General features: G+C 48.6%; 5 protein-coding genes and 1 pseudogene across 18 annotated transcripts; 5 read left to right on the top strand and 1 right to left on the bottom strand.

The window, feature by feature from the left end:
* Positions 1-409: 409 nt before the first annotated feature.
* SRSF6 (serine and arginine rich splicing factor 6) lies at positions 410-5,176 on the top strand. The gene is made up of 6 exons (XM_036322526.1): positions 410-669; positions 890-1,038; positions 2,338-2,462; positions 2,606-2,814; positions 3,066-3,149; positions 3,248-5,176. The coding sequence occupies exons 1-6, from the start codon at positions 563-565 to the stop codon at positions 3,609-3,611; spliced, it is 1,038 nt and encodes a 345-aa protein (XP_036178419.1). The 5' UTR covers positions 410-562; the 3' UTR covers positions 3,612-5,176.
* Positions 5,177-14,741: 9,565 nt separating this feature from the next.
* On the top strand, positions 14,742-43,603 carry L3MBTL1 (L3MBTL histone methyl-lysine binding protein 1). 8 transcript variants are annotated; one of them, XM_036322810.1, is made up of 21 exons: positions 14,742-14,837; positions 21,242-21,387; positions 21,556-21,794; positions 22,162-22,303; positions 22,569-22,719; positions 22,856-22,985; positions 23,670-23,754; positions 24,220-24,308; positions 24,807-24,911; positions 25,827-25,962; positions 26,287-26,378; positions 27,825-27,976; positions 28,691-28,767; positions 29,706-29,791; positions 29,991-30,101; positions 30,590-30,704; positions 31,508-31,607; positions 31,771-31,968; positions 32,059-32,108; positions 34,958-35,115; positions 39,973-42,785. In XM_036322810.1, the coding sequence occupies exons 2-21, from the start codon at positions 21,252-21,254 to the stop codon at positions 40,105-40,107; spliced, it is 2,487 nt and encodes an 828-aa protein (XP_036178703.1). In that variant the 5' UTR covers positions 14,742-14,837; positions 21,242-21,251; the 3' UTR covers positions 40,108-42,785. The 8 variants fall into 8 exon arrangements, with proteins under 8 accessions (XP_036178703.1, XP_036178699.1, XP_036178701.1 ...); XM_036322806.1 differs by lacking the exons at positions 14,742-14,837; positions 21,242-21,387; positions 21,556-21,794 and adding an exon at positions 35,533-35,595 and having other exon boundaries at positions 22,085-22,303; positions 39,973-42,783; XM_036322808.1 differs by lacking the exons at positions 14,742-14,837; positions 21,242-21,387; positions 21,556-21,794 and adding an exon at positions 35,533-35,595 and having other exon boundaries at positions 22,085-22,303; positions 31,771-31,913; positions 34,984-35,115; positions 39,973-42,783.
* A 7,558-nt stretch (positions 43,604-51,161) lies between these two features.
* On the top strand, positions 51,162-74,321 carry SGK2 (serum/glucocorticoid regulated kinase 2). 3 transcript variants are annotated; one of them, XM_036322419.1, is made up of 15 exons: positions 51,162-51,340; positions 55,566-55,762; positions 56,849-56,914; positions 57,460-57,509; positions 58,029-58,086; positions 58,271-58,354; positions 59,197-59,325; positions 60,378-60,490; positions 60,746-60,782; positions 61,818-61,904; positions 63,082-63,177; positions 64,453-64,608; positions 66,583-66,672; positions 69,902-70,107; positions 72,647-74,321. In XM_036322419.1, the coding sequence occupies exons 3-14, from the start codon at positions 56,873-56,875 to the stop codon at positions 70,064-70,066; spliced, it is 1,107 nt and encodes a 368-aa protein (XP_036178312.1). In that variant the 5' UTR covers positions 51,162-51,340; positions 55,566-55,762; positions 56,849-56,872; the 3' UTR covers positions 70,067-70,107; positions 72,647-74,321. The 3 variants fall into 3 exon arrangements, with proteins under 3 accessions (XP_036178312.1, XP_036178311.1, XP_036178310.1); XM_036322417.1 differs by having other exon boundaries at positions 51,164-51,340; positions 59,194-59,325; XM_036322418.1 differs by lacking the exon at positions 55,566-55,762 and having other exon boundaries at positions 51,163-51,340; positions 59,194-59,325.
* Positions 74,322-74,443: 122 nt separating this feature from the next.
* IFT52 (intraflagellar transport 52) lies at positions 74,444-98,134 on the top strand. Of its 5 annotated transcripts, XM_036322412.1 has the most exons (14): positions 74,444-74,586; positions 77,517-77,641; positions 78,273-78,360; positions 80,520-80,649; positions 80,943-81,018; positions 82,405-82,476; positions 84,256-84,382; positions 85,465-85,551; positions 87,008-87,076; positions 90,622-90,776; positions 91,980-92,067; positions 93,071-93,179; positions 95,985-96,130; positions 97,861-98,134. In XM_036322412.1, exons 1-14 carry the CDS (start codon positions 74,566-74,568, stop codon positions 97,906-97,908), a joined length of 1,341 nt encoding a protein of 446 aa, XP_036178305.1. In that variant the 5' UTR covers positions 74,444-74,565; the 3' UTR covers positions 97,909-98,134. The 5 variants fall into 5 exon arrangements, with proteins under 5 accessions (XP_036178305.1, XP_036178308.1, XP_036178306.1 ...); XM_036322413.1 differs by lacking the exons at positions 74,444-74,586; positions 77,517-77,641; positions 78,273-78,360; positions 80,943-81,018 and having other exon boundaries at positions 80,519-80,649; XM_036322415.1 differs by lacking the exons at positions 74,444-74,586; positions 77,517-77,641; positions 80,943-81,018; positions 82,405-82,476; positions 84,256-84,382.
* A 6,032-nt stretch (positions 98,135-104,166) lies between these two features.
* MYBL2 (MYB proto-oncogene like 2) lies at positions 104,167-135,145 on the top strand. Its single transcript, XM_036322657.1, is given in 15 exon segments — positions 104,167-104,320; positions 107,891-107,984; positions 115,776-115,847; positions 116,611-116,703; positions 116,913-116,942; positions 116,944-117,134; positions 118,758-118,920; positions 121,577-121,864; positions 124,566-124,976; positions 127,057-127,196; positions 130,037-130,136; positions 131,460-131,573; positions 132,797-132,901; positions 134,063-134,242; positions 134,654-135,145. Coding segments are annotated over 15 exon segments (2,130 nt in total). The 5' UTR covers positions 104,167-104,300; the 3' UTR covers positions 134,783-135,145.
* On the bottom strand, positions 120,384-120,482 carry LOC118663853 (annotated as a pseudogene).
* Positions 135,146-139,696: the final 4,551 nt, after the last annotated feature.

Consider the following 139,696-nt stretch of genomic DNA (forward strand, 5'->3'; position numbering starts at 1 on the left):
AGCGGGAACCAATCCTTGGTTCTAATACGCAGCCTCGTTTTAAAGAACCAATCACCAGGCCACAGAGACCTATTATGACAACGACGAGAGCCAATGAAAAGCGGGAGTTCTCTAGCCGGCCTCCCAAGCGCCAGTCCCGAAAAAGTCACCCAGGGGGAGGTTTTCGGAAGGTACGAAGCGGGAGGTAAGGTCGCGTCTGGGCGACCGGATACTACGCTTACAAAGACAGGTGGAGAGGAGTCTGTGAGCGCGTAAAAGAGCACTTCCAAGAAGCCTCGCAGGCGGCGGACCCACACGTCAGCCTCGAGCCGAGGGCCCCAGCGCGGAAAGGGGCGGGGGGTACGTGCTGCGCGCTGACGTAACACGCCGGGCCCCGCCCCGCCCGCCCGCCCTTATAGCGTAACACTGGCGCGCGCGCACACCATTGTGTGGCTGGATTTGGCCACCGCTGCCGTGGAAGGCGTGTGTCTGGGGTTTTGCCATCCCCGCACCCGTGCCGCGGCTTCTGCTTTGCGGTTCGCCGTCCGACCGTCAGCCCTCGGGGCCCTCGCCCGCCACGGACATGCCGCGCGTCTACATAGGGCGCCTTAGCTACCACGTCCGGGAGAAAGACATTCAGCGCTTTTTCAGTGGCTATGGCCGCCTCCTTGAAATAGACCTCAAAAATGGGTGAGTGTGACCGGGGCGCCTGCGTCATTTCATAACGCTTCGAGCCTTGCGGCGGCGGAGCACCTTTAGACGAAAGAGGCGGTCAAGGCCGCGCGGCGCCGCGTCGCACAGCCTCCAAAATGGCGGCGACGCGGCGCGGAGGGGGCGGGGGCCGTGTGCGCGTGCGCGTCCCCGCCCTAACGTCGTCCCGCCTGTCCCCGGCCCTCGCGCCGCCCCCTAGGTACGGCTTCGTGGAGTTCGAGGACTCCCGCGACGCCGACGACGCCGTTTACGAGCTGAACGGCAAGGACCTCTGCGGCGAGCGCGTGATCGTGGAGCACGCCCGGGGCCCGCGCCGGGATCGCGACGGCTACAGCTACGGAAGCCGCAGTGAGTCCCACCCCCGCGCGCTCCGCGCCCTTGGGACCGGGGGGCGGGCGCAGGCCTAGAGGGGGCGGGGTGGGGCCTCCCGACCCGGGCGGGCGCGGCAGGCGGGGTCGTTTGACTCGGGCGGCCCAGGGACCCGCTGCCTTCGCGCCAGCCCGGGGCACCCCGGGACGCCGGAGCGCGGAGACCGGGTCGTGGGGCTTGCCTAGGCAGAGTCGGGGTGCTTGGGGTTTCTTTGCTAAGTTGGGGGCGGGTGGGTTGTTCGGGGCCCCTGTCAGCACTGCCGTGGGCTCCGCCCGCCGAGGAAGTGAGGGGTGGCTCTATTTGTTGTATCCCCCCTGCTTACCTGCCAGTGCGTTAGCTAGAAATGGGGGTGTCTTAGCCTAGGAGTTTGGAGCAGGCTGGGGCGGGGGTGGGGTGGGGTCGGGGAACGGGGAACGGGGAGGGGTTCTGAGTTTAGGGCTTAGAGTTGTTAAAATTGGCGGGGGCCAAAGAAAACGCTATATCGAACTAATGTGGCATATGCCACGAGTAGCGCTAAATACGCTTTATGGCAGTGCTGCATTTGAACTAATGGGGGCATGTTATTGGGAGGAGGTGGGGGGGTGGTTATGTTAAATGTTTGATGTTGAAATTGTTGCATGTTGAATTCAAACTTTTTAACAAGTCCTTGATGTTTCAATTTAAAAGTGACCAATGGGGCTGAGGCTGTGTCCACTGAGGCTAAGATGACTGCCTTTCCTGATTGGCCTTGGCTTTTCCATACATTGTGTGACCCTTGCCCTATGACCCTTTGGCTGACCTTACCGGAAGCCATGACGACAGCAGCCTTTTGCCATTAGACGCAGGGTGATGGTGAGGATTCCAAGGGTTAGACAAAACTGGTTAATCTGAACTAGGTGACTGTTACCTTGCGTGTTTTGTGGCCAAACCACCACCAAAAAGCTCACACTGTGATGTAAGTACTTAGTGTAACTAGTAAACATTTTTGTAAAATGTAGAAATGCATGTAATCAGTTAAGTTTTATATTTTACAATGTTCTGTAAAATAAAACTTAGCGAGGTAAATTGAATAAAGGAGCAGTCACTCTCTAACAGATTGTAGGAGAAGTTTAGTTGGATTTAGTCTATTTGGCTTGCCCTTAATTTAATTTGTGGCAAATCACAACTGTATCAAAGGTGTAGCAATATAATAGCAAAGTCCTACTCCAGTAAATAAAAGTTGATATGTTTGTACTAACTTTCAGAAACTTGTGTCCCTATCATTACAAAGCATCTAATCGTTTTCTTCGTGTGATAAAGGTGGTGGAGGTGGATACAGCAGTCGGAGAACTTCTGGCAGAGACAAATATGGACCACCTGTTCGTACAGAATTCAGACTTATTGTAGAAAATCTTTCTAGTCGCTGCAGTTGGCAAGATTTAAAGGTATGTGCTCTAATTAGAAATAAAAGTGATAGGAATGTTTAAAAGATAGGTAGGCTCTTGTTTCACTTTATTCTTGAAAGTCAGATATAGCATGTATAGATCTTTAGATTTCTGGGTCTGACATGTCTTGTTGCTTTTTACAGGATTTCATGAGACAAGCAGGTGAAGTAACCTATGCGGATGCTCACAAAGAACGCACAAATGAAGGAGTTATTGAGTTTCGCTCCTACTCTGACATGAAACGTGCGCTGGATAAACTAGATGGTACAGAAATCAATGGCAGAAATATTAGGCTCATTGAAGATAAAGCACGAACGAGCCATAGGCGGTCTTACTCTGGAAGCAGATCAAGGTAACTTGAATAGTGGAGAGGGAAGGATATAATGCTTGCCAAGAACAAAGAAAAATTCAAATGAGAGTCTCTTAATTGATACTTAATTGAAATTAGGTCAGTTTTGGGCTGCATCATTGGGTTCTTTTCCAGATGTTTTGACAGTGGATTTAAATTGTAGTAAGCAATTACATTTTGTGTTGGTCTGTTTATTGTTCTTTGTAAGTGGCACAAACCTGTTGAGATTAAATTTTTGTTACGGTTCTTAATAGGTCACGATCTAGAAGGAGGTCACGAAGTAGGAGTCGCAGGAGCAGCCGCAGTAGATCTCGAAGTGTCTCAAAAAGCCGCTCCCGGTAAATAATGTTGGGTCTTGATGATGCTGTATTTGTTTATGGCGTATTTGTGTGTTCTGGCAAGGTACTGAAAGAAAAATCTGGCTTTTCTTGTTCAGATCCAGGTCTCGGAGCAAAGGTCGATCACGTTCTCGGTCCAAAGGCAGGAAATCTAGATCAAAGAGCAAATCAAAGCCCAAGTCTGATCGAGGCTCCCGTTCACGCTCTCGAAGCAGGTCTAAGGATGAGTATGAGAAATCTCGAAGCAGGTCTCGATCTCGATCTCGTTCCCCCAAAGAAAATGGAAAAGGTGATATAAAGTCTAAGTCTAGATCGAGGAGCCAGTCTCGTTCCAAATCTCCCCTACCTGCTCCTCCCTCAAAGGCTCATTCTGTGTCCCCTCCACCAAAAAGAGCTTCAAGATCTCGTTCTAGATCTCACTCAAAGTCAAGGTCACGGTCCAGATCAAGTTCCAGAGATTAACCCAGAACTCTATGTTCTTTGCACACTATTATGGAACACTTTCCTACTTGCTTAGGCAGTTACTCTTCCATGTTTGTACTTGGCCTCTTTTGTAAGAGGAATCTCCTGAAAACAAGGGCACACAGAAATTTGATTTGTGGCCAAATTTGATGAAAAAGATGGGGTTCTAAAGAAATGGTGGCATGAAGACCTCCTCCCTTCTTTGTAGAATTAAGATAACTTTGATTTTATAGCTTTTGAGCTAAAATAACTTTTGTAAAGATTAAGCTCATTTAGATTTTTTTTTTTTAAGTATTTCAGCAGGATCTGCTGCAGGGGTTTTGTTGTTTTGTTTGCAGACTTTTAAATTTAAACAGTTTCAAGCTTTGGATACTTAAGGCTTTAGAGGGAGAACCCATTTTTCAATTATGTTGGCTTTTTATAAAGCCTGAGTTATGTAAGATTTCAATAAAAGTTTGCTACCAAGATGATTGCCTTATTGAATAGGTCGCTATTACTTTTAATATTGATAACCTACTGTTTGTGGAAACAATGTAAATTCTACTCAAATGTAAAACAAGGCAAGCCTCAGACCAGCAATAAATTATTCAATTTCGATAAAAAAATTTTTTGTTCTGTTAATCAAATTTGCCAAAGTTATTGCATCTGCCCATTTAACAAGTTAGGTTAAAAATAAAATATTTTATAGTCAACCTGTTACGCAGTTTTGCCTAAATTAATGAGTTTTAAATAAAACCTTATTTTCTTTGATACTTTTTAATTTAGATGTTTATAAGGAATGGTTGGATTGTTTGTTTTTTCCAATATAAACTGCAGAATTTCAGAGAAGAAACTGGTGCCTGTAATTATAGTTCATTATTTTGCTGATTTGGAAGAACAAAAGTTCATGACTTAAAGAAGAGGCAAGCCTCCACTGCTTTTCAGAATTTGGTGTGTAAGGACAAGTTAAAGACTTGGCTTTGACCAAAGTTCTCTTGTTTTTAGGGAAAAAACAAAAGTTTTTAGAAGGAGAGGGTGGGGGATGCTACAAGGTGAAATTTGACTCTGAAAGTATACAACATCCTCATGTTAATGTTATATCACATGATATAATAGGCAGCTTTGTCCACGTTGTTAGCTGCCCCATAGTGGATATAGGTGAATTCCTATGTTCGTAAATTTTTATAGTAACGGCAAAGACCAGCTTATTAAAAATCTAGTCTTATTCCACACCTGTGGACCTCCATCATTAGATAGCTGAACCATTATAGCATTGGCCTCCTTGAGAACAGAGTTGACTGATGAAATTAGTTTCTTGCCAACTTGTGAGTTGAGTCCAGCAGTCTACGACATGCCACGTAGTGATCTGTGACTAGATGGTGTATTAAGCTGATAGCGAAAGAGAAGTGGGCAACCTCTTGATTCCCCTTTATTTTACCTGACTGTTTATTAACACACCATAGTGCCTTTATGGCCAGTTTGAGTCCTACCTGCTCCTGTGTTACCATCTTTCATCTTTGGTATCTTTCTCCCACTTTGTTAACCTATTTTATGCTTAATCTCAATAAAATGCTTACCGAGGGAAAGGCTTGTTTTGGATTTATTGTGTATTCCCACTTAGTGCCAAATTCTTAGTGTCAACTCTAGAATTAGAGTTGCTATTTCTGACTTGACTATGAATAAAAGGATCTAGTTTTCAGTTCCCCAGAAATGGTTTGAGGATCAGCTGAATCATTGGCCCATTTTGTGCTTAAGTGTCATCCATGAAGTAAGGATAAACCATTTGCTAGCTATTAGGAAGCATTAAAAGTACTAAATCTTTTTTGTATTAGCCCTGTCTTATTTTTACAATTTTACCCATTTTTATCTTGTAGCAGTTTGAATGTTTTCCATGACAGTTATCTATATATCTATATGTATAAAAGCCTAATTGATCAGCCAGTAGCTATAAAACTAGGGCGCAGACGCTCAACACAGGAGCTGCCAAGCTGCAGTTCAGAACTGGAGGAGGGAGCCTGATTCCAGGGTGTGTCACCTGAGAACCACCCTCCTGCAATCCAGGACCCTTGGGGGACATCAGAGAGCCAGTTTCCGTCAGGCCAGGCCCAGGGACTGCACTGGTGCACAAATCCATGCACCAGGCCTTGAGTTTCTTATATAAACTAGGAAGCATTGATCCTCTTAAGTCCTTAATTTAGACTGAGTGCTTTAAACTTTTGGCAATTTATGCTTAGTAAGCCCATCACATTTTATTTATTTTTTTTTTAAAATATATTTTATTGATTTTTTACAGAGAGGAAGGGAGAGAGAGAGTTAGAAACATCGATGAGAGAGAAACATCGATCAGCTGCCTCCTGCACATCTGGGGATGTGCCCGCAACCCAGATACATGCCCTTGACCGGAATCGAACCTGGGACCCTTCAGTCCGTAGGCCGACGCTCTATCCACTGAGCCAAACCAGTTTCGGCCCCATCACATTTTTGTTCACCTTTCAGAAAGCAGTTTTTTGGCTTCATCCAATTTTAGTCCTGTGGCAGTGGAGTGTCTTAGTGCTGATTTAATTAATTACAAAGGTAATAAGTAGCCCTAACCAGTTTGGCTCAGTGGATAGAGCATCGGCCTGCGGACTCAAGGGTCCCAGGTTTGATTCCAGTCAAGGACATGTACCTTGGTTGGGGGCACATTCCCAGTAGGGAGTGTGCAGGAGGCAGCTGATTGATGTTTCTCATGGATGTTTCTAACTCTCCCTCTCCCTTCCTCTCTGTAAAAAATCAATAAAATATTTTTTAAAAAAAGTAAGTACCTGGACTATAAAGTCTCTCTCCTTTAGGACCCACTTACACTCACTAAGGTAGTTGTTGCTGATAGTATCAGAATCTGCCCAGACTTCTCTGGTCATAATGCCTATGTCCTTCAATAAAGCTGTTCATACCATGAGTAGTGAGTGTTCTAGAAACATGGGTTTTTACAGAGTGGGAGGGAGGGGAGATAGAGATTGGTTGCCTAGGGATCGAACCTGCAACTGAGGTACGTGCCCTTAACTGGAATTGAACCCAAGACCCTTTAGTCCTCAGCCAATGTTCTACCCACTGAGCCAAGCTCGCCAGGCCAAATTGCCTGGTTATTTTATAGCAACCTCACCAAAAGGACTCCAGTATAGTACTTGAAGTGATTAACTTTGCACTTGAATAAAAAGGAATCGTGGTTCAAAAATCAGGAAATACCAAAGAACAGTAAAATCTACCTCTGACTCAGAGAAAACCAGGACTAATGGTTTATGCATTCTTTTGGTGATAAAAATCTAAAAAGATTTACATTCCAGATCCATTATGGCTTGTTTGAATTTTATAAAAGAAGTGGTACTGACTATTATCTATAATAAAAGGGTAATATGCTAATTAGACCGGACATCATTCCAGATGTCCTTCCTGACCAAGCTGGGGCCTGAGGGAAGCCAGCCTGGGTCCTGGGTGCCTGTGGGCAGCCGGGGGAAGGAAGGCCTACTCTTGCATGGGGGCTCTAGTAGCTTATAATAGGATGCTATTTTGTAATTAAATTTATATTATTCACTTAACATTCACATTTACACACACTTTTTTTTTTTGCTTTTTACACGCACTTTAAAAGTCATTTCTAAGGAAGTATTAGATGAAGATTTATAAGCAGAGGACTTACTATAAATTATTAAAGCATCAAAACTGCCTATTTCAAAACTCAATTTCTCAAGTGAAAAAAGCACTTAAGAAATCAGGATAAAGAGGCTCAGAAAGTATAAACAGACTTTTTAAACTTTAAAAATCTTAGAGTATTAAAAAAAAAACTATATTTTTCCCATTCAATTATGTATTGTTTCATTTACACATGGTTGTGTGTGTTTTTTTATCTGTGGTGGTCATTTTTCCTGAGCCATCTTAAAGACATCTTGCTTTTTTATCTCAAAATTTATTTCCTAGGACAGGATTGGGGAACCTTTTTTCTGCCAAGGGCCATTTGGATATTTATAACATCATTAGGGGGCCTACAAAATTAGCCTGTTATATTTGGTTAAACAACTCACCCCTAATGCCTCAGCAGGGCCAGAACAAATTATTTTGAGGGCTTTCTATGGCCTGTGGGCCAGATGTTCCCCACCCCTGTCCTAGGAACAGGGACATTCTCTTACAACTATTCATTGAAACCAGGAAATTAGCATTGATGATATACTGTTGTATAACCTATAGTCCATACCTATAATGTTCTTTATATTTTTCCAGTGTTCCTGGATCATTTGCTGAAATTTTTTTCATGGCCCTTTAGTCCAGGGGTCCTCAAACTATGGCCCGCGGGCCACATGCAAGTACAAATATTGTATTTGTTCCCATTTTGGTTTTTTTACTTCAAAATAAGATATGTGCAGTGTGCATAGGAATTTGTTCATAGTTGTTTTTTTTTAACTATAGTCTGGCCCTCCAACGGTCTGAGGGACAGTGAACTGGCCCCCTGTTTAAAAAGTTTGAGGACCCCTGCTTTAGTCTTTAATCTGAACAAATTGTCAACCTTTTTCATGACCATGTCATTTTTGAAGAGTAAAAGACAGTTATTTTGTAGAATTTCCCTCAATTTGGTTTTTTCCTGATATCTCATGATTGCATTTTTGGCAGGAATACCAAGAATGAGACTGTCCTCGGTGTGTCACATATAGTGGCACATTGTAATAACCTGGATCACTTACAAAGTCATTGTTTCCTTTTTTAATCAGTCATTTGATAGGTAATAACTAGTAAATTAAATACTCAGGTCCTTACCAAACTCACCCACAATTAACATTTTTTTATTTTCTAAGTTACATTCTGTAAGAAAGTGCTTTCTGTAGGGGATAGATTGTTTTAAAGATATGGTCAAGGGGGGGGGGGGGGTTGTTTATAGGAGGAGAAGGAACCAGCCATTCTGGAGTTTGAGAAAGCTGCCTAAGGGGGAGCTTTGAGGGCAGATTGTGCTCCATTACTGCGGAAAGCAGGAGAGTGATTTCCCTAGCATAGGGCCAAAAGGGAGCTGGAGGCAGCTTTTACTTAGATGCAAGGAATATGCAGTAGAAAATAAGCTGTGTCCTCAATCTGTAAAACAGCACCTTCTAATATTGTGAAGTGCTATTATCAAAGGGCTTGGCACAGCCACTGGTTAATTAGTAGCTGCCTTTATTAAAATACAGACAGAATGGTCAAACGCTAATATTCTGGTCCATTGAGAAAAAAGCAAAGCAATTGATGAGTATGCTGCCTAGGTCTTAATATCTACTACTACAGTGGAACCTCACTTCAACATAATTCATTCCGGAAGGCTTTTTGAAAACAAGTATTTTTTTTTTATTAGAATGTAAATTGACTTAACCCATTCTAGACCCCTAAATGATGCCCTGTTTTAACCTTTCTTATATACAGTACATATCTAATCTATTGTTTAGTCTATAAATAAACTACAACAAAAAGGACATGTAAATGAAAATTTAACAAAAAAGAAATGAAATACCCAGTAAAAAATGAAAATTTAATAAGCAGCAACAAAAGCAAAAAAAAAATATTCACACACAATACCTTGAGATGGTGACAGCGGTAAACAGATGCATACTTGCACATTCTCGCCTTTGTAGCCTGAGAGATACGTGACTGACCATGCAGGTAACAGCATGAGGGTTTGTCCAGTTGAAAAGTGAATTGAGATAGGAAACGTTCGAGAAATGAGGTTTGACTGTACTTGAGTCATTCATGAATAGCCTTGAGTGTACTATTTAATCATTGTTGTTACTACTAACAAATTTCAAACACCAGCTAGACTCATAGTAGGAACCTCCCATATACTCAACCAGCTTTAACTATCTATATGCCTGCCCACTTCGCCAGATAACTTTGAAAGAAATCCTAGACATTACAGCTGAAGATAGTTCATTATGTACTTATAAAAGACATCTTAAATCTCCTTAATTTATTGGGTTTCTGTTTAGGTGTCTGGTTTTGTCATAGTGGCAGCCATTGATCTTTGTCTACATCCATTAAACTGTGAAGCCATAATTTTAAACATTTTTCAATTCATGGGAGTCAACTCAAGTTGCCTCCCGAGTTCTTCTGAAACAGCCCTAATAATCTTTGCAGCTTCCTTGACTCCTTCTATGGTAAGATTTCTAGGCTCATCGTTTTTGTTTGTTTGTTTTTAAAGTTTAAAGTGAAAGTTGTGAGTTTATTAATGAAGTCCAGGCTCATCTTTTTAGTCCCATACCTGGAATTAGTTATTTCTCTAAGGAGCCCTGCTGACTTTCATTTGGAAATGGCATTTAGCAACCACAAGCTGGGTCCTTGGGGTGTTCATTGCTACTCGTTTGATCATAGGCCTTTTCAGTGGACAGAGCCAGGGAAACCATTGCCTGAATCTTCTTCAGGCCGCAGAGATCATGTTACTTACTGCTCTTGTAAAGGTCCTCTTCAGGCTAACCATCCTTTTGACCCTGCCTCAGTGCAGCAGTTTTGAATCAGTTGTCCCGTACTCTGATTTGTGAGTATCCCTCTTACTGAGTGGGGCCCACTAGTAGACACAGCACTCCCAGTTTGCACTAACCTGCTCAGAGCAGAACGATAGTAGATGGCCTCCCTGCCCTAATAGATGTTTCCTCACTTGAATTCTGGGCCAGTTCTGACAAAAGGGTGAGGATACTATTTCTTTAATATTTGTGCAGAATCTCTTCTGTACCTACAGAAGGTTTAAAGCAGATAGTGTGCCATCTTGCTCTGGATAATAGTAGAGAAGGAAATTCAGAGCCTAAATTTAAATGTGATGACAGCATTATAATTGGAATAAGCAAATAACATCGTAAATTATAGCTTTCATCCACCTTTGCTAAGATGACTTTGCCCTTGCAGACCTAGCAGGAACTGAAGCCCAGATAGCTGTGGCTGTGATTGTAATAAGATGATTGATGCTCGTAGGTCTGTTCAGGAAACCCTCAAAGAGTGTAGCACCTTAAATCACCAGGGTCCAAAGGTCCAAAGTCACATTCCGTACTGCCAGAAATTTCATATATTTATTTATATATATTTATATATATATATATTTTTTTTATATATTTTTTCTACATATCGCCATTTCTCCTCCATAAGCAGAGTACTTCCCATCCCTTGATTTCGACCATGTAATTTTAGTAGGCATGACATATTTGGTAGATGAAATATCTAATCCCTGAAACCTGTGAATGTTATCTTACATGGTAAAAGGGACATTGCAGATGTGATTAAAGTCTGGGAGTGTGATTATTCTGGTGGGCCCAGTGTAATCACAAGGGTCCTTATAAATTGAGAGGCTGGTGATCAAAAATCAGAAAAAGTGTGAATTCGGAAACAGAGAGAAATTGGAAGATGGCTTTGAAGACTGGAAATTGGAAAGGGCCACAGGGCAAGAAAACAATTCTCTCCGAGCGAGCACGGCACTGTCTACACCTTTATCTTGTCCCAGCGAAACCCATTTTGGATTCTGATCTCCAGATAAATTTTTTTTAAGCCTCCATATTTGCAGTAATTTGTTACTACAGCTAGCTACAGGAAACACAACAGGACTAAAGGCTTAAGAAGCACAAGTGGGCTCAGTCTTTTGCATCTCTGCCACCAGCTCTCTAGAAGAGGATCAGTTATTTGACCAATTTTACTATTAGTTTTTGTGGTAGGCAGAATGATGGTCCCCCAAAGATGTCCATATTGTAATTCCTGGGACCTGTGAATATGTGCTGTTATGTGGCAAGGGGGGATGAAGGTTGCAAATAGAATTACATTTGCTGATCGGCTGACCTTGAAATAGGGAGAATATCCTGGATTGTTTGGGTGGGCGGATGTAATCACCAGGGCCCTTAAAAGATGGAAAAAGAAGGCAAAAGTCAGTCACAGTGATGTGACATGAATAAAACTGTTACTGTCCATTTCTGGCTTTAATGACAGAGGAAGGGGTCATAAACCAAGGAAGGTAGAAATTGGAAAAAGACAAGAAAACAAATTATACCGCCTCCAGAAAGGAAGGCACTTCTGCTGACACCTTGAGACCTAGTGAAACCCATTATGGACTTCTGGCCTCCAAAACTATAAGATAATAAAGTGATATTTGTTTTAAGTCAGTAACCTTGTGGTGATGTGTATTCAGCAGCAATAAAAAAATAATACCTTTTGTTGTTGTAATACCCAAAGACATTTTTCCATTGATTTTTTTTTTAAGAGTGGAAGGGATGAGGAGAGGCAGAGAGAGAAACATTGATGTGAGAGAGACAGGTCAATTGGTTGCCTCCCACACATGCCCCCGAGTTGAGCTTGCAACCAGGTATGTGCACTTGACCAGTATCATATTTCAACCCTTCAGTCTGCGGGCCGACACTCTATCCACTGAGCAAAACTGGCTAGGGAAAACTAATGCAATTTGATCGACTGATTCTTTTTCATTGGGTGCCTCGGCATCATCGTAAAACATGAATTCTAAAAAATATATTGAGAACAAGGTTCAGATATTTAGTACAGTTGGGGTAAGGGAAATGGCTGGGGCTCTGGCCTCACTGAGACAGATTTTTCTCATAGTTACAAATATAGGTATCAATTCCCAAAGCCAGATAGAAATTTTGTTAGTCTCTGACGTGCTGGATAACGTACACCCACGCCCAGGGGTAAGCGGTACCTTAAGCTAACCATGTTTGATGGAAATGTGGCCCTCCCCTGCCTTCCCCACCATGGGCTCACAAGTGTATAGTCTGGGGGTGGGGAGTGTCCAGTCTTTATACCGGGGATTCAGTTCCAACTCCCATTATCACATGACCCAAGATTCCATCTGTCATAGGTGTGATGAAACGACTCCCTAGCAGCTGGTTCCTGCCTCTATCCAATAGCTACCTCCAGGACAAGGGAGACATCAGGCCTCCTTGCTCTGTTCGCCTCTCTGTTTCTGGCTCCTGCTGATTTTTCCTTCTTACAAATTCAGCAATGAATTTACTTTCCTCCTTTATTGGCTTGCTGGCTTGCTTCCTTTCTTGTAATATTTTATCCAGGATTTGGGGGTGTTTGTGTTAGAAAGGGTTCCCTATTAGCAAAGTCTGCCATGTTGCTGAAACCAGAAGTGTTTTCACACTTACATAAAAGGCACATCCTGATGATTTTCCTAAAACACATGGATTGCCCCAATGATGAATTAAAATCTGTAGGAACAGAAAGGTGTTACAAATAAGTTTTCTCAGTGTTTCTAATCATCAATATGTATATTTCCATTGATTTTTAGAGAGAGTGGAAGGGAGGGAGGAAGTGGGGAGAGGAAGAAACATCAATTAGTTGCCTCCTGCTCATGCCCCAACTGGGGCTGCAACTGAGGTATGTGCCCTTGACCGGGAATCAAACCCGTGACCCTTCGGTCCACAGGCTGGTGCTCTGACCACTGAACTAAACCAACCAGGGCTCTAATCATCAGTATTTTAAATGTTGGGGGTCCACTCTTGGTTAGGGAGTTAACTTAAAGAAGACACTAGGAGCCAAAGGGTTGGACTTGTTCACTTGCTCCCTGGGGGCACACTGGACCAGCAGAGCAAATTCTGGCTATAGGAGGCAGAACCTTCCTCAAATCACATTAACTTGGGAAGGGCTCTCCATCCCCGAAGGTGTTCAAGCAAGCAAGCCCACCAAAGGTATGAAAACCAACGTACTGTTAATGAACAGAAAAATGGTATCTCAGCAGCTCAAATCCATGCTCATTCCAGAGTCCCCCAGCTCATACTGGTCTGAGTCACTACCTCAAGGATGCATGTTGTTGAGAAGCCATATGTTTGTGTAGCTCCACCACTTTTTTTTAATCATCTGAAAACCTAAAATAAACCCTTTGGAATCTAGAACAAGCACAAGTCTGTGTAGAGATGAGAGAAAAATGAGCGGATGGTTGTGTGTGTATTGATGTGTAAAAAGAAACCTATTGTTATGGCAACCAGCATCCTCAACTGATGCAACCTTGTTCCCAATAATATATGATTAAAAATGGACATTGCAGCGAGGCAGAACACATGCAGTGCATTGGCATAGCAACCAGGATAGTTTAATGCTGCATACATTAAACCTGATGGCCACAACAATTTGGGGAATTTTGCCTACAATTGATAAGGAACAATTTCCTCATCTGGACTTGAAGTCAGGAACCTGTAGGTCCAACCTGTGGCCACCACCTTAATAGATTCGATTAAATCATTGGTGTAGGAAAAGGGGCTGCGGTTCTAGAACGTACCAAGAAGCGCTGTGTTTTCACCCGCATGCGCACACCATTTAGTCAACAGATATTTATTGAGCATTCACTCAGCATCCCGCTCTGTGCTGGGAGTTAGGAATAAAAAAAACGAATGTTTTTTTCCTTGCTTCTTGGAGCTCGCAGTTTCTTAACCTCTTACATCACACAAATCCATGTAAATGCCACAGGAACCAGTAAAGGGAGAATTGACTAGTTATCTTGTGGACTCGAGAGATAGAGCTGCCAAGGAAATTGAAGCACAGAGGAGGGGTGACTTGCTCCAGGCAACACAACCACAGGAACGATTACTGAGAACCACCATATGCCAGCAAGTAGGTGACAGTTTTTACAAATGGAGGATAAAGTGTTGTGCCCCAAGCCACACTCTCAGCCAAAGGCAGTGAAGTCATCCAAACGCAGGAGCGGCTTAATGCCGCCTTTAACCCAGGCAGGGCCGGCCAGAGCCCACGCCGCGCGCGGCCTCCTTCCCTTGGATCGCAGTCCTTCGCCTCTCCAGGGCCTTCAGGGATGCTCCTGGGCTCCCCTTCTGCAGGGGGGTGGGTGGGGGGCAGGAGCGGTGGAAAGGCGTTGGACAGCGAGCGACCGGCCGGGGCGCTGGCTGGAGTGCAGCCTCGCTTCTCTCACCCACCTCTCAGCCCGGGGGCTCTCTCTTGCAGCTCGGCGGTGCGCGCGCCCCCCGGGCGCTGCTGGCTGTGGGTGACCGAAAGAAGCTCCAGCCGCCCGCCCCCGCAGCAGTCCGGCGCCAGAGGGGAAGGGGCTTCAGGCCCACGCGGCCTCGCGGCGCGGGAAGGCAAGCAGAGGGCGCGGGCGCTGCCGAACGCGCGGGCTCCGCGCCCCCCAAACCTGCGCCGCGCGCCGTCTGCACCCCGCGTCCTGCAGGGAGGCGGGCCGTCCCCCAGTGCGCGCAGGCGCGTGCCGGGCTGGGCTCCGACCCGAGTTCGGCGCCGGGCGGCCACTGGCTGGCCTCGCAGGTAGGGAGATCGCAGGCCAGTGGGCTCGGACCCGGGGTGCGGGACTGCCGCGCAACCCGGCCCCGCCCCGCACAGCGACCGCCCGGGGCTGCGGCTCCTGCCCCGCTGTGCGGCTCCGCGGGCTGAGGAGGAGGCTCGGGGGACGGGAGCCGAAGGGGTCTGGGCGGACAGCGGCGGGCCCTGCGGTGCGGGGCGGGGGGGTCCGCCGGGCTGCTGCGGGCCGCGACCTGTGGGTCGGGAGAGAGGAGGCTTCGTTTCTATGAAATACAACCAATTAAGACTTTTTCATTAATGGAAGGCAGTAGTAGAGGGCGGGGCTTGGGTTTTCTTAGGAAATGGGTCATTTGGCAAACTTTTTCTTCCCTTCCGTTCATTTCCGATTTTTATAACGGAAAATTGGGTAATTATTGTTTTCTGCCATAGAGGGAAAGAATAAAAAGAATTCCGCCATTTTGGCGTTTTAAAAAGTAATCGTTCTGCGAGGCTCACGGATCAGTGACCGCCCGGCCCGCCGCCGTCTCTACTAATCCCGGGAGGACTCGGATGGAAGGCGGGCGACGGCTCCCTCCCCTGGAACCCGCTCCCATCCAACCCCCCCCCCCCCCACCCCGCTCACAACCCCCCGCCCCTCGCGTCCGGCGGTGTGTGTGTGTGTGTGTGTGTGTGTGTGTGTGTGTGTGTGTGTCTAGGCTCTAGCTCCCAACCCCCAACGCCTAGACCGAGGGCATTTATTGAGCGTCTGTTGTATACGAGGAGGCCTTGCAAGGCAAAATGTGGGGGAAACTTGGCCGACAGAGAGACCAAGAAAAAACACACACAGCACATTTACTCAGTAAGTATTTCTTGAGCATCTGCTATGTGCCAGACACAGCTGTGCGCTGGGGATCCAACGATTGTTTTAGGTCAGGTTCCCTGGAAACAGACTCTGAGCGGGAGGCTTGAGTGTAGGTTTATTGGGGTGCCCTTGGAAATATCACCCCTACAGGAGGGTGATTGGGCAAAGAAGCTGAACTGCCTGGGTAGTCTCAACAGAAGCCTCAGCCTGTCCCAAGGGAAGCTCTGGGGCTGAGATGGCTTTGCAAAGGTGTCCCAAATTGAGTCAAGGGGGCCGGGCCTTTATAACTGGTATCAACTGGTCAACTGGATAGCCGCTTCGAGGAGAGGGCGCTTGGCGGGGCAGCTCCCCTGGCTGAGGGCAATTCCCTGAGAAGCTGACAGCTGAAGGCTATCAGTGACGGCTTTCACAGTAGCTGGGACCGCCCACTTTATCCCCTCCTCCCCCGGCCTCTGAGCAGCACAGAAGGAGGAAATAGTATTCTAGTCCCTAAGGCAAGAATGGCTAAGCCATTTATGTATTTCAGTACCATTTGTTTCTTATATTATTGACCAGCCTTTACTCCCACCTCTGTGATTCATTCACTCAGTGACTGTTTGTGGGGTGCAATCTCTGGATCAAGTTCTCTGCACACCAGGTGCTTTGTTCTGGGTCTCGGGGAGATGGAGAAGTTAATGCGTAGATTGTGGTGGAGTGGGACACAGGAGAGAGGGTGATTAACTTTGTTTTGGGGGTGGATTCTGGGAGTCACTCGAGCTGCATCTTGAAGGATGATTAGGAATTTTCCAGAAAGATGGGAAAGGCACCAAGCAGAAGGAACAGCAGGTGCAGAAGCCACAGAAGTGAGGTTCTGAACGTGTGACCCAACTGCAGGGGTAGGAGTGGATGGATTCCTTGCACCTGGCTCAGGCCTGGGAGCCACATCAGACCAGTTGTGCTGCTGGGTGGATCTAGTGGGGCATTGCTTATGAACATGTGTGTAAGCTTCAAATATAGGGGTGGTAGCGGAAAGGAGGGGTGAATTCAAGTAATAGAGAAGGCAGTTCCAGGCTTCAGAAAAGCTAATGGTCTAGTTAGGGAGAAAGACCATAGAAATAGTAGGTGCTGCTAGCCAAGCGCCCACAACCACATACAATGGGTCCCAACACAAAGGTGCACAGGGTGATCCTCTCCCTCCTGTGCAGAATTATTCTTTTTCTCCTATACTGTTCATTTCTTCTTCTGTAGGTTCATTTTCATCAGCTACAAACCTGCTGTAACATTTCCTATTTTTAAAAGCAAAACAAACAAACAAAAAACTCTTCCTTGAGACCACATCACTCTCCAAATACCATTTCCATGCTCTCCTTCACATTCCAACCCCTTGAAAGAGTTTAGACCCATTGTCTCTATTTTCCTACAGGACCAATCCTTTCCTACAGTCAGTTTCCCCACTAGACTGTAGACTCTGTGGCAGAGATGTCTGTTTAGTTCACTGATAAATCTGCATTGCCTGGAAGAGTGTCTGGCACATAGTAGGTGTTCAATAAATATCGAACTGATCAACGATTTCTTGTTTTGTTTTGTTGTATTTTCTTTTTCATAAAAAAAAATTTCTCTTTAAAACCCACTCCGTCCAGGTTTTCGTGTCCACAGCTCTTCTGAAGTGGCTCTTGCGGTTTCTGATAACCTCCTTATTGCTAAAATGGCCATCTCTTAGCCCGCATCTGACTGATCTGTCAGTGGCATCCAACACCACCGAGCAGTCCCACCTTCCTGAAAAATTGCCTCCCGTGTCCTCCAGAAGCCCAGACTCTTCTGCATCCCTTCTCACCACATTGCAGATCCCTTCTAAGTCTCTTTTGCTGGAACATCCGCTCCCCATCCTATAAATCTTGGCATGCTGCAAGGCTCCCACCTTTTTCTTCATTCTCAGTCCTAAGGTTTTCAAGGCCATCTCTTCATGATGATTTTCAAATTTTATCCCCAGCCTCAACTTTATCCCTTATTTCTAGAATATTCGCTTCATGAGAGCACTCAGTCTTATTAGAGATTGTATTCCCAGAGCACAGAACGGTGCTGACACTTAGCTGGCCCTGCAGTGTGTGCTGGAGAAAAGGCAGCAAACCTGAGCAGAAGGGCAGTCCTCTCAGTGCCTCCCCTGGATAGACCTGAAACATGTGATAGGTTGGAAACAGAATGGAATTCTTCCAAGAGTAACCGCAGTCACTCTGAATGACTGACAATGTTTTGCATAAACAGGTTGACTCTATTGAAAAGAACTTAAATGGTACAGATAGTATGTCAGCTGTGCGAAGCAAAATAATTGGAATTGGAATTCGGGGAATTGTATTTTGTAAGTGTAAAAGGGGAAACAGACCTTGGTTTGAATGTTGCCTTAATTAATCAGGTTACGTATCTTGCCTTTGCCTACCTGAGTATACACTCTATAATATGAAGGATGGGCTCTATTTTAGGAAGGAAATGCTGGAAAATAAACAAATTCAAAAGAACATCAGGAGGGAGGGTGGGAGAGACAGCAACCATTGGAAGCTGATTTTGCAAGCAAGCAGCTTACATGTTATTAGCCAGAAGCTACCAAGTTCCCTGGAATTTCTGTTAAAAGGGAGTGGATTGGTGTGTGTGTGTGTGTGTGTGTGTGTGTGTGTGTGTGTTTAATATATATATTTCTTTATTGATTTCAGAGAGGAAGGGAGAGGGAGAAAGAGATAGAAACATCAATGATGAGAGAATCATTGATCGGCGGCCTCCTGCATGCCCCCTACTGGGGATCAAGCCCACAACCCAGTCATGTGCCCTTGGCCGGAATCGAACCTGGGACCCTTCAGTCCACAGGCTGATGCTCTATCCACTGAGCCAAACCGGCCAGGGCTGGATTGGTATTTGTTGAAGGCCTTCTGCTATCAAGATTTCACAGATTTTTTTTCATTTAATCTTAAAGCCCTTTAGGTAGATACTATTACCAGGTTCATTTTACACATGAGGAACTGAGCTTAGAGAGGGTAAGCTGCTTACTCAGAGTAATAGGTATTAAGTAGTGGAACCGAGATTCAAACTGTCTTAACTCTGTCTTAAGACTAGGCCCAGCCCTAGCCGGTTTGGCTCAGTGGATAAAGCATGGGCCTGTGGACTGAAGGGTCCTGTGTTTGATTCAGTCAAGGGCATGTACCTCAGCTGCAGGCTCCTTCCTGGCCCCGGCCCTGGTCAGGCTCATGCAGGAAGCAACCAATCGATGTGTCTCTCTCACATCCATATTTTTCTCTGTCTTTCCCTCTCCCTTCCACTCTCTAAAAATCAATGAAAAAATATCCTCGGGTGAGGATTAAAAAATAAATAAATAAAAATAAAGTACCTGTACCATTTAAAAAAAAAATAAATAAGCGCTACATTATTAAGAACAAAAAAAACAAAAACGAGGCTCACATTCTTTCCTTTAATTTGTATGCCAGAAGCCACTATCAAGCACTGCGAACACCTTAAAGCAACCAAGTATCAACACAGTGTTTTTTGTTTTTGTTTTTAATCCTCACCCAAGGATATTTTTTCCATTGATTTTTTAAAGAGAGTGGAAGGGAGAGATAGAGACAGAGAGAAACATCAATGTGAGAGAGATACATCGATTGGTTGCCTCCCTCACATGCCCCAACTGGGGCTGGGGATGGAGCTTGAAACCAAGGTATGCGCCCTTGAATGGAATGGAATCTGCGATCCTTCAGTCCTCAGGCTGATGCTCTAACCACTGCACAACCGGCTAAAGCTCCATATTGTGCTGTTTATTAACAAGTTGAAATTATCGAAATCCAACACACACACTTGTTGAGTACCTAATGTGTGCCAGGCACCATTCTAAGTGCCAGGGATATAGAAGTGAACAAGACAGATAACATCTTTGCCCTCATGGAGCTTACATTTATATGGAGATGACTGATCAAACATAAAGATGTAAATGAAGATCATTATTGATAATAATGAAGGAAATAAACACAGTAATGAGATAAGCAGTAAAAAAGGGTGAGGGGTGGGCTGCTACTTTGAGAGGTTAGGAAAGACCTCCTCTGATGAGGTGACTACTGAACTGAGGCCTGGAGGATGGGAAGAAGGCAGCCAAGCAGACAGCTTTGGGAATAGCATTCCAGGTGGAGGGAACAGCCAGGGCACAGGCTCCGAAGTGGTATGTCAAGCAATAGAAGGAAACCAGAGCCCGTCCAGGGTGGAGAGCACGGGGAAGCGGGTGGGGGATGAGGGTGGAGAGGAAGACGGGTTAGATTCTATAGGGTAAAGCATTTTGATTTTATTTTAAGGGCAATGAAGAGCCATTGAAGAATTTTGGATAATAAATAATGAGATCTACACTTTAAAAGCTCTCTCTTACTGGAGAATAGACTACAGGGGGACAGGAGAGAAAGAACAGGAAATGAGTTAGGAGGCAGTTTCTAAAACCAAGGAGAGCTGATGGTGGTTGGGACTAGCATGGTGGCAATGGACATGGAGAGAAATGGTCAGACTTTGAGGTGTGGTTTGAAGACTGAGCCAACAGGCAATTAAAATATGTATAAAGTTGTGCTTTTCAATACAATAACTATGGCCACTTATTTAAATTAAATAAGATTAAAAATTCTATTTCTCAAGTCACACTTTTCAAGTGCCCAGTAACCACATGTAACTAGTAACTACTGTGTTGGACATTTCCATCATCATCGAATGTTCTACTGAACAGTGTTGGTAAGACAACCAGGACAGTGGCTAACACATTTTAGGAGTTAAGTAATGATTAATATTAAGTATATTTATGTCACTAAGCCTTTTGTTCCCCTATATTTACCTGTTCAACCACCTCTTTATGTTTTTTAAATATATTTTTATTGATTCCAGAGAGGAAGGGAGAGGGAGAGAGAGATGGAAACATCAATGATGAGAGAAAATCATCGATCGACTGCCTCCTGCATGTCCCCCACTGGGGATCAAGCCCACAACTGGGGCATGTACCCTGATGGGAACTCAACAGGCAACCTTTTTGGGTACATGGGATGACACCCAACCTACTGAGCCTTACTGGCCAGGGCTATGCAACAAATGTCTGAGTGTCCACTGTGCTTGGAGAGGGCGTGGTGGACAGGTGGCATAAAAGAACATGATCAGGCAAGACCACCTCCTGGGGAAATGGACCTGTACGAATGAGGGAGAACCTGGTGCTTGCGGGCTCCAAGACCCCAGATGGAGAAGGGAGGATGGAGGTGGAGGGTTGAGAAAGATGGAGTTTGGACTAGGTCTGGGCTCTGTCATGAAGACAGAACCTTGGCCTGAGACATGCTCCCCAGAGTCAGTTCTGTATGTCACAGTTTACGAAGCACCCTCACACATGCCCATCTTACCACGTGAGGGGAAGTGCAGGGCCTGGCCAGAGCCCTCACCGGGTGACCTGGTTACAGCCAGGAGTCAGACTTAATGTTATGTTCCTAAAACACCCTACTCCCCTCGGGGATCACACTTTTCTCTGAGGGTGGGCCTCCTCCTTAAAGAAGCCCCCTCTCCCTCCCTGATCACCCTGGGGGCTGTGTTCTGGTTGTAGGCCTACCAGGATGGAGGGGCATGCTGAAATGGAGATGCTGAGAACCCTGAAGGGGCCCTCTGCAGGGGAGGTCAGCGTGCACCTGGTGGCCAGGGGCAGCCCAGGTTCTGGCCCTCACCTGCCCACTACTGCCTTCATCATTCCAGGTGGGCCAAGCCAGGGGTCTTGGGAGGAGGAGCATCCCCATGCCTGCCCAAGCAGGTGTGGATCCCGGGGAGGAGATGGTACTTTCACCTGCCTACACATGCATGGCGGTTTTGGGGTCGAGCCACCAGGCTCACCTGTGTCGTGTCTGACTGGGTATCTGTTCACAGCCAGCTCTGCCACCCTTGGCCTGCCCAGCAGTTCCCTGGATGTGCCCTGCTTTCCACGGGAGCCGATCCATGTGGGCGCCCCGCAGCGAGTGCCCGGCAGCGTACCTGTCATGGCCACCGTTCTGCCGCAGTTGAGCGCAGGGCCGGCGGCCAGCTCCAGCGCCAGCACAGTGCGGCTTCTGGGGTGGACCGAGGCCCCGGCCCCGGCCCCGGCCCCGCCTCCTGGGGGCGGCCTACGGGTCAGTGTCTCTGGGGATTGGCGGGGTCCAGCCTCAGCTGCGGTGGGGCTCGTGGGACCAGAGGTGGAAAGTGGGGGCAGCTGGCGGGGATGTAGGCTCCGTGGGTGGGGCTTGGAGTGAGGGGCTGGGGGCTCGGCTTGGAGTCACGACGAGTTCTAGAGACGTGGGGAGTGCGGAGTGGGCTCTGGGGGCGTGGCTTGGGCGTGGCCCAGCGGGATACTGGGGCGTGGCTTGGGTGGGCGGGGCCCAGCGCGATGCTGGGGGCGTGGCTTGGGTGAGGCAGTGGGAGAGAGACCGTGAGACTGGAGGTGGGTCCAGGGCCGGGACGGAATCACCGTGTCACGGTCCTGACCCTACCGCGCTCCAGTGCCGGCTACCGGAGTACGCGCCTCGGAACATGGTGGGAGCCGAGCAGCCCCCGAGCCCCGAGCTGCGTCGGGAAGGTGTGGCGGAGTACGAAGCCGGCCAGGCGCCGGCGGGAGGCGGCGATGCGGGCCCCCAACAGCCGGGTAGGAGCCCAGGCCTGAGCGGGGCCCCTGCGCGGGTGGAGCCACGGTCGGGGGCGAGGCCGGGTTCCTGCAGGTGCGCCCAGGGGTTGGTTGTAGGTGGGGAAGGCTTGGGGTGGGGGGGTGCGGGGCGGTGGCCAGTAGAGCAGCCCGAGGAGGTAGGACCAAGGGGGAGGCCAGGGCCTGGGGGACGTGGGCTCCGCAGTGGGAGGAGCCTGGGTGTGGCTGGGATGGGGTGGAGGGCCTGAGGCCCCTTTGGCCCCCACAGCGGACCTCCCCCACGACCCTCCAGGAGACCCCCCGCAAGACCCCCCCGAGAATGGTGCCACCTGTCAGTGCCAGGCGTGTGAGCCTCAGCCAGGCTCCCGTCCAGATCCTGGCTCCTCCAGGGATGGCTGCCCCCCGCTGTTTCAGGAGCGGTAAGGCACAGTGCTCACCCCTCCACTTGCTCCGCTCTGGGGCCCCAAAGTCCCATTTCTGCTTATGGCTTCGGAGAGGGGCTGGGTGGTGCCTGGTGGGCCAGAGGTTCTCTCCTTCAGGCTGCCCCTCCCTCAGGTCAGTCATAGTGGAGAACTCCTCGGGCCAGAAATACTACACCAGCACTTCTGAGCTCCTCAAACCCGTGAAGAAGAGGAAGTACAGGGAGTACCACAGCCCATCAGAGGAGTCGGAGCCAGACGCCGCGGTAGGAAGAGGACCGTGGGAGGGAAGGGGGAGGCCAGAGGCTATCCCTCAATCCCACTATCCTCTCCATCAATCAGGTCATGGGACTGGGCCAGAGAAGACACTGAATGACTCACTCACTCATCACAGTTTAGGGTCTCATCCTGAGCCAGGTCCTGTGCCTGGCTGGAGGGGAATGAATAAGTCACTCTGCTGCTTTTCTGGGGCTCCCATCTCCGTCTAGTGTCAGGGCTAACACACTCTCCCGTGAACCGGCACCCAGGAGAGCTGAGTGGGCAGATGGAGAGCTCCGTCCCGGGAGCCCAGTCACTAGGCCAGAGGCCAGGGAGCACGGGGCTCTAGTTGCAGAGAAGCTGGAGGAGACAGCACGAGAGTCCCAGTGGGCAGTCAGACCAGCACAGACAGGTGTTCATGTCTGTCCCCCTCCCTGGGAATGAGGTGAATTATAGTCCGGCTGTGTAGCTGGTGGTGGTGGTGGTGAGGGAGGTGTTCGTGTGGTTCTGTGTCCAAGTGGTAAGAAGTTGTCTGCTGGAGCTGTAGTCCTTCTGGGGGCCTAGGAGAAATTCCACCTGTTTGGGGCAAAACACCATGTGGCCAGAGAGCCAGGCAGGGGCCGGGAATAGCGACTGGGGCTTCTCTCAAATGCATGAGGACAGGAAGCTGGGCTCAGGCTTGCCTTCCACAGGAGAAGCGAGAAGAAAGGAAGGACCCAGAGGGACAGCCCACAGCTAGCGTCCCAGAAAGTGAGGAGTGGAACGGGAGCCAGCCTGGTATGCGGCCTACGGATATGTATTCAAGTATTGCGTGCACGCACATTTGGAGGCGTGAGGCTGGGAGAGTAGGTGGCAGTTGTGATGGTGTGTTGTACATATGTAGATAAGCATCAGTTAGTGTGTGTGAGAGAGTATGAGAAAAAAGCAATGTTGATGGTTTGTGTATTAGTACACGTGTGTTCTTGGTTGGGGTTATCTCATCTGTTTGTTTAGCCTCTGTCCTGTGTAAGTAGGCCTCGCTGCCAGGCTCAGGATCCAAAGACTTGAGTATCACATGGCATTGCTCCCTTTGGTCTGAGCAAGTCTGAACCCGTCATTGGTCTGACCTTGCTGTTTGGGCCCCCATTCTGACCCTTTGGTTCTAAGAAAAATGGAACAAAGTCCGTTCGTAGCCAGCTCTGGCCCTCAGACCTCCATCACCATCCCCACTCTCCCATGTCAGCCTGTGTCTCCTGTCCACAGCGTCAGGGGAGAAGAAGGAAGGCTGGTCCTGGGAGTCTTACCTTGAGGAGCAGAAGGCCATCACCGCCCCGGTCAGCCTCTTCCAGGACGTGAGTGGGACAGCTTCCGCCTAGGAAATGCTTGCATCCCAGTCGAGGACTCACCACCCAGCTCAGGCCTTCTGGTGTTTTGTGTATCTGACATCTCTTAAAGGGATGGAATGGAAAGGGGAGAGCCTGGTTGGGGACCAGAGTAGAAAAGAGCCCACAATAAGGGATGTCCAGGGTGGGAAGAAATAAGGAGGTGGAACCAGGCTCCCCCATCACTGGGCCTGCAGATTTTTAAATTCTGGTGCCTTCTACTCAATTCTGTATATGGAACTTTAAATGACTTGGATGAGAGAGAACCCTTAAGTCCAGCCCTGACTCAACGCACATTTTTCAAGGGACCTGTCCCCCTCTGAATCCCTGCACTAAAGACCCCCAAATAAGTTATTCCTTTGGTAGTACCGGTGGGTGGGGTCTAAAGGCAGCTCCTTCACCCCAAGCCCACTAGGCCAGGATAAGGCTGGATGGAAGCTGGGTCCTCTCCAATCTGTGCGTTGACAGTACCAGGCGGTCACTCATAACAAGAACGGCTTCAGACTGGGCATGAAGTTGGAAGGCATCGACCCTCAGCACCCATCCATGTACTTCATCCTCACCGTGGCCGAGGTGAGCCAAGGCTCGCACCACCGTTCTGATGGTGTCTCTCAGGATAGACTGATGGAGCCTGCCAGGGGCATCCGGGGCTCGGGCTCAGATGAGGGAGACGCTCTCCTGCCCTCAGAAAACACATAGTCTAGTGGGGGATTGAGGTGGTTGCATCGAAAGATGAAAAATGAACAGAAACCAGAGGAAGTGTGAGGCTGGGGATGGTGCTACGTGGGTGTGCACTTCAGTGCTGGGCGAACTGGAGGAGATCCCGAGAGCAGGGGCGTTGGCATGAGTCCAACAAGGTGCCTGTCATCTTGGAGCTCACAGTTGTGTGGGAATCAGCCAGGGAAACATATTAGTGACACCCCACAGTCGTGGGACCGACGTGAGCAGAGAGGCCGTGAGGGGGCAGGAGAAGCTTCACCGAGGCAGGGGCTCCTCTGCTGAGCCTTGAGAGACGAGTTGCGAATGGCTAGGGTGTCCCAGGCAAAAGGAGCAAAGTGAGCAAGGGCTCTGGGGTGTGAAACAGGCCGCTTTCACGGAGCTGCCGTTAGCTCAGTGGGGCCAGAGCAGAGTGTGCGACTAGGGAGCAGTGAGAGAAGAAGCAGAAAGAAAGGTCAGGGGGGCCTTGAGCACGCCTGAGCCCTGGTAGGTGCCCATGGGGTTCTGCCTAGGTCTTAAAGGGCAGGAGGATGCCACCGGATGTGCCTGTCTTGTACCCAGAACTCAGAGCTCACAAGTACATGAACTTTCCTCATCGCAGGAGAGTATGGCACAAGGTTCAGGATAGGCGGAAACCTGCGAGTGAAGGGAGGTGGGGAGCCTGTTAGCATTAGAGCCCCAAGATGATCAGGCCGGGCAGGAGAGGTGAAGGCAAAGGAGTGGGTGTCTGCTGGCATTAGAGTCTCTGTGATTTCCCCCTCATGGGGCCAGGTGTGTGGCTATCGTCTCCGACTGCATTTTGATGGGTATTCTGAGTGCCACGACTTCTGGATCAATGCCAACTCCCCTGACATCCACCCTGCTGGCTGGTTTGAGAAGACTGGGCACAAGCTACAGCCCCCCAAAGGTAAGACCTCGCTAGGCTGGTCACAGTGAGGCAGGGGCCCTCAGGCCCATCCCTTCTTCCCCTGGGCTCCCTTCCCTTCCCCACCGCACAGCCAGCCTCTCTCCACCACCTCCTGCTGTGACGTTGCCCCAGGGTTCTGCTGTGCCCTTGCCCTTTGAGTGTCCACCCGAAGGTGTCCTGCTTCGGCCGTGGGTCCCTGGGCAGGTCCTTGAGGGCGGTGGGGTCCTCAGGCCGGCCCGATTCTGCTGCTTCAGGGTGGGGTGCCCTGGCCGCGGCCCAGCCTCTGTCTGCACGGCGCTCTGTTCGGCCCCGTGCGGGGCCTAGGTTACAAGGAGGAGGAGTTCAGCTGGAGTCAGTACCTGCGCAGCACAAGGGCTCAGGCTGCCCCCAAGCACCTGTTCGTGAGCCAAAGCCACGTGAGTGCCCCTGAGCCAGAGTAGACACCTGCCCCGGGGACAGCGTCACGGCAGCTGGCCCAGGGTACCTGACTGCCCCGAGGAGAGCTCCTCTTCCAGTGCTCTCAGCTCTGTTCTGGTCTCTCCTACCAAACGGGAGGGGCCCGCTGGGCAGGCCAAGGCCAGAGGGAGAAGCTGGGCATAGGTTCTCCCCTGTTCCCTCCACAGAAAGCCTCTTCTTCGTCCCCTCGGAGGCCCTGGCTCACTGTCTCTGCCTGGGCTCTGAGGTGTCACTGTGCTTGTCTCTTTTTTTATTTATTTCTCTCTCTCTCTATTTCAAAAATATTTTTATTGATTTCAGAGAGGAAGGGAAAGGGAGAGAAAGATAGAAACATGAATGATGAGAGAGAATCATTGATCAGCTGCCTCCTACACATTCCCCCACTGAGGATCAAGCCCACAACCCAGGCATGCGCCCTGACAGGGAATCGAACCGTGACCTCCTGGTTCATGGGTTGATGCTCAACCACTGAGCCACACAGGCCAGGCACCGTGCTTGTTTCTTGCTTTGGTTTGCTCTGTCGTTTTTGGTGTGAGGTCCGAGCCTCTGTCCTGGGAGCTGCCTTTCCCAGCCTTTTGCCCGACATCAAGGCTCTCCTATTTAGTCTCAACAACTCACCCTTGTCTTTTTCTCTGTTCAAGGCAGCTGGCAGCTTTACACAGCAGTTCACGTATCTCTTAATCCCAAGCAAATGGTCTGAAAGATATAGGGGACCCCCATTAAAAATATCACTATATCAAAAGTTCAGGGTTCCCCAACATTTAAGGGAATGTGAGCACAATGCAAAGTGTCTTTAAAAGCATGTTGTGATGTACATATTTTGTACATCATGTTTTGTTGTTGATGTGGCAACCATTTGTAAAACATTCCAAATAATTCCACAGTTCTCAAGCAAAAAAAAAAAAAAAAAGTCCAGGGTTCCCCTGGGCCCGGGACCCTGCCATGCCATTCGGGCAGTTACCCACCACCTCCAGCCCAGCCCAGAGACCATCCTGCAGGTGCCCAAGTGACTGGTGGGGTTCTGCCCGCTCTTGTGAGAGGGGATGAGACTCGTAAGTCAAACTTTTTCCATCCTGGCCCCACTGTTGATTAGCATTGTGGTCCTGGGCAGGTTGTCTGACTTTTCAAACGGGGATGATGACAGCTGTCTCGTTGGGTAGGGCAGGCTGTTCTCCACCTGGTACACTTGGGTGAATGTGCACCTTCCTGCCAGTCACTCATCTTCTGCCATTATGAGGTGTCCTCTGAATGCTCCTTGGGGTTATTCAGAGTGGCTCTGGGCTGGGGATTATGATTCTGCCTGTCTATCCCACCCCCTAACCCCAGCATGACTCTTAGGGAACCCACTCCTTCCCTTGCCAGTGGCCTGCCTGGCTGGCCGTGGCAGCCCCTCTTCTTGCCCCCAGAGTCCCCCACCCCTGGGCTTCCAGGTGGGCATGAAGCTGGAGGCTGTGGACCGTATGAACCCGTCCCTCGTCTGTGTGGCCAGCGTGACCGACGTGGTGGACAGTCGCTTCCTGGTGCACTTTGACAACTGGGACGATACTTACGACTACTGGTAGGGGGAGGGCCCAGACTTGGCCGGGGTGGTGGGGGGATGGCAGGGGAGGGAGGCAAGACTTTGAAAACTTAGACACCATGTAGCCCCTGCCCAGCCCTAGCATTCATATTTGTTCAGGGGGATTATTGGTTGTCCTGTGGGTTTGATCTATGTATATCGTAAGAAACACATGCAATATATATATTTTTAATCCTCATTCAAGGATATGGTCTTTTTTTGTTGTTAAGACTTTAGAAAATATTAAGTGCATGTTTCATAAAGCTGCTCTCTTCTAAGAATGCTAGAATGCCTCTTAGATATGTTTTTTATTGATTTTTTAGAGAGAGAGGAAGGGAGAGGGAGAGAGGGAGAAACAATGATCAGTTACCTCCTGTATGTGCCCTGACTGGGAACTGAACCCATGACCCTTCAGTGCATGGGATGATGCTATAATCACTTAGCCACACTGGCCATAGCCACAATACAATATGAGAGGTATCATCTAGAAATACCAAGGTTAAGATGAGCAGACCGCTGTGATTCATGGTTTGCTCTTAGATAAGATGGTGGTGGTAGAGCTTTCAGTTAATGCTACAGTTTTCTGACTTTCTCACCAGCCATCTGTCTAACTCTCACTAAGTAGGGTGCACCCTGACGCCATGCTGTTGTAGGCAGCAGGCTCAGGGCCTCCAAGTTTCACTTGGGACAGTGAGGTATATTCTTGGCTTTCAGGTGTGATCCCAGCAGCCCCTACATCCACCCGGTTGGCTGGTGCCAGAAGCAAGGAAAGCCCCTCACACCTCCACAAGGTGACCGTGCAGCCTGAGCACACCCTTGCCTGGGCCTGGCCCTACACCCCTCTCTCCAGGTCCTACACCAGTACCCCCAGGAGCCTCAGCCTCTATGCCTGGGAGTAGAGAACCCTTTAATTTTAGGAGAGTTCTGTCCAACGCCGACTGTGTGAAGGTTTAAGGCAGTGGATCTCAACCTTCCTAATACCGCGACCCTTTAACCCTTTTCGGTCTAACGTGGAGGCTGACTCGACAGACCAGGCGCTAGGAGCAGGTCCAACGTCGAGGCGGAGACACCCCAAACCGGTTCAACATTCAATCCCGTCAACTAATTTGGACCAGACTGTTTGAATTCCAAAACTAAAATTGGACCGCAAAGGGTTAATACAGTTCCTCATGTTGTGGTGACCCCCAATTTCATTGTTACAAATTGAACATAATTAAAGCATAGTGATTAATCACAAAAACAATATGTAATTATATATGTGTTTTCCGATGGTCTTAGGCGACCCCTGTGAAAGGGTCATTCGACCCCCGAAGGGGTTGCGACCCACAGGTTGAGAACCGCTGGTTTAAGGGAAGAAAGTTAAGGGACACTCCCTCCCCAACAACAAGGGTGCAGGATTCCAGAGTGAAGGAAGTGTTCCCTTTCAGAGTATCGCTTGGGCCCACATACAACAGAGGTTCAGAGCGGGCTGGGCTGGGGCTAGAGCCACAGGGCAGTGGAGAGGAATGGGAGCCAGGGTTCCCAGACAGCCCTGGAAACGGGGAGGAGGTGACGTGCTTGCTAGCACCCCTCTGCCTCCCGAGCCCCCGCAAGGAGCTGGCCGTGGTGATGCGGGGGTAGATTGTCCTCCATGAGCCTCTGTCTCTTTCGTGCTCCTGGTTCTCCTTGGGGGCAGGGAGCTCTCCCAGTACGCCTGGGTGCCTAGACATTGCTGTCCTCCTCTCTCCAGACTACCCAGACCCTGACAGCTTCTGTTGGGAGAAATATCTGGAGGAAACTGGGACCTCTGCTGTGCCCACCTGGGCCTTCAAGGTGGTGAGTTGGCTCTCCTGCCCCCAGAGCAGAGCTCAGGAAGTCGTGGAGCCCTTGGGTAGCTAGGATGTGCCCCTGCATGCCCCCCCCCCCCTCACTTTTGCAGGCCCCAATTTTCCAGGCACAGCACTTGGACTCCCTTCTTGGGGGTCTCAGCACTGCTATTCTGGGCCTCGGCCTGAAGGCTGCTGTCCCCCTGCAGCGACCCCCGCACGGCTTTCTTGTTAACATGAAGCTGGAGGCTGTGGACCGCAGGAACCCATCCCTGATCCGTGTGGCCAGTGTGGAGGATGTGGAGGACCATCGGATAAAGGTGGCTCTGGGACCCTTGGGCTGGGGAAGTGAACAGGCCGATTGGGCAGGAATTCTGTAGATTCATTCAAGGTCAAGGGCATGGCAGGAGCCAGACATAAGGGAGGCTGCACGTTGTGGAGAAGAGAGCTCTAAATTTGAGGCTGAAGATCTTGGGTCTCATTCTAGCCTCATCTGTGACTTACTTTTGTGTGTTTGAGCAGGTCATTTCCCCCTCTGAGCCTTAGCACTCTCATCTATAAAATGGCCTGATAATCCTAGATCTATGTGAGGATTGATGGGAGATGTCCATAATTTAATGATGAAGCCCTTGGGGTACATGATGGCCAAGAGGGATTATTGTGGGGTTGGCCCCTTGGTTCTTCCAATCCAGGATCTTGCTTCTGACAGGCTCCGGGGATGGGGAGAGCCTCCTGGAGCCTGCAGGACCTCCTGGCTGAGCGGGGCTCCGTGAGGAATGCCTGACTTCCAAGGGCCTTTCCCCCCCAGCTCCACTTTGATGGCTGGAGTCATGCCTTTGACTTCTGGATTGATGCCGACCACCCGGACATCCACCCCGCCGGCTGGTGCTCCAAGACAGGGCATCCCCTGCAGCCTCCTCTCCGTGTGTACCCCTAGGGCACTCTGATCCTTTCCTACTGATGTCCAACCCCACCCCTAGCTCCTCCACCCCTCCACCCCCCGCTTTGATAGCATGCCCAGGTCTGACACACAGGACTCTGGAGGCCTCAGTGAGCTCTGAGACCTCGCACCCTCCCTCCCTTCCTCTGGCTTCCCCAGTTGTTGGGTTGGGGTATTGAGATGTGAAGGGGAAACTCACTTGGAGATGTGCTTAGGGGCCACACAGAGCGTGCATGGCGTTTGCTAAGGAAATGCTGGCTCTGTTAAATAAAATCTGGGCCCTTACAGGCAGGGGTTAGAGGTCAGATCATTGGACTGCTCAGTTCTCACCCTCAGGATCCCCCCACCCCCCCCCCAGCCCTGTTTCCCTGCTGTTGCCACATCTGTCTCTCGTGGGGTGTTGATCCTTCTCGATTGCTCTCCAAGCATGGGCAGAGCCTAAAATAAATTACCAAAGTCTAGGGGATGAAACAGGGAAACAGAATAATGTCAATCTGCCTGACATGGCTCTTAAGGTACAGCTGGGCCACACCAGCTCTGCGTTGGATATTCCCCCCGTGGAGACAGAGGGCATGGCCTGCAGGTTTCACCAAAGTATGTGAGAGCCAAACCCCTCATTCCCTACAGAGAGGTAAATATCCAGTAGCAGGAAGTGGTGTCACAGCCTAGCTCGGGGCCCTTCTACCTGGGGAACTAATTCCCAGGGCTGACTTCCCTGCTCTCCACTCATCCCACCCCCACCCCTACCCCAGGACCTTATGCTGACTCTTGTTCCTGTCCCTCCAGATCCCAGAGAGCTCGGCTCTGCCTCCCCTGAGGGCTGTTCCCCCCTCAGCTACCGGGGCCTGCCGCACACGAGGACCTCCAAGTACAGCTTCCACCAGCGGTGAGGGCAGGGCTCCTGCTGAGAGACCCTCAGACACTGCTCAGAGAGGGTCCGTGTGTGGCCAATCAGAGCTCACTAAAGACCCTCTCTGAATGGGGCCAGGCTTGGAAAGGGCTCAGGGGAACAAGCGGGTCAGCCCAACTTATGCCTTCTTCTTCCTCAGGAAGTGCCCCACGCCTGGTTGTGACGGGTCCGGCCACATCACAGGCAAGTTCACAGCTCACCATTGCCTCTCGGGGTGCCCCCTGGCTGAGAGAAACCAGAACCGGCTGAAAGTGGAGCTGTCCGACTCAGAGGCCTCGGCCCGTAAGAGGAACCTCTCGGGCTTCTCCCTAAGGAAGAAGCCTCGCCATCATGGCCGGTGCGGAGGGCAAGGGTGCAGGGCCTCTTGTCCTCTTGGGCAAGGCCGGGCACTGATTCCCTGCCATGGACCTGGTCCCTCTCTCTCCAGGACTGGGCGCCCTCCAAAGTATCAGAAGATTACACAAGAAGAGTTCGCGAGTAAGTCCAGGGTCATTTACCCCCACGTCCTCCACAAAGTGTGTACAATTGGTGGGATGTTTACAGAGAAGGAGAGCTGGTCCGGGCGGCGTGGCTCAGTGCTTGAGCATCGACCCATGAACCAGGAGATCATGGTTTGATTCCAGGTCAGGGCACATGCCTAGGTTGCAGGCTTGATCCTGACTAGGGGGCGTGCAGGAGGCAGCCAATCAATGATTCTCTCTCATCATTGATGTTTCTCTCTCTCTCCTTCTCCCTCTCCCTCTCTCTGAAATCAATAAAAACATATTTAAAAAATAGAAGATACTAAATAATCCTTTATAAAAAAGAGAGAGAGATGGAGAAGCTGGAAAGGTGGTTGTATCTCTTCGTTTGGGGAGCACAGAGCAGTGGCAAGAGTACAGGATGGGGCTCGAATGACCACGGGTTCCAGGCCTATTTCACCCATGGCCTTGCTGGGAATCTGTGGGAAAGGCACAGAACTCTCTGGGCCTCTGGTTCTCCACTGGGAGGTCAGATGATGCCCTAGCTCTGTTCCTCATTCTAGGCTCCCTGGGAGGGAAGCCATGGCTTGTCGCTGTCTAGCTGTGTGACCTTGAGCAAGTGACTGAACATCTCTGAGCCTCAGTTTCCTCATTTGAAAACATGAATATAACTGCCCTGGCAGGGTATCTCAGTTAGTTAGAGCATCGTCCTGATACGCCAAGGTTTTGGGTTCGATCCTCAGTCAGGCCACATACAAGAAGCAACCAATGAATGCATGGTAGGAACAACAAATCCATCTCTCTCTCTAAAAATAAATAAACGATTAAAAGAAAACATGAATTACTGCCTTTCGCATGTCAGCTACCTGCAATAATAGTGGTTACTATTACTGTGGATAGGACTCTCTTCTTCTGAGAGAAGAGAATGAGAGGCTCAGAGAGAGAAGTCATTTGCCTGAGGTCATTTGCCTTGTCAGGAGCAGAGCTGGGATTCAGACTCGGGTCTGAGTTCTGCTACGTGCTGCTGATGTAATAGACATAAAGCACCTAACCTAATGTCAGTTCCCTTCCCACCCCCCTTTGTTTTAGCTTGGCTGTCATAACCAAGTACCACAGAGTGGGTGGCTTAAACAACAAAAATTTATGTTCTCACACCTCTGGATGCTAAACGTCCAGGGTCAAAGAGTGGAGGGGTTTGGTTTCTTCGGAGGCCTCTCCTTGGCTTGAAGATGTCTGCCTTCTCTGTGTCCTCACATGGTCTTTCCTCTATGCCTGTACCCCCCTCCCCCACCCCCCACATCTTTCTGTGTGTCCAAAATTCTTTTTCTTACAAGAGCACTACTTGGATTGGATTAGAGTCCACCCTGCCTAACCACCTCTTTAAAGGCCCTTTCTCCAACTACAGCCACACTCTGAGGTACTGGGGGCTAGAGTTTTAGCATTTGAATTCGGGGAGACGCAGTTCAGCCCATAGCATGCTCCAAGGGGAGGCACAAGGGGACTGCACCCTCCCGTTGTGTGATGAAGTCATCTCACATCTCTGACCAGTAGCAGGGACACTGGGGATCTTGCCTCATTTGAGTTGCACATGGTTTTAAGTCAGGAGGAGACCATGAACAATCACCTGGTTCATTACACAATGTCTGGGCAGGACCCAACCTATTCGAGTGCTTCAGGAACAGTCTGTGAACCGGGGCACTCTGAACCTCAGTGGCCTCACCTGTAAAATGCTGATGATAATAGTGCCAATCTCAAAAGGTGGTGGGAGACTTAACCGAGATGGTCACATAACCTACTGGAATTCTCGCGTGTTCTGATCTCTTGCCTGATTCTCTCCTGGTGCTGTTCCCTACTGTTTCCTCTCGGCGGAGACAGAAGGCGATTTCTGCAGCCTCAGGCCTGAGTGAGGAGGGTCTCAGAGTGAGGACTTTTGGGGGTGGGACTGCAGAGCGTACCTCTTCCACCTTCAGTGGGAATCCTGGTCGGCTTCCATTGCAGGGCCACATTCTGACCACCAGAGGGCGAGTGCCTGTGTTCATTCCAGAAGTGTCCTGAGGACTAGGGAAGTTCAGTCTTCCCAAAGCCTGAGGCTATAGCCCTCCAGGGACAGGACGGAACAGAGGACAGGGCGCAGGCCTCGGACCTCTGTGCAGGGCTCCCTTGTCCTACCAGCTGGCTCTCTCACAGAGGGGACACAGTCACTCTGGATTTTGTTCCGGAGACTTCTCACACATCCATGGGGAGACCTCTTCAGTGTGGGCTCCAGGGTTCGCTGGCAAACAGCTCCGAGGTGGAGGCTGCCTGCCAAGGACAGGACTCAGCTGTGCTCTCCCTGCTGGTAGGACCTGCCCAGCCCCCTGAGGGTCAGTGCTTGAGAGAACAAGAGGAAACCGCAGAGGTTTCCTTGCCCAACCTGTTCATTTACAGCCTGGGAAACAGGCCCCTGTTATGTGACTTGCCCAGGGTTCAAGAGCAAGTTAATGAGGGCCCAAAAGGACTTAGGGAAAGGAGGACAGACACAACGGGCTTCTTGCAGAGTGTCCACCCCTTGGATGCAAGGTATCTCGAGAAGGGGACCAGGATGCTGCAGCAGCTCTGAGAAAGCCTCCTTGCAGGGCCCAGCCTCAGAGGGATGGGGGTTGGGGAGGAGGTCGTTCCAAGCAGCTGACCCGAGAGTCTGTGAAGCAAGGAAGCCACTTTACCGGAAGGAGCGAGCCCAGATGAGGCAGATCTGGACCACCCTCTTGGCCCTGCAAGGCTATCAGAAGGGGCCGTGGTCCTCTTGAGTGGCATGGGTACAGGCCGGCTCCTGGGGCCAGGTTCATCCCCAGCATCGGCCTGCCAGCCTCTGCCTCTGCTTTCCAGCACTAACGACCGATGTCATCCACCAGTCCTTCTTCATGTCATCCCTGTCGGCCCACCCTGACCGGTCCCTCTCAGTGTGCTGGGAGCAGCACTGCAAGCTCCTGCCGGGAGTGGCGGGCATCTCGGCCTCAACAGTGGCCAAGTGGACCATCGATGAGGTGAGGAGCTCAGCCCCTTCTTCCCCTCCCCTGCTCTGCCCTCTCACCAGGACACCCTTGTTCAGGAGGCCACCCAGCAGAGCTGGAAGCTGCCCCTGACACTGTCTCCTGCCCATCCCTCAAGTCCACAGACCCTCCTAGCTGCCCGGTGGGGACTGATGGAGAGACTGTTTCATGGCCCGTCCTGGTGGATGGGGAGAGGGGCCGGCTACTAGCCCAGCTGGAAATCTAGCGGGAGGGGCAGGCTGAGCCTCACATACCCAGTAGCACAGAGATGCAAGGATCCTCTTAGGTTGATAAGAAAAAGCAACACAGTCACAGCCCAGAAATTGCCAAGGCCATATAAGCCACCTCCCCCCTGTCTCCCAAGCCCCTGTTTCCTTGGCAACAGGCAGCATGTCTTCTTTGATTTCCAAGGTCTTCGGCTTCGTTCAGACCCTGACAGGTTGTGAGGACCAAGCACGACTCTTCAAAGATGAGGTAAGTGAGGTGCAAGTGCAGAGTGGGCACAGAGAAATCACCCACTGAGAGGCAGGGGGCAGGTGTCCCCACCAGTGCTGCCCCAGATAGGGAAGGTCCTGTTGTCACACCTGCGGAGGAGTAGTCATAGCCACACCTCTGGGAAACATCTGGTACGGACCCTGGCCCAGCTTGGGAACCCTCTGTATCCAGACCATCCCAGGAAGGAAGAAGCATCCTGGAGACGAGGTTCCATCCACCCCTCTGCCCTCTGCACCCCCCCCCCCTTCTTTTGTTCTCCAAACTTACCTTCAGCCGGTTAATTCAAGTGCATTTTAATACCTGATGGCACAGGTATTGCCATTTACTGCAAGGACCTTACCATACACTTAAAAGCAAGACCCCAAAGCTCCCCAAAGGTAAGAAGCAGCGAGTTGTAGATAAAAGAATGCTAGCTTTGCAGACAGTTGGGTTTGAATCCCAGTTCTGCCAATTTGAGCTTTTTACTGTCCCTGAGCCTGCATCTTCTTATGTGTAAAATGGAGATAAAATAGATATAATGATGTCTACCTTTTCAGGCCACTGTGAGCATTGGCAATGACGAATGGATTGTTGTATCAGAATGTCTAGGATAGTTATACCCTAGTATATATACTATTATATTATTGTAGGAGTCCTATATATTAATATTATATATAATATTAGAGAGTAGTATATAAATCATATCACTGTACAAGAATAATTGATACAGTGGGGCTTCAATCAATGGTTGTTCTAACTTTGAATGTGCAGTCGTCCTTAAATGAAGAACTTTATCACGTCTCTCTAATTTGTAGAGTTTGAAACTGGAAGGGGCCTTTGAGTCTATTTAGATCTTCCTTCCAAAGAATTCACACATCCCCTTCACCCAGGAAGTGTGGTCTCTGCCCCCCTAGGTGCCTCCTCCAGGCGATGCCCATGAGAAAGAAGTCTCCCCCTTTCCCGGGAGAATCTCTATCCAGCCGACCAGCCAGTTTCTTCCTCAGGTCCTAGTTTGGGGGGCTCCCTCGCTCCTCCCCATTCTGAATCCTTTCCTTCTGGATTGTGATCTTCTTATCGTAATGGGTGTGTCCAGGGCTGCACCTGTGTTTCAGACGCGCTCTGAACAGCACAACACCTGGGCTGCTCCTCCAGATGGCTTTGGTTTCTGTTTTAAAAAAGACTTTCTTACTTTAGAACAGTTTCAGGTTCACAACAAAACTGAGAGGACAGTACAGAGATGACCCATATGCCCCCTGCCCACATGCACAGCCTCCCGCTTCATGGACATCACTCAGCAGAGCGGGGCCTTTGTCAGTCGATGAGCTGACATCTAGATGTGTGTACATGGAGATCAGATATACACGGAGAGAAAGGCACCCATCGTAACAGTGCACCCCCACAGCTTTGTGGAATGTGTACACGCTGAACCCAATACTTCAGTCAAGATATGAAGCGTTCCCGTCACACCAGAGAGTTCTTTCTCGGTTCCTTTCATCAGTCCCCAACCTCATGGCAGCCACTGTTCTCACATCCAGCACCACGGGTTAGCTTTGCCTGCCCTTGAACGCCATGTACATGGAATCATACAGCACGCACTCTTCTTTGTCTGTCTCTTTTCACTCAGTGTGATGCTTTCGAGGTTCATTCATGTTCTTGTGTAGACCCTCAGTGTGTTCATTCTTATTGCCACGCAGTGCTCCATTTTGTGACTATCCCACAGTTAATGGTCATTTTCTCTCCCCCTCGATTTGAACCCTGTATTTTTGTGAGTAAAACTTAAGATTGCACCAGCTTTATTATAGCCACATCACAGCAGTTTTGAGTTCATGAGAGTCCCCAAGTGCTTTTATATCAATTATCCATTATAATCAAACCAAAATTTCCAGTGTATTACTTGTACCACTGGCTTTTTAAAATTAATCTAATGAAAGACTTTATATTTCTCCCTGTTAAATGTTATCATGTTGGTTTCATGATCTCACTGTTTTAAATCTTAACTTTATCACCTCTGATATTAATAAGTCTTTCCAACCTCATACAACTTGTACATTTTTTAAATATATGTTTATTGGTTTTAGAGAGAGAGGGAGCAAGATAGAAACATCAATGAGAGAGAAACATCATCAATCGGCTGCCTCCTGTACGCCCCTGACTGGGGATTGAACCGGCGACCTCCCGGTGCATGGGGTGACACTCAATTAATGAGTCACCCTAACTGGGCTACAACTTGTTCATTTGATAACTAAGTCTTCTGTGTTAATTTAAGCCACGTCTTCACCACATGTGTTGATAAAACGGCAGAACCATGTGGTGCCCATTAGAGATCTTCCATTAGGTGACAACCGATCATAAACGAACACTCTCTGAGTACAGTTGTTCAGCCAGCTGCTGAGCCACCCGAGAATTTGATCCTCTAGCCCAGGGGTGGGCAAACTTTTTGACTTGAGGGCCACAATGGGTTCTTAAACTGGACCGGAGGGCCGGAACAAAAGCATGGATGGAGTGTTTGTGTGAACTAATATAAATTCAAAGTAAACATCATTACATAAAAGGGTACGGTCTTTTTTTTTTTTAGTTTTATTCATTTCAAACGGGCCGGATCCGGCCCGCGGGCTGTAGTTTGCCCACGGCTGCTCTAGCCCATGCTGGGCTTCGCAGTGTCCCCATGTTGGAAGAAGGGTTATCTCTCCTGGGAACATCTGCTGCGTGTCTTGGTTCAGCATGTTCTGTGATACAAAAGAGCAACGGCCAGAGCAAGGAGGTGTGCTGGTGGACCGACAGTACCAGTACAGTCTCAGTGTAGACCTTTGTGGGGGTTGAGGATTGCCTTCTCCAAGGTCTGGTTCACGGCATCAGTCTCCCCAGGGAGTGGGTTCTCTCTGGCCGAACGGATGCAGCCAGGACACTCAGGGACACTGGTCAAGATGAATGGTGAATTGCTGCTTCTGGTGGCATGTGGTTAGGACTCCGAGGAAGGTGTGTGCCAGGTGTAATGGGTGCTCAGAGGAGGGGGCAGGACAGAGAGGGGTCAACAGACTCTGCTGACCATGCAGCTGGTTAAACACAGGCAACTTCCTGCTCCCTGAGTGTCCCTTTTTCTTGGGTTCCCGTGGGCCATGCCTCTCTGTTGTGATAGCATAGAAGTCTCCTCATCAGCTGATTAGATTTTAGCTTGGCCTTTTAAACATCCACGTGTGGCTCTCTAAGGATCTTTCCAGGTTATGCCAACCTGGGGAAATTCCCTGGTCCTATCCACAGCTCTCGGGCTATTGCTTAGGGTGGATCATTGCATTTGGCTCATTTTATTCATTTTCCTGTTGAGTTTCTCTACCTTCAAGGTCAAATATGACCATTTCCGAGATTATGGCTGAAAACTCCATATACAGCAGCACACATACAACATCTTGTATGTTCTTGAGTAATCCCATTGTCCCCTGACACAGTCCCAAGCTACTAGTCAACAAACTCCAGTCTTTGCTTTGAAGAACCTAGACTCAACCTCAGCAGTCACAGTAGTAAGAAATCTCCAGGGGAGGCACAGGGACCATTAGAAAAGTCTTGCAGAAGGTGCCCTGGGTTGGTCTCATTGCTTCCTTACAGTGTCATTCAACTTGTTGCAACATCCCGTGTATTTCCTGTAAACTGGAAGTTACAAACAAAGGCTTGGTTAGATTCAGATGAAATCTCAAGCTCTCTCTCTCAGAGCTCATAGGTAATACTGTGATGCATTGATTGGAATGCCCGCATGTCTGTTAGCAGCACTGAGATTGACCGGTGGGTTCATGTGGGAACAGCAATAGCAGGTTTTTTGTTTGTTTGTTTCTTTGTTGTTCTTGTTGTTGTTGTTTTAATCTCTACCTGAGGATATTTTTCCATTGATTTTTAGAGAGAGGGGAAGAGAGAAGGCAAGACAGAGAGAAATATCGATGTGAGAGAAACACATGGATTGGTTGCCTCCTGCATGAGCCCAGGCCAGGGCCAGGGCTGGGGAGGAGCCTGCAACTGAGGCAGGTTTTTGAAGCCACTGTCAGTGAAGACTCAGAAAACATTATGCAAATACACACTGAAGTCCAGATCTGGCAGCAGAAAGAGTGTGTGTGTGCGCGTGTGTGTGTGAACATGGGAACACCAGTGGATATCTTTCTTTCCTTCTCTGTCCCCATTGCTATCTTCCTTTTTTCCTTTCTCCCTCCCTTGTCCTTTCTCCTTTTCCTTCTTCTTTCCCTTTCCCTCCTCCTTTCCTTCCCCCCATATATCCTTTACTCCAATTTTCCTTCTCCCCTTCCCCCTCGCCATGCATATGCCCACCTTCCTTCACTCCTTCCCCATGACCCTCTCCACCTTCTCCGATTTCCACTTCCCTCCCCCAACCCTCAGATGATTGATGGCGAGGCCTTCCTTTTGCTGACACAGGCGGACATTGTGAAGATCATGAGTGTCAAGCTGGGTCCAGCCTTGAAGATCTATAACGCCATTCTCATGTTCAAAAACGCCGATGACACCTTAAAGTGACTGGCTCAGGGCTGGGCCCTCCTCCAACCCCAGCCGGGCCTCCCTCTGCACCTGATGCTTCCTTCCTGGCCTGAGTTCCTCATATCCCACCTGTGCCCCCACTATGCTCTGCATCTGGCCAGGGGTGGTTGCTCTTCTCTCCAGGGCTGCTTCCTACAAGGTACATGGGAGCAGAGGAGCCCCGGGGAGGATGGAGTCTTAGCCCCCAAGTCCTGGAACTCATCTGCCACCAGGCATACCAGTGAGGGTGTGACATTGCTGGGGGAGCATTACTGATGGAGTGGGTTGGGGGTACCCTGCCTGTGGCAGCCCACTTCTCTAGCCAACTTGTTTTGTCACCACAGGGTCTTGTTGTTTGCAATTAAGGACAGTCTGGTGGAGCGAGAGGCCCTTTTTGGCATCTCTCTGTGCTTTTCTTTCCTTGTCTCCTTTCCTCCTACCAAGAAGTGACCCTGCCACAAACATATTTACTCAAAAGGCACCTCCCCCCTGTCTTTTGGTTTTGCCGCCCTCATTCTGCTGCTCAGTTTTCTGGTCAGTGCCCCCACCCTGGCACAGCCAGACCTCACTGGTTCCTCCCTTTAAGTGGGTGTGCCTCAGACACATGTTTTCATAGGATCCAATGGGAGTCTGGGCTGCCGTTTTCCATTTTACCCAGAAGTGAGGGATTCTGAGCCAAAATGCCTTCTTGAACGTGTCCAGCTCTGGACCACTTGGCATTCTTACTGTTCCACGCCTAGACCTGTTTCCAGCAGAGCAGGTAGTCAGAGCATTTCACCTCTGCAGCAGGGGTTAAGGTTCCATGGGTGTTCCCCATACACTCTCAGTGTGTCAGGTATGGGAGGAGGCAGCCTGAATGGCTAGTGGCCAAGGTCAGCCCAAGAGTACGTCAGACAATCTTTGGTCAGAGGGGCAGCTCCACCAGGTATTGTGGCTCCCAAAGCTGGAAGCCTTGGGTCTCAGCCAAGGTGTTGCCCATGGCAGGAGTCAGGGGACCACGCGTGCCAGGCCTCCTGTCATGGGCATGTAGCACTCTCTCTAGTACACACACACACCCCCTGTAACATCGCTTCAACCTGTCCCTCACATGCCCTGCTCTTGGGTTTTACAAAGAGGACTTGAAGTTGGGAGTTGGGAAAGTGAATTCTATCTTTGAGCTCTCTGAGTCCCTTAAGCCTTTCTTACCCCTCTCCATCAGTGTTGCAGTGGGGGGCCTGCTGGGACTCTGGGACTTTGGCCTTTCTGTCCAAGTGGGGGCCTAGCCTCCACTGAGCCACTGCCAAACCTGAAGCCTGGGAGCAGGCCCCACGGGGAGATGGGGAGCAGGGCTGAGCTGGGCTTCCCCAGACTGCTCTGCCAGCCATGGGAGGTGTGTGTGTGTGTGTGTGTGTGTGTGTGTGTGTGTGTGTGTGTGTGTGTGTAGGCACTCTCAGAAGTGTTGGACAGGGTGATGTGAGGCTCAGTGTTGGGAAAATGTCAAGGGCTATTCCTGTTACAATATGAAGCTTTATCTTTCCCATAGAAGAGAGAAGCCCAAAGTTCAGGTGATTTCCTGTTCCCTGCCCAGGAGGGGACCCTCTCACAAGGGACCAGACAGCTTTGCTCGGGCAGCCATTCAGCCCCCACAGGACTGACATGCTCCTTCCCTTCCAGCCCTAAGAGGCAGCCCTGACCACGACCTCCCAGGGGAGAAAGCAGGCAGGCCCGAGGGTTGGGTTTACAGAGGTCGCATTGGTGTCCCCATTGGTCAAGAGCCTCTCTATCTTGGTTGCTTGAGTGGTGGCAAAACTCACCAGTTCCTTGGCCTTCGCCTATGAGACTGTGAGATGCTCACTGGCTTTGTGGTGTGAGGAGAAGGCAGCAAGTACACACAGTTGAGTGGGGCTGGGATGGCTTTGCCATGTGGATTTACTAACCACGCTCTTAATACCTGCCTACCAGAAAGGCAGGATGGACCAAGGGCCTCGAGGAAAAGGGCCCCCAGGCCTCCGAACTTTGAGGCCTCAGCACTTTCTGCACCAATGTCCAACTCTTTGGAAAGAAACCAAATCACAAAAAAGGAGAAAGAAATCTGCCTCCTGTCCACCCTACTACCTCCCTTTCCCACCCATCCTGACCCCAAATGAGATCATCGCACCTTGACCTGGGAGGGCAGTAAGGGGAGGGAGTTGGCACCGGTGCCCAGTGCCATGTGACCTCTGCCCGGCTCTCCAGCAGAGGCACCACTTACACTTTGGCCCGGCAGCCTCGCCCAGCTCTGGCCTAGGCCAGGGAGGACCTTTCTGTTTGGCTTCTGAAACAGAAAGAATGATCCCAGAATTTGAAAATGAAACTTGTTTGCACTTTCATTCACATGCACTTTGGTGGAGTTAGGTTTTTGTATTTGCTGTGTGTGTGTGTGTGTGCGCACGCGTGTTCGTGTGCATGTGTGCACACATGTGTGTGTCCTTTAAGAGAAACTTCTGGCTTAAGATAAAGTGACTCTTGACTCATGAGGGAGGAAAAAGTTATAAAAAAAATGTGGTGTGCTCCATCCATTTATTGAAACAAATAAACTTGAACAACTGAAGGATATGCACTCAGAATTTGTTCTATTTTCATGGCGAAATACCCAGAAAACAGAAAGAGAATATCAATAATACTCTGTAATTACTGCAGAGAATAAAGCATTGTCTCTGCTGGTAGGGGTCCTAACTAATCTGATTTTTATTCCCTTTTAAAGATAAGAAACAAAGAATAAAGATAAATGGGTATACTGTCTACATGGAGAAATATAAACAATGGGATCCTCGGAGAACAATGTGAAAAGGCCTGATCCCTGACAACTTGTGAATGGTAAGGGCAGAAAATTCAATAAAGACTTCAGTTTAAGAAAACAACATGAAACGTTCAGGTGGGGAAATATCAAACTGAACAGTTAGAATTTGTTAAGGTTCCCAGAGAATGTGTGAGCAGATAAGAAAGTAGCAGAAATGCCACGTTCAATCACATCACCCCCTTTCTTGTCAATATCCTTAATTCCTTTGACCTGCTGCTCTTCCATACCACTTGGCTAGAAGAATGTCAGCCATGGAGCTGTCTTCTGTACACCTTGACCAGGAACTTAGCTGACTGAGCAGATTGGTTGCCATGCTTGACTGATAGTCCCTGGCTCTGGTGTGAACCCTCAGGGCTGCCCAGGAAGCAGCTGGGTTTCTGAGGTCATTAGCTTTGACTTCTCTTTTACCTCCTACCCCATTGCCTTCCCTGTTATCTCAAGAGATGTCTTCCCCATCTGTGTCACAGAGAAAACAGAAGTCATCAGAAGGAATACCCCACCTTTCTGCCACCTCATGTGCCAGTCTCCTTCCACCTACATCCATCCTTCCTTTCTTAACTATCACAGTAGAAGAGTTTATTTTTCCACTTGTCAAAAACTAAATCCTCACCTAGCCAGCATGGTTCAGTGGTTGAACATCGACCTATGAACCAGGGGGTCACAGGTTCAATTCCTGATCAGGACACATGCCAGGTTGTGGGCTCCATCCCCAGTGGAGGGCGTGCAGGAGGCAGCTGATCAATGATTATCTCTCATCATTAATGTTTCTTTCTCTCCCTCTCCTTTCAATCAATATATATATATAAATAAACTATATATTAAAAAGCTAAATTCGCAAGCAGCCATGGCTGCTATAAAAGGAAAAGAAACATTAAAAGACAAGAAAGGACTTTGGGAAATTTAAAATGTTCTTGCAGAGATAAAATAATTGAACACAAGGTGAAAGATAAAGTTGAGAAGATTGCCCAGAATATAGGATGTTCCCCCACAATGTATATACACACTTTGAATAATTATAAAGGCAGTGTTTATTAAAATACATTTTATTTTCAAAATTGAGCTATCAGTTATTAAAGTGTGTATACACTTTTTGGGACACCTTGTATATAGCCAGGTTACAAACTTTTACCTCTTCTGCACCTTTCCTCAGAAAGACATTGGAGGATGTGCTCCATCAAAATGAGAGATTAAGTAAAAAAAGAAGAATATCCCAGGAATACAAGGATAGTTCAACATATGAAAATCAATCTACTTTATGCACCACATTATTATAATGAAAGGGGAAAACACATGATCTTATCAATTGATGCAGAAAAGTCATTTGACAAAATCAACATCATTTCACAATAAAAACAGTCAGAAAACTAAGAACAGCTTATAAAAAAATAAACACAAAAACCCCATAGTTGACATTATATTCAATGGTAAAATACTGAAAGCTTTCTACCCAAGATCAGGAACATGACAAGGAAGCCCACCTTCAACTCTGCTATTCAGTATTGGACTGGAAGTTCTAGCCGGAGCAATTAGATAAGAAAAATAAAAAGTGCCCACATTTGAAAGGAAGAAGTAACAACTATCTCTATTCATAGATGACATGATTTTATAAATAAAGAATCCAAAAGAAAGCTGCTAGAACTAGTAAAAAAAATTAAGTACAGTTGCAGGGTATAAGATCAACACAAAAAAATTACTTATGTTTCTATATACCTGCAACAAACAATCCAAAAAAGAGATTAAGAAAGCAATTCCACTTATAATAGCATCTATAAAAATAAAATACACTGGAATAAATTTAAACAAGGAGATGAAAAACATATACTGAAACCTATAAAACATTGCTGAAAGAAGTGAAAGAAGACCTAAATAAATGGAGAGACACCCATGTTCATGGGTAGGAAGACTTAATATTGTTAAGATGTCAGTACTACCCAAAGTGATCTACAGAGTCAATGCAAACCTTATCAAAATACCAATGGCTTTTTTTTGCAGGAATAGAAAAGCTGATCCTCAAATTTATGTGGAATTGCAAGGGATTTCCCAAAACCAAAACAATCTTGAAAAAGAACAAAGTTGGAGGACTCAATCTTCCTGATTTCAAAACTTATTACAAGGATAAAGTAATCAAATAGTCTGATACTGGCATATGGACAGACACAAAGACCAATTGAATAGAATTGAGAGTCCAGAAATAAACCTATATATCTATGGACAATTGATTTTAGATAAGAGTGTAGTCCATTCAGTGGGGAAAGACAGTTTCTTCAAGAAATGGTGCTGCAACAACTGGATCTCCCCATGTAAAAAAAAGTTGAAAAAAATGGTTCAATGCCTTCCTTACACCTTATACAAAATGAACTCAAAATGGATTGACTACCTAAATAAAAAAGCTAAAACCGTAAAACACTTAGAAGAAAACACAGAGGTAAGTCTTTATGACCTTGAAATTGACAATGCATTCTTGATGTGACACCAAAAACACAAACAACAAAAGAAAAAATAGATTAGTTGAACATCAAAATTTTGTGCATCAAGGACATTATCAAGAAGGTCAAAAGACAACCTACAGAATGAGAGGAAACAGTTGCAAATTGTATATCTGACAAGGGTTTAATATCCAGAATATATAAAGAACTCCTAGCCCTGGCCAGTGTGGTTCAGTTGGTTGGAGTGTGGTCTCGTACAGTGAAAGGTCATGGGTTCAATTCCCAGTCAGAGCATATGCCTGGGGTTTCAGGCTTGATCCCCAATAGGGGGTGTGCAGGAGGCAGCCAATTGTAGTTTCTCTTTCCCTCTCCCTTTCTCTCTCTAAAATATTTTTAAATAAAAACATATTTTTAAAATATAAATAAATAAAATAAAGTAATAATAATAATAAAGAGGAAAGTAGGATCCAAGAAACAGAACATGCATCAAGGACAAAGACAAAGGGAATTTCCAGAGTGATGGGAAGGAAGGGCCACGTTGACAACTGAACAACTCTCCAGGTGAGAACCGAAGGGTGAAAAAAACTCAAACAAACTGAAACCTTCATATTATTTTAAGAGGATATTTTCAGCTGTACCAGAGAGCTTAAGAGAGAATTATATGTATAGTAGAGGCCTGGTGCATAGATTTGTGCACCAGTGGGGTTCCTTGGCATAGCCTGCGGGGATTGGGCCAAAACCAGCACTCCAACGCCGTCTGCTGCTCCTGCTCATCCTGGCCCCGCTGCGCCTGCCATCACTGCCTGGTAGGCTTGCTGCTGCTCCACTGTGGTCTCCAGGCCACGGTGGCCAGCCGTGAGCCCTGCATCTGGCATCCATTGGTCAGCTGAGCGGCACTCCCGCTGTGGGAGCACACTGACCACCAGGGGGCAGCTCCTGCGTTGATAATCTGCCCCCTGGTGGTCAGTGTGCATCATAGAGACCGGTCGTTCAGTCATTCAGTCACTTAGGCCAGTGGTCGGCAAACTCATTAGTCAACAGAGCCAAATATCAACAGTACTTCTTCAAAATAGACTCGCCCAGGCCAAAAACCGACTTCTGCGCATGGGCCACGAAGTTTCAATTGCACTGTACGCACGCCCGCACATGGTATTTTGTGGAAGAGCCACACTCAAGGGCCAAAAAGCCGCATGTGGCTCGCGAGCCAGTTTGCCGAACATGGACTTAGGCTTTTATACACACACACACACACACACACACACACACACACACTAGGGGCCCAGTGCATGAATTCATGCACCTTAAAAGGAACTGTGCGCTGTGAGGCTGCAGTGGGCACAGGGGTGGATCTCAGCCCATCCTTTGCGTCCCTGCCCTGCCCCTTCCACCACGGCCCCCAGTCCCCTGTCCGCTGAAAGCCCCATTCCAGCCGCCACCACTCCCGTATACTGACAGTGCGGAGCAATTGGGGCCGGCGCCGGCAGCAGGTGCGAGCGGGGCTGTCACTGGCAATGGGTGCAAGAGGCAGCTGCTGGCCCTGATCGCCCCTCAGGAGCAGGAGGAGATGGAGAAGCCCTGATAGGCGATCAGGGCCAGCAGCTGCGCTTGCACCTGCTGATAGTGCTGAGTGATTGGGGCTGGCGCCAGGCACCAGTAGCAGGTGTGAGCGGCAGCTTCAGTGCCTACAGCGGGTGTGAACAGGTCTGGCGCCAGCAGCAGGTGTGAGTGCTGCGTGGGACTGCAGTTCGTGGGAGCAAAGAATTTTCAGTAGCCACCAAAGGCTTGCCCCAATGACAGCGACCAGCACCCTGCCTTGGTCTGGTGCCCCCACTTACCTGTTCCACTATTCCGCCGCGGCCAACACCTGCCATGTTCTGCGTGCACCCCCTGGTGATCAGCACACATCATAGCGACTGGTTGGTTATTTGGTCTATTTGCATATTAGGGTTTTAAACCATCCAATGAGGCAGTTGTTAATTAACTCTAGGAAAGGCAGAAGTTGTGTTTGGATGGGTGAGATCCAAATATTTATGTTCCATAGTAGGAAAGAAGAAGCCACTTGATAATTTTTAAAACTGAAAGGTGGAGAAATAGCAGTATAATCATGCTATTTAGATACATGGAGGTAAATGCCAAAGCAAGCAGCTAAGAAAAAGTGAGGAATGGGACGAGGCACTGATCTTTTTCGTCATCCACATCATTGTTTTATTTGATGTTTAAAATTTTGTACACTTACCACTTTCAAAAAAAAATGTTTAAAAAAACTGGGGGTCCCATCTCTGGCCTATGTGTGAACTCTGTTGGCCCAAGGGTTCTGCACCCAGCCCAAATGGGTAATAGATTTTGGTACTCACCATAAGCCCGTTATTCCCTCTGCCTGTGGATGAATCTCCAGGTGTGAGCGTGTGTGTGCAGAAAAGTGAGCTGAGGAATCTCAAGGTAGAGAGACTATGCATGGACTTGGGTTCTCATTGGTTCAGTCTCTTGTTTCCCTTCTCACCCCTGAGGACATACATATCTTGGACCTTCATAGCCAAACAACAGAATTGGCCATTTGAGAGAGAAAGAGACAGGGAGGATAGAATGGGAAAGAAGGAAAAAGATGGGGACGTGATGGGTACCTCAGTGGCCTCGCAATAGGAATGGCCTTGTTGACTTTCTACAGCATCATTGAGAGGAAAAGGCAAATGTAAGCATTGCTGGTGGCCACACCACCAGTTGGTACACAGTAATTTGCTAGAGAGGCCAGCATTAACCCAGCACCTTTACTTACAGTTTAGCAGACAGAAAAACACGAGTACCAGGATGGAAATAAATAAATAAATGTATATATTAGAGAGAGAGAGAGAAACATCGATTTGTTGTTCCACTCATCCATACATTTACTCCTGCATGTGCCCCGACTGGAGAGCAAACCCACAACCTTAGCGCATCAAGATGATGCTCTAACCAAATGAGCTACCCGGCCAGGGCAGGCCACAGGATATTAACACAAACATGTCCTCTTCAGCCTTGTTGGAGTTATTGTGAAATTGATAGCAGCCTAAATGCCCACCAGCCTAAAGGGAACGGGGATAGGGAAATTAATCCCACATTATACAATGTGATGCAGGTTTTTTAAAGAGTTGAATCTCTATATGTTGGCATGGAAAGATGTGTGAGAAACAAAAAGTGAGTGTGGCTGAACAATGTGTATAGTATGGCCCATTTTTCTGTGGGGGAGAGTGTATGAGATAACTAGATTAGGGCGTAGCAGAAGTCTGGGGTAGTTACCACTGAGTAGCGGCAGTTCCCTCTGGGAATGGGATGGAAGATGGTTTGGAGGGGAAGGTTCCACCCGTATTTCACATTCTGCTGTGTGCTGGAATTCTTCGATACAGTGTACCCAATACTGTTTTTCTTTATTAAATTCTTTCTTGTTTAAAGTGTTACATATAGTATTTCATATGTCTTCTTTTCCCCCCATTGACCTCTCCCTGACCACCCCACTCCCCAGCATATGCCCTCACCCCCCTACTCTCTGTGTCCATTGGTTATGCTTATGTGCATGTATACAAGAGCTTTGATCTCTTACCCCCAAACCCCCTCCCCTGCCTGCCCTCTGAAGTTTGACGGTCTGTTCTATGCTTCTCTGTCTCTGGATCTATTTTTGTTCATCAGTTTATGTTGTTCATTATATTCCACAAATGAGTGAGATGATGTGATATTTATCTTTCTCTGACTGGCTTATTTCCCTTAGCATAATGCTCTCCGTGTCCATCCATGCTATTGTGAATGGTGAGAGTTCTTTCTTTTTTTCTTATTTTATTATAATTTTTTAAATATATTTTTTAATCGATTTCAGAGATGAAGGGAGAGAGATAGACAGAAACATCAATGATGAGAATCATTGATTGGCTGCCTCCTGCATGCCCCCTACTGGAGAGGGGATCAAGCCCACAACCCGGGCATGTGTCCTTGGCCGGAATTGAACCTGGGAGTCTTTAGTCCACAGGCCGACACTCTACTCACTGAGCCAAACTGGCTAGGGCAAGAATTCCTTCTTTTTTACAGCAGTGTAGTATTCCATTGTGTAGATGTACCACAGGTTTTTAATCCACTCATCTGCTGATGGGCACTTAGGCTGTTTCCAAATCTTAGCTATTGTAACTTGTGCTGCTATGAACATAGGGGTGCATATATCCTTTCTGATTGGTGTTTCTGATTTCTTGGGATATATTCCTAGAAGTGGGATCACTGGATCAAATGGCAGTTCCATTTTCAGTTTTTTGAGGAAACTCCATACTGTTTTCCACAGCGGCTGCACCAGTCTGCATTCCCACCAGCAGTGCACGAGGGTTCCCTTTTCTCTCCATCCTCACCGGCACTTGTCGTTTGTCGATTTGTTGATGACAGCTATTCTGACAGGTGTGAGATAGTACCTATTGTCGTTTTGATTTGCATCTCTCGGATGATTAGTGACTTTGAGCATGTTTTCATATGTCTCTTGGCTTTCTGTATGTCCACTTTCTAAAAGTGTCTATTTAAGTCCTTTGCCCATTTTTTTTATTGGGTTGTTTATCTTCCTTTTGTTGAGATGTATGAGTCCCCTGTAAATCTTGGATATTAGACCCTTACCGGATATAACATTTGTACCCAATACTGTTATGTGGGGTTTTAAAAACTGGCTTTGGAAGTGCAGGGAGGAGGGGCGTGGTGGAGCAGGAACAGGACAGCTCCAGAAAGTGGCAGGACTGGGGCTCTGCCCTGATTTGCTTGGTGCACTTGGGCCAGCCACCGCCCCTTTCCGCGGAGGCCAGTCACATGCTGATGGGTATGTTGGTGGAGGCGGGGAGTGGGGCACACGGCGCTCCTCTGGGGCGCTGTGAGAGCTGCCAGCTTTTAAAGCGCTACCAGGGCTGGAAGTTGTTGACATTCTAATGACACACGATTGGAGAAAGCATCCTGGCAGTCAGACCGAGTTGCCTGCTGAGGAGGGGTCACTGGGTGGAGCTGTTCTTACCTGCCCAGCAGGCCGGGCCCTGTCCTTGCCCTGAGTTAGAACTGTCAGCCTGGGCACCTTCAGATCAACCAGGGAAAGCCTTCCCTCCCTGGGAGCTGGGGAGAGCTGAGCCCTGGTTCCTGGGACTTAGGTCTCCGAAGGGCAGAGCGGGGCCTGGGTCTCAGCCAGCTGTAGTTCTCCCACGTGGATGCCCGGACAGCGCCAGCACAGGAGAGCTCTGGACAGCAGGCTTTGGCTCAACACAAGAGCGTGCCAGGTGTCAGGCATGAGGCTGGCTCAGGTGGGCATGAGCCGCCCGCGTCCCCCCCCCCCCCCCCCCCCCCCCCCGCCCAGAGGTTTCCACAACAGGGCTGATCACACAGGCTGGTGGTCCTATCAGGGACTGGTGGAGGGGAGAATTGTGTGCAACAAGCCTTTTGGGTGGTCAGCTCCCCAGGCTCTAGAAGGGAACGTGATTCAGCTGATGGAGTCAGGGAAGGCTGTGTGGGAGAGTCAGCATATGCGCTGAACTCGGGAGGGGAGGGAAGGGGTGGGGGAGATTTCAGACACCAAAACTGGGACAGTGTTGAAAGGGACTTCAGAGACTCTCCCTGAGGCAGGATACACACCATCATCAACAATTCGAGTGAGGCTTAGGGAGCTGAAGTCGCTTGCCCAAGGTCACATAGCTTTTAAAAGTGCAGTAGCTTTTAAAAGTTCAGAGGTTCCCCAGGGCAGGGCCTTTGAGGAGCCACTGGGTGCAGCCAGCATGGTGATTCAGGTCCCCTGGTTAATTAGTAACAGGGCCCTGTGGCCAGCTCTCAGCTAGCCTAGCTGGGAGGTTGAACTTGAACTGGTTCGCAGTTTGAGTGAGTGGATGACAGGTCACCCCTGACTGGGAAGGTTCTTCCGGCGATTCAGGATTGGGGGACCATGCAGAGAGACAGGAGGGCAGAGCTGTGCTCGGGGCTGCTCCCCAGGACCTGAGCTGGGACCCAGCATTTTCAGGTGAGAGGCTCAGCTGTGGGCAGGACACCTGCCTGCCAGCCTGCTGGTCTGCCAAACCGACTAACTAGTTAGCTAGCCAACTTGATTCCTAACTACCTACTTACTTTCCTTCCTAACACCCTTCTTCCTAATTCCCTCTTTTCTTCCTAACTCTCCTCCCCCACCCTGCCTTGCTTCCTTCTTTCCTAATTTTTTTTCTTAACTCCTTTTCCCCTATCCCTCCCTCCATAGCCTCCTTTCCTCTCCACTCTCTCTCTACCTCTCAGCCACCTAGTTGTCTTCCTTCCTAACTACCAATGTACATTCTCACTTCCTTCCCACTAACTTCATGCCTCCCTTTTCTAAATTCCTAACTCCTTCCTGAAATTCCAGGCCTTGGAGTCAGACTGCCTGGGTTCACGTCTCAGTTACATCACTTACTAGCTATGTGGCCTGATCAAGTCACTTCACCTCCCCGAGCCTCAGCGTCCTCCTCCTTCAAACAGGGACGATGATAGTTCCCAACCCATGGCGTTGTGGGAACAAAGTCAGGTCAAGCTGCAGAGAAGGGAGCCCGAAGCCTTAGGAGCAGAGAGCTGCTCAGATGTGGGGTTCACAGTCAAGGTGATGGGGGAAGGAGAGGGTGTGCAATGGGCATGTCGAAGTTCCCACCAGGACTTAGAGACTTTGCACGGTGGTACAAGGATAAGAAATAAGCTAACCCACTGTCACCTTGGGTTGTGGCCCTCAGACTTTTCTCAGTGGCTGTGGCTCTACACAAATGTCCGTGTGCCCACCTGTCTTTTTGTTCTGTACAAAGACAGTACCCCTGGTACACCTACCATTTTGAAATCTGGTTTGTTGGTTTCGCTTGACACTGTAGCACATGTATGTTTCTGCTTCCATGCACATAGGCTTGTATGTCAGTTTTGTTTGCTGCTGGGTAATATTCCATTTTATATGTGTCCTGTAATTTATCTTATCAATTCATTCCTTGATTCATTAGTCAAATATGTAGGGAGCACCGACTGCCTTCCAGGCCCCGTTCCCGGTGCTGCAGTCCACAGTGAACAAGAGAGTCTTTGCCCTCCTGGAGCCAATGTTCCCATTCGAGATAGAAAACAAACAAGACACTGCGTGTGAAGGTGTCAAAGAGTGATAAGCGTTCCGAAGTAAAAGATAGCGCAGGAAAGTGAGAGGGAGTGAGCGGGACTGGCTTTGTAGAGCGACCAGCCATCCTGGTTTGCCCAGGACTGTACTGGTTTTAGCACTAACAGTCCCACATCCTGGGAACCTGGAAGTCCCAGACAAGCCAGGACAAGCGGTCACCAGGAATCAGAAGAGGCCTGAGAGGCCACATGTGAGCAGAGATCCTGTGAGGTTAGCGGAAGGCAGCTCTGCAGACGAGCATTCTAGGCAGAGGAAGTGCGAGGGGCAGGAGGCCAGAGGACACGCTGTGTCTGAGGAACAGCCGGAAAGCCAGAGAGGCTGGCGTGTTGTGAGAGGAGAGCAGTGGAGATGGGTGGGCAGGGAGGCAGAAGCCGGGGTGGACCAGCGTAAAGACTTTGGATTTTGATCCTCCAAGTGATGGGAAGTCACTGGAGTTTTGAGCAACAAATCACATGATCTGATTTACATTGTTAAAGAGTCACTCTGGCTTTTGGTGGGAGCTTGTACTGGGTAAAGATAGAAATAGAGAATCAGCCCTAGCCAGTTTGGCTCAATGGATAGAGCGTCGGCCTGCAGACCAAAGGGTCCTGGGTTCGATTCCAGTCAAGGGCACGTACCTTGGTTGCAGGTTCCTCCCTTGCCTGGGCCCTGGTCAGGGCTGGTACAGGAGGCAACCAATCGATGTGTTTCTCTCACATCGATGTTTCTCTCTGTCTTTCCCTCTCTCTTCCACTTTCCCTAAAAATCAATGGAAAAATATCCTTGGGTGAGGAATAACAACCAAAAATAAAAAAAATAAAAAACTTAAAAAAAGAAAAGAAATAGAGAATTGGTAAGGCAGCTATTGCAGTGATCCACGCAAGGTGGTTGCAGCAATGGGTTTCTGGTTGCACTCGGAGGTTTGAACCTCTTGGGATTTCTTGGAGGAGAGGAGGTGGGGTAAGGTGCCAGCTTTTTAGAATGAATTCCAGTTGCCGGCTTGAACTTTTGAGTCGGTGGTGGTGCCAGGGAAGAGTGGAAGGAAAGTGAGTCAAGACTGGTTTCAGACATGTTGAGTCTGAGGTGCCTCTGGACATCTAACCAGTGAAGGGTTGAGGAAGCCGTTAGTTATCTCAATCCAGAATTCAGGAGAGAATCAGAACCAGGGAGATACGTTTGGGAATTATTGCGTACACTTGGTACTCAAAGCCATGAAAGTGCTTGAGCTCAACTAGGAACAAGTGTAGACAGAGGTCCAAGGGCTGAGCCCTGGGACAGGCCAGTGTTAAAGGTAAAAAGAGGAGGCGAATCCAGCCGAAGAGGTGGGGGAAGAGCAGTCAGTGAGGTGGGCGGGCATCCAGTAGCTCCTGAAGCCAAGTGGGAGGAGTGGGTGTGTCAGATCCTCCCGAGAAGCTGGGCGAGAGCAGGACGGAGGATCCATCCCTGGCCCTGGCACGCGGAAGCCACCGTTTCGGCGCCGGATTGGGGTGAAAGCTTTGTGACGGGTTCTAGAGAGAACGGAAAAAGGAATGGAGGCTGAGCCCACACCGTTCTTTCAAGGAGTTGAACTGAAAAGGGGGACAGCGAAATGGACAGCACCTGGAGGGGCTGTGAGGTCGAAGGGGGCTATGACAGCGGCAATATTCCGAAGCGCCTTGTGGTGGAACATTCAGGTTATAGTGATCACTGCCATTGCTTTCCTGTTCTAAACAGTGCTGCCGGCTGGAGGGCCAATCAGGGGCTTGTTATTGAAAAGAAATGTCCTTGCTCTGCTACGTGTTTTGTCAACAGGACACCCTGCCCGTCTGTGTATTGGTTCAACATTTCTATTTTGTTGGAAGATGGTAGGCTCTGATGTTGTTCACTCGGTTTCCTTGGCTGACACCTCCAGTGCCCTGCTCTCAGAGCCCGCAGAGAACCCCTGGGCCACTAGGCTCAGGTCCCGCCCTGACCAAGCCCCTTGGCCCAGCCCCATAAATCCCTCCACTGTGGTGAATTGCAGAGGTCTGGGTGTGGCATGTGGCAGCCACACAGAAAGTTCCAGAAGAACAGGGGCTGTGTCAGGCCATGTCAAGTCCTGCGTTCCCTAGAACATCCCTCATGACTCCGGGGGAGAGGAGAGACCCATGAACACCTAATTATCACACCAGGGAACAAGAACTTCATGAGCCAAGTGCTGGCTGGGACCATGTTTCCTGCCTCTTACATAGTCACAGAGCGGTGGGCCAACCAGCCCTATCCTGGGGACTGCAGGCCAGAGTCCTGGAGGGGCCAGCAGGGAAAGGCCCCAATGGCCAAGGACTTGGCATTCAAAGACCAAGGCCAGCTGGGTGAGCCAGACACCTGGGCTCCAGGTTCCTCTCAGGTTCTTGGGGAGGCGCGAAGGGCTCTCAGCTGCCATGGTGGAGGTCCTGGGACCTCATCTTCAGTCCCAGATGGTTTACATCAGGCCTGGGTATACCACAGGGAGCATATCTTACAGACAGGCACCTACACACACACACACACACACATACACACACACACACACACACACACACACGAGATTTACCAACCTACACCAGTGTGAATGCAGACATACAATAACCTACATATATACATGCAGTTACACTGTCATGCACATGTATCAATAGACTCCTATACTCATCTGCAGACTCACACAGGTAGACACCCACACGCGACCACATGCATACACACAAGCACATTAACACATAGATACACACTGACACGTTGACACACTGCACAGAGGCTCCCTGAGGCACACACACATGCACACTGAGAACGTACAGTCAGAGTTGCACAGACACACAGAAAAATTATCCAGACAAGGTCACCATGCCACACACTCATAACAGAGCACAGGCAGCCATCTACATGGACTCACACACTGACACAATACTTTGCCATACAGGGACACACAGACACACAGGCCGAAGCACATCTATACGTGAAACACCTGCACACGCACACACACATGCTGACCCACACCCACATGTTCTAACAAGCCCGGAGTCTCCAGGGCTCTCCTGCAGCTGCTGCCCACCCCCAGGGGGAGCCGATGTCCCCAGGGAACAGAGGTTTCCCATCCCATCTTTAGCTCTGCCGGGTCCTGCATGACATCAACGGTCCCCTCGGTGCTGATGCTGCCGGGAGTTCCGAGCTGGGGCCAGGCCGGCGCCAGGCACAGACACTTCAGCCCTTGTTGGGAGAACAGAGAGAGGCTGTGTTGTCCATTGCCCATCCTCCGGCTCCAACTGCTGGTTCTCTCAAAGGCCTCTCCTCAGGCCGGCGCAGGTATGTGGGGCCGGGGAGGCCAGGGCCTGGCAGAGGGGCCATCGGAGTCAGCGCAGGAGAGGGTGTGGCAGCCTCACAGGAGCGAAGGCCGGGGGCACAGGCTGTGCTCCCCATGGGCAGCTCTGCAGCTCGCTTTCTCAGGGCTCCACAGAGCTGGGGACTCCCTCCCTTTCCCCGTGGTCACTTTCTCAGCTTTCAAGAAGGCCATGGGGGGGGGGCAGGTGCCCCCTTGAAGGATGGGCAGTGTCTACCCAGAGAGGCCAGGCTACAGCCCGGGCCCCACAAAGAACCAAGGCTGTGGTCTTGGGATGCACAGTACCCAGCAGTTCCCTCAAGCTGATATCTCATCTGGGATGTCAGCTCTTGGCCTTGGCCTTCCAACCAGGGGTGGGGCTGTGGGGCCCTGGACATCCTGAGTCAGGGCCTAGATATGCTAGCCTCCTCCAGCCTGCAGGGTGGGGCAGGGAAGACACGGTGCTCCCTCCTTTCCCTGGGCCTAGACCAGCTGATCTGTTTAATCTCAACTAGACACTGGCCAGTCTGAGGACTCTCCATGGCATTAGTCCAAGGCCCCCAGGGCAGTGCCCTTTCAGGGGCTCTCTACAGGAATTCAGGGTTACAACATGCTTGTATGGGAGCCTGGGGAGCCCAGCCTGCCCCTCACAAGCTGTGTAATCCTAGCAAGTCCCTTTCTAGGCCTCAGGCTTCCCACCTGTGAAATGGGGGGAGGGGTGCAAACTTTTATGTTCTGCCAGAGTCCCCCCAGGCCTAGCCATCCTGGACTTCTGGAGCTGCCCTGGCTCACAGGAATCTTGCTACCTTGGCTGTCCTTGAAAAACACTCAGCCTGGGAGGAGCCACCCTGACCATTCTCCTTCCTTCCCTCCTGAGATGTTTGATTGGAGAGGCTGGGTCCAGTGGGTATCCTTTCCTGTCCCAGGCAGGGGTTGCTGCCAAAGCTCAGGCTGTGGCAGGTGCACGGACGGGGTTGGGGAGGGATGGTGAGATCAGCGGTGCTTGAAGCTCTAGACAGGTGAATCTAACTCCCAACCAGCTCTCTCATGCCAGCTCCTCCTTGTGCCCCCAGCACCCACCCTATCACTGTTACAGAATGGACTCTAGTGCCAGCCCAGCGGGGACTTCCAGTCCACAGGTGAGTGGGTCTTGGTTCCCCTGCCCACCAGCAGGGGGCTCACTTCCTTACATGGCTCAGGAAATCTATGCCAGCACCCGCCAGGAAGGTGGGTCATCCCAGACAGGACTGGGCGGTCAATAGGGGTCACTCTGAGCTCACAGAAGTGAGCCATTTGCAGGATAAATAGAGAAGAGACTTGGGCAAAGGTTTCACGAAGTAAATGGGGTGGGAAAATCATGGGATTGGTCCGAGGAACAGCCTGTAGTAAGTCCTTGGACAGCGCTCTCTGGGCCTTAGTTTTCTCACCCGCACAGCTGACATGACAGCAGCCTCCCAAGGTGGTTGTGAGAAGCAGATGAGATGGTGGATGGGGGAGTGGGGTGGGGAGAAGGGAGGAAGGAAGGAAGGAAGGAAGGAAGGAAGGAAGGAAGGAAGGAAGGAAGGAAGGAAGGAAGGAAGGGGGTAGCCTAGTAGAATGGATCAGGGCCGGGGGCCCAGAGAAAAGGGAGCCAAGGACTAGGAACCTGTTGATATTAATCTCTTCTTTCTGTAAATGTCTTAAGCCTTCAAGGGCCAATGGGAACATCAACCTGGGGCCTTCAGCCAACCCAAAGTGAGTTCTGGTCTCTACGGCAACTTTCTTCCCTGGCTCCCCTCAGGCCAGGCTCCCCTAGCCTTGGGAATAAAATCCAAGCTCTCTGGTCTACCTTCAAGACCCTCTGTGACCTGGGCCCCAGACCACCTCCCAGCTTTACCCCCCATGAATTCCCAGCCTCTGCCCATGCTGAGCCCTGGGCCTGGGATGCGCCCCAAAGTCTGCATTATTAACAACTGCCTGCCCTTCAGGCCCTTCTCAGGCTTTGAGCCGGCTCCCTCACCTCTATGCATTGTGTCTGGGTTTCTCCCCACCTTACCTGCTGTTTATCTGATCGTGAGATCCCCAGGTGCAGGGCCAGTCTTACAAGCCCCTCTTGGCTGGGAGGACATCATTCTTCAGTGATGAGGAGGCTGGGCTGTAGGAAAGCTCCCTGTATTCCCCACCTTCAAAGTGAAAAAGAAGTCTGGACTTGATCTCAGGATGGAGTTTCACAATCTTGCAAATGCTGACCCGTGTTCTTCCCTCTTCCCCCAGTGCCCGGCCCACTGACTTCGACTTCCTCAAAGTCATTGGCAAAGGCAACTATGGGAAGGTGAGTAACATGGTGAAGGTGGGAAGCCTAGGTCTCCCCTTCTCCAGCCTCCTCCACCCCGTGCCTATCACCTGCATGTGCAAAGAGGGAGCTCACAACCTGCAGGTCCAAGGATGCAGGGCCGGCGCTGGGGCCATCAGAGGAGTGGTCTCCTGCGGGACCTTGCATTTCTGCTTCCGTTCAGGTCCTCCTGGCCAAGCGCAAGTCCGACGGGATGTTCTATGCAGTGAAGGTGCTGCAGAAAAAGTTCATCTTAAAGAATAAAGAGGTACCAGAGCTCAGGCATAAGCATTTCCTCTCCTATTCCTCGACTCCCAGCCTCGGGGGGCTTCCCCAGATGGTTCCCAACTGTGAAGGGTCCATGGGCTGGGTGCAGAGGGGGTCTGAGCAGGGGGCCAGCTGGTGCCAGGATGCTTACCATTCTCGAGGAAAGCAGGCCAACCACGTCAGCCACAGGCTGCAGGAGGAGCCAGTCCCAGCCCTGTGCCTCCCTCCAATGAAATTTGGGCCTCACAGTGGACAGTCCTTTGCCCTGCCTGGGTGCCCGCCACCCCATCTGTGCAGAGTGGGGTCACACCTCCTACTCTTCAAAGGCCCTCCCAGCCACAGCCATCCTGGAGTTCCAGATGCTTTAGCTGATCCAAGTCTCTTTACTGGTAATTCCAACCCCAGTTGGAGAGAGCAGGCCCATAGAGGGTTGGATATAAAATCAGAGCACCCAGGAGAGGGAATTAACGTTAACAAGGACATCAGGAGGGTGGGTAGGGGAGGTCTTCCTGAGGGAGGTGGCCTTGCAGCTGGCCTTGAAGGTAGGGTTCTATGGTCTGCGAAGAGGGTGCCCAGGCAGGGGACACAGCATGAGCAAAGGCGTGAATGTGGCTTCGTGGATGCAGAAATCATATATTCTTTGTTTATCACCCCTGATCTGGGGCTGGAGCTGCACCCGTGTGAACTGACAGGGGATGAGACTGACCACACAGACCCCTGAATACTAGACAAGGGGCCGGGCCTGGCAATGAGGAGCCACAGGGGGCGTCTGAGGAAGGGCAGGGTAGCCCCACCAGCGAGCGGTGGGCGGTGACACGGCCCCTGTCTGTGACCTCACAGCAGAACCACATCATGGCGGAGCGCAACGTGCTTCTGAAGAACGTGCGGCACCCCTTCCTCGTGGGCCTGCGCTACTCCTTCCAGACCCCCGAGAAACTCTACTTCGTGCTCGACTACGTCAATGGAGGAGAGGTGGGTGGGGCTGCAGGGGCTCCCCTGGGCCAGCTCTTAACTGGGAGCTGTCCATCCCACATACCCCCTGTGTGCCAGGTTCTGGAATGCTCTCACATCATCCATACAACAGACCCATTTTGTAGGGGAGGAAACGAGGCTCAGGAGCTAATCACTTGCTCCAGGCCACCAGCCCAAACCCGGCAGAGCCAGGACTGGAATGTGGGTCTGTATTGATTTCCCCCTGCAAAGCTGCCCGACTCACCTGGAAGGTCAATGTTACCGGAGCTCTGTGGTCAAGATTTGCAATGCCCCCGTTTACAACAGAGGCCAAGGGGTGGGGGTGGGGTGGGGGTGGGGTGGCCTATCACTGTGGTAAATGGAGATCTGAGGCCCCCTGGTGACCTAGCAGCACAGCTGCATGAGCTGAGTTCCTTCCTGGACTTCACTCTGGCTCTTAGTGAGGCCCCTCAGTGACCCCAGATTTAAGCTCTATGACCTCATGCCTTTGGCCTGATGCTGAGAGGGAAGTTTTTGTCCAGCATCCTTAAGTCCCCTGATGGAGTTGGAAGGTTTTCCATGCTAGCACAACACGCCAAAGCAATTGGCCCACAGGCAGATCTATCCTGGGCTGAGTTTGACTTGGCCATGATAATCTGATCACCTGGGTTGGAGGAAAAACCTGTCTTTGAACCACCCAGTTTCAAATCCCAGCTCTGCCAATTGCAAGCTGTGTGACCTTGGCAAGTCACCTGACAGCTCTGACCCGTCCCAGACTCCTCTTAGGTGAAACTAGCGTCATATTTGATATTTTGAAGGCGGTCACTAGGATTAAATAAGATGTGAAAGGTTCTGGCTTGGAGCTTGGAACAAAGTAGGTGCTCAGTCCATGTGAATTAATCTCTCCTGCTGACCCTGTGGACACCCACAACTGCTGTATGGGGTGGGGCAGACATGCCCTTTGTTGTCTGAGTACATTGCTGTTCAGAGAGGGGTGACTTGGGCCGCTGCCCCCTGCCCTCCAGCAGCTGGAGCCCCCCAGGAAACCCTCTCACAGTGTCCTCCTTCTCCAGCTCTTCTTCCACCTGCAGCGGGAGCGCAGGTTCCTGGAGCCCCGCGCCCGGTTCTACGCTGCCGAGGTGGCCAGTGCCATTGGCTACCTGCACTCCCTCAACATCATCTACAGGTGAGGCCTGCCTGTGGCTCAGGGGTTATGTGGGCCCCTAAATCCTGATGAAATGCCAGTGAACTGGCCCTTTGTCTGAGGAAAATGCCCCCAGGGGGTAGGATGAGAGCCTCCTCCTTTCTAGGATCAAGTGCCCATCCCCCCCCGGACACCTCTGTGAGCCTCCATGAATAGTCCTCCCGCCAGGACCCCAGGTCCCCAACTGTCCTCACTCAGTGGCTGAGCCGTCACAGCGTTTTTTCTCATTTTATGCAGGGACCTGAAACCAGAGAACATTCTCTTGGACTGCCAGGTTTGTGCGTGTGTATGCATATGTGTGTATGTGCATGGTTGCAATGAATGTTGTGTACCCACATGTATGTGTATGGGTGTGCATGCATTGTGTAGAGATGCATTCAAATATATGTGTGCACATACCCATATATGTGTACATCTGTATATATGTGCATCATGTGCACACAAGACCATGTATATACGTACGTGGGTGTGCACATGTATATTCAGGAGGTCTATAGAGGGCAGAGGTGGGGCCAGGTGGAGGCTTGTGGATTTTGTAGTCCCTCCATGTCTTCGATTGGATTCCCTGGAAACAGACCCTGAGATGAAGCATTGGGTGCAGGTTATCAGGGGCCACTCTCAAGAGATCTCCCTTTAAGGGGGTGAAAGGCAGGATTGGGCAGAGGAGGAAGCTCACCTCCTCCTTGTGGATGAAAGTGAGGCCTCAGATGATCTTATAGGGCAGGGACGACCCCAGATGGAATGGCTCTTTGGACCTGTTCCAAACTGAGGCAAGGAGGCTGGGCATTTGTGCCCCTGCATCAGTCAGTCATTGGTGGGATTGCCCCTAGGGAGGGGCATAACTTTGGGTGAGGGCAGTGTCCCAGCGCGGGTGGGGGGAGGGGCATGACAGCTCCCAAAGGGGAGATTTGGGCAGAGTCCCGCAGTATCCACTCACTCCACGACCTCCACCAGCCACCCACCTGACCAGCTGCACAAGGTGTGGCTGCTTTCTGGGCCCCAGCCCTCTGTCAAGGGACTTCTGCCACCGGGCCTCTCCAGCCAGGACATTCTAGAGCTGCCAGTGTAACAGGGCATGGGTCTGAGTCTGTGATGAGCTGGGCAGACAGTGGAATGCCATCTCCCCACCTTGCCCCCTGTGCAGCTCCCAGTCCAGAAGCCCTGGGTCGCTGAGTAAAACCTCAGCCTGTGTAGGGGCATCAGACCCCAGAGGTGCTGCCCTGGGGGGTGGGCATTGGGCATTGGGGTTAGGCCTGGCCATACCATTATCTTAGCCCACCCTTCTGTCCCGGACTTCCCTCCTCTGCAGGGACACGTGGTCCTGACAGATTTTGGCCTCTGCAAGGAAGGTGTAGAGCCGGAGGAGACCACATCCACATTCTGTGGCACCCCCGAGGTGAGCTAAAACTCCGAAGAGAAGGCAGGCTGGGTGGTTGAGGCCACAGCTCCTGATTAGAGGTGACAGGTGACAGCTAAAGGGGCTCACTCCTTCCACCCAAGCACTTCTCCTGAGCTGCTTGTGCACTCAGCCTTGGTTTCCTCATCTGCATAATGGGGGCATCAGCTCTGGGGGCTGCTGGGCCCCCGCCAGCTGCTGAGGACTCTGCCACAGTGATGTCCAATAGAAATAGGAACAGAAATGCAAACCATATAAGCAATTAAAATTTTCCAGCAGCCATGTTTAAAAAGTAAAAAACAAGTGAAATTAATTTTAATAATATATTTAAATTAACCCAATATGTATATATAAAATATTGTCATTTCAACATACCATCCATATAAAATTGTTGAGATATTTTATTCTTTTTTTCTAAATTTTTGAAATCTGTGTGTATTCTACACTGATGGGCCATCTCAGCCACACTTTAAGTGTTTGATAGCCATGTGTGGACAGTGGCTGTGGTCCTGGACAGCATTGTCCTACAGGGTGAAGTCCATGTGCAACAGGAGGGCCTAGCCTGACAATTAAGATCAGGGCTTGCAAGTGTGAAGGAAGCACTTTACTTCTACTCTCTTTCAGCCACAAAGCCTGGGGGGTTAAAATATATGTGTCCCAGCAGTAAGTCACACGTCTGTCTGTCCAGCCAAGGCCTCTATGCAACCCTGGGGTTCAAACCTTCCCTTAAACTCTGGACAGAAGGGTCACTAGTTGCTTGGACAGATGTCTGGGTGGGGTTGTGGGCCTGAGGCTGTTGGACCTGGCATGGGGCAGGACTTTAGCTGCTCCATTTTTCTCCCTATGCCTGAAAGGTCGGGTTCCAGATCTCAGCTGGGCCTCCTCAGTTTGGTTTTAGGGTAGCCGATGGACAGATGACCCCTCTGAGCAGGAGCCATTGTCTGTGTTTGTGTGTGGCAGGAGTCTGCTGGACAGAGCTGGCCTCCCAAAGCCTGACAGCCCAGCCATCCTTTCCCTGGACATTGCCAGGGGCAGGGAGCAGGGGATATGGCTCATGTAGGAGACATGTGGCCCCAACATGTCATTTCTTTCACCATCTTTTTCTCCAAGTGCCTTGTTTACAGATGGGGAGACTGAGGCTGAGGGTCTTTCAGATAAGTGTGTTTCCTCTCAACAGTACTTGGCTCCAGAAGTGCTTCGTAAAGAGCCTTATGATCGGGCGGTGGACTGGTGGTGTCTGGGCGCCGTCCTCTACGAGATGCTGCATGGCCTGGTGAGTGGGGTGCAGCTGTCTTCAAGGGACATCTGGCTCTGGGGAGAGATGGGGGTGGTCTCTTCCTTACGTCACCTGCTCAGGCTCCTCAAGGAACTGAACAGGCCACTCCAAGCTAAAAAAGATGATGCCAGCCCTGGCCGGTTTGTCTTAATGGTTAGAGCATCGGCCTGCAGACCGAAGGGTCTCAGTTCTATTCCCAGTCAAGGGAACATACCTGGGTTGCAGATTTGATCCCCACTCCAGAAACAACCAATCCATGTGTCTCTCTCACACTGATGTTTCTCTCTCTCTCTCCTCTCTCTCTCTCTCTCTCTCTCTCTCTCTCTCTCTCTCTCTCTCTCTCTCTCTCTTTCCCCCCTCTTTTCCTCTCTTCCTGTCTCCTTCCTTCCCTCCCTTCCTTTCTCTCTAAAAAAAAAAATTAATGGAAAAAGTATACTCAGGTGAGGATAAAAAAGAAAATGACACCAAAATGAATATTACAAGTGTTATATGTAGTTTTTTAATACTGTCAGTTCAGCACTTTATAATACACTGTCTCTTATGTTACTCCTCTTGTGCCTCAAAACAGCCTATGGAGAGTGGCTGCAGGAAATGGAATTGTTCTTCGTTTAATTAGTGGAAAGGGAAACTGAGCCCAGAAAGGTCTCAGTGCTGGTAGGTTGTGGAAAGGGACTCCATCCTAGGCTGCCTGCTTGGATGGAGGCAGTGCAGTCTCCCCAGGCCAGGCCTCACTGGGCAGCTTCGTGGATATGACGAGCAGGCTCCGTGGAGTCTGGAGAAGGAAGAGCTGGCCGAGGAGGTGGGAGGAAGAGCATCAGGAAAGGTGGGCTCTGGATATGGTTGGGGCCTGGCTTTCTTCCTAGCTATGCCACAGGCTTTAATCTCTTTGAGCCTTGTCTTCTCATCTGAACAATTACTACCTGTCTCGAAGGATGGTTGTGGGCTGGGATGAAATGATGAAGGGGAGAGCATGAACTCTGCAAAGTGCAAAGTTGGTGCACAAGCCAGATTCGGAGAGGTGGGATAGGGGATGCTCCAGGAGGCCCACAAGCCTTACACCCATGAAGAGAGACTCCTCAGCCTTCCCAGCAGCCCTCTCCACTGTGCTAGAAGCCCAGGTCTCTCTGTCCCTCTCCAGTCTGCCCTGTGAGCCATTTTACAAGACGTGGTCTGGCTGAACCCTTTCAGTGACCCAGCTTTGCTCCATGTCTCTCTGAGACCTGTGTCCACTTGAACATGGATGATCCTGCAGCTCTCTCCCTCTCTCACCAGCCACCCTTCTACAGCCGAGACATCTCCCAGATGTATGAGAACATTCTGCACCAGCCACTACAGATCCCTGTGGGCCGGACGGTGGCTGCCTGTGACCTCCTGCACGCCCTTCTCCACAAGGACCAGAGGCAGCGGCTGGGCTCCAAGGCAGACTTTGTAGGTGACTTGCCAGAGGCGTCCTGGCCCCTTCCTGCAGAGGCCGCTCAGCACAGTGACAGGCATCCAGCTGTCTGTGAAACCAAGCACTGCTAATTCGTTCATTTGGATATTCACAGCTGCTGCTGCTTGACTACTCCCTTCAGTCTAGTTCTATTCAACCAATATTTACTGAGCACCTACTATATGCCAGACATGGAACTAGATGCTAGGGATTCAATAGACTGGGTCTCTGCCCTTATTAAATTTTTTTGGGGGTGGGGGGAGGGCAGACAACAAACATTATATACAATTATTACAGAGTATGACAAGTATCAGGAAACAAATGGACAATGAGTTAAGATAGAAAATAATGAGAGGGGGTGAATTCACACTGCTATAGTCAGGGAGGGACTCCCCAAGGAGGGGACAATTAAGCTGAGACTTGAAGGAAGAGAAGGAACCACTCATGCAGAGCTGGGAGGAGGCATCCCAGACACAGAGCAGCATGTGCAAAAGTCCTGTGGTGGGAACGAGGAGGAGAGTGAGTGGTATGCTTTAGGGTGTTTTGAGGAGGGGTGTGGTAGGACCCAATTTAAGTTTTAATAAATTCCTCTGACTTCTGTGCAGAGTGGACTGGACCAGCTTTTCACAGACATCTGGGAACTTCCTCCCTGCCACTGCCCAGGCTAGGCACTCAGGATATAGAGATCAATAAGTCGCAGTCCATTCCCTTAACAAGTTTATATGTTTTTCACTAAAGTAGCATTTAAAAAATAATCTTACATTCTCTACGCAACCAAAGATCATTTGGATTTATAAAAGGAAGACCACACTACTCTTCTCCCTGGAACTTTGTTTTCTCTTCCAGCATCATGGTTGAGATGCATGGCCTAGGAGACAGGCTACCTGGGTTCAGATCCCTCCTCCACCACTTACACTCAACTTCTGTGAGCCTCAGTTTCCCCATCTGTAACAACAGCACCTACAAAAGTCAAATGGATTAAGATATGCAGAGCACTTAGGCTAACACTTAGCACATAGTCAGTGCTTTTTAAGTGTTTTTACAGACAGCCCTACATGTCTGATACTGTGAAGTGTAACAACATTTAGGGTGTTTGCCTACCCATCCCTGGACAGCTTAAAGAATGTGACTTTCATGAAGATTGGTCCACTCCTTCTAGGTGGAAATTTTCATCTTAAAAAATATGTATGATTTAAAAAAAATATCTACATTCACATCGATCAAAATTCAAAGAATATCCAGAAAAAGTCCCTCCAGTTACCCAGTTCCTTAATTTAGAGGCAACCAGTGCTACCAGTGGTTTGGGTATCTTGGATATTTTGGATCTGGCTTTTTAACAAGCCCAGAGGTACTATTCTGATACAGTGGCTGGAGAATCATTCTTTGAGAAACACAGATAGAGAGGGGGTCCTGCTGGGACAGGAGAAAGTTGGTACTGACATTGGTTTGGAGGAAAGAAGTGGTGAAACATGTCCAAGGCTGAGTCCTAAATTCTGGGTCTCTGGGAACCTGCAGCTTTTCTTGGGGATTTCCTTTCTAAACCTTTCATAGTGAATTCATTTGTCTATTTCTCTGGTTTGCATTCTGAAAGAGTCAAAATGCACTAAGGCAGAGTGGGGCGGGGTCCCCGAGATTCCCTGGGAACCCTGAGGGCAGGGTCTGCTGTCTTGTTCAATGACATACCTTCAAAGCCTTCTGGTGCCGGCACAGAGCAGGTATTCAGTAAGTAGATGTGGAATAAACAGATGTCCTGGGGGAAAGGGGTTGGGTTCCTGGTGATCCAGAAAGGGAGCGTCTGGCTGAAGAATGCTCGCTCTTTTGTTCCAGGAAACCAGCCAGAGGTACAAGTTACTTTCTCAGCAAGGGTTTTAGGGCTTGACAGCCAGCTGCCAATAGAGTAGGGCCATGTGGGGTGGGGAGGGGAGCACCCATGGAGAGGGCTGCTTCTGATCAGCACCTTCTTTCTGCAGACTGAGATCAAGAACCACGTATTCTTCAGCCCCATAAACTGGGATGACTTGTACCACAAGAGGCTGACCCCACCCTTCAACCCAAACGTGGTAAGAGGTCACGGCGTTCCAGACTCTAGCCTAGCTGCTAGGGCTGGGGGCAGTTTGGAAGGTATCTGGCCAACTCTCTACAGATGGAAAAAGCAAGGGTCCCTGCGGCTCCAGGTTTGACCAGGCCACATAGTAAGTTAGAGGCAGAAACTGCTCTAGAACCCAAAGTCCTGACCGCCAGTTCAGCTCTGTGTGATGAGCCATGCTTCTGCGCCTTTATTTACAGCACCGGCAACTCTCATTGCACAGGCCTTTGCAGTTTTCACAGTGCTCTGTGTCATGTAGCACGCCCAGAGGGGGGAAAGCCCTGTAAAGACATTTTCCCCCCATGGTTCGCTTTTCCCCTGATAAGTAAAATGGCATGTAGTCATTGTAGAAAGTATGCAAAACAGAGAAGTTTAAAGCAGCAGGAAGAAAAAGCTTATTAGCTCACTACCCAAGAGAAAGCATAGCTGGCATGTTTCCTTCCAGTCATTTTTCTGTGTGTGTGTGTGTGTGTGTGTGTGTGTGTGTGTGTGTGTTTACATAGGTCATATTTTATATATACACATATTTCTCCTCCATACCCCCTTTTCTTTGCTAAATACTATGCCACTATTTCCCCAAGTCATATAAAACTTTGTAAGGACCACTTTAAGTAGCTCATACTATTTCAACCCTATGCTGGTGATATAATTTATTCAACTAGGCTCCTAACGGTGAACATTAGGTTATTACAACTTTTTTTTTTTATCATAACGTACTGATGAATATCTTTAAGTGTCTATCGTCCAGAATTCTGATTATTTCCTTGTGATGGAGTCCAGATGGGGAATGACCAGGTCAAAGACTGTGAATGTTTCTAGGTTCTTGATTCATACTGCTCTCGCTGTGTGTTAGGAAGGGCAGTCTATTTCCGACCAGTAGAGGCTGAGGGAGAATTCTCATCTTACTCTCTGCAGCATGTGAGGTTGCTTTTAACTTTGCAAATACGTTAAGTATAAAATGGCATTTAGCATTGTTTTAATTTCTATTTCTTTGATTTACAGTGAAGGTGGTTAGTTTTTAAATGTTAATTAGCAGTGCTAGTATGAAAAAAAGGAACCCCATTTGAGGTGGACACTGGAGTTCTCTTGGCCACCTGTAAGGGTCAAGCAATGTCAAATCCCCTTTATCTGAGCAGTCGGCACACTTCAACACTGCCAATGTCACTACCGACACCTTTCCTTTGCGATTTACCTGTTCGCGGACGTGTCTTTGAGCACCAGATTCTTGACATCAGTTGTCATTTAGGGTACGCTCAGTCCAGGCACCTGAAAAGTTTCTTTATCTGGGGACATTTAAAAAGAGTTTGAGGATAATATTGAACATACACCCTGGAGAGAGAATAATATGCAAAATACTAGGCAGGGAGGTAATATCATACAATGCGTGAACTTTAGAGTGAGGCAGAGTGGGGGTGGATTCCTGGCTCTGTCACCTATCACTTGTGAGACCTTGAGTAAGTTTTTGTTTTTTAATTAATCCTCACCTGAGGATTTTCTCCATTGACATTTTTAGAGAGAGTAGAAGGGGGTAAGAGGGAGAGAGAGATATTAGAGAAATATCGATGTGAGAGAGACACATGAATTGGTTGCCTCCCGTACATGCCCTGACCGAGGCCAGGGATTGAACTTTCAACAGAGGTACATGCCCTTGACTGGGATTCGGACCTACGACCCTTTGGTGTGTGGCCAATGCTCTAAACACTGAACCATGAGGGCCTGGGCTTGAATAAGTTTCTTTAGCATCAATGTCCTTGTTCATTAAAAAACAAACAAACAAACAGGAAAACAGAAAATACCTGCCTTGTCTAGGGCCACACAGCATAATGGGGCCAGGATTCACATTCTGGTCTTGGAATGCTAAGTCCTGAGCTAGTACCACCGTGTCCTGTGGCCTTTTTGAGAAGCTGGGAGCCACGGTCTCTTTGGTTCTAGAGTGGATCTACGGACCTTTCCACTTGCTCACTTGCTTACTTCACAAAACCCAGGTGGCTCAGTCTCCTCCACAGACTGCCTCCTCCACAGAGAGGGTTGTATTGGTTAGCTCTTGCTCTGCAACAAGCCACCCACTAACTATGTGGCATAAAACAAATTTTTATTTCATTCTGATTCTATGGGCTGGTTGGGTAGTTTTGTTGGCCTGGGCCAGGCCAGCTGACTCTACTGGGCTCTCTCATGTTAGCAGCCAGCTAGCAGGTCAGCTGGCAGTTGATGATCCAGGCTTGCCTCACTCACACGCCTGGCAGTTGGCTGGCAGCTGGGGCAACTGGGTTCTCCTTCACGAGGCCTCTCAGACTCCAGCACGATGGCCTGGGCTGATCACATGGCCTTTAGGGCTCCACATGCAGCAAGAGAGAACTCCCAGTGTGTGTTTTTCAAGCCTCTGATTGCGTCCCATTTGGTAACGTCCCATTGGCCTAAGCAAGTCACATGGCTAACTCATATTAAAGGGATGGGGAAAGAGACTCCACATCTGGGTGGGGATGGAGAATTTGTGACCATTTTTACAATGTCCCTCACACAAAACAGCTAAAGCAGCCCAGTCACTCTCTACTATATTACCCTAAGTTATATTTTTTTATAAGAGCTATCAACACCCAAAATTACCCGTTTGTGTAGATGCTAATTATTCACCCTCCTACCCTCTGCACAATATAAGCTCTGTGAAAGCAGGGGCCCACTCTATTTTGTTCTCTTGTATTCCCAGGGCCATGAACAGTGCCTGGTAGGCATTCAGTAAGAACATGTTGACTAGACTTGTCTTGGGGTTATTGTGTGGCGGGCAGGGAGGGTGCTAGGTGGTTAGAGGAATTGATAAGTGGTTATTGGACCTCGTGGAATAAATTACTAATGTAGCCCAGCCAGTGTGGATCAGTGGTTGAGCATCGACTCATGAACCAGAAGGTCACGGTTTGATTCCTGTCAGGGCACATGCCCGGGTTGCGGGCTCGATCCCCAATAGGAGTATGCAGGAGGCAGCCTATCTGATGTTTCTCTCTCTCTCTCTCCCTCTCCCTGAAATCAATAAAAACATATTTAAAAAAATAGAAAAAATAACTAATGTAAATGCATAGGTGACAGTTAAGTAGGGGTATCTAGAAGGCACTCAGGGGGGAGGCCTAACATCCCTTTCAGGGTTTGTGGGTTCCTCTGGCAGCTCTGACCCCTGTGTTCCCTTCTCATCATTGGCATTTATTTATTCACAGGAAGGACCTGCTGACTTGAAACACTTTGACCCAGAGTTCACCCAGGAAGCCGTGTCAAAGTCCATTGGCTGCACTCCCGACACTGTGGCCAGCAGCTCCGGGGCCTCAAGTGCATTCCTGGGATTTTCCTATGTGCCCGAGGATGATGCCGTCTTGGATTGCTAGGAGACAAGTACCTGTGAAGCCACTGAAGACAGCTGGTACCTGTAAGGAATTACCTTCAGCTGCTAGGAACAGAGACTCAAAGCACCAATGGCTCAAATAAGATGATTTTTCCCATCACATAAAGAACTGTGTTAGGTGGTCCAGGCCTGGGACAACAGGTCATCATATACTCAGAGGCTTTCTGTATTTTGCTCTGCCATCTTTGGCAAATGGCTTCAATATCAATTGCTCCGTTATCATAAGGTGGTTACTGGAGCTCTAGCCATTGCTTTTGTGTTCTGAGTAGGGGAAAAAAAGGAGGGAGGGAGAGAAGAGCAGGACACTTTCACAGAACTTCCCAGAAGCCCCAACCAATGACTGCTGCTCGTTAGCCACCCATGCCTACCTGTCATGGAGGCTGGGATATGTGACTTATCACTGGCACATTATCACGCCTAATAACACAGGCTTTTGACACTGAGGAGGGGAAACATTGTGTAGGTAACCAGAAGGCCTCTTGGTGTTTACATTTTGATTTCCAAGTATAAAATGACAGAGATGTGACAAGCCTTTAGGGTATCACCCAACATCCTCTTATTTTCCTGTGTTGATGGTATCTCTTTGTTGTGGGTATTAGACACTTGTTATCAGGCTTGTCTGCGTGGCCTCTGAACCCCTTCCTATATTCAGGGGATCTCCTACTTTGTGAGTCTGGATGAGGGGCCATAACCTCCATTTACAGTAGCTGAGATTCTAGAAAGTGACTTTTGCAGCCTCCCCTGCAGCTAGGGCCAGGCATGTGGCCCAGGGATACTTGTGCCAGATTTTGACTCATAGAAGGGACGGGAGCTCGCTTTCATGTGGTAGCTGTGGTGACAGCACCCACAAAGCTCAGTTCCTGGTGTAGAAGTGGCAACACTGTAAATTGGAGCAGTTGGGACTCAGTGGCAGCAGCGCCAGTTTCTTCATGTCAATCTGAGATGTCATTCCCGTCATTCCTGGGAAGCCTTGAGTCTCGACCTCTAGCTTTCGAATAATCTTGAGAGTGTCTGATCCTCTTAACACCCTCTTTTTTTTGGCTGAATTGGCCCAAATCAGCTTCAGAACAGCAGCCTACGCGGAACTAGTTTCTGTGCTAGATTCTTTCAAGTCTACTATCAGTTTTTATCCAAACAACCCCAAGGTAGGAACTATTACTGTCCACTTTTACCAAGGAAGAAACAGGGTCAGAGTTGTTCCCTAGCTGGTCACATAGTTAGTAAGGGTCTGAGCTGGGACTTAGAGCCACATAAGCTGACTCAAGGGCTCTCACATGTATCCTTTGTGCGCGTCTGCCTCTCGCTGTTAGGTCCAACAGAATGGCCATTAAAACCTCTAGTGAAAACCAAATCTGGAATTAATCAGAAAAAACTAGGTGGTGGGAAATGGGGTGAAGATGAGACATTGAACTGGAGGCTCATGGTCTGAGCCTGGCTGCCAAGTTCATGCTGTGTTCCACCTCCCCTGCCCCTGTATGTCTGGCAGTTCTAAGGCCATGGGGAGCCCAGGCCTTGGACAGGGCCGGAGGCTGGTGCAGAGCTTCCCGGCCACCTGTGGAGCTCCATGTATTCAAGATTAGTCATTTCTCAAGGTAATTCTGGACAGAACCTGAGCACATAACCTCATGAACTCAGAACACCCTGCACTTGTAGATGGATCATTGTGCCGGGCCAGCACAGCCAAGGGTTTGGTGAGCCTGGGGGGAGGGGGGGAGACAGGGAAGGATTTAGAAAAGACAAAGAGAATAAGCTGGGTCTAGGTGGATCTCCTGTGACTGGCTGAGGTCACAGAGAGAGATCCAGAGGGCAAGCTGATGCTTTATTTTATAGCTGGAAGTAAACAAGGTAGTGGTCACCAGTTACAATGTTCTTATGCGTTTCACTTGTTTTGGCAGCACTTGCTGCACCTCCCACAGCCTGTTAGCTTCCCAGATAAGATCTAGGGCAGCGGTTCTCAACCTGTGGGTCGCGACCCCTTCGGGGGTCGAATGACCCTTTCACAGGGGTTGCCTAAGACCATCGGAAAACACATATATAATTACATATTGTTTTTGTGATTAATCAATCACTATGCTTTAATTATGTTCAATTTGTAACAATGAAAATACATCCTGCATATCAGATATTTACATTACGATTCATAACAGTAGCAAAATGACAGTTATGAAGTAGCAACGAAAATAATTTTATGGTTGGGGGTCACCACAACATGAGGAACTGTATTAAAGGGTCGTGGCATTAGGAAGGTTGAGAACCACTGATCTAGGGTGTGTCTTAAGGTCAAGCCTAATTATGCTAAGAGGGCTGTGCCCTCTAAGCTGGGACTTGTTTGTGGCTTTGCCAACAGGTCAGTCTGAGGCTTAACCTTATAGCCGCTCCCTACAGATCACACTGCTTTATTTCAGTGGAAAGGGGTTTCCTTTTCACAAACCTGTGATTCATCACCTCCTTCTGGGTGGTATTATCTTTTGGTCTGTGGGAAAGAGAGGGGTTGTCTTAACATCACTGTGTGCTGTGATTTTATTGCCTTTTCCTCTTAAGTTCCTCTCTCCCATTTTTCCAGCGCAGTCCCCTGCCCCAGGAACTATAGGGGATGAAGCGGAAGACCATGGAAAACACACCAATGACACTGACACTGGAGACCAAAGCTGGTCAGCAGAGCTGTTGTCACCCTTTGGCCTGCATTGAGAATTCTGAAAGTCTGATTTGATTCCTATCTTAATAGTGTCTGTTAGTTGACAAATGTGGAACATGAGGGAGGGGCCCAAATTCCCCCAGCTCCCCAGAGCAAAATTCAAGATTCTAATTGTCTGAAATGTGCTGGCACTGCCAAACGTACACAATTTGCTATGGACTAGGAAACCCATAATGACTCTCTCTAAGACTATAAGATCACAAAAATTTCAGGATAGAAAATAAAAATGAAGAAAAACTATGACATTGATCATGCTAAGCCTATGTTTATTGAGCACATTCTGAGTGTTACCTGCATTATCTACACTCCTCACAGTAAGCCAGCACCTAGAAATTAAACTTCCCTTTATAAATAAGGAATACTTGCTCAGAGAGATTAAGCAACTTGCCCAGGGTCACCCAGCTGGTACAAGGCACAGCCAGGAATGAAACTTGGTGGCAGCTGATTCTAAGGCCTTTGCTCTTTCCACAACTCCCAACAGTGGGAGACGCGCTCTGGACAGGCACTCTTGTTCTTCTAGCCAACACTGACTCTACATCAAGCAGAAGGGTACCAGCACTCAAGTGGCACCGCCTGCTCTCTACAGAGGAAACACATCGCTTCCATTTGTATCCCTCACCGAAGACTGTAGTCACCCAGTTTTGCACCAAAATACAGCATCCCCGGGAAGACAACTCCGAATCACCCGCCTCCACTTTTGAACTTGGCAATGACAGTAGTTGTGAAAAGGCACCACGAGTTTTGTTTTAAGATCCCTACACTCCTGCCACTCTGCACAGGCTGAAGGTTCTAACAAACATAAATTCAAACAGAAACTGTCCGCAGTCTGCTCTCACTGGGTTGGCCCGCGAGGCGATGGCACTGCACCAAGGTCCGCACGTCCAGAGCGCTCCCCTGGCGCAGGGAGGCCGTTTGCTGGCACCTGCGCGCTCTCAGGGCGATGGCTGTTTCGCAGGAGCAGCTCCTGCCCGGAACGCTCTTCCCAGCCCTCGCCTTAATGAGTATCCCTCTCCTTTCATATCGCTGCTCATCGGGGCGCCTTTCGGCCCAGCTCCGGCCCCTCGCAGCTCCCTCAAGACAGTTTATATTTTCACTTTTTTCTAAGATCTGACCAGGTCTAACTCCTCGCTGGGAGACGCCGGGACGGCGGGTTCATCGCCATATCCTGGGTCTGTTACTGTGGTGCTCAGCGTGGCAGGACAAATCAAAGAGAAAGAACGATCTCATGTCACCCTTCTCACCACTAAACGCTCCTCCGGGAAGTCGTCCCTGACCTCCCTGAGAGCCCAAACCCACGCGCATCGCGCTGCAAGTCCCAGATCCGGCGCTCCCGGCGCCCGGGCACCGTGTCCAGGTCTCAGCCGCTAAGCCCCGCCCCTTCCCCTTGGCGCCTGCGCTCTGGGGATCGATCCGGGGCGTTGCTCACCCGGGACCGGAAGTCTTCACTCTTCTTCATCCTAGGGGTCGAGCGAAGTTCCGGCCCTTGGGACCTACCATTTATACCAGCCTTTAATAAGACTTGATACTAAAGACACAATTAAATCGGTTTGTCTTTGGCCTAAAATCAATCCACGTTCTGTCTGGATTTAACCCCATCCAACATAATGGTACAGTCCCATATAAGTCCCGCCCCTACCACCACCGGCGTCTTCCGGTCTGTCGTCATCACGTGGCTCCGAGGTACGCCCACGCCCGGTCCACGCCTTCCCAGCGCGCCGCTCGGCCTCCGCCGTTGCTAAGAGGCCTTGGATACCTGGCGGCGGGATGCTGGGCGGCGTCAGGTGAAGATGGTGGTCACCGGGCCTCAGGTAAGAAGAGCTCTGACCGTGACGGGCCAGCGGGGCGTTGGGAGGCTTGGCGCTGTCCCCGGGGCCAGTCTTATGGAAAATAGAGGCCCCCTGGGGTAAAGTAAACTGGGCACCATGTAGGCCGGAATCCCCGACCCTGGACTGGGCTCGAGTCTCCGTCGCCTCCGGCTGCGCGGGTTTTCAGGGGTCCTGCAGAGTGTGAAAGAGCTGGGAAAGGACTCGTAACGTATTGGCCCCGTCCCCTTTTCCTAGGAATCCCGCCTTAGGAATCTGCCCTGCAGCAAAAGTAATGGCAGAAGTAGAAATATGTAAATTCCAGTGGTATCTATGCTGGCACGGAATTGAAAAGATGCCCACGAGGGCGGTGGTTCAGTTCATTATGGCATAGCCATGCAACCATTAACCTAATCAGGAAGACTTTTCCTGTGGGAAGCTGGAGAAAGCAGAGTACGATGTTGTATATACACACAAAAACCAAGCATGCACAGGGATGGAATGAAACAGGAAAAGATAGCTGTGGTGGGTTCATGGGGGCATTTCAAAAAATCTGACAAAACGATTTTAAAGTTAAACTGCAAAAGTAAATATGTGAGACTAGCCAGGAAAATCTAAAAATTAAGAGTAATAAGGTGTGTGTAAAAACCAAAAATTTAAAAAAAAGTAATAAGGGGGATTAGCTCTCCAGTATCACCAGAAATTATAACATAACTAGAGGCCCAGTGCACCAGATTCATGCACTGTTGGGGGGGGGGTTTCCCCTCAGCCCGTCCTGTGCCCTCTTGCAGCCTGGGAGCCCTCTGGGTATGTCCAACTGACAGATTAGGCCTGCCCGCTAGGCCGGCAGTTGGACATCCTTAGCACTGCCATGGAGGGGGGAGAGGCTCCCGCCACAGCCACTGCGCTTGCCAGCCATGAGCCTGGTTCAGGGCTTCTGTTCCCCTTGTGGGAGTGCGCTGACCACCAGGGGGCAGCTCCTGCATTGAGCCTCTGCCCCTAGTGGTCAGTGCGTGTCATAGCAACCAGTCGTTCTGCCATTTGGTTGATTTGCATATTAGGCTTTTATTATATAGGAAGGATTATAAAGCTGTAGTAATTAAAATAGTATGGAACTGAGCAGGAACTACAGGCAGGTAGAATGTATAGAATTCAGAATAAGATCCAGATATTTATAGTGATTTATTGTATAGTCAAGGTGATGTTTTAAATCAGCATCAAGCCCTAGCTAGTTTGGCTCAGTGGATAGCGCATCAGTCTGCGAACTGAAAGGTCCCAGGTTCGATTCCGCTCAAGGGCACATGCCGGGGTTGTGGGCTCAATCCCCAGTAGGGGGTGTGCGGGAGGCAGCTGATCAATGATTCTCTCTCATCATTGATGTTTCTATTTCTCTCTCTCTCTCTCCCTTCCTCTCTGAAATCAATAAAAATAAATTTTTTTAAAAAATCAGCATTGAGAAGTTTGATAGGTGTCAGGCAGCTTTCTAGTAAAAAGTAACAATTTATTTTCATCAAAATAAATTCCAAATGGACCATTATTTTTTTATTGATTGATTTTAGAGAGAGAGGAAGGGAGAGAGATTGATTTGTTGTTCCACTTATTTATGCATTCATTGGTTGCTTGTATGTGCCCTGACTGGAGATCTAACCACAATTTTGGCATATCGGGGGGATGTTCTAACCGATTGAGCTACCCAGCCAGGGTCTCAGCATTTACATTTTTAAAAATGACACGCAAGTATGGGAAGAAAGCATTGTCGGGTGTATTCATAACCTTAGCATGGCAAATATTCTTCTAATTAGGTCATACAATTCAGAAGCAAGAAAGGAAAAGATTAATACTTTTGACTCTAAAATTTAAAACCTTCTGTATGGCCTGCAAAATTTCACCAAATCAAACAAAGAAAGCTCCTTCCTATAAGCTACATTTAAAGACAAATTTGTGAAAGTATTTGTTTAATGATCAGTTAGAAAAATATTAAACCCAACAGAAAAATAAGGAGAGTATATGCACAAGGAAATCAGAAGAAATACAAGTGGCCAGTATAAACAGTTAAAGATGGCCATCTCACTAATTTTAAAGTGCTAATTAAAACTAAATGGGGTGCCTATCTTATTAGAAGAGATAAAAAGAATTAGAAATAGTATTAGTATTAGTAGAAGTAAAAGTTACAAATTTTTGTAGGGCACTTCACTTAGCCATTCAATAGGTAGGAATTTATTCTACAAATATGGAAAGTGCACAAAAGCATCATGTTCAAAGGTGATTGGTAATATTGTTTTACTAGCAAAATTTTGGGGGGAAAATGTTAATTTGTATATAACTAGTTTAATTATGGTATATATCTATAAAATGGAATACTGTGCAGTTGTGTGTGTGTTTTTTTTTTAAAAAGATCCCTAAGTACCAACATGGAAAGATGTGAAAAAATACAGAGTTAAGTGAAAAAAGAGTGTTGTGAAATAGTGCATATGATAAAATCCTATTTTATAAATAAAACTACAAGTTATGAATGTATAAAAAGAATCTAGAAGACTATACCTCCATGTTGACCAATGTCACCCCAATAAACTTAATGTAAAAAAAAAAAAAAAAGGAAAGGAAAAATAAGACTATACCTTATAGTTAACAGTAGTGAGCAGTAAGGAATCATGGTCTCCCACAGGGATAGGGTGAGGGCAGGGCAGGGCCATGTGAGTCGGCTGGTGGGAAGGCCAAGGCAAGAGACACGAGGTCACCAGGGTTGGCCGTAGGTTTCTGCAGCTATGCGTTTCACTATCAACCCTTGAGAATTGCAGAGATTTCATAGGTATGTTGCAGCTTCCTACCCTTTCTCATTAAATTAGAAGAAGTAGACGCCTTTGTTTCTTTTGGGGTCTTTCTTCTGGACTGTTGGTTATTGTTTTTCTTTTTCTGATCCCTTCTTTTTTCCATAGGTAACCATGGAGAAGGAGCTTCGGAGCACCATTCTTTTCAATGCATACAAAAAGGAACTATTTACCACCAACAACGGCTATAAATCGATGCAGAAGAGACTTCGAAGCAATTGGAAGATTCAGAGGTGATCTTGTGGATTGTTTTCCCTTCCAAATAATAATAGCCTGCTGCTAAAACTGAAATTTTTCATTTTCTTATATAGGCCAGATTGTTTAGGTGGGAAGAGCTCAATTTAAGGATCATTCAGAAGTAAATAAATTATTAAAGCATCTCTTGAAAATTGGCAGTTAGCATATTATTAAGTTATCCCCCAAATCACAAAAAAATTATTCTAATTATACATATACAACTTTTTAAGAGGTTAGAGGTGTTCTCCATATTTTAACTTAGGTTATACTTCAATTTAGAGAAAGGAAAAATGAAAATCTTTCTCTTTTGGGGGTGTGTTGTTTTTCTTAGTGGGTAGGGATATGTAGTCATACAAGCTAATGGTAGATGTGATTGCATTAGCGGTGGGAGGGTTCTTTCTGCTCTGGCACAGTTTAACGTGGCTTCAAGGAAGCATCTGAGCAGAGCCCGATGGCTCTGGTGCCAGCTCGTAGCGGAGATTCTCACTGGGGGAGGCTGGAGTGGCATCTCTAAATCCCGTTATTTCCAGGCCTCGGCGGCCCCTGGGTCCATAAAGTCTAGAGGCTAAAATGACATAAATGGTTTAATTATGGATCTAACACTTGCTTTTAAAATCATATTTGTAGCTTAAAAGATGAAATCACATCTGAGAAGTTAATTGGTGTGAAACTGTGGATTACAGCTGGGCCAAGGGAAAAATTTACTGCAGCTGAGGTAAGAAATACCCTTTAAAAAATAAAATAAAATAAATATATTTATAAAGAAGAAATATAATGAAATGGTTAGGAGCCTGGGCTCTGAAATTCTGGATTTAAACTCTTATTTACTACTTACTGTGTTGCCTTCAGGTGCTGATGTCATCTCTTTTTTGATCGAGTTGTGATGGTCAAATGAGATAATGCATGAAAAGTGGCAGACACGTAGTGTAGGCTCATTAAATATTAGTCGCACTTCTTTGCCATATTTTTGCTTTGAAAATAGGAAAACTCCATTTTAAATTATTTTATTTCATGGAATAGACAAAGAATGGTAAATGTAAAACCCAGAACACAAATAACAAGTGTTGGCAAAGATGTAGAGAAATTGGAACCCTTGTGCACTGTTGGTGAAAATATAAAACGGTGCAGCCTCAAACAGTATGGAAAAAGTATGGTGGTTCCTCAAAATTAAAAGTAGAATTATCCTATGATCCAGCAGTCATACTTCTGGATATACATATATCCAAAAGAATTGAAAGCAGGATCTCACAGGTTAGTTACTTGCACATCCATGTTTATATAATGCACACTAGCCAAAAGGTGGAAGCAACCCACGTGTCTATCAACAGATGAATGAATAAACAAAATGTCTACACATACAATGATGTATTATTCAGCCTTAAGAAGGAAGGCAATTCTGATACATGCTACAACATGAATGAATATGGAGAATGTTATGCTAAGTGAAATAAGCCAGACACAAAAAGACAAATACTTTATGATTCCATTTATGTGATGTATCTAGAGTAGTCAAATTCATAGAGAGGAAAGTACAATGCTAGTTGTCGGGTGGGAGTATGGGGGAGGGAAGTGTGGAGTTGCTGTTTAATGGATGTAGAGTTTTAATTTTGTGAGATGAAGGCTTCTGTAGATTGGATGCACAGCAGTGTGAATATATTTAATACTATTGAACTGTACATTTAAAATGGTTAAGATGGCCCTGACCGGTTTGGCTCAGTGGATAGAGCGTTGGCCTGAGGACTCAAGGGTCCCAGGTTCGATTCTGGTCAAGGGCATGTACCTTGGTTTCGGGCACATCCCCAGTAGGAGGTGTGCAGGAAGCAGCTGATCGATGTTTCTCTCTCATCAATGTTTCTAACTCTCCCTTCCTCTCTGTAAAAAATCAAAATATATTTAAAAAAAATAAAATGGTTAAGATGGTAAATCTTATATGTATTTTGCCACAATTAAAAAAACCAAAAAACCACAACACAGCAAGAGCCTTTCCTACAGAGACTTGGAAAAGTGCCTTGGTGCCCAGGGAGGGCTGTGGGGAGCAGGGAGGTGAAGCTAGGGTGGGGCCAGTGTGGTCCTTAGTCTGAGGCAGACCAAAGTCTCCTGTTCTTGTATTGGGTGGGGCCAGAGAGGAGTCCACAGGGGAGCATTTCTGTTGTCCTTTTTTTCTCAACCTGATTGCAAGGCCGCCTCATCCAGGAAGGGCATGAAGAGGTAACTGCTTCATCAGGTGAACTGAGAGGAGTAGGAATTACCATTGGGAATATGGAGGTGACCAGCTACCCTTCCCAGTGAGACCCTGGGGGAGATGGGTACGCAGCTGGTAATGGCCTGCACAAGAGTAACTTTATTTGTTGGGCTTTGGCCTAACTCCAGTATATTTTCTCCCCCACCACCTCCCTTCTCTACCTAGGGAAGACAGAGAGCAGTGACCAGGTCCTTGCCAAGGAGCAAGCAGCCTCAGGAAAGTGAGAGTATCCAGAGAGAGGGCCAGCGACCAGTGCCTGGGGACATTTGGCAATATCTGGAGACATTTTGGGTTGTCGGGAGCGGGTAGGTGCAATTGGCATCTAATAAGTAGAAACCAGGGATGTTGCTGAGTGAAAGAGACTGGTGAGCTTCCTTTAGCTAATAGTTTCCCACTTTTAGTTTGCTTGTCAACTTGGAAAATGTCACTTTAGTTTGAGTATTTTTGAGCTTTATGCTTAAAGACAAGCTTGGAAATCCTATGAGGAAAGTAAATTTTATATTATATACATTTATATTTAGGTGCCTTATAGATTTGAAGTGTTTATTTTTCAGGTAGTGAAGATCTTATTCATAGAATTGTGGACCAAAGTTTTTGGGTGTATTCACAGATTGTTTTTTTCCTTTGTGTAGTTTGAGGTCCTGAAGAAATACCTTGACGGCGGTGGAGACATCCTTGTGATGCTAGGAGAGGGTGGGGAATCCAGATTTGACACCAATATTAACTTTCTCCTTGAAGAGTATGGAATCATGGTTAATAATGGTAATTATTATTATTAATTTAATAGAGGCAGTCATTTCCTATTTATTATTCTAGTTGTAGCCCTCTGGGCCTAACAGTACAATGGAAAAACCCTGGGCTGTGAGGGTCCATGGTCCAGCATTCTGGCCTCGCTGGCAGTCTGAACCTTTGGGGCCTGGGCTTCCTCTGTTTATACAGTGAGAGGGAGTGGAACAGCGTTTCAGGATCCCTTTCAGGTCAAAGTTTTAAGTATCTTTACTAGTAATATCAAACTTCTAATCTGAAATGTGCCTTCCTGTCTTTTCCCCTTAAAGATGCTGTGGTTAGAAATGTATATTATAAGTATTTCCATCCTAAAGAAGCTCTAGTTTCCAATGGAGTCTTGAATAGGTAAGCATGTTGAAAGCAGAAATGTCTTTATAAATGACTCTCATCTTTCCTACATGAATCTTCTCTCATCTCTTCTCCCACATTCATTTCACTGGCCCTTTTTTCTCTTTCCCTTTTGTTTTATTTCATTTTATTGTATCATAATTTATTTACTGTATTACTTCTCAACCATCAATTTATATTCCTCCCATCTTTTGAAACTTTACTAAACATTCACCCTTTGTCAGTTTTTATTTTATTTATTTATTCATTTATTATTTTTATTAATCCTCACCTGAGGATACTTTTTCCATGCTTTTCAGAGAAAGTAGAAGGGAAAGAGGAAGGGAGGGAGGGAGGGAGGGAGGGAGAGAGAAACATTGATGTGAGAGAGACACATTGACTGGTTGCCTACTGCACTCGCCCCAACCAGGGGCGGGGAGCGAACCCTTGACCTGGAATTGAATCCCCAACCCTTCAGTGAGAGGAGGCAACACACTAACCACCGAGAAACACCGACTAGAGCACCCTTTTTGTCAGTAGAATACATTCAGTTGCAAGCAACAGAAAACCCTATTCAAATGGGATTAAACACTAAAGAGACTATTGATTCATGCAATTGAAAAGCTCAGAAATAGGCAAATTTTGGACATGGATTAACGGAAAATACATGATGTCTTCAGGGTTCCAATTCCATTTCTCTGCAAGTGTATTGGATCTGCTCTTCTGAGTGTGTGGGCTGAAGTTTTAACAGTTCTCAGATTCAGCTCCGCTTGCCACACCACCTGGGGAAAGAGCGTGTGCCTGAGATACAGCATTCCTGTCAAGAATAGTCCTGACATTTGCCCTGTTTGAGCTGGCCTAGGCCACATGCACATCCAGGCTGGTCACTGTGGTAGAGGGCATAGAATGTCCTGATGGCATAGCTAACTCATGTTCTTCAGCCCTGGAGCCTGGGATGAAATCAGTTTTTTCTGATCCATTGTCTCTGAAAACATAAATTAGGGGCTTTAGGGAAGTGGGAAATGAGTGCCTGAGAGGAACATCAGGTGCCCTCTGTGAGCTTTTCCCTATATGCAAAATGATTCCACACTTGAACTTGTTACATGGCAGGTGCTCTGCCGGCTCTGATGATACGGAGTCTAGAATGCTAGTCTAGAATGTGGGTTTAGTATATGGACCCCTCCCTCGGGTCTCAAGAAACAGGAACTGATCCTTATACTTTGTTAACTTTTGCAAGTTTCCCGAAAGAGGTATAGGTGTGTAATGGGCGTATACCTTTAGTTATTAAGAATTGTGTCTTGAACAACTCTGCAAAGTCCTCACAGCTAGTTTATGCTACTACTGAATGGAGGGTGAAATTCCGGAATTGTTTTGGTTTACTTGATTTTAATATTTTTCTTCAAGGGAGATTAGCCGAGCTGCAGGGAAGGCTGTGCCTGGAATCATTGATGAGGAGAGCAGTGGAAACAATGCCCAGTGAGTGTGTGTTCTGAGCCACCTGAAGGTGACGCCTTTGCCATTCTAAAGAGTTTTCTTTTTCAAAATGAAGAGCTTTTTGAACCGTTCAAATTATATGATTGTCCAAACACTATGCTGTTCACCTGAAACTAATATAAGATAATATGGAATATATATAAAAAAAAGCAGAAGCCGATATAATACTAAAGGAATTTGTAAAAAAGAAAAAAAGAATTCTTCTGAAACAAAATAGAAGTCCTTTACTGTAAATCTATGCCAAAGATAATGTGTCTTAACAGTATGGTATTTAGATTTCTAGATATTTTTTCATACATAAAAATTTTTAATGACTAGATAAAATTGGATTTATCTGAACTTGTCTAATCTCTTATTATAGAACATATAGGTAATTTATAATATTTTGCTTTAATAATATCTAATTTATGAAGCAGTTGCTATGTGACAGGCATATATTATCTCATTTAATCCTCACAACAAACTAGATATGTACCCTGACCCAGAATCAAACCTGTAACCTTTTGGTGTATGGGATGATACTCCAACTAACCGGGCATTAATTAAACTCTTTTTTTTTTTTAATATATTTTATTGATTTTTTACAGAGAGGAAGGGAGAGGGATAGAGAGTTAGAAACATTGATGAGAGAGAAACATCGATCAGCTGCCTCTTGCACACTCCCTACTGGGGATGTGCCCGCAATCAAGGTACATGCCCTTGACCGGAATCGAACCTGGGACCCTTGAGTCCTCAGGCTGACGCTCTATCCACTGAGCCAAACCGGTTACGGCAAATTAAACTCTTAATAGGAGACTCCTCATGCCCCCCAAGCTCCCAAGTTTCTAACTTTATGCTTTGGTTTTAGCATTGCTGTTTTCTTCATTCTGAGAGCATTTCCTTCAAACAACTACCTTTGCAGAGCTCCAGCTTTCTTTCAGTAAAACCCTGCCCCTTCTATATCGGTTGGCCTTACCCCAGGATCTGTATCCTCCTTCCCCTCCCACCCCACTCCCTTTCCATGAGTACGTTGCCCAAGTCAGACTGACTCACTTGAGATACCCTAAGTCTCTGTTAGGACAGTCTGTGTAGAAGTGTTCAGTGGGGGTAGATGCGTGCCTCTGTTCATGTAAGCGCTCAATTGGTAGCACACTCTTCTAATGCTGGACATTCATTCTTAGAGCACCAGTCAGATCTATCAGGGAGAGGGAGATGTTTACCTCTGCGACATTGCTGTACAGAGCAGGCTCATGTGGAACTCTGGTTCAGTTCTTAGATGAGGCTCCCTCTTCCCCTCCACAGGGGCTACTTTAGTTCTTCTAGTTACAGTCATTTGCACATATGATTGTAAATTGTTAATTTACGTTCATATTTCTTAATGTGCTTTAGTAACCTGGTAGCTAGAATTATATTAATTTTTGTGTTAAGAAGTCAAAGCTTAGAGGATATTTTGTGTTTGATAATGAATTACTGAAGAAACACTGGAATTATCTTTTTTAAAAAAATATATTTTTATTAATTTCAGAGAGTAAGGGAGAGGGGGAGAGAGATAGAAACATCAATGATGAGAGAGAATCATTGATTGGCTGCCTTCTGCATGGCCCTATTGGGGATTGAACCTGCAGCCCAGGCATGTGCCCTGACCAGGAATTGAGCTGTGACCGCCTCCTAGTTCATAGGTAATGATCAACCACTGAGCCACGCCGGCCAGGCTGAAATTATCTTCACAAAGTTTTTATTCATTATTTTTTAAAATTGGAATATTTCTTTAATGTTTTACAGGGCTCTCACCTTTGTATATCCTTTTGGTGCCACATTGAGTGTCATGAAACCAGCAGTTGCTGTTCTGTCCACGGGTTCTGTCTGTTTTCCACTGAACAGACCCATTCTGGCTTTCTATCACTCCAAGGTACAGCCTTTCCTAGACCTGAGTGGATATGTTCTTTTATTATTGAAGTAGTGAAAGCTACTGTTTCTAGAGGGGTTTCATATACAGTATTTTCTCATTGGTCTGCTCAACAGTCCTGCAAAGTGGCATTTCAATGATCTACACTTTACTTATGGGGATAATTGATGGAGCAAGCTTTTACCATTCTAAATCCAAAGCTTTCCACTATAGCATGAGGCTATCTCTATTATAACTTCTTTTCAATTAAAAAAAAATTTTTTTTAGCCTCACCTGAGGATATGCTTATTGATTTTTTTTGAAAGAGAGAGAGAAAGAGAGAAACATCAATGTGAGAGATAAACATTGATTGGTTGCCTCCTAAATGTGCCCCAGCCAGGGATTATGAACCCACAGCCTTGTTGTGTTGGGACAACACTCTAACCAGCTGAGCTACCCGGCCAGGGCAAATGGGTTTATTTCTAATTTTTGTGTGATTATAACTGTAAAATAGTGCATAAGTTTTTCTATATTTCAGACTGCTTTGTTGCATATATTGACAGTTTTAGCAACATTGTGTGAAAGAACTGAAACCTGATCAACACTGTTTTTAGTCATTTTGACATATTTATTAATCTAATAGTCAAAAATACTTTATTTTGATTTGTTTAAAATTATTAATATTGACATTTTTTCATTTCTGTTGTGAATTTTTCATGCTCATGGCTTAGTTTTCTAGTTTGGATCTTAGTTAACTAATACTATTTTTGTTACTTGAAAACGTCTTGAACTCTCTTTAGATTTATCTTTTTTTTTTCCTTTGAGGTTATGATCTTCATTTATAAGATGACAGTGGGAAATGCTATAGAACCAATTCACAGTGTTTTTTGTTAAAGTCCAATAAAAGTGTCTAAAATGAGAAGCAGATTGGAATGTGGTTATTATCATAGTTGATATTTCTAGACTGTTGAAATCCTGATGAGAATTGGCACTTATTTGTATACAAGACAGTTGCTTACGTAATTCTGATGATAGGTGTTTGGAAACTAGGGTGCCTGCAGTGCATTTTGGGATCCTGATGTCTGATGCTGCTTTGTCATTTGCAGAACCAAGGTGGGAAGCTGGCGGTGCTTGGCTCATGTCACATGTTTAGTGACCAATATTTGGATAAAGAAGAAAATAGCAAAATCATGGTAAGCTTTTCCCTTTCATCACGTTAATGTATAGTGTATAAATATGATTTTCATGTCATTTTAAAAAATACCAATTCACCTTTTCTTTTAAAACCAGCTGTTCAAAGTCCATTATGTGCCATACACTAAGAATACGAGGTTGAGTCAGGCATAGTCTCTGCTTTGAGACTGTATAATGCAGTGAGAGAGAGAGAGAGCGTGAGAGACCAAGAAGGAAATCCAGAAGGAAGCGGCGAGTGTTTCTAAGCATGCCAACGTAGAGTGGGAGCCGATCTGGGGAAGTGGTTGGGAACAGGCCCAGACAGGGTCTCATGTACAAAGTTCAGGAGCTTGAACTTTGCAGAAAGCCTCAGGCGCCCTTGCAAGGTGTTGAGCAGCCTTGTGTAGAGTCAGATCTGAGTTTTAGAAAGACCCCTCGGTAAGGCATATGGAAAGTGGAAAGGAGGAGTCAGCCTGGGTCCAGTTCTGAGGCTGGTGGAGTCAGCCAGGTAAGAGGAGATAGGACCTGAAGGGAGGTCCTGAATGAGGTGAGGGAGCTAGCAGGAACAAGCAGTATTTAGGAGGGGGTATTTATTTATTTATTTATTTATTTATTTTGTTAATCCTCATGTGAAGATATTTTTTTCCATGATGTTTAGAGAGAGTAGAAGGGAGGGAGGGAGAAGGGGAGAGAGAGAAACACTGATTGGTTGCCTCCAGCACACACCCTGACTGGGGCCAGGGATTGAACCTGCAACCCAGGTATGTACCCTTGACCAGGAACCCAACCTGTGACCCTTCAGTGCATGGCCAACACTCCAACCACTGACCATATCATCCACGGCTAGGAGGGGTCACTGATGGATGTGGGGAATGAGGTACAGGTATGTAGTAGCTGCTTCAGAATAGTGTGAAGGAGACCTGTGAGGGTTGACAGACTGCGTCCCCAGCTCTCCATTGATGTGATTCCAGTGACTCACTTCCCAGAGGAAGAAATTCCCATTTTCCACTAATGAAATGCAGTCCTTCAGCCTTGGAGACTTGAGGCCTTCAAGACTCCAGGTGTTGGGAGATGAATTAAGTGCTTGATTCTATGGAATCCACATGAAGTTCCATTGTCACTAGACAGTCTGGGGAGATCTAGGTATATTCTCTGATTTAAGTGCAGACTTTCAGCACATTAAACAGGGATTGCTTTGGGACTGGGAACATGTTTTAATCAAATCTGGCTTGTGGTTAGAGGATAGAACGCCTTAAGATAAACAATAAATTTCTGATAATAAAAATGGCATTACAGTGAGGAAAACTTAAGTTTTTATATGATTTCACAAAGAGGAAGGTGGTACTCTCATTTGAATCACTGGTTCAGTCTTTTTCCTATTATCAATTTTTCTTTATTGATTGAATTCTCTATTCCTGTCTTTGGCTTTCTCAAATAACCAAGTGTTTAATTCCGGCTTATTTTTTTAAAATCCAGGATGTTGTTTTCCAATGGCTTACAACAGAAGACATTCATCTAAACCAGATTGATGCTGAGGATCCAGAGGTAGGAGGTTGTGAATCATTAAAAAGACTTTTAAATGAAAATTGAGTCTACCTTCTCAGCACCATTTCTAACAGTACGAAGGGAATAGATCTCTTATCTTGTCTGTAAGACAGATGGCAGGAAGTGATACTTGTTGGGAGATGAAGGCTGTGTTGTAAAAAAAATAGTAAATCTAATTACATAATTATAGAATTTATTGGCATGGGAGCCTCTATATGTATATAATAATTGGAATTTTAAAATATGGTGCCTGGTCCAAATTTTCAAAATCAGTATCTGTAGAGAAATACTTCTTTCAGAAATATGAAGGATATAAGAATACTTTTTTTCATGAAAGAAACAAGAATCATCTGAATTGAAGTTTTAAACTATGATTTTGTGGCCTTTGGCAATAAAAGTCCTAAAGGTATTATAATAATACCAGTCTGAGGACCAGTGGTAAAACCAGCACTGGACTGGGCACCAATAGCCTTTACCACCAGTCCTTGGGCCTTCAGCAGGTTATTTTGTCCTTTTTTTCATTCTGGTTTTTAGGGGACAGTAATACCTGTGATGTCTGCCTCACAGTGTGATTGCGAGGCCTAAGTTCATAGATGTAAATAGACTTGTTAAACTATAAAGTGTGAAAGGTGCTATAGATCTCTGCAAGACATTGTTTTTAACTTTTGTAATTATTGTATATCATATACTTCCACATAAACCATCTGATCTAAGCCTCGAAATAGCCCTGGGAGGTAGATGGTGTTAAACTCATTTTATAGATGAAGAAACTAAAATTCTGTAAGATTACAGTGTGCTCAGATTTCAAGCACATGTGGAGCCAGGATCCAAGCCCAGGTCTCCTAATTCAGTCCACTCATTCTACACTTGCTTCTCTGTGCCTTAACCTCAAATGTCAGGAAAATGAATTCCTGGGTGTGGAGTGGAGGTGGGCAGAAGGCAGTCAGAAATGCATCCCGATTGCCTCCACCCTCAGCTGAGGACATGGCCCCCCAGGAGCTGACTCAGGTTAGGAAGCAGGAGAGCCCCATGTCTGATACTCCCTTACATGGAAACAGTAAGTGCATGGCTATTTAGTTTAGATTCCTCCTGAAAAGTGATGTAAGCCCCCAAGATAAAAGAATTGGGGTGCACCCAGGAATTCACTTTTCAGATCTCACAGGACCCAACTCTGAGTGGGTGGATCGTTGGCAGCTGCCAACCCTAGTTAAAGTGTCGTAGGTCAAGGGACGCAGCCCCGAGATGCTGCATCCACCCCCGTGCTGGGCGGCCACCTCGCTCCTGCTCAGTTTCCGTCACTCCTGTTTTCCAGCGGAGGAAACTGAAGTAACTAAATTCTTGAAGCTCCCCGCTGAGATTAGTACATACCTGGCCAGGCCATTAATGCCCACGTCAGCTTGATTGCGGAGCCCGTGTCTCTTCTCTGTTATTCACATGTGACACTGGACTGGTTCTGAGGGGACATGCTGACAGGAAGCCAGAGGAATACAGTGTCGTGAAGCCTTCCTCTAAAACCAGGCAGGTTAATGTGTCTTCCAGGTGTGAGGCCTGGTGAAAACTGTCCTTCGAGTTTGAAGGCTTCGGAAAGTAAAAGGCTGGATCCAGTAGCATTGCGAAGTAAGACATCCTGAGAACCTGAACTTCCTATGGTTTTCGTCAAATCTTGTTACAGCCAAATGGGTTTCAACCCCAGATAATATAGCTCAATTTCAAATATTTAATCAAATAAAATGGTGGCTCGATAAATAGCTGAAGACATTTACATAACAAGTTTTAACCTCAAAAGCTGCCAGGAAGTCATGAAAACTAGTGGTCTGAGAAGCACTCTTAAGTTTCTCTCTGGACACTTAAGGCCTTGATACTTTTCGGAAGTAGGAGTTTGTAGCAGGTCTCTGTGCAGAGACAAGAATCAGCCTTTGGACCTTTGGGATTCCCGGGCCCACTGCTGAGCTCTTGTTACTTCTCTCGCCTTCAACCACTGTCACATTAGAGGGTTGGAGCTTCTAAAATAGAACCGTGTTATGGAGAAGAGCAGTTATCTGTATGCTCCTTCCTTGTTTCTTGTCTACAAAAAAGTTTGAGGATTGGAGGAGACTTGGACCCTTGGAATATAGGGGGAAAGTGAGCCTGTTTGTCCTGACTTATTTCTGTAGTGCTCAGGCGTGGCTCCTCAAGTGCTGGCGCTGGAGAATGTGGGACAGTATGTTGTGTGACTTCAGAGGACCGATTTTCAAACCGTTACCAAGTTGGCCTTGTTAGAATCAAGGCTAAATGCAGCTCAAAGGGCATAAGGAATAGTTCTTGTTGCCAGCATGCACTTATTTAAATTTAAATTAATTTTTGAGTAGATAATACAGTCACATAGTTTGGAGTTCAAAAGCATATGCAATAAATAGTCTTCTTTGCTTTAAAGTCTTCTTTGCCATCCGCAGTGATGGCAATCTTAGCAGTTTCTCGAATGTGTATATACACTAATAGCACATTACTTTTCAAAATTACCAATCTGTCTTGGAGATGTTCCCATATTTATATGTAAAGAGCTTTTGTTAGTTTTGTCCTGTTTTTTAAGACTGTGTTTTCATTGTTTGTATGTAGTATATTTTGCCAATCTCCCATTGATGGACATTTAAGTTTTCTTGGTCTTTTACTGTTTCCAGCACACAGATGTGTCATCATTAGGCATGTCCTTGGTTAGGTGTGAGAAGGGCTGGGGTCTAGTGTCCATGCAGGGCGTTGGGGGGTGGGGGGGTTGTCTGATCTGAGATCATAGGGGTTCATACATGTAGCAGGAGAAAAAGCAAAGTGTATGGCCCAGATGCTGGTGGGTGGGTAGATGTAGTGGAAGCTTGTGGACTTTCTTTTGTGATTGCCTGTTTTCTCACTGAAATAGAAAATAAGGTCATTGGCTAAAATTAAGAAAGGAAAAATCACTTTAGATGGTTGAAGTGACAAAAGGAAACTGTAGGATATGGGAAGTGAATGGACTAGGGCAGGGGTAGGGAAACTTTTTTCTGCCAAGGGCCATTTGGATATTTATGACATCATTGACGAGCCATACAAAATTATCAACTTAAAAATTAGCCTGCTGTATTTGGTCAAACATTTAATGAACTCACCCCCAATGCCTGATTTTGCGGGTTTTATATGACCTGCGGGCTGGATGTTCCCCACCCCTGGACTAGGGGAATATTATTGATTGCTGAGCACTCAAGGTCAGTGATCATGAAATTAAAAGCAGACCAGCATGCAATAAATAGTCTTCTGCAATAAACACCATGCATAAAAGTCAGCATGGTGTGGGTTGCTCCAGCTGTGTCCAGTGACGTGAATACTAGCATGAGTAATTGGAGAGGTGGATTTAGCTAGCATTGGGGTTGAGTGAAGTGACTCAGAGTGGCTTATTTAAGGGTGTTGTCAGTGATCAGGAATGGTGAAATCTCTTGGCAAGAGATTATAAATATTACAGATTTAGACCTGAGACATTGGAGACTTGACAGATTAAAATCTTTCTACCCTGCTGAAAGGAACCCTCTTGTGGCTTTCAGATTTCCGACTACATGATGCTGCCTGACACAGCCACCCTGTCAGAGATGCTTCGAGTGTGTCTCCAAGAGGGTGATGAGAACCCACGGGACTTCACCACCCTCTTTGACCTGTCCATTTACCAGCTGGATGTCAGCTCCCTCTCCAAGGTCATCAAGTCAGTACCCGTGGCTCTCTGGGCTGCACTGCACTTCATTCTGAGTGTTTGGTTTAAAAACATGAGCCTGGGGAGGGAGGTTAGGGTCACAACAAATGTGTATGCAAAACACATTCTCAGGTCTATGATGAGGTTGACAGAGAGGGCTGGGATATTGGGGTAGGGGTGCTGACGCAGAGGGAACGGCTAGCCATTGTTAGCCCTTACTGTGTTTCAGGTGCTGTATCAGCCTTTTAGGGTGATCAACTTGTTCTGGTTTTTCCTCGGACTTCCCTGGTTTTATTTATTTTTATTTATTGATTTGAGAAAGAGAGGGAAAAGAAGAGATGGAGGGAAGGAGGGGGAAGGAGGGAGAGGGAAAGGGAGAGGGAGAAGGAGAGTGAGAGGGAGAGAAACATGGATGTGAGAGAGCATTAATCAGTTGCCTTCCGGAGACTGAACCAACTGGAATTGAACTGGCGACTTCTTAGTGCATGGGACGACACTCAACCAAGTGAGCCGGCCAGGGCTCTTAATATCTATTTTCACTGTTGCTATACTCCTGGTGACTAAAACTGCCTGCACATTCAGTATTTGTTGAGTGAATGAGCACACAGTTGTGGATATCATACAGATCTGTTCAGTTACTAGGTGCAGACTTCAGATTTGAGTACTGTTTGCTGATGGTCAAAACAAATAAGGCCTGGCCAGCATGGCTCAGTGGTTGAGTGTTGACCTGTGAACCAGGAGGTCATGATTTGATTCCCGCTCAGGGCACATGTCCGGGTTGCGGGCTCGATCCCCAGTGTGGGGTGTGCAGGAGGCAGCCGATTAATGACTCATCATTGATGTTTCTATCTCTCCCTCTCCCTTCCTCTGTGAAATCAAGAAAAAAAAAAGCAGGTGCCTTATTAAAAATACAAACAAAAAACAAACAAGGAAACAGTGAGTTAAAAGAATCAGTGTTCATTGGGTAACAATGAAAAGCCTACTAGGAGAAGCCTGATATAAAACTTTCCCTTTCACTTCTCAATGAAGTCGTACTCGATGATGCTGTAGAGGAGAGTCACGAAAGGATTATTACATCACGTGTAAGAACACACACTTTTTCTGCAGAAGTGCTGAACCGCCTACCTGATGGAGAAGAGCAGCATACGATCATAGATGCTCTCCGCACACTGTCTCTCATCTTGATCCTGCTTTTCTTTCTTCTTGTTAACACAGGGCTTATGAACAGCTCAACGTGAAACATGAACCTCTCCAGCTCATCCAACCTCAGTTTGAGACGCCGCTGCCTGCCCTTCAGCCAGCGGTAAGTGGGTGTGCTTGGGGGATCCCACTACAGAACCCCACTGTCTGCCCTTCCCTTGGTGGCTGGGGCCCTCCTGTGGAGCCTCCATATGCTATTTGTGCCGCTCCTCATGGAGGATCATTTCTTTGGCTCTAACCATGCACAGTAACCAAACCTACTAGCATTCTGCAGAGACTTTTATTAGGTATAGTTCCCAACGGAGAAGTCAAGGGCATAGACATCTTTTGCTGTTAAACATTTTCCATCTTGTTGGATTGGAGGGCATATGTGAGGATTTTGAGGTAAAAAGGAGGAAAAGTGTTGTGCTGCAGCTTTCTAGGCAACAGGCGCTCAGATTCATAGCATAGTTCTGACAGCCCAGGGCATAGTCATGTGCATAAAGGTGATTTTCCAACATTCCAGTCCAGCATTTACTCAGCTTGTTCTCAAAAATTTATTTGTCCCACCATATTCTGAAATATTCTGAACCATTTGGCTTCATCTTGGTAGCTTGAAATGGCCATGTGGAAGTATTTACATGACAGAAAATCACAAGTGCTGTAGATCAGGCCTTTTGTTTTGAGAGCTGATAAACATTTGTCAGCACACCACTGGTTCATACCTACAAAATTTGGCTCCAAGTTTAGCACTTCCTATACTAATTTACATCTGCTTCCCCAGTTTCTGTCCCTAAAGAGTTCATGATTAAATGAGAAACAAGTTGTACAGTCAAATGTTCACCACACATGAGCCTAATAAGCCTTAAGCTTTGTGTCCTTACAGGAGTCAGTGGGTGCTGGTACGTCAGCTTGGTCAGTTTAGCGGTGTAGTTAGAGCTGGCTCTGCTTGGCTGTTTACAGTGGGTAGTCGTCTTGCTTGATATGGTCTGATGGGGGAGGGCGGGAAGGGGTGATGGGTGCTCCATCCCAGGGAAGGCTGAGTTGGCCTCTTGTTTTCCTTATGCCTCATCACTGCCAGGTTGGCTTTGGATACGCTCTTTCACGACAGACCCTATTTCTTTTAGGTTTTCCCTCCCAGTTTCAGGGAATTGCCACCTCCTCCACTGGAGCTGTTTGACCTGGATGAGACATTCTCCTCTGAGAAGGCACGGCTTGCTCAGATTACCAATAAGTGTAAGTTTGGTTTGTCTTCTTTTGTGAGTTTTATTTAATTGTGAACTTCTGAGAGATGTTGTGAGAGAACACTTAACATTTATTTAGGGAGAACAAAATATGAACAGGAGAGTAAAGTTACAGTTTTGTTTATTTCATGTAAATTTCTTTCCAGGCCAGTTAGCTCAGTGAATTAGAACATGGTGCTGAGCAGAAGCCAAAGTCTCAACTGTAATCCCTTGCCGGGAGCCGGTCCATGTTTGCTGTTTCAAGGGACCTGGCATATATGGCATACTGTTCTTAATATGTTTGCTCACCTTCTTGGCACTATGTGTTTTAACCAAGGTCTCTGAGAAAGGTTGTTTCCCCAGGTAGGGATTTTCCCCTGAAGTTAGGGAGGGAATAAAACCTCTTAACTAAGTTCCAGGCGGGTAATTAATCACTTTAACTACGAACAATCATGCTTAAGCTACATAATCTTTACTCCCTGGAATGGAGATAAGAAACGCCCTAACCTTTGTAATAGAGATTGATAGGATTGGAATCAACTGGTATAAATACAGATGTAACAAGACAGCAAGACACAGAACTTAGAACACAGAACTTAGAACACAGAACCTACACACAGAACTTAGAAGAAGGAACCTACACAGACAGAAGAACTTCGCTGGAGAGAACATGGCAAAAGATCCTGCACTGAACCTGACTACAGAAATTGGCAAGAGAACCTGACTAGAACCTGGTGACTGAACCTGGATGGAGAACCTAGCGAGGGAACATGGCTACTGAACCTGGCTGGAGAACCTGGACAGAACCAAACTGGAGAACCTAGCGAGGGAACCTGGCTGCAGAACCTGGCTGGAGAACCTGGAGAACCTAGCAAGAGAACATGGACACAGAACCTGGCTGGAGATCCTAACCAGAACCTCTCTGGAGATCCAGATCAGAACTTGGTTGGAGATCCTGGCTGGAGATCCTGGCTAGGCTGCTGATCAACTGAACGCTGTCTCCGTGTCATTCCTTCTTCACCGACTCCATCCACACCTTTGGGGACCCCTGGACCTGCTGGGGTTGGACCCCGGCAATCCCTGTAGGAACTTAGTTTTGACCTATCTAGTGACCATAGAGTGAATTCTGAGCCTGGCTACCACATAGCAAATCTAGGATACTAGTCATAGGAGCAGTTAAATAGGAAAATGCAGTCAGGGCCAGAAGAATTAGAGAGACTTCAAATTGGATCCTTCCAAGGGATCCTAGAGAGAATCGAGCACGCCCACCTTACATGTGGGTGAGGAAATGAGACCCCAGTCCACACAGCTGCACGGTGAGTGGTACTCCTGACTCTCAGTCCAGTGCTCCCCCTGACGTGCACAGCCTCCAGGACAGAAATGGGCCTGCACACATGTGCCGAGAGGCATCAACTTAACCATTTGGAGGCAGAGACCCCACTCCTGGGACTCTCAGGAGATAAATGAAGGTATACAGATGACTACTACATTACATACTTAAAAAATAAAATACAGTTGGGAATGATTATAGTGTTCACTAGCAGGGGAATGGTAGTAAATTGTGCCACATTCAATCGATGGGACAATATGCAATCATTATAAAAGAAATTTATAAAGGCCAGGGAGTGACACTGATAGAATTTAAGTGAGTATCCTAAATTAAGAAAGCAAAATAGAAAACCACATGTCCAGTAGAATCCCAACGATGTGAACAACAACTGTATGTCCCCAGAGACTAGAAAGGAGTATGCAAAAATGAAAATTATTCTGCATCTCTGTTCTGCACCAGGCACTGTGGGTAGGTGATGGGCAATCAAAAATTAGCAAGACATAGTGGTTAGTCCAGTAGTAATAATAGACCAGTAATGATGTGACCCAGCATTTCCAATTCTAGCAATTTATTCTACAGAAACCCTTGTAGAATCGCAAAACGAAAAAGCTATAGCTATAGACATATTAATTGTAGCATTCAAAAAATTGGCAACAGTCTCCTGGGCCATCAGGAGGGGGATTGGTTAAAAAAATACGAAAAAAATAGAATATTATACATCTGTTAAAAGAAAGATGTAAGCTTTGACTTGGAATTCCATATTACATGGTTAAGTGATGAAGGCAACTACAGAGCTATTACAGTTTGATCCCATTTTTACACATATGTAAATATATAGGCATAATGTGTCAGTAATTACCCTAGGTAGTATTGGTGGGGATAGAGGTAGTACAAGAGCTGTATGGTTTGAATACTTTAATTTAAAAAATTCGATTTCAATCATAACGTTTAAAAAAAGAAGTCACGGGAAAAAAAGAAACTACAGTGTAAGGAGGGCAGTAATGGCTTTCCATCTTGAATATGAGGCTGCTGGGATGATTTCACAGACATATGCTGATGATGGAATTATGGGTGATTTTTTTCCCTCTTTAATTTCCACTTAATTCCTTTTCAATAATATTGCTATAATAAATGCTAGTTAAAATACCTATGTGCCCTTCTCATAATGGTCCTTGCTCATTCAGAGAATGGTAATTTGATTTCCTACTGGTTGCTGTTCTTTGTAATGTCGGAATGCTGGAGCTGGGGATAGGAGGGCCAGAGCCAGTCCAGCTTTATTCTAGTTAGGAGTGTCGTACTTTTGTCCTAATTTATAAAAGCAGCGCATCAGTGACCTTTACAGTGTGTCCTGTGGTCACATTACCCAAGGAAGAGGTCAGTGATCTTGAGAGATGTAGAAACCTGACAGGGGTATCTAGATCACAATAAGTTTGTTCTTGGGGAGGGGCAGAAGGTGAGGGTTAATCTAACTGCCCCAACTGTGCTTAGGTACTGAAGAAGACCTGGAATTCTATGTCAGGAAATGTGGTGACATTCTTGGAGTAACCAATAAACTACCAAAGGACCAACAAGATGCCAAACATATCCTTGAGCACATCTTCTTCCAAGTGGTGGAGTTCAAGAAATTGAACCAGGTACGAGTCTAGAAGGCCCACTAATGTGGGAGTCCTTCGAGTGTCGGTATCATCCATAAACTGAGTTTTATGCCATTCATTCATTCTGCAATATTAAGTAACTACTAAGTGAACATAATCCCCGTACATCACATATTATGCTGGATAAATGCTATGCTATTAAAAAAGCAGAGCAGCGTAAGGGGATCAGTGGGCTGAACGTGGCAGTATTAGATAAGGCGGCTGGGGTAGGTCTTACCACAACGCTGATACTGGAGCAAAGATGTGAAAGTGTTGAAGGATTTAGCCATGCAGATAGCGGGGGATGAGAGTCCCAGGCAGAGGGAAGACCTCTGCAAACTCCCTATGGCTGGGCTTTGCCTGGCAGGTGTGAGGAACAATGGTGGTGCCAGTGTGGCTAGAGAGAACTGAGCAAAGGATAGAGCAGGACGTGAGGTCAGCACTTTATGTTGGAAACCATCTGTCTCTGGACTAAGGACCAAGACTTTGAAATTATAGCTGGCCTTCATTTTTATACCTTGACAGGATTGCTAACATTAAATGCCAACCACTGTTGTTAAGTGGGCATTCAGACACTATTGCTGGAAGAATAAATTAGTCCCACTCTTCTTGAGGTATTTTTTATAGTATCATTCAAAAGCCCTAAAAATGTATATACTTTTGACCCAGCAATTCTGATCCTCAGAATTTGTCTTAATAATCTTGAATATATATAGATTTACACCTGGATTCTCAGCGCAGCAGCACTTAATTTAAAAAAATATATATTTTTATTGATTTTGAGAGAAAGAGAGGAAGGGAGAGGGAGAAAGAGAAACATCGATGTGAGAGCAGAACATTAATTGGCTGCCTCCTGCTCACCCCCTGCCAGAAATGGAGCCCGAAACCTAGACATATGCCCTGACTGGAATTGAACCAGCAACCTCTCGGTGCATGGAACGATGCTCAACCACACTGGCCAGGGCACAGCACTGTTTTAATAGGATAAAATAATCAGTGGGCAAGAATAAAAATCATTATTAGTAGGTTGTTCCTAGGGTGAGCCATAATATTTAAAATGTGTGAAGAGTTTTAGGACTTAGGGAGACATTCATGATCCAGTAAATGGGGTCGGGGAGGACTATAAAGCAGCATAGAGTTTGTTTTTCTCCATATATATAGTTAGGAATTTAGATGCTGAGTGGAAAGACTCGTCAGGGTCTGAGCCTTTAGTGGCAGTGGCTGGCACTGCTGGGTCCTCCTACTGCACGCCTCATATGTGCCAGGCACAGTGCTGGATGTTGGTCTGGCAGAGAGCAGGATGAATGCAGTCCTTGCCGTCTCTGACCTGTGTAGTGGGGCAGATGGAATATGTGGACATTTACAATGCTCTGAAATAAATGGCATCCAGAGGCGAGTTGCTGATACAGCTGCTCAGCACTGAAACGTGGGATGGAGCTCAGGTAGATTCCCAACAGTACTTACCCTAGTGGCAAGGCCAATTCTGACGGGTCTTAGCATCAGCGCCTTCAATGGTATTTGCTCCCTACTTATCATGGTGGGTGGTGGGCAGTGGTCAAAAGCCCTGTCCTGGTCGTGAAAACTTGACTCTTGGGTTTAAAGCCAGAGATAACCTACTGGTATGTGTCCCAATTAAGATGTTTCAGAATCTTTAAAGTCCAAAACACTAAAGATCACATTTCAGACTTTGCCCTGAAATACTAAAATATATGTCTTATTCCCTCATCCAGGAACATGACATTGATACATATGAAACTGCATTCCAGGACCATTTCTGAGGACCGTGCCTCTTGAAGCACTTTCTGCCTCCTTATTTGTAAACTGTTTTTCAATTGTTCCTCAGTCCTTTATCAAAATTGTCCATCTACTCTTCTATGAACTGTGGAAGAGTTGTGTATCTTCTGTAGTGCCAGATAGGTATAACATTTCTAACTTAGAAAACCCTTATGTAAGATATGTTCCATTTTTAATACCAAATGATTAAATCTGTACTTTTGTAATTTATGAAATAGTCTTGCATTGAAGTCTTTTCTTTCAACTCCAGTCCTGGATTTATCTTTATTTTATTTAAAAATATTTTTATTGATTTCAGAAAGGGTGAGAAACATCAATGATGAGAGAATCAATCATTGATTGGCTGCCTCCTGCATTCCCTCTACTGGAGATAGAGCCTGCAACCCGGGCATGTGGCCTGACTGGGAATCAAACCGTGACCCCTGGTTCATAGGTCGACATTCTGAGCCATGCCGGCTGGCTCTTCTTTTTTTAAAAAATGTTTTTATTGATTTTTTTTTTTTTTTTTTTTAGAGAAAGGGAGAGGGAGAGAAACATTGATCGGCTGCCTCCTGTATGCACTAGGGATTAAGTCAGCAACCTGGGCATGTACCCTGAGAATTGAACCAGCAACCTTGGTGCATGGGTCAATACTCAACCACTGAGACACATTGGCTGGGCCAGATTGGCAAGATTTTGATCCTACGGCTTGGTGGAAGTATTGGAAGATGGGGGTTCTGAAGGGTGAACTGTTTTGAACATAAGATTCCAATTAAGATGACAATATGAATTAATATAGCCAGTAAATAGCTGGAAATTCCTAACTGGGGCTTAGGAAAGATATAGTCTCAAGTTCACATGGAGTTGATAATTGAAGCTATGAGAATAGTCTGTCCAGGAATTAACATTTTTGGAAATCTAAAAACCTTGGGAAGAAAGGTTCAAGCCACATCCAGAATTTCAAGTAATTCAGTCATGTTCAAGCCCTGTTCATAGACTTCCATTCTCACCCTCCAGCCCTAGTGCAGGTCTTTCAGTGTAGCCAAGTAGGAACAAAGTGCTGGGGAAGGCGGGGCGGGGGGGGGGGTGCCCTTGGCTCAGAGGGCACAATCTGGGAGCCAGCTGAGACAAGCCGCTCTAGAACAGCAGGGGAGTGTTGTGGAAAGGTAGGATTTACAACACATTAAAAAAATGTACTCAACGATCATCTCCCAACCCGTATGCTCTTACACTGAGGTTTGACGCTTTTGCCATCAAGAGGTGCGGTCTTGCTTCCTCCCTTATTCTGGCTCTCCGGTGGAAGTGACACACATCGTCTTCTAAGGCTGTACAGCTTCTGCCTGGTTCTTCAGAGCCACAGGCCTCCATGCAAGAAACAGGAGGCCACTTGGGATAGACTACCTAGGTGGGCCTCCCATGCTTCCTGCCCCCAGCATCGAGTCTCCGTAGTCTTGGAGTTGTCCTGAAGCCCCAGACATCATGGAGTGGAGACAAGCTGTCTTTGCTGTGACCTTTCTGAATTCCTGACCCACAGAATCCATAGACATAAAATGGCAGTTTTAAGCTATTAATTTGGAGTAATCTGTTATGCAGCAATAGATAACTAAACACGTACCAAGGAACGTTTTGGATCTATTTGAATCTAATCCAAAACTTCACTTTCCAAAGGGGACAGAGGCCTGGGGAGACCAGTAGCAAAGAAGCACTGACAGCCTGCCTACTAACCCGGAGCTTCTCCCACCCACCTCTCCTAACTGGAGAAGATGCTTTGAGGGCCAAGGCCTGTCCAGCCATGGGGCAGCTGGCGTTTTCCTTTCATCTATGGGTGACTTGTGGCAAGGATGTATGTTTTCCCCCAACTTCTTATGAAAAAATTGAAACACCCAGAAAAGTGGAAAGAATAGTACAAAAAACGCCAGTACACACCACCTACTTTTAGAAATTAACATACCACTATGTATGCTTTATGCATGTAAATTTTTGTTACTGAACACTTGAAATTAAATTTCAGATATAATACTTCACCTTAGTATACTTTATTTTTAAAAATGTTTTAATTGATTTCAGAAAGAGGTAAGGAGAGGGAGGGATAGAAACAGCAATGAAAATCATTGATCAGCTGCCTCCTGCACGCGCCCTACTGGGGATCGAGCCTGCAACCCCAGCATGTGCCTTTGACCGGAATTGAACCCAGACCCTTCAGTTTGCAGGCCGATGCTTATCCACTGAGCCAAACGAGCTAAGGCATGTGTGTGAACTTTTAGATGAAAAAGTTAACTGACTTGAACAAGTGTTTCAATTTTATTCTTAAAAAAAAAAAAAATCACACAAAAAAACCCACCAAAAACAACAAAAAGTGTTAGCACCAGTCCTGGCAGATAACAGCATAACAATAACTATTGGAGACTTTACTTGTTGAACTCCAATACCTCTCTGATCAGAGAAACATTAGTGTCAAAACGAGGAGGAAACACAAGAAAGGATATGTGTCGGTGACAAGACCTTTCCTCTCCCCAGGAGCAAGGAGGAACATTTGTGGTATCTTGTGATTCATAGCCTTACTATGGTCTTACTAAGTTACTTCTTACTTACAAAACCAAATATTAGAAGTTTTAGACTCTGTTCTGTAAAAGGTTCTAGGGCTGTATGCATGCCTTCATGAAATTTAATTTAAAAAATTTTTAAATAAAAAATTTAGGTCATACCTGAAAACGGACTAACGGATGAAGAGAAAGAATTTCACCCCCGTCCCCCTTTCTCCAGCCCAATGTTATCAACATCTTCCGCTGCCTTTAAGAGACAATAATAAATACACACTTGTAAGAAAATTCTTGCTTACACCAAACTTTAACAGGAAGCCTACTCAGGTTTCATCCTAGGGCTGCCTGCAGCCCACAACCTAATCCAGGAAGGAAATGAACTTCCTAGGAATTGCAGAAGGTGACAAATAGCGCGGAGGACACCTGCGGGGGTAGGAGCCTGCCCAGGAGCTGACTCGCGGGAGTCGTCCGGGACGGCTCGGCTCCGGGCAGCACGGGGTCCACCCGGCTCGGCTCCGGGCAGCACGGGGTCCACCCGGCACGGCTCCGGGCAGCACGGGGTCCACCCGGCTCGGCTTCGGGCAGCACGGGGTCCGCCCGGCTCGGCTCCGGGCAGCACGGGGTCCGCCCGGCTCGGCTTCGGGCAGCATGGGGTCCGCACGGCTCTGGGCCGGGCCAGGGGCGACGGCTGACCGCGAAGTCCCGCGACGCCACAAGGTCGGAGGCCGGCGTGCACCCGCCCGCTCCCGCTCAGCCCGGGCCTCTCTTCCTCCGCCCGACCTCCAACGGCGGGCGCAGGGGAGGCTGCCCAGCCACGGTGGCCCCGCGAGTGCGGGGCAGGCGGGATCGCCCGGGAAGCAGCAGACCGCGGGGAGATGGCCGGAACCCGGAGGCTCCCAGCGGAACCGAGCGCAGGCGCCCCCTGGTGACGTCAGGCGGCGAGACTCCCGCGATGCCTCGCGCGGCGCCCGGGTCCGAGCGCGCGCGGCCGAAATGATCGCTTTGTGAGCGGGGGCGTGGGACCCGCAGGCGGACGCGCCTGGGTCTCGCTCTGGGGCAGGCCGCGTCACGGTCCCGGGTCCGAGCGGCGGAGAGAGACCGAAGATCCACTTGTGCATTCCTGGACTTCCAAGGACAGGCATGAGAGCGGCGGAATTGCCCTAAGAATAAGCTGGAGAGTCACAAACATAATTAAAAGTAATACAGCACTTATGTACCAGGGACTGCGTTTACACATATTTATTTAATGCTGTTCGACCCTACAAAGTAGGTGCCAGTGCGGTGGTTAAGGGTACAGACACTAGAACCAGGCAGCCCAGCTACCAGCCGTCTGACCCGGTCTCCGTTTCCCCATCTGCCAAAAGAAGATAATTCTAATTCAACCTCCTAAGGTTGCTATGAGAATTACATGAATTAAAATGTGTAAAGCATACAGAGCAGCGGTAGGCGTATAATATAGTAAAAGCTATCTAAGTTTTTGATCCCTTTACAGATGAGAAAACAGGCACAGAGGAGTCAAGTAATTTGCCTGAGACCACACAGCTGAGTGATGGAGCGGGGACTCAGACCTCAGGAAGTCCGCTTCAGAGCCTGCACTCATAATACTACGCCCTCGTGATGAAGAGGGGAAGTCCGTATGAATTACTTCATGGGGGAAGTGGGTTCCCGAGGCCCGAGTTAATGGGTGTGGAAGCGTCTAGCACAAAGGATGTCAGTGTTTCCCCCTGGCCTGTGTGGCCCAGTGGTCTATCGTCCAGTACACCAGAAGGTGGTGGGTTCTATTCCCAGTTGGGGCATTGAAGACGATGTCTGTTTCTTCTGCCGTAGGAAATAAAGCTCATGCTGGCTGGACTGTCCCCAGTGTCCGCAGTTTCTGGAAGAGGAGTCTGAGGCATAAGCAGGGACCGGAGGCTGAGCTTCCGCCAGATCTTCCCACGCGCCTGCTAATTTACTCTCCTTTCAGCATGCCTCCCAGGGACCTGGGTGTGGACAGTATCGAAATTACAACTTAAAATGGAAATCCTTGCTAAGCCTCTAGGAATTTAAGCTCATGGTAAACAAAATTGGACTCAACAGTTGAATTCTGGGCCTTGGAGATCCTGCCCGAATTTAGGGACCACTTGGACCTCAGCATGCCCAGAGTTTTGTCAATGTAAGAAACATTCAAACCTGTAGAGAATTTTTATGACTTTATTTGAACCAAACTAACAATTGCAGGAAAGCAAAATCTCAAAGGATTGAGAAAATGCTCAAAACTGTGATTCTCCAGTTTTGCCATTTATTTATTTCTCACCCGAAGACATATTATTTACTGATTTTTAGAGAAAGAGGGAGAGAAAAACATCCATAGGTTGCCGTCCTGTGCATGCCCTGACCAGGGATCTAACTGGGAATCAAACGTGAAACCTTTGCACAGGATGATGCTCCAACCAACTGAGCCACCCGGCCAGGGCCGTTTTACCACTTATTTATGCATCATAATCAAAGGGGAAGATATACAGGAGTTAGATGGAATTCACTGGTGATAGATTAAGGAGGAGGGAGAGAGCAAAGCAGGGAAATCTCTGGGACTGATTGGATAAAAAGTAAAAGGAATAGACACTTTTATATTCGTGGGTATAGGATAGTCAACAGTCAACAATTAATATGATAAAATAGCAATGAGGGGATCTATGGTCTTGCTTTAGTGGGTGGTTGTGCACTGTGGGGGGAAGCTCAGGGGGAAAAAAGGAAATTAACTTGACATTCTGAAGGTATGCTATTGTAGATGCAAGAAGACAACCGGCAGGCCCAGTTCAGTTGCAGACTGACCTTTGTTAGGGAGAAACACTGCCCTAGGACATGACTACTCCCATGAACTTTTGTACTTGGAAAGTTTCCATTTCAGACCATCCTATGCGGTTACTTTCCGTTTCTGAGTTTGTCAGGCCACCCTGCAGGCCTCCTGCGCTTGTCCGGTTTAGAATATGGCCCCTTCCCACCCCCACTCCCCCTCATCATCACCACCACCACCGCCGCCGCCCAAGGAGAAACGCTCAAGTCAACAAGCTGATTAAGGGCAGTGAACCCCAAGATCCACTAGGTGGGAGGGGCCGGAAGCGTTCCTGGCCCCCCGCAAAGGCGGGCAAGTTTCTTTTGGGTGGGGGTGGTGATCGGGCAGAAGGCTGTGAACCTAATGATGGAGTATTTTACCCAGAGGGAGAGAGGGCAGAGTTGTAAGTTCTGGGGAAGCTGGATCAGGTTTACATTTTAGGGGGCTCCCTCGGGCTGCCAGAGCCGCTGAATTGGAGGTGAAGGGGAAGCAGGTGGGAAGGCGCAGCCCTGGTCCAGGCGGGGTGGGGAGCGCTGCGGGGCGGGGCGCAGGCCGGAGGGGCGGCTCGGGCGGGCCCTGGTCTCCCCTCTATCCTGGCGGCTCCCGCCCCACCCGCAGCCTTTGCGGTGTGGGCGACTCCCGGGCCACCCCATCCCCACCTGGCCGAGCCCGTTCTGAGTCCGTGGCAGCCGGCCCAGAGCCGCACCTGCCGGTCCTCCCTGCCCCGGGGCTTCGGAGCTCGGAGCCGCGCGCCACCCGCCCGCCGGCCGCCCCGCCCCCGCCCCGCGAAGCCCCGCCCCGAGCCCGCCCGTCCGCCTGCGCGCCAGGCCGGGCGGTGCCGACGCGCTTGGCGGGAGATAGGAAAGTGCTTCTGCGCACCGGCGGCGGCTGCAGTTCCTGCGAGCGGACCGGCGGCTGCGCCGACGCCTCCCAGCGCGGCCCAGGGCCCGGAGCGGCCGGAGCAGCCCGCGCTCGGACCCCGGCCCGGCTCCCGCTCCGGGCTCCGCCGGCGGGCAGCGAGCGCGGCGCGGCCCGGGCCGGGGGGATGTCTCGGCGGACGCGCGGGTGAGCGGGCGGGCGGGCGGGCGGCAGAGGGCCCTTCCTTCTCCCGGGGACCCATCCCCTCACCCCACCCTCGCCTTAGCCCCTCGGAGCGGGGGCGGCGGGAGGGGAGCCCGGGGGCACTCCTGCGTCCAGGGCCGCCCGAGGCAGGGGGCGCACGAAGCCGGGGGTCTCTTGGGGCTTCTCGCGCGGCTCTCCGGGCCTGTCGGGCCTCGGAGCCGGGGCGGGGTGGGGGGGGGTCTCCTGGATGTTGGCCAAGCCCTGTATGATGTCACTTCGTCTCCCGCCTAATTGCGAGGTGGGGTGGGACAGCGGTGTCCGCTGGAAGAGCCATTCTGGGGCGGCTGGCGACCCCCGGAGAGGGAGTGGTTTTCCAAGTCACAGAGCGCGCGCGGGAGGCCGAAGCGGGGAGGACATTTGGGGAGGACACTTGCCGTTCGAGCCTGTTGGCGCTCAGATTTGCCGGTGGCATTCTCCCTCCCACAACCCCTCCCCCCCCCCCCCCCCAATCCCGGGAAGCGTAGAGCACCCTCAGCCCTCTCTCTGGCCTGAGAAGGGTGCCGGGGTGGAGGGGTGGGGAAGGCCTCTTGGCTCTCCCACCACCTGGGTTGCGGGTCCCAGCTGGGTTGCGTTCCGGAGATCCGCCTTTGGGGCAGCTGGGGTGGAAGGTGGGGGGAAGACCTACATGTGTGTCGAGACTTCTGTTCCAGTAGCCCCTGGGGCCAAGGCCGGAACTGCGGTCTGCATTTTACTTCTTCCCCTAGAGAATAAGTGGCAGAGTTGAGCCTGAAACCCGGGCTCCGTGCGCGGGGTCCCTTTCTTGCACCTGTGCGCCTGGGGTCTGAGCTCTGGGCTTCACGCCGGGCTGGGTGTCCGGGAGGACAAAGGGGTCCTTCCCTGTTCCCTGCCTGCAGTACGCCGCCCCGTAACCTCGCACCCTCCTCTGGGTGGTGTCTGCCTTCCCCGGCAGAGGCTGTAGACTTGGAAAGCACTGGCTGCTGGCTCCCCCAGAGTTTCCGGCAGACAAGCACCCTATCCCTCCCTGGGCGGTGGTCGGGGGCCTGGCACAGGGTCTCCCTTCTTCAGGCCACGAGTTCCCAGGTCAGTTCCAGTGGTCGGGAGGTTTCTGGTCAGGCCCTTGTCGGGTCCCTCCTGATCTTTGCTTCAGGAAGTGTTATCCCGGGAATCACAACAACCGCAGGTCCTCTGCTGCTTCTCCCCGGGGACTCGGGACTCGGGGGAGGCGTGCCTTGTGAGGGATGGTTTCTGCACCCTGGCATCCCACAGTCATCATCTCCATTCTTGGCCCCTCACTGGAACTTTCCCCTCTGCAGCGCCCCACTTTCTACTCAGCTTCTGACTCACTCCACCTGGAGCGGAGCCCAGCACCTGGAAGGGCATAGAAAGGGTGTGTGGGACCTACATGTGGCTGCCACCACTGACGTGGCCTCTGCTGCTTAAGCTGAGGAGAGCACTTGAGGGTGTAGGTTTCGCACCTGGCTCTGGACTTGGCAAGTAGCATAACCCCTGGGAGCCTCAGTTTCCACATCTATTAAATGGGGACAGTGAGAATGCATGTGAAGGGGGTGGTCAGCGCCATGTCGGTGATTGAAATTTATCATCTCACAGAATTCTCCCAGCTGAGTTGCTGTCTCCATCAAGTAAAAGATTACAGTGTTCATACAGACACTTTTCACCTTGGAAGGAACATTTGCTGAACTTCTTTTAGAAAAGGGGTGTTGGAGAACTAAAGGTGGTTTCCGTCAGAAACAGGCTGGGGGGCAGCTGATGATAAAGCCAGCTTCATTTTGTCATTATGAGTAGCTTACAGAATTTTTGTCCTCTACTTTGAGGTGGTGGAGGACCTCATGAATTGGGTCAGGAATGATGGGGCATGGCTGAATTCCCGGTCCTCCTGTGACTAATGTATTGCTGGGTTTAGACAATCTGTCCTTTTCCTCCTTCCAAAAAATTCACATTAATTGGCATTTCTTATCTACTAGTCGGCAGCATTGTATGTGCATTCATTCCTGACTCTGGTCATTCTCTTGAGTAAACATTTAGGGCCTTTTGGTGCCAACCCCCTACGACCCCGCAGGTGTGGAGGTGGAGCTGACCTCTGTCCATGAGGGCAAGGAGACAGGAAGCCTAAGGGTCTACATTCTTTTTTTTTTTAAATGATTTTGAGAGTGAAGAAGCAACTGGGGAGAGCCTAGGCAGGGCTGCTTTGGCTCACTGAGAAGTCAAAAAGGGGGCCTTGGAGACAGGTTCAGGGGATTAGCTTGGGATGAGCTGCTGCTGTCCATGGCCCCCCTGATTACAAGTCTCCTGGGGGTCCCTTAGAGTTACTGTTAGGGAAGAAGAGGGGGAAGGGAAAGGTGCAGGCTGTTCCCAGGATGGGGGGTGGGGGGTGGGGACATGGGGGACCCCTTGCTGGGCCTGCATTCTGAAATAGAATTTCCAAGGTGTCCTAGGAGCACAGGAAGAGGTTGTCTTTAGGAAAGACGCTGAGTTCTGGAGGAGGCAGAAGGAAGATGGACACGAAAGGAAGTCCCTTTCACACACGGTCTGCACTTGCCTTGTTTGGAGATGAGGAGGCTCTTTCCATGAGGAATGTACTCCACGAAGGGGACCTGATGCAGGCCCCACCACATGGAGTTGGGAGCACCTGACATCCCGGGAGGTGGAAAGCATGATCTCAATTTTCCTAACCTGATTTAATTAAACCTGATCAAATATGAAAGTTTGGAGCAACTTGGAAAATTGCCAGTTAGAAAAGCAAAACATCAGAATTCAAAGCTTTTTATACTTAGATTTTTCTCTACATAAACTATGCTTGTGTGTAGGCAGGGATTGGGAAGGGATGTGCAAAATGGACATATTTACTAAGATAATGTATTTTAAATGTTTTTATCAAATAACCAATATTTCTTAAAGTTTTGCTGCGTCATATTGACTGACACCATCAGCTTTAATCATTTTTATAACATACGTTTTATTGATTTCAGAGAGGAAGGGAGAGGGAGAGAGAAACATCAATGATAGGGAATCACTGATCTGCTGCCTCCTGCACGCCCCCTACTGGGGATCGAGCCCACAACCCTGGCATGTGCCCTTGACTAGAATTGAACTGGGGAACTTTCAGTCCTCAGGCCAACACTCTATCCACTGAGCCAAACCGGCTAGGGCCATCAGCTTTAATCTTTAGAACATCCATGCAAGTTTAACAGTTGTTATCGAAGAGAAAATATTAAATTGGTGTCTAGTTTTGATTGAATATGATAATCTTAGTGAAATTGCAACTTCTTTTTTCTTGTAGCTTTTCCAATCCTTAGGGTGTACCTGAAAACAAAAGAAGAAAATGAAAATAGCTCATAACCCCATTTTAAACATTTTTTAAAAAGGAGGATGGAAGTACCTATGTTTTTGAAAGCAAAAAGTAAAAACCTGCTTCCCACAAAACTTTACCTTTCCCTAGAAGTCACTGGCCCCTGCCCATGCGCTGTCCATCCATCATATTGTAGCAGGATGTGGAGACATATGTCCTTGACCTTTAGCTTGCTCTCCCTGCAGTGAGGAGCTGGATGAGCTACACTACCAGGACACAGACTCCGACGTGCCAGAGCAGAGGGACAGCAAGTGCAAGGTCAAGTGGACCCATGAGGAGGTGAGTGACCCTGAGGGGCAATTACAGCAGGAGTGATGGCTGTGTGTGTGTGTGTGTGTGTGTGTGTGTGTGTGTGTGTGAGATGCCCTGGTAGGTGCAATGAAGAGAAGCTGATGAAAGAAGTGGGTGGGCCTTTGATTCTCCCAGTGGCCTCTTCGCATAGCATTCTTGGGGACTCAATATTGAGGACTCCTGTGGGAAGGAGCACTTGTGTCTCTCAGACCTCAGGGCCAGCAATCACTGTTGTGTCTCTTAGAAGCTGGTGTATTCTGCATCATCATGAACAATGATTATGTTTCTTGTCCTTTAATTGCTACGAGGTTTAGCCATGTTTGCAACCCCCTTTATTATTATTGTATCTTTGGACCTCAAGTTCTGAATTGATTTTCTTTTTATTCTTTAGTCAACTTTATGGAAGTCTAATTTATATACAACCAAATACACCTTTTAAAAGTGAATAGTTCAACAGTTTAACAAAACATTCCCTTTGTGTTCCATCTTTCCCATTTCCAGGCCGCCCTGATCTGTCTCTTGGCTTAATTTATTTTGCCTGTTCTTGAATGTCCTGTCAGTGAAATTGTACAGTTGTGCTCTTTTCTATTTGGTTTTTTTTGTTCAGCAAAATGTTGTGTGAGTCACGAATTTGTTTGTTTTTATTGCTGAATAGTATTCCGTTGGATGGGTATGCCCTGTGTTTCGCTTGTTGTTGGGCATTGGGGCTCTTTCTGGTTGTTGGCTATTGTGGATAGAGCGTCTGTGAGGATTCTTTTTTTTTTTTTTTTAAATATATTTTATTGATTTTTTACAGAGAGGAAGGAAGAGGGACAGAGAGCTAGAAACATGGATGAGAGAGAAACATCCATCAGCTGCCTCCTGCACACTCCCCACTGGGGATGTGCCCGCAACCGAGGTACATGCCCTTGACCGGAATCGAACCTGGGACCCTTGAGTCCGCAGGCCGACGCTCTATCCACTGAGCCAAACCGGTCAGGGCTGTGAGGATTCTTGATGAGTCTTTTTGAGGATTGTTTTCTCTCTGGGCAGGATACTTAGGTATAGCCATGGGACAGGTGTATGTTTAGTTTTATAGGAACTGCCAGGCCTTTTTCTAGATTGGTTGTACCATCTTAGATGCCTGCTGGCCTCATTTATTTATTTATTTATTTTACTGTAGGAGTTGGAAATCCCTCTTATATTATAAAAGATTAGAGGCCCAGTGCATGAAATTTGTGCACAGATAGGGTCCCTAGACCTGGCTGGCAATCAGGGCCGATAGGGGCCAGGCTGATCAGGGCTGGGCCGGAGAGGAGGCGACGGTTGCCAGGCTGGGCACAGAAGGAACGGACGCTGGACACCGATGCCGCCGGCGCCTCGCCACCATGTGGTTCCTTGCCTCCCCCTCTCCTCCTTCCCTTGCTGCTGCACTGCCATTGTGGCAGGTGGGACGATTGGGGCCTGCCGGCCGGAGGGAGGAATCAGGCAAGGGAGGTTGGCCGCTGGCCCTTAGGAGGGAGCTGGCTCTCAGCCCCCCTGGGAAAGGGGCCATGAGGAGGGACCATGGGAGGTTGGCCGGCTGAGGGGTGGGGGGGGGCGGGGAGGGACCATGGGAGGTTGGCTGGCCTGGGAACGGGTAGGGGGAGGGCGGGAGGTCAGCCAGCTCGGGGAGGCTGGCTGTGGGAGCGCACTCACCACCAGGGGGCAGCTCCTGCGTTGAGTGTCTGTCCCCTGGTGGTCAGTGTGTGTCATAGCCACCAGTCGTCCTGGTCACTTAGGCTTTTATATATATAGATGCTTCTGCAGAGGAGTGCTAAGCCAGCCTTTCTGTCCATCCTATTGTGGACCGGGAAATACTCAGCTTTTGTGGGCTTTGAACAATCAACAAGATGGGGTCCCTTCCCCAGAGCAGCTCTCTGCTTGGGATGGAGAGAAAAGGCTGCACAGGCCCCTGGATGCACTCTGGTCTTCCATGGCGCCAGGAGGATTGCACTAAGGCTCCTAGCACGTCGGAGGCACTAGTAATTGTTGAAATACTTTAGGGGGAGAGTTAATGTTGTCTGAAGAGATAAGGGGAAGTTGGATGGATAAGGTTTGGAAATTCAGCAGTCATGGGGGTAATTGTTGAAATACCTTTAGAAGGAGAGGTTACTGTTGTCTTAAGAGGTTAGGGGAAGTGCCATGGAGAAGGATTTGGAAATCCAGCAGTCAGGGACCTGTGTGAAACCGTGGGCAAGTCGGAATAGGAAATGCGTGGTAGGTGGACAAAAGCCAGTAGAGGAGCCCCGGCGTGGCTGGAGGGACGAAGAGTGGCTGGAAAAGAGGGATTAGGGCAGTGTCTGGCCCTTTAAAACAGCTCCTCATGTTGTGACCCAACCATAAAATTATTTTCGTTGCTACTGTTAGGAATCGTAATGTAAATATCTGAGATGCAGGATGTATTTTCATTGTTACAAATTGAACATAATTAAAGCACAGTGATTAATCACAAAAACAATATGTAATTATGTATGTGTTTTCCAATGGTCTTAGGCGACCCCTGTGAAAGGGTCATTCGACCCGCAACGGGGTCGTGACCCACAGGTTGAGAACCGCTGGATTAGGGCCAAGTTCTGGAGGGCCTCGCCTGCCAGGCTCGGAACACAGGCTGATTCAGCTGGCCGTGCAGAGCCATTGGAGGCTTTTAGAGCAGAGGGGTGACATGAGCATAGCTGGGCTTCAGAGGCGCTAACCTGTGCGTCGGGTGGATAAGAGATTTGGGGGCAGTGTGGGTCCCAGCAGCAGTGCCGGGAGCTGGGGAGGGCACCGCCTGGGGCAGGTAAGAGATGATGCCGTGGAGAGACTAGGGCAGTCCAGGGTGGAGTTAACAGGTGGAGGAGGTTCCTGGGGTCCTGGAGGAGTTGGAGGCAAAATGTTTGTGTCAGTTACTGGAAGGACAGTGGTGCTGGAGATGGACATGGGAGGAAGGCAGGTGTGGGCCTGGCCAGGCTGGATGGCAGAGGAAGCCGGGGTGTCTGGTGATGGCTGGGTGTGAGCTGGCTCGGCTGTAGGATTTATGGGGACTTTGTCCAGCGCTGCTAGACTGGCCAAGCTGCAACTGAGGGTCAGGATTTCTGTGGTGGCCTTTTTTCCTGTCCAGGAGAGAGCGGGGGAGGGGAAGGGAACACATAACATTAAATTTACCACTTTTAAGTGTACAGTTCAGTAGTGTTGAGTATATTCCCACGTGTAACAAATCTCTAGAACTTTCTCATCTTGCAAAACAATCTCTATACCTTTTAAACACTAATTCCTCATGCGTGGCATCATAGTATTTGCCCTTTTGTGACTGGCTTCTTTCACTTAGCGTAATGTCCTTGAGGCTCATCTATGCAGCAGCATATGTCCGAACTTCCTTTTGTTTCAAGCTGAATAATATTCCACTGTATAGATATGGCACTATATATGTAGTTTTTGTTTGCTTGTTTTCTTTTTTTTTTTTTTAATATATTTTTTATTGATTAAGATATTACATATGTGTCCTTATCCCCACGTTACCCTCTTCCCCCCTCCCCGCTCATGCCCTTACCCCCCTCGTTGTCTGCGTCCATTGGTTAGGCCTATATGCTTGCATATAAGTCCTTTGGTTGATCTTTCCCCCTTACCCCCACCCTCCCCTACCTTCTCTCCAAGGCCCGACAGTCCAATCAATGCCTCTCCGTCTCTGGATCAGTCCTTGTTCATCAGTTTATGTTGTTCATTATATTCCACAAATGAGTGAGATCATGTGGTATTTATCCGCTCTCCAGTTCCATCCATGCTGTGACAAATGGTAAGAGTTCCTTTTTCTTCTTCCTCTTCTTAAAGAATACCTTTCAGCATTTCATATAATGCTGTTTTGGTGGTGATGAACTCCTTTAGCTTTTTCTTATCCGTGAAGCTCTTTATCTGACCTTCTATTCTGAATGATAGCTTTGCTGGATAAAGTAATCTTGGTTGTAGGTTCTTGGCATTCATCACTTTGAATATTTCTTGCCACTCTCTTCTGGCCTGCATAGTTTCTGTTGAGAAATCAGCTGACAGTCGTATGGGTACTCCCTTGTAGGTAACTGACTGTCTTTCTCTTGCTGCTTTTAAGATTCTCTCTTTGTCTTTTGCTCTTGACATTTTAATTATGATGTGTCTTGGTGTGGTCCTCTTTGGATTCCTTTTGTTTGGGGTTCTCTGCGCTTCCTGGACTTGTAAGTCTATTTCTTTGACCAGGTAGGGGAAGTTTTCTGTCATTATTTCTTCAAATAGGTTTTCAATATCTTGCCCTCTCTCTTCTTCTGGTACCCCTATAATTCTGATGTTGGTACGCTTGAAGTTGTCCCAGAGGCTCCTTACACTATCTTCATATTTTTGGAATCTTTTTTCTTTTTCGGTTGGGTATTTTTTGTTTCTTTGTATTTCAAATCTTTGACTTGATTCTTGCGATCCTTTGGTCTGCTGTTGGGAGTCTGTATATTATTCTTTATTTCAGTCAGTGTATGCTTAATTTCTAGTTGGTCCTTTTTCATATCCTCGAGAGTCTCACTAGATTTATCGAGGGTCTCACTAAATTTATCGGCAGTTTCCATAAAATTCTTGAAAAACCTTATAAACGTGGCCTTGAACTCTATATCCAGTCGTTTGCTTTCCTCCATTTCTGTCATTTGTGACCTGTTTCTTTGCCTCTGCATTTTTTATGCTTCCCTGTGTTGGTAGAGTGGTTTTGTGTGCTAGGTGTCCTGTAGGGCCCAGTGGCTCAGCCTCCCCAGTTACCTGAGGTGGACACTCTTGGTGCACCCCCTTGTGGGCTTTGTGCACAGTCTTATTGTAGTTATGCCTTGATTGTTGTAGGATCACTGGGAGGAATTGACCTCCAGGCCAATTGGCAGTGAGAATCAGCTGCGTCTGCAGTGGGAGAACTTCTGTGCTGAAGACACCCTTCTGGGGCAAGACTTGCTTCAGTGGGGCTTTGGTGCTCACTGAGACTGCACCCTGAGTGTGTCCCTTATGGATCTGAGGAGTGGTAATCTGGATGGTCCCCCTCTGACCACTGGGTACAGTGGCTCTTGGATCTAAGGAGGTGCTAATTTAGCCTCTGCCTGAGGTTACACAGCAGGAACTACGAAGAGAACTGCAGATTCCCCTTCCTTTTTTGGAGTTTGGAGGTACCCTGATGAGGCCCAGCTGTGAAGCAATGCAAGCCGCTGTGGGGCCTTGGGCCTTCTCTTGGAAGTTCTGGGTCTGTCTGGCCCAGCTGCAATTTGTTAGGTAATTTTCAGGTTGCAAAGGGCCAGGGCATTCATATGCAAAAGCCTCTGCTGCAGCCTGGGTGGGGCGGGGTCTCAGGGAATCAAAGGACGGAGCAAGCAGCTATGGCGGATCCTCAGCCCTGCCCTAAGGGGCCGCGCGTCTCAGTGTCCTGGTAATTGCTGCAAGCACCTCTGAGGGAAAGCCGCCCTCAAGCTCCGAGTTCTGCCTGCTGCCAGACAGTCCAGTTTCTCCCCGTATGAGTCCTGGGTCCCCAGAGACTTCCCGGAACCGGAGTTCAGAGCAGTCGGGAGCTTGTGACTCCCTCCCGATTCAAAAAGACTGCCTTGTCCTCAGGTGCCAGCCCCTTTCTGCGAGCACGAGCCTCCGTACCTCTGCACTTTACTTTCGCAGCTCCTCTGGCTCTCAGTGTGCTTTTCTTTCCTTCTAGTTGTAGAATTTCCACTCAGCCAGCCTTCCTGTAGTTCTGGATGATGTCCGTTTTGTCTTTATGTTGTTTTTTTTGAAGTTGTTGTGGGAGGCAGCAATTTCCCGGTGTTTATCTATGTTGCCATCTTAGTTTCCCTCTGTTTGCTTGTTTTCTTCAAGTAAAGTCGATTTCTCTCATTTTGGAAGCAGCTTTAAATACCTACCACCAACTTTCTCAAGCTCTGCACGCTTCTTGTTTGTTCGTGCTAAGATGGGCCCTTGTGCATTCCAGCGAGGGGTGTTCATCTCCCTGCCCCCGGTGGCCCCACTCGGCCACGGCAGCACTGAGCAGGAGGGTGCAGAGCCAGCATGTTCCATTCGGAAGTTCCCGACTCTAGACTCTAAATGTCTTAGCAAACACTCCTCTGGCTTAAAAGTGGAATTACCACTCAGAATTTATAGGTCCACAATGGAGTGCTCCCTTCCCCCCCCCCCCCCTCTCTTTCTGTAAAATAAAAAAATAAAGAAGTAGTGCAAAAGTCAATTAAAAAAAAAAGAATTCACAGAAAAGGGGATTGGGGTTCAAAGGAGCCCTGGCTCCACCCACTGACTCGTTTACTTTATATATAAATATTCAATTTAAAAATCAATTTGAGCCCAGCCTGTGTGGCTCAGTGGTTGAACGTCGGCCCATGAACCAAGAGGTCACCAATTGGATGCCTGGTCAGGGCACATGCCTTGGTTGTGGGCTCAGTCTCCAGTGGGGGGTGTGCAGGAGGCAGCTGATGATGATTCTCTCTCATTATTGATGTTTCTCTCTCCCTCTCCCTTCCTCTCTCTGAAATCAATAAAAACATATTTTTAAAAAAAGAATGGAAAGGCCTTACTGCATTATTTAAAAAAAAAAATCAATTTGAGGAATACTTTATGTACAACCCACTACAGTGACTTAGAGAATAATTCGATGAGTTTCTACCGAAGTATTACGTGCATCTTTCATCACCTTCACCTTATAGGACATTTTCATTACTCCCAATCGTTCCATGCTCCCCTTGGCTGCCCATCTTGCCTCCCTCCACCCCTGACCTCAGACAACCACTGACTGCCTTTTTGTTCCTGAGGTTTAGTTTATAGTTTCTAGAATTTCATATGCATGGAGCCATACAGTGCTTACTCATATGGCTGGCTTTATTTTTTTTCCCTTTTTTAAATCTTAAGTTGAATCTACACTTACTGATTTTAGAGAGAGAGAAAGGGAGAGGGAGAGAAACAGAAACATTGATGAGAGAGAGAGAGAGAGAGAGAGAGAGAGAGAGAGAGAGACATTCATTGATTGCCTTCCATACTCACCCTGACAGGGGATCGAACCTGAAACCCAGGTATGTGGCCTGACTGGGAATCCAAACCCCCAACCTTTTGGTGTACCGGAGGATGCTCCAAACCACTGGGCACCCCAGCCAGGGCTATGTCTTGCTTCGTTGTCATGATGATACTGAGATTCTGTGTTGTGTGAATCAGTAGTTCATTTTCAGGAGAGTATTTGTGACAGACACTGTTTTGCCTTCTGACTGCTCTGTGTTCTGCCCGTGTCTCCCCATCTTCAGAGCTGTGTCACTATCATCTCTGGCCTGAGTGCCTGGAATGGCCTCCTTTTGTCCTTCCTGTCCTCTCGCAGTCCCTTTCCCTGCAGCTGCCCAAGTGACCCTCATAACAAGCATGTTGGACTGGGTCCACCCAGTGCTCAAATGCGTCAGGGGCTTTGCGTAACAACGCGGAGCCCCGAATCAATCCGTGGTCTGGGCCCGGCTGTCCCCTCCAAAACCAGCTTGCATCGCTCTCTCTTGTGTTCCCTGCATTCCAGCTACACTAGACTTCTTGGAATGGGCCTGTCCCTTTTCCTCCCTGAATAGGCAGTTGCCACACACCTCTCCATGCCCCCAGCATCGTGGCTTTACTTTTGTCTGTGGGAGACGGATTGGCATCTGTCTCCCTCTGGACCGTAAGTCCCTCAAGGTGAGTTGTAGCACCTGGCCCAGAGCAGGTCGTGCTGAATGGCTGAATGAGGCTGTTCCTGCACCCATGTGAGCTGAGCTCTCTCTCTGGTGTTGGCAGGATGAGCAGTTGAGGACCCTGGTGAGGCAGTTTGGACAGCAAGACTGGAAGTTCCTGGCCAGCCACTTTCCTGTGAGTGCAGCCCTTCTGTGGTCTCCTGCCCCAGGGCCAGGTTCTGAGTGACCAGACAGCGTTCCTGGGACAGACGTGCTGGTGCTGCCGAGCAGAAGAAAAGGGAGCTCCTCCCCAAACCCCACCCCACCCCCAGGCCCTTTCTTCCCAAACTGGAATTCCAGGCACCCTGATTCAGCATCCCCACGCAGCAGCCTCAGCATGCCTGTGGTCTTTAGGCCCTGACCGGTGGCACGTAATCAGTGGCATATTTGCATTTCTTCCGGTGTTGGTGCTCAGTTTCTCAATAGCGAGACTGAAGCTGAGGGGAAATGGTACTTCCAGCAGGCTTTGTGGGGAGAGCTCCCTTAAGGGGTGTCCCCCAGACCCCTCTCCCAGGACTGCAGGTGTCTGCTTTGGAGAGGTGTATGGCTGGAGCTGCTGCCTGGCTTATTTCTTGGGTCACTCAGGGACCAAGTCACCAGACCTCCTCTGCCCCATTCCTCGTCTCCCTCTGATTAAAACAGCACGATCAGGGAAATAACGCTGCCCCAGAGGCAAGCAAGCTGGCTTCCCACTGGGCTCTTAGTTTGCCCAGTTCCATCCCGGTCCTTTGTAGCAAAGAGAAACCATGGGTATTCTGCCATGTGGCCATGCGTATGGTGGTTCCAGGAACAAGACAAAACCCATCTGAGCCGCCTGGCCAGACGATAGTCCCCCGAGCCCAGTGATCAAGCATGATGCAGGGCTGCCTCCCCAGTTCTCATGATTCCTGTCCTCCCAGAATCGCACTGACCAGCAATGCCAGTACCGGTGGCTGAGGGTCTTGAATCCAGATCTTGTCAAGGGGCCGTGGACCAAAGAGGAAGACGAGAAGGTAACTAGTGGGACAGTGTCTTGTACACAGTGGGCCTTCACTTACCCCAGGGAGTCAAGAGACTGCGTGCGAGGCTGCCCTTGCGTCTGGCTGCAGGTTGGGTGTGTGTCCTCCTCTGGTCAGTTTTCGCACCTCTCATGGCTGCGGTGAGGCCCACGTGGAGAGAAGGTGCTGGTAGGTTTGCTGCCCTCACCAGGCTTATTTCCAAGGTCATCGAGCTGGTGAAGAAGTACGGCACGAAAGCAGTGGACGCTGATTGCCAAGCACCTGAAGGGCCGGTTGGGAAAGCAGTGTCGTGAGCGCTGGCACAACCACCTCAACCCCGAGGTGAAGAAGTCCTGCTGGACCGAGGAGGAGGACCGCATCATCTGTGAGGCCCACAAGGTGCTGGGCAACCGCTGGGCCGAGATCGCCAAGATGCTGCCGGGGAGGTGAGCGACGTCGGGGTTTGGGGACGGTGGAGACAGGCGGGGTGAGGCTCCCAGGTCGGGGAGAGCCGTGTGGGTGGATATCCCTCCAGTCTTCTCTGGAGTCATTCACTTTGCCCAGAGACACAGGAGTCCTTCAGACGGGCCTTTTTCTAGAGAATAAACTCCCTCCTCCTGTGAGGTCAAGGCCGGCATCTGGACGTCCAAACCACTGCTCTGTTTCCTCCTGCTCCTCCCCGGGCCTGGTCCCTCCAAGCCGGAGCCTCTTGGGTTCGCCAGGAGCATCGGGAAGACTGGCTCCATTCTTGCCAGAATCTTCTTCCGGATCAATTCCCAGTCTCCTAAGTGGCTTATTGCTCCCCTACGTGTTCTCCAGTTTCTGGAAACATAAAACTGATGTTCGCTATTGTCTTCTACCCTGTTCTCTTTGTCCTTGTGCATTTTTACCTTATTTTGCTTTATTTTTAATTCTTCTTTTCTCATGACATGGGTCCTGAAAGGTAGAGGGGATAGAATGTCAGCTGGTGTATTTCCCTTGAAGTATAAATGGGTCTGTTTTCAAACTCAAACCCGAGCGTGCTGTCCTTTCGGAGCTCCTCCTCGCACTGGGGTCGAACACTCGGCCTCTTTGCCTCTGTGGCCTGTTGGCCCGGCTCACGCCACCAGCCCTGCCTTGGTCCCTCTCTGTTATACACAGCGAGCTCTTCTCTGGGCTGCCCCTGTGCCCCCTGCCTTATGCCCAGTGTGTTCTCATCCTTCAGTTTTCAGTGGGAGTGTCATTTCCTCAGAGACGCTTTCTGTCCTTCCAGCCTGTGGTCCTTCCCTGATGACCTGGCCACAGTGCTCCCACCTGTGTTTTGAGCAGCTTGTACCCCAGTTGTAATGAGACCATGATGCCCGTCTCTCCTACTAGAGTGGACTCTGAATGTAGCCGCCCGTCTTCCTTGCCAGTGTGTCCCCAGTGCCCGGAGAGCAGTGTTTGCCACGTAATGGGCACTCCACAAATATATGGGAGCAAAAGAATGATGAGCATGGTAGCTTGGAGCACCCAGACCTGATCATTGTGGGCAGGAGGGCCGGGAGGTGTTTGGGTCAGGTTTCCTAGAAGGAACCTGAGATGCAGAGGTTAAAGGCCCAGGGGGTTTATGGAGGGAAGGGGCTCTTGCCTGTGAGAGGAGGGGTGGAGAAGAATAGGGCAGGGGCCCAGCAAGCTGGGGGCTCAAAGTCTGGCCTTGACGTGGCACATGCTGTGTGTGTGTGTTCCTGATGGTCTGCAGCGGGAGTGACCAGAGGGAGAGACCCTCCTCTTAGCCTGGTTGCTCAGCCAAGCTGTTGTTCTCTGTCCACAATCCAAGGGCAAAGCCCTCTGCTTGGAGCCTCAGAAAGAAGTGCCTGCTGTGTGTGAGCACTTCTCTGCTCCTGGGTACTAGGACTTAGCAGAGTGAGTGGAGATGCTCCGGGAATCGTTAAGTGCCAGAAGCATGTGTGACTTCATCTAAGAGCTAAAAGACACCTTCGAGTTCCCCAGGTTGAACCCTCATGTACAGAAGTGGGAGCTCAGCTCAGGGAGGTCAGTGATGTGATTGGTGGCCCCAGGGTTCAAAGGTCCCTCGTTTGCCCCCGCAGGACAGACAATGCTGTGAAGAATCACTGGAATTCCACCATCAAAAGGAAGGTGGACACAGGAGGCTTCCTGAGCGAGTCCAAAGACTGCAAGCCCCCCGTGTACCTGCTGCTGGAGCTTGAGGACAAGGAGAGCCCCCAGAGTGGCCACCCCTCGGAAGGCCAGGTGAGACAGCTGCCCGGGGCTGCCCAGCCACGGGCCTGGCTCTAGGTTGGTTGGTAGGATTGATTGCAGGGTTACCCATCACCGTGTCACTTAACACCTGCTCTGCCCTCTTCATCTTGCCCAGGGCCGTTCATTAGTTCCTGCTGAGGGTCTCGGTGTGGCCGCGTGCCTCTCCTTGTCACACACACGTCTGCACATACCTGGCACTTGTCTGCCCACAGATGAAGCATGACGGAGCACGCTGACATAAAATTGAGTTCTCTGTCCTTATCAACACCTCCCTTCCTGCCTGTTTCTCTTTCTGGCTTTTTCATACTAAAAGCATGTTTGCAATTTTAAAAATTCCGGTTTATTGAAGTATAATTCACGTGTAGCAAACATTCTTTGTGTTGAGGGATACAGTTCTGAGTCATGACAAAAACATACAGTCATCTATCCACCACCACAGTCAAGGCACAGCACCTTTCCATCGCCCCCAGGCTCCCTTGGGGCCCCTTCAGCCCTTCTCCACCCTTAGCTCCTGGCACCCTTCATCTGTTTCTGTCTCTGTAATTTTAATTTTATATGGTTTCCTAGAAAGGCATATAAATGGAATCGTTTAGTATTACATTGCAATTGCAAAAGTGAAACCCCACACCCCAGAGCAAACATCTTATTGATATTTTAAAAATAGATCTCACGAATCTTAAAAAATGAAGATTTGAAGCAAACGTCAAGGTGTGAAGATTTGACAGCCCTGGGTGTTGGTAACACACTTCACTGCTTTCTGGTCTTCCTGTCATCGTCAACTAGCAAACAACAAAGTTGTCTTTCAGGATAGAGCAGAGTAGACAGACCCCCCTCAGACTCTGAAACTCCTGATGAGCCCAGGGCCTTAGTCAATGAGTTGGTTCAGCCATCTAGCATCTTAATGGTTCTATTGTGCTGGTTATTTCATTAAATTAAGGTTATATTCAGTTTATTGTCATTAGAAACAAAACTTGAATGGTTTTAATGGCTGTGTGTTATTTAAGGTTAAATCCAGTTTTAAAAATTTTACTTAAAACATTGTTCTGCTTTTTTGTGTGTTTTTTCTTTTGTGTGAAATCTAATGTTTTTGATATTAGAAACAAAACTTTTAAGGGTCAGTCTTGTAGCTAAATCACTGCTTGTTTGCTCAGTTGTTTCTTGAGAAATTCTTAGAACTGGATAGTCATATTCTTAAAAAAACATTTTTTTTTCTTTATAAGATATGGGCCGAAACCGGTTTGGCTCAGTGGATAGAGCATCTGCCTGCGGACTGAAGGGTCCCAGGTTCGATTCCGGTCAAGGGCATGTACCTGGGTTGTGGGCACATCCCCAGTAGATGTGCAGGAGGCAGCTGATCGATGTTTCTCTCTCATCGACGTTTCTAACTCTCTATCCCTCTCTCTTCCTCTCTGTAAAAAATCAATAAAATATATTTAAAAAAAAGAAAAAAAGAAAAAGATATGGAATGCTTCATGAATTTCCATGTCTTCCCTGCATAGGAGTCATGCTCTGTATCATTCCAATTTTAGCATATGTGCTCCAAAAGCAAGCACTTAAAAAAACCTCTTAATACATTTTGCTAGATTACTTACCAGAATAGTTTTTCCTGTTAATGTGTAGATGGGAGCACCTCCTGTTTTCCCCACTAGTCAGTGTTTGCAATTACAAATTTCTCCCTTATTATTAAAGGTAATAAGTTAAAAATGAGGCTATGTGATATCTCACTGTCTTACAGGTTTCTCTTTCCACTTTGCTCAAGGGCAGCTAGGAAGTGGCACAGTTCTGTGACTCCGGAGCTTGCGTTCTCTCCTTGACTCCATTGTGCCCCCTTACCATGGGACCTTGCTCATCGCTCTCAATGTGGCCTCTTAACCACAGACCCCTGCACTGGGGTCTGTCTGCCAGGGTCACGTGTGAAGCTTTCTAAGGTTCTGCCAGGAGAGCTACTGCCATGAAGGATCTTCCTGTATTTTTATTTTCCCTGTCACAAAATTAGTATACACTCATTTTTCATTTTTTAATGAGTTTATTTCAGTCAAATTGATGACATCTTCCAAGTAGCAAGATCTCAAATGCTCTCTACACGAATTTTTCAAACTTTCATTTTGAAATAATATTAAGCATACAGAAAAGTTGCAAGAATAGTACAAAGAATTCTCACATGACCTGTATTGGGTTCATTTTTAGTTTTTTAACACTGGCCAGTTCTTTCTTACACACATTTTTATTTTTTATCTGAGACATTTGAAGGTCAGTTACATACATTGTGCCTCTCTGTCCATTAAGGTTTCAGTGTGTGTTTCCTAAGAACCCAAGCATTCACTTATATAACCATAGCACAGTTAACGTCTAATTCAGGGAATTTAACACTGATTCAGGACTTTTTTTTTTTTTTACTTTGATCTAATCTATAGTCCATATTCCATTTTTTCCTGTTCCTGATCCAGGATTAGACATTGCATTTAGTTGTCCTATCTCTTTTTGCCCACTTTTAACTGCAGTCTTTCATGATGTTGATATTTTATTTTAGAGACTCTCAATTTGGGTTCCTTATTCGATTCAGATTGTGCGATTTTTAGCTGGAACATGGCATGATCTTTATCTCATAACAAAAGCCCCACTAACAGTGTGTCCCTGTGTCCAACAGGGAAGTCTTGGGACCAGCTGGTCCCCAGCGCTCCCTGCCATGAAGGAGGAGGACAGCAGTGAGGAGGAGACCTCAGCAGCAGCCCCGACTGAGGAGCAGGAAGCTGTCCCTGCAGAGCTGGACCGAGTGTGCACACCAGAGCCCTTAGATGACACCCTCAAGCGTGAAGACCAGGAGGGCTCCTCGCCAGAAATCAGCCTGCCGTATAAGTGGGTGGTGGAGGCTGCCAACCTCCTGATTCCAGCCGAGGGGTCCAGCTTCTCGGAAGCCCTGGACCTGATCGAGTCGGTAATGTTGGTCACGGCACTTCCAGCAGGGAGTCCTCTCGTGGGCGGGCATCCTGTGTTCACTCATTATCCCAACAGCATTTACTGGGCAGATGCTAAGTGCCCAGCCTGCAGCCAGGGCCTGGGCGTTGAGCTGCCATATGGTCCCGCCCTCAGGAGTCTCCTGACTCATGATGTACAGCACAGGGTGGGGTGGGAGGGCTCCCCAGGGGAGGCTGCGCTCTGAGTTCTGAGGGATGATGGCGGGGAGGGTGCTTGAGCCGATAACAGTACAGTTGAGCATGGTGTTTGCGGCACCACAGGTGGTTGGGAGTCCCTGGAGAGGCACCTGGGAACTGGTGGGGCGGGAGCAGTGAGTGGGTTCTGATTACTCAGGTGTTGCAGCCGTAAGGCCGAGCTGGCTGTGGACTGTGCCCCTTGGGAGAGAGCTCTGCAGTGGGGGATGCACCTCTTGGTGTGACATCCCCAGCTCCCACCTGCATCAGCCAGGCCTGTGTTGTAGAATGGTTTCAGGAGGTGATGGGCAAGAGGCCTGGCCAGTTACATACCGTGTGCCTCTTTATCCATTAATATTGCAGTGTGTGTTTCCTAAGAGCACAGGCATTCACTTATATCACCACAGTACAGTTATATCTAACTCAGGAATTTAACACTGATACTGAACTCCAGGGGCAGTGGAGTTTGGTATATTTACCTTCCTACTTGGCCTTTCCCCTCCTTGGTAAAAATAGTGACATTTGTTGAACATCTGTTAAATGCCAGCCTCTGAGCTTGATGTAAAGTCCACCCAGTGTTCGGTGAGGTGTGTCCTTTCTCTGTTTTGTAGATGAGGCTGAGGCTCAGAGAGGTCAAGTTGTGTACCCAGGGTCACACAGCAAGTCAGCTGGGTGATCTTGACCATTGTGCTGTGTCTTGCTTAATGGTGGTTGGGTGGCACGTCCCTAGGGAGCCATCTCTAAAACCCTCTGACTCGGAGTCTCATCTTTTAGCCGCAGTGGCTGGGACTGGGCCCAGCTACAGGGCCTGTCTGTTGTGTCCCTTCCACTCCAAGGAATTCTCACAGTATCTTGAGAAGCAGGCCTGAGTGTTCTTCAATCTGCAGCACACAGCTCCGAGGCTGCCACGTGAGGCCCCGTCCTTCTGGGCCCTAAGGGGACTGTTGAGATGAGAGTTGTGCCCGGCACTGTTGGCACTTCGTTGTGTTGCCATCTCCATCCTCAGCCTGTTCGGCATCTTCCTCCAGTTACTGGGCACAGAGTAGGAGGGAGGGGAGCACCCAGTGTATGGGAGGAGCAATGCTTAGTAATTACCATATCCAATATTTGAATGCCTACTATGTGCCAGCCTTGTTACTGGCTACCTGCATACCTGCTCTCTGTTCGTCCTCTAACAGCCCTGTGAAGTGGGTGGTGGGCTCATCAGTAAGGGAATCCCAAGTCAGAGGTCAGGAGGCTTGCCTGGCATCACACAGCAGGTGAGTGCCAGGGCTCGGAGTTCAGGCCCAGCAGCCGAGGAAGGAGCTACATTTGTAGGAAAACGGCCCTCACTTGCTCCCCTGCAGGAAGTCCTTGCAGGATGTGCTTCTGTTAGATGCCATCAACTCTAGGGCCTCCCCAGCTGTGGGGCTTGTGCTGAAGGTAGGCCCGAGTCAGACTGCCCTGCGCTGGCCTCCAGCACTAGGAATGAACTGCCCACCTTCCTGCGAGTCTTGGGGACCAGAAGTCATCACTGGGGTCCAGCTTCATGCAGGGCAGACCCTCCAGGACCAAAGTGGAAGCTTCTGTCCAAGTCGTTAGTCTGGACAAAATCTGGGTGTGCCTCTTGGGATTGATTGCTCTTAGACGCTGGTGGGCAGGTGTATCCTTTCTGGCCTGGGCTCCTCAGTGTGGGATTGGAAACAGCCTCTGTGAAGGGGCGAGGGAGCACCGTGAGGAGCACAGGAGCTGCCTCCCCCCCAGGAATGTGGCCACAGCCTCGCGCCCATGACTTCCCCACGTAGTGATCTATATTGACGGAAAACCTAAACATGCGGGGGGAGGTTTATAACAAGATGTTCATAAAACAGTTAAATAACTGATGTAGTCATGATGGAGTATTTTGCAGTCATAAAAGTCATTATAAAAGTTGGAAATTTTTCACCATTTATTCATAGTAAACATTTAACTCATAGGTAATAGAATCAGGCATGATTATTTCTGCTTTACAGACATTTTAAATGGGACAAAAAGCAGGATATAGAAGTGATTTATACTAACGTTAAAAACATGCAAAATACTAGAAATGCATGATGACAGTAAATTCTAAATTACAGTAGTGGTTTCCCACCTGAAGGCAGAGGATGTTGAGTGGGCAGGTGAACATGGGGTCTCAGTGATCAGGTTTTATTTCTTTAGCTTATTGATGGATATTTGGGTTTCTTTGTGTTTTTTATATTTTAAATAATGCCTGGAACATTTTTTAAATAACAGCCAGCAGCCTTATGCACAACATACCTTCAGTTTTATTCACAAACATAGATATGCAGGCGTAGAAGATTTATATTTTCTTGGGGAAATGGGAGAAATTGTTAATGATGATTGTTCCTGGGCTGTGGGATCATACTTGGCACTCGTGTATTTTCCTTCAGTGAGTAAGTCCTCTCGTATCTGCTGGAAGAAAAGCAGGCAAATTGCAGTGATTACTAACCTCTCCTCTCTGGGCAGGACCCCGACGGTTGGTGTGACCTGAGTAAGTTTGACCTCCCCGAAGAGCCGTCCCCAGAGGGCAGCATCCACAGCAGCCCAGAGCAGCCACAGCTGTCGCAGTGGCCGGCCCCTTCGCCTCGCCAGTCTGTTGCCCCGGGGCCCAGCGTGACTGAGTACCGCCTGGACGGCCATACCATCTCAGACTTGAGCCGGGGCAGCCGGGGCGAGCTGATCCCCATCTCCCCCAGCACTGAAGTGGGGGGCTTAGGCATTGGCACCCCGCCTTCCGTGCTCAAGCGGCAGAAGAAGAGGCGTGTGGCCCTGTCTCCTGTCACAGAAAACAGCGCCAGTCTGTCCTTCCTGGACTCCTGTAACAGCCTCACCCCCAAGAGCACCCCCGTCAAGACCTTGCCCTTCTCGCCCTCCCAGGTGTGTGGACCCCACCCCAACTGCTCACTGGGTTTTGTTTATAGACTCCCAGTTCCCAGTGCAGGGCCTTGCACGCAGGCACATGTACTCATCGGTTGTCTGCCATGTGGGAGGGCTGGCGATGAAGGGTGAGCAGACACAGGCCTGGCTTTCCCTCATGAAGCTTACATTCTGGCAGGAGGACCAATTAATAATAATAAAAAAGGCCCAAGTAAACATGGTAAATGGAATAACAGAAAAGGCTTTTGCTGCATCTCGTCTTGGGGGGGAGGTCATCTAGGAAGGCTTCCATGAGGAGGAATTGCTTGAGCTGAGGATAGTGGGTGATAACTGCGCAGAGAAGGGAAGGGGCTCAGTATTTGGTAAAAGAATCAGTTTATTGAGCAACTATTTCACATTGGCTTCTTTGTCACTGGGGAGCACAGGTGGGAAGGCCAGCCCTGCCCTTGAAGAGGGCACTAGTATTGGGGACAGGCTTGTGATGAATGAGCTGATGCAGAATGTAGTGTGGGAAGAGCTCTGATGATAGCAGTTGAGAGTTTATAGTGATCTGAGTGCTGCTCCCGAGGGCCCTGTCTTTCCTAGAGGTTGGGGTTGGGGGACGCGCGGGGGCAGGCTTTCTGGAGAATGTGCCTGAACAAAGGTGCAGAGATGGGGGGGGGGCGAGTGAGTGAAGTCAGAGCCAGGAGGGATTGGTGGGGGGTGGCATGGGGGCAGGAGCCTTGGAGGGCCTTGGGTGTAACTAAGGGTATGTACTGCTCTGGGGACTGCGGGGATGGGGCAGCAGGGCTTTGCGAGGGTGCACCAGAGGGGTGGGAGAGAGGCGCAGGTCTTAGAGCTCCCATGTCCTGGACAGGAGCAGGGTGTGTGGAGGCTCCCTCCCTCCCGTGAGGATGTGAGAGAGCCAGGCCAGAGGTGGCCTGTTTCCAGAGGCTGCACCATCATCTGCAGTAGAGGGAGGAGGCCAGGCCCATTGTTGGGGATGCTTGTTTTTCCAAGAGAGGCTGGTGTTCCTCTGCTAGAGCTGCCGTAACAAAGTACCACACACGGTTGCTTAGCAGAAGTTTATTTTCTCAGTTCTGGAAGGAATGGGCAGGGTTGGTTCCTTCTGAGGCCTCTCACTTTGGCTTGCAGATAGCTGACTTCTCTCTGTGTCTTCACCTGGTCTTCCCTCTGTGTAGGTCTGGATCATAATCTCTATCTTCTCATAATCTCTTACTTCTTATAATCGTCCAAGGGCACCAGTCTTATTGGATTAGGGCCCACCCACTTGGCCTCACGTTACCTTAATTATCTCTTTAAAGGCTGTGCCTCCAAATACAGTCACAGTATGTGACTTCAACGTATAAATTTGGGGAGAGCACAATTTAGCCCATATTGGACCCCAAGTGAGGACTACAGGCTGGAGGAGGAAGACAGCAGAGCCTTGAGCTGCCCAGGCCGCAGCCCAGGATGATGGGATGAGGTGGTCGCCTTGCTCCGGGGACCCCGCACAGGGCAGTGGACCTGAGGCCTGCACATGGACCTAAACTACCAAGGGCAGAGACAGGGAGAAGGGAATGCTTCAGACTTGGCTCCGATCTGGATTTGAGTCCTGCCTGGAGAAGTCACAAGAATCTAATTCCCTCTAAATCTCAGTTTTCTTATTTAAAAAGGTGTTCACAATAGTATCTACACCTCAGAGGGTCTGAGAACACAAAGTTCTTGGTGTAAAGTGTGTAGCTCTGGCGGGAGAAGGTGCTCTTTAATGCCACCATCAGCCACTGCCGCCCGCCGTGGTCGTCCCCGGTCCATTACAGGTCCTTTAAGAGCTGTTCCCACACCGTCCGTGTTCTTTGTCCTAAGTGCACCGTCAGCAGCCTGGCCAAAGGGGACGGGCCATGACCAGCCCAGTGATACGTGAACCCACCGGGTGGGTGCCTGCTGATCTGTCTCAGCCTTTTTCTCTGGTGCCTGGCAGGAGGGGAGTCTCCCATATCAGGAGGGACCTCTGTCAGAGCAGATGTGGGGGGAGGAAAAGAGGGTCTCGCCCCACCTGCAGGTCACCCCTTTGTCTTGTTTCCTTTGTCTTCCCTGGCAGTTTCTGAACTTCTGGAACAAGCAGGACACATTGGAGCTGGAGAGCCCCTCGCTGACATCCACCCCCGTGTGCAGCCAGAAGGTGGTGGTCACCACGCCCCTGCACCGGGACAAGACGCCCCTACACCAGAAACACACTGCGTGAGTGCTGTGCCCCCCCCCCCCCCCCCCCCCACTGCTGGCCCACGAGTGTAGGACCGGTCCCTCCCCCAGCAGGGCCGGGGGCCAGGATCACTGGTCGGGAAAGGGCATCCTTGGAGAAACACCTGAGAATCGGTTATCGGAAGGCAGCCTCCTGGCCACCACGCCTCTTCGTCTCTTCGTCTTTGTCGGGATAGTCTGGTGCTTTGTCATTGTTCTGATTCTTCTTATATTTTAAAATGGTGGTTTTCTAATCTCGAAAACGGAGAGGGTCCAAATTGCCACGAGAAACTTAATCTCTCTATCTTTATGCGTTTCAAGCACAAATCCACTGTTGAGTAGCCTTACGTGGAGGACGAAAGTGCCCCCAGTTCTGTCTTGCTCAGTCAGAAGTGAAGGCTGCATCCACCTGCCAGGCCTGGATGGGTTGTAGGCTTCCTTGTGTATTCATGATTCTTTTTTTTTTTTAAGTGTTAGAAATTGTATTACAGTTAACATTCCACAAGGTCATATTCCTACAGTTCAAACTGAAATTCCAAGCACTCAAACTCATCTCTGGTAACATTTGGTCTTTCATTGCAAATGTCAAAAATGGAATTGTTTTAAGATACCAAAAAGGAAAGTCAAACCTGCTGTCCATTCATGTTAGATCAGAAAGCTATTGTCTTCATTCATTTCATGAAATCCATGTTAACGCTGTCTTGGTGGTATAGTGTCACACCATTCTTGTGGTACTAGAATTTTCCTCTACTCCCCATAGTGGAAATTTGTCGCTGGCAGGGTCCATTGGAGACTCTTCAAGCTGCCTGGATGTAAATGCTTCCACCAATATCTATTAGCAACTCAGTCCCAAGATTCATATTTTTACTATATAAAATACAAACTTTTGCAAAGATTTTCTCTCTTTTTTTAATGTTTTGAGAGAGAAGAAGGGAGAAGGACAGAAACAGGGATGAGAGAGGAACATTATCGATGGGCTACCTGCACGCCCCCAACCGGAGAGCAAGCCTGCAATCTGGTGACCTCTTGGTTCATGGTCTGGTGCTCAACCACTAAACCACACTGGCAGGGCACTGAGATTTTCCTTATCATTGATAAAACTCCAGGGTCCCAGTGTTCACAATGGTCAAACTCCTATAAAAGAGCTGTACTTGTTCAGAACCATCATCAACCAAATTTAATTTTAATCTTACTAAATCTGAGCCCTTCAGCAGACACGCTGCAGCCTCCGAAGGAAGTGACACTTGTCTTTCTCCTTTACCTTCTCATCTGTGTTCCTTCTGCTGCTCCAACTTTGCTACTTTCCTCCACACAAAGATCGCCCGTGCTCTTAGGTTCTTATTTCCTCCTGGTGGTAGCTTCCTTCTGTCTGGAGGCCGTCCTTGAGTGTTCTTTAGAGGGAGCCTGCTGGTGATGAATTCTTCAGCTTGTGTGTAGCTGAAAAGTTGCCTTAATTTTTGGAAGCTGTTTTAGCTGGGTATAGAATTCTGGGTGGCAGCCCCCCCGTTTTCTGCTCTTTCCCGTCGGCTGGGTCTTCTGGCTTCCAGAATTGCGTTTCTTCCATTTCCAAGCCATCTTATGTGTTTCCTTTTCAGTCAGCCTCCCTCCGTTCTCTAACAGCTTCTCCTGTCAGTTCTTGCTGACACGGTGACTTCAAGAGGTTCTAGAATTCTCATGTTTGTTGTGAAAGTTCCGTGTCTCACATAGATGTTGGGCCATGTCTCAGATTCATTCATACCTTTGAACTGCGGTTTGAACTGTGAGGTGTTTCCTTTTGACCAGCGCTGATCTGCCTGCTCATCCTTACAGAGGGCTCTGTGTGTCTCTGGGGTGGAATGTAACAAGGATATGGGAACCGATTGACTGGGTGATCCCTGTCCAATCTCTCAGTCCCAAGGAAGGAAGAAAAGAATGGTTTGTATTCTTCTAGCTTTTACCTCCCTGTGGAATGGCTGGCAGGCCCAGGGAAGTGGCTGGAGCGGCAGCCCCAGGCACCGTGTCTCGGATTGGCCACTGCCCCCGAGTTCTCCACAATCTGGGGTGTTTCTCACATCCTTGGACCTGCCCCAGGGAGGCTGTGGGAGTCGGCTGTGGTGATGCCTCCTGTTGACTGAGGTCACACAGGCCTCCTGCAGGTGGAGCCCGGCACGAGCTATCCGCCGAGGTTTGCCCACACCCGGCGGCCTGGCCGTGGGCGCCTCTTCTGTCCCTTCCCCAGCAGGCTTCTCCATCGCAGGCAGAAATCACACATTGCTAGAAGCGTCCTAGTGTTTCTGCCTGCGGACCGACCCTGCCTAGGTTTCTCTCTGCTAAAGCTTTCCCTCCACGTGTCTGTCCCCACTGTGGTCATTCTGAGGAGACTGGGGAAGACGGTAAGTTCAGCATGTGCATTGGCCTCACCATCTCACGCCTGGTGTCTGCCCGGCCTTGCCCTAACGGTGCTGTTGCCGCTGGATCTCCGAGAGGTGGGGGAGGCACACGGCCTCCAGGTTCCCTCCTTCCCCCGCCCCTCCCTTGCTGGCCACGGCCTCTGTGTTTTATGGGAAGTCCTCATTGTAGACGGATGACCAGGCAGCACCCTCAGCCATTCTTTTACCCCCTGGGTCTCCGGGACCCTCTTAGCCTCTTTCCTGTCCCCGGGGATGGCTCCTTGCTCTCAGTCCCTGATTAAGACCCTCTCGGGTTGGGGGTGGGGGGGTGGGCCAGTGCCAGAGGACAAGAGCCTGTGTGCGGGTTTCCTCCCTGTTGCCAAGGCCAGAGGTCCAGGTGGAGGGGGGCTGGGAGAGCGTCTGGTGACTATCCCCAACCCTGTCACTAAGCCTCCTTCCTGGCCCTGGCAGGTTTGTAACCCCAGATCAGAAGTACTCCATGGACAACGCTCCCCACACACCAACCCCATTCAAGAACGCTCTGGAGAAGTACGGACCACTAAAGCCCCTGGTATGTGGTGTGGGCAGGTCTGTGCGTGTGGTCTCCTGGGTTCGTCCAGCCATTTGCAGTTCACAGAGCCCTCTCAGGTCTCATTGGGTTCTTCCAGCAGCCCTGGGAAGTTGCAGCTATCCTAATTTTACAAACAGGGAAACTGAGGCTGGGTTACTCATCAGTTCCTCAGACCTTTCCTGGTGAGGCTGAGTGTGGGATGGTGGGGGAGGACACTGAACACACGAATTCATAAATAACTAAATACTTCCAGCACATTGCACGGGCTGGAAGGAAACGGGAAGGTGCTGGGACAGAGGAGGACTTGCTCAGATGTTAGGACTAATTTGGGGAAGAGGCAAATTATTCCTCGTCTAACCAAAGCCTTTTGCCTAACTGCTGGTTCTTTACAAAACCTGGGAAAGCTGCTCCTGGGTGGGCTGGAGGTGGCCAGTGAGGACCCACCTCCAGCTCCCCCTGCCCCTCCCAGTCATCACATGGCCATGCTTTTCCAATGACGAGACAGCTGGCACCTTGGGCTCCGAGACAGGCAGTGTTTCAGTGGACGGTGAGAGGCTGGTTGGAGAGAAGCACTGGCCTGTGAACAGTCTGCAGCAGCCCCCTGGCTTCCTTTCCCCTCATGCGCGGGGTCCTCGTGAAGGCCTGGCCGTGAGGCCTGTGGTGGCCCGTCCTGTGTGCAGCTGATTGGAGTTAAACGGGCCCAGGCCAGGCACAGTGAGCTCTGCCCTCTTCTGTCCCAGGGGATTTGGCTCCTGTATCTGTGTGCTCTCCAGACGGGCTTGGGAGGGCCAATCTGACCTGGGCAATAGGAGGACAGTGCAGGGGCTCCGGGTGACTTCTGAGGTGTCAGTGCACCCTCCCCTCCCTCTGCTTGGGGGCTCTCCTTTCTCTGGTCTCTGCTGCCTGAGGCCCGAGAGGTCGCCTGGAGCCCCCAGGCTTGAGAAAGGGGAGTGGAAACAAGCGTCTGCATTCGTGTGGAACACGGGTCAGGGAGTTTGGGCTTTGAGTGTGTCCAGGTTCTGATTCCACAGTAGTGTGACCTTGGGCCAGGCTCGCTCTCTGAGCCTCCGTTTCTACCCTGTGGGAGATGACAGCTGGGTGAGGGCTGCTGTGGTGACTCGGCTGGGGGTGTTCCTGGCCCACGGTGGCCCTCAGTACGTTGAGGTCAGTGTCTGCTTGTCCAGGGCAGGACAGTGAATGGTGTATGCGTGAGGCCAGTGCCCCAGCACTTGGACCTCCCTCCTGCCCTGCCCTGGACAGCCGGAGCGTGGCTCTGCCCCGGGTCCGACAGCCTGGGAGCCTCACATGGCCCTCTCTGCCCAGCCCCAGACCCCGCACCTGGAGGAGGACTTGAAGGAGGTGCTGCGCTCCGAGGCCGGCATCGAGCTCACCATCGAGGACCAAGTGAGGCCGGAGAAGCAGAAGAGGAAGGCTGGGGTAAGTCGGTGAGGCGGGCAGTGTGGCAGGAGCCAAGGGAGATGGAAGGTGGCTGGGAGCACGTCGGGACAATTGGTGAACGTGAGACTTCGGGAAGTGGAGCTGCCCCAGACCTCGCTCCCCAAACGGTTATCTCTGAGACTGGCCAAGGGGAGGCCTCCTCTTCCTCTTTGAACTGTCGCTTAGCTATTCAGCATTGTGTCCCTTGTGCAGTGTCCCTTGTGCAGTGGGTCCAGGCTGGGTGCAGTGGGTAGAGCAGTGCAGACCCGGGCGTGGTTGCTCCCTCTTGGAGTTCAGTGGGCAGAGACACACTGGTGACTTGGTACACATGGCAGAGAGGGACATAGAGGGAGTTTTCCAAGAGAAACCCTTCAGATGGAGCCGGCGGCGCCTGGGCCACAGCAGGGTCAGTTCAGGTGAGGCGGAGAGCTGGCAGCCACCCTGGTCAGGGACTCCTGGAAGCAGAAGCCAGGGCAGGCGCTCTCCCAGGCCAGCCTCTCCCCCGCTGCCCTTCCTGTGGTTTCCTGATAGCGGGGGGTCATTGTGCTCCTTTCCCCTGGAGGCTCCCCTCTGAGGAGAGGCAGGAAGATGGGAATGTGTCAGGGTGGCAGGTGGAGGTTATGGGAGTGAGTGGGGGACGGTGGGCAGGCAGGCTGGGGGGGACCCCCTGGCTGGGGCCACAGGGTATTGTAGGTAGAGAGAACTCCACCCCAGGCCTTCCTGGGCCTCTCCTCTGTGTTGCATGGTGGTTCTGAGCCAGGACTGCACCTGCTTGGGGCACACTGCGGGGTTGGGGTGCTGTTAGTCCCAGGGCCTCTCTCTGTATTAGAGCCTCACCATGCCCCCACCCCCAACCCCTGACTTGATGGGAGGTGCAAGGGTGGGGCTGGGGCATCCCTGTCACAGGTGTTGGAGAGGGCCAACAGTGGGTTTATGTCTCCTTGCTGCTGCCCGTGGATGGTGGTTTTAGTGGAACTTGGATGATTATTTTGGGGGCCTGTTTGGGGCGGGGCTGTTAGAGACAGGGAGTCTGTGCTGGGATCATTCAGGGGTGAGGAGTGGGTGTCTGGGTGGCGGTTGGTGTTTGTGTCCTGGCTCCCATTGTAGCATCTGGCAGGAAAGTCTGCCCTGGGCGTGGAGTCTTCAGTGGGGCCACTGTTGTGTGTCCCCCCCCGGGAGCCCCAGCCCAGCCCTGACTGCCTCCTTCCCCCCCTCCCCCCCAGCTGCGGCGCAGCCCCATCAAGAAAGTCCGCAAGTCCCTGGCTCTTGACATCGTGGACGAGGACGGGAAGCTGATGATGTCCTCGCTGCCCAAGACTCTGTCCTTGGTGAGGGGCCGAGAGACGCTGTCCTCACTTGGGTGCCGGGAGGATGGCTCTCCCTGGAGGCCTCTGCCTCTGGGACCCTGAAGCAGTGGGCGGACCCTGCAGGTGGAGTGGTCTGGTGGTTCTTGCAAGTGACTTCTGTGTGCTACTCAGCAGAAAGTTTTATTATTTACAGAGGTTTGCTAGGATCCTTGTGAAAACCATGGGTCTGGGTCTCCAGCACCTTCCTGGGACCTTACTCATGGGGTGACCCCGGAGAGTCAAGGACAGGCCTTAGGTACAGCCAGGTGGTGGGTGCTCAGCCTGGGCTGGGTGCTCTCCAGTTCCCAGGCCGACCTCGGGAAGGGGGCTGCTGCCTACACACAGACGAGGTCCTCAGAAACTATGCCCCAGTGTTGATCTCTTGAAGCTGGGGATGGGGCGAGCTGCCTTACCCAGACACCAGTGGGAGGCAGTGAGGGGCGTGGGGATCACGATGGAACGGATCTCCAGAGCAGATCTTGCAGGTACCCACAGTCCTTGCAGAGAAACCTCTGTGTGGACTTGGTCCCCTCTAGCCAGACCTGCAGCTGGCATCGTGTAGGGCACATAAAATAATTACCAGGAAGAAAAGCCGTTTGGTAAGTGGTTAAGAGCACAGGATCTGGAGCGGTGGACCTGGGTTGAGTTCCGGCCCAGCACTTGCTCTCTGAGATCTCTCAAGGCCCCGATCCTCAGGCCCCGCCTGTGACAAGAACCCTGAGCCCATCAGACTGTGAGGAGGGTCAAGGCCAAGCTGAGTGGGGAGATTGGACAGACCTGGGTGTTTGGTGCAGCTCCTCGGGGGTGCTGGTAGCCTTGGCATCGCTCCAACTGGCCAGGGACCCGGGAGAAACCAGAGCACCCTCGTCTCCACCTGATGCTGGCGGGGAGGAGCCAGCTTCCTGGAAAAGGACCCAGCATTATTGAGCATGTCCTGGGTGCTGGGCTCCAAAACAGGCACTTTCCAAATAGTGCCTTAATCTTTACGTGATCTCCCCACCTGGGAGAGAAAACTGAGGCTTAGAGGCTAAAGTCGTGCCTCAGGTCGCCACAGCCCAGGAGGATGTGGCACTGGGGGATGTGACCGTGGGTATTTTTTGAACATGTGGCAAAATAGTGTCTTTCACTTGGTTTTGATTTCAGCCAACACATGTGCCATCAGGCTCCTCCAGCCTTATCCTGCCAGGCATCAGAGGAGACAACAGCCTGCTCAACCAGGGCTTCCTGCAGGCTAAGCCTGAGAAGCTGGCGGCGGCCCAGAAGCCCAGAAGCCACCTGCCAGCACCAGCACCTGCCTCTGCCTCTGCCCCTGCTCCTGCTCCTGTGAGTGCTGTTCGCAAGTGTGGCACCACCCTGGGGGGCTTGCTCTGCTGCCCTCTCACCACAGGCCCTTTGCACAGGCTGTTGCTTCTGCCTGGATTCCTGATCAACTTAGGTTTCAACTCTCAGTCCCGATGCCACTCCCTCAGAGAGCCCTCATGCTGGCAACCCCCCCCCCCACACACACACAAGTCCCTTTTTCACAGCAGGGGTCTCACTTGTCTGTATTTAGTTGCTTAGCACCTGGCTGTCCTTGAGGACAGAGGCTGCACTGGTTGCTCCCGTGTGTAAACATCTGCACGTGTGAATCCCTCCTCCCCACCTGCCTACCCCTCCCACCAGGCTCGCTTCCACCAGGATTCCCTGGGGGCGCGCTGCCCCTGCCTGGATGGTAACCTTCTTGCCTCCTCCCAGATGACCAGTGCCTGGAAGATGGTGGCCTGCGGGGGGACCAGGGACCAGCTCTTCATGCAGGAGAAAGCCCGGCAGCTCCTGGGCCGCTTGAAGCCCAGCCACACGTCTCGGACACTCATCTTGTCCTGAGGGGCTTGGCAGTCACGAGCCCACGCTCATGTTTACAGGGGGCTGGGGGACAGGCTGGTCTGTGACTTTGAGAACCACACTCAGGTGACCACCTGCAGGGAGCCTTCTGCTGCCAGCCCCGCCCCAGATCCCTCAGGTGGAGACGCAGGGCCGCCACTGTCCTGTCTGCATGCAGCTGTGCCTGCAGCAGTATCTGGTGCTAACAGAATGAAGTCCTCTTCCAAGGGCCACAGGGAGCCCCATGCACTGGTTAGGCCTGGCCTCATCTCAGACCCTTGCTTAGGACCAGGCATAGCCTGTGTGTTTCTTCTCACCCTGTTGGTGTGTGTTCTTGAAAGAATAAAATTGCCTTTTCCCTTGCAATCATGGTGCTACTCTTTCACCACCTTGTGGTCGTTGGTGTGTTTGCAGCCGTAGGTAAAGTGGGCCATAGCTACTTCTTAAAGGCCTTGGAAGGTCCTTTTATCTGATTTTAGGCTCCCTCTTCAGCATCCTCGTTAAGCAGTTGTCTGACCTTTGAATACCTCCCGGGATGGGAGAAGTGACCCTTTCTCAGCAGCCAGCTCCATTGCTGGGATAAGTGGGATGAAAGATTCTGGAATCCAGAGGCACTGGGACTATGCCTGTGTCTGGATTGTTCCCCAGGACACCTGGCAGCTCTCTGTGGCTCTCCTGGCAGCTGTGGATACAGCTCTGCCTTTGGATCACACAGTGTGAACCCAGCTTGGTCACCTCTAGTGTCTCTCTCCTGCTGTGAGCCTGGGAGTCCTCGGCTGTGAAATGGGGGGAATCATTAACCTTTCAGAGTTGTTGAAGGGATTGGTGAGAACATACTTGGGGCTCAGAAAATAAGGACTCTTTGGATGTTATCACAAAAGCTTTCTCGTTCCTTATACACAATAAACCCTACAAAGGATTAGTGTCAATGCTTCCGCTGGGAGCTCTGAGCGGAAGTTATTAAGTGACCAAGTCAGGACTTGAACCCGGCCCTGGACCTGAAGGCTGCACTGGAATCATCTGTTTGGTAGTTTCCAGCCAGGGAAGCAGTGCAGTGCCGTAGAATAAGCTTCAGGTGTAGGGTCAGTTTCTAACGGCTTTCCATGAAAGTACAACACATCCCAAGTGAACAACAGTTGGATGAATGCCCACAAAGTGGACACATGTTACCAGAACCCAGACCAAGAAATAGAATGTGACCAGTCCCCCAGAGGGCCCCTCTACCCCCTGTCCAGGTTAGCCATGATCCCAACTTCCAACACCACAGATTTGTTTTGCCTGTTTGTGTTTTAAATTTTTATTTGTATGAAAAACATTGATTTGTTGTTTCTACTTATTGGTACATTCATTGGCTGATTCTTGTGTGTTCCCTGACCCAGGATTGAACCCATAACCTTGGTATGTGCTCTGACTGGGAATCGAACCCTCAGCCTTTTGGTGTATCGGCAATCCAACTATAACAGCCATTTCTCAGAGCAAGGGATGCTTCACATCTGAATATTGGCAATAAAAACTTGTCCCTTAGTGTTGTGGCCAGGACATCTAAAAATATTATCTGCAAGGGACCTGGCCCCAGTGTAGCTCCCCTCTCCTCCCTCTGCCATGCCAGAGTCCCGCTGTCCTAGGACACGCTTTTCTGCTAGGCTCCCTCTGCCAGGAACCCTGCGTAAACTTGGAAAGCTTGCCGGCCCCCCACGGCTGGTGGGGCTGCCTTCACCCAGTCCACTTGCCAGCTCTCCTTTGTCATTCAGTCTCTGGCACCCAGCCCAGCACTCGCTTGCTGTGGTCACTGTCCCTGTTAACAAGTGTTTTTATGATGGTCCCTGTAAGAGTGTGTCCACCAGCAGATGTTTTCTGGAGTCAGGCCCAGTAGAGGCTAGGAATGAGGACTGAGGAGGGAACAGGTGGCTGAGATCCAGCTCAGGGATGTGGAACAGACATTCCTCTCTTGTGGTCTCCCCTTCCCCCTCTGCCCCCATCTCCAGGCAGGAGTTTTTCTTGAGCCCCTGCATTTCCTTACTCTTCCTGAAACACCTCGAATCAGGCCTTGAGGGGACAGTAGGCCAAGTGGGGAACCTGCCTCTAGGGGGCTCTGTCAAGACTGTGTGGACTTCCCATGTGTAGTGACAGCCTGGAGCATTGTGTTGAGGATTCTGAGGATACTGGCTCAGGAAAGAGTGCTGTGATTGATTAGTTATGTCTGTTATGAGTACAGAATGGGTCGTAGTGACATGTTTCACATATTCACTACTATCTCTGGCTTAAAAGTATTGGTTAGTATTGATCAGAATGGGCATGTTATTTTATTTGAGAGATGAATGTTTTTAAATAGGTGCTAAATCCTTTTACATTTATATGATTATTGATATGAAGAGCCTTTTCTTCATTAACTCTCCTCCTGACCTTACTGTTCCTTGTACAGGGATGGGCAAAAGTAGGTTTACAGTTCATATGGTAAATCATACTCTCTGTCCCATAATAATAGTAGCAGTTGATGAATGTAATTTGTTCCATAATAATAGTAGCAAAAGAAAATAAATATAGAATGCAACATTTATTATTAAAAAAAAAACTAGATTAAAGTAAACAATAAATTAAAAATAGTACTCCTAATTTTTGAGTGTTCAGATAGTTTCTGGATTTTTCAATAATTTTGTTCCTGTATTATAAACCTGTAGGTAGGATCCTTGGCTGAGAAGCTTTGCTTTCCCTATATGCGTGAGCTTAAAATTATTGGAGCCATTGTTCTTTATTGCTTCCAGCATAACTTGTTGAAGTGACAGAAACGTATTATCCAGTATTTCAGGAGAAATATTATCAAAGGCTAATATGTAAAAATTTGTTAGACCTCTTCTGCTAAGAGGAATATGTCTAAGTTTTTCAAGTTTTTCTCCATAATCTTTGCATTTACGTCCACAGTTTTGTTTTTTCAAAGAATCAACATTAGCATACGATTCTCCTTGACAATTATTTTCAGAAGCACGTTTCCAAATTCTTGATATGGCCATTCTGTTGCACTTAAATTATTTTGCAACTAACGTAATTGCACCTTTCTGCAACTTTTTCTTTTGATGCATCAAGAACTGGACAATCGCAACTCGATCTTTGCTTGAAAACTCTTTTTTTCATCTTACTTTTACAATGGGTTGATATTCAACTAAAATAAAAAAATTGATTTCGATCAACGGATGAAATTAGAAAAATAGTTATAATTCGTAATAATTAGATTAACCTAAAAATTGAAAGATGTGTCAAAACAAATGACAGATGTCATGAAACATTGATTTTGATTGAAGGCTTCGCAGTTTTGCGCTACAACATAACTTACAGCTGCATTCGCCAATAATTCCTGTTTAAATATTCACTTGCTACTATTATTATGGGACAGAGGGAGTAATACAAGAACAAGTTCTGTCACGTCCTCACAACTGTAAGTCCGTAAGTATTTTAAGCCTAAGTTTAAAAACTTGACAAGACTCTTGCTCTTGTCATTTTACATCGGCAAAGTTTGTTTCTACGTGTTCTCATGTTTACGCCCCTCTGCTTGTGTCTCAGACCTCCCACGAGGGGGCATGCAGGAGAATGTTGTTTCTGCTAGAAGTTTACCTTGTATTTTGGTTTTGTTTGTCTGACAATGTCTTTATTCCTCCCTCATTCGTAAGAGATATTTGTGCTGCATATAGTTGTGTTCTTTTCTTTTTTCTTATTGAAGCCAAGTTCACTTTCTTCTAACTTCCACTCTGTGGCTGAGAATCCAAAATTCCACTGATACCTAACTTCCTTTGAAGGTAACCAAGCTATTTCTTTTCATACATCTGTTTTAAATAATTTTTCTTCACCTTTGGTTTTCCTACAGTGTCACTCTGATGTTGAACAGTGGATTTCTTTTTATTCTTCCTTTTTGTTTATTTGTTAGACCTCTTGAATCCTGTGGCTTTGTGTCTTCCATTAGTTTTGGAAAATACTCAGCCATTGTCTCTTCAAATATTCCTTCTTACCTTATTGTCTAATTTCCCCTGAAATAATAGGTGTAACTTTCATTGACATTTCAGTGTCCAAAGAAAGTCTCTTGGCCACATCCTACTTCAAGGGTCCAGAAGTACAGTCCTGTCACGTGTGCCGAAGGAGGGGTAGGAACTTGGCCGAGAGTCCTAAGAACGTCCCACGTCACCATCCCAAGTCACCAGTCGTCATTTCCCTTTCTCCCACAAGTACAGTGCACTGCCTCCTGAGGGGGGAGACCCGAGTGAGAGCTTAGCTGAGAGTGGGGGATAATGGCTTGGTCACTGCTCACTGGGGACTTCCTGGGCTCTGGCAGGACCTCACTCCGGACTGGTGGGAACTCTAGTGTCTCCGACCACACTGTCTCCGTGAGGAATGAGAGGCACACGGAGTCATGCTCTCTGTACCCCAACCCCAGGGCTGTCTCCTGCTGTACTTGGTAAACTGTAACTTCCGCACCATTTATGTGACAGAGCCTCTTTTCTCCAGGCCTGTGGTCCAGTATTGGAGGCACGGTGACCCTGGCCCCCCCGGGAGTTAACAGGTGGTGCAGCATCTGCTCTGACATACCCCAGAGCCCAGCACGCTGTTGGTTGACGACAGGGATGATGCTTTTGAATGCCAGTCCCATACCCTTTCTCATGCTCATGACCAAGGCTGGCCAGGCTCAGTAATCCAGGCATTTGTAAGTCTGCGAATGGAGATAATGAAAGCACTTCATCTGTCCTTAAAATCCGCATAGGAAGGAGCAGGGCATTAGCGGTTGTCTGTTTCTTTGCGGCTGAGCACCCATTAGTGCGACAGGCCCACATGCAGTCCATTAGGGAGAGGGGAAAGGCCCGGCTTTTTAATGCTTCTAATGGGCATCTCGAATGGACCTCAAGCCTGCAGCCTTCTCCCGGGTCTGCTCGAGCC

Source organism: Myotis myotis, unplaced genomic scaffold (genome assembly GCF_014108235.1).
Source record: "Myotis myotis isolate mMyoMyo1 unplaced genomic scaffold, mMyoMyo1.p scaffold_m19_p_9, whole genome shotgun sequence".
NCBI lineage: Eukaryota > Metazoa > Chordata > Mammalia > Chiroptera > Vespertilionidae > Myotis > Myotis myotis.

Coding starts and splice junctions, on each gene's coding strand:
- SRSF6 (XM_036322526.1), top strand. CDS start 563: ATGCCGCGCGTCTACATAGGGCGCCTTAGCTACCACGTCCGGGAGAAA. Junction 2,815..3,065: donor TACTCTGGAAGCAGATCAAG/GTAACTTGAATA, acceptor GGTTCTTAATAG/GTCACGATCTAGAAGGAGGT. Junction 3,150..3,247: donor GTCTCAAAAAGCCGCTCCCG/GTAAATAATGTT, acceptor TTTCTTGTTCAG/ATCCAGGTCTCGGAGCAAAG.
- L3MBTL1 (XM_036322810.1), top strand. CDS start 21,252: ATGGAGGGGCATGCTGAAATGGAGATGCTGAGAACCCTGAAGGGGCCC. Junction 21,388..21,555: donor TACTGCCTTCATCATTCCAG/GTGGGCCAAGCC, acceptor ATCTGTTCACAG/CCAGCTCTGCCACCCTTGGC. Junction 29,792..29,990: donor CCACCTGGGCCTTCAAGGTG/GTGAGTTGGCTC, acceptor GTCCCCCTGCAG/CGACCCCCGCACGGCTTTCT.
- SGK2 (XM_036322418.1), top strand. CDS start 56,873: ATGGACTCTAGTGCCAGCCCAGCGGGGACTTCCAGTCCACAG. Junction 56,915..57,459: donor CGGGGACTTCCAGTCCACAG/GTGAGTGGGTCT, acceptor AAATGTCTTAAG/CCTTCAAGGGCCAATGGGAA. Junction 60,491..60,745: donor TCCCTCAACATCATCTACAG/GTGAGGCCTGCC, acceptor CATTTTATGCAG/GGACCTGAAACCAGAGAACA.
- IFT52 (XM_036322412.1), top strand. CDS start 74,566: ATGGTGGTCACCGGGCCTCAG. Junction 78,361..80,519: donor AAAAATTTACTGCAGCTGAG/GTAAGAAATACC, acceptor TCCTTTGTGTAG/TTTGAGGTCCTGAAGAAATA. Junction 87,077..90,621: donor TTGATGCTGAGGATCCAGAG/GTAGGAGGTTGT, acceptor TGTGGCTTTCAG/ATTTCCGACTACATGATGCT.